This window comes from Agelaius tricolor, unplaced genomic scaffold (genome assembly GCF_023055355.1).
Source record: "Agelaius tricolor isolate 1412-34295 unplaced genomic scaffold, bAgeTri1.0.p SCAF_4, whole genome shotgun sequence".
NCBI classification, from domain to species: Eukaryota; Metazoa; Chordata; class Aves; order Passeriformes; family Icteridae; genus Agelaius; species Agelaius tricolor.
This window is the reverse complement of record NW_027269264.1, coordinates 37,855,542-37,999,720: the sequence shown is the minus strand read 5'-3', so window position 1 is coordinate 37,999,720 and position 144,179 is coordinate 37,855,542. Positions and strand designations below refer to the sequence as shown.

Genomic DNA, 144,179 nt, shown 5'->3' with positions numbered 1-144,179 from the left:
ATCTTACAATTCCTCATAGGGTGATGCTCACAGAATGACCAAAGCAGGAATATAGTTAGTCATAACTTAAAGCAATTTGTGCTTCAGGGTAACTACCACTGATTTTAGTGGAAGTTCTACAGCTACAAGGGCAACAGGCTTACCAAGTATATACGGTCAGCTTCTCAATACAATTTTTCTACAGAACTACATTAAGATAAAGACTGAGGTAAGCAAAAATAAATTAATAAATGGATTCTTGGAATAAGAGTCTTCATCAAATAACAAATAATTTTCTTCTGTTCTCAACTGGTGCTTATTTCAGCCAGAGAGGGTTGAGTATGCTGGTTTTGCAAAGCATTTCAAGCACATGTTTAGTACTCATAAAACATATAGTTCTGCATGCATGGGTATGTCCCTCTGATATATATAGACTCCCCCAACAATATTCAAAATTCAGACAGAAGTAATTAAGCTCTGATCATTTTAAAAACAAGATGATTTTGATTTTGCAATGAATATAATTTCACTGGCTTAAGTAAGGACTTTAGTCCTCACAAAAAAGTGAGGCTTTTTTTCAACATTTTATATTCATGTTTATCATTGCTAGGTGACACTAACTTATTCCTCATTTCTTAAATCGGTAAGAATAGTAAAACAAGGACAGAGCCAGAATTTCTCTCTCTAATTTTCTCTTGATCAAAAGTATTTTAATTTCTGTAAATAAATAAAGATTTATTAGTCCACAGGGAGAGTTATTCACAAGCAGGATCACCTTCTGTAGACAAGGCTGCTGAGAGTCTTATCCAGCTTGACCTCCAGCACTTCTGTGAGATGGGCATTCACAGCTTCTCCAAGAAACTTGTTCCAGTGCCTCACCACACTTTTGGTAATTAATTTCTTCCTAATATCTAATTTAAATCTACCCTTGGTTAGCTTAAAGCCACTCCCCTTTATCCTATCACTCCTTGCATTTCTAAAGTGCCCCTTTCCATCTCTCTTTTCAGTACTGGAAGGTGCTACAAGGTCCCACCAGAGCCTTCTCTTCTCTAGGCTGAACAACCCCAGCTGTCTCAGACTGTCTTCACAGGAGAAACATTCTAGCCCTCTGTTCAACTGTGGATTTCACTGGACTGGCTCCACCAGGTCCACATCTCAGAGTCATTGTAATCAGCATTTCTGCACTAAGATGGAGTTTTCCCAAAAATTTAGAATAAACCAAACTAGACAGGTATTTTCTTCCTGGCAGATCAGTTGTGGTAATTTAACATCTTTCTCTAGATTTGTAATGGTAATCAGGTAATAGCCTGATTTTAAAGGTCCAGGATGCACACTTGTCTCTACACTTGTGATTTTAGATGGTAAACCATAATTTGTGTAAGAGACCAGAAGTTTTGGATATCTACAAGCTATATCTTCTTTTTTCACAACAGGATCCTTAGTTGGACTAAATTGGACTAAAATTGATCTAAATGTGCTGGGCGCGGGTATTTGGTCACAACCTCTTTATCTGTTCACTAGATACTAAGTGTAGTAGGGTTTGTGTTTTTCAAAAATATCAAGCTGCAGCCCATAGCTGCATAAAATGGACATAAAATATAAAATAAAAGATAGGATAAAAATAAAATAAAGAGAGTTTAAAGTACTATTTTATTTGTTAATGGTACAAGAAATATTCTCTTCCCACACTCCAACAGACTTTCTTGTGCATACCCTGGGGTGCACACACAACTCTAAAGACCATTGTCCTAAAGTTCTGTCATTGCTATTTCTTTTTCTAAGCAAAGTCTTGTGTAATTCACAAGTCCCTATCTATGAAAATGTTTTTCTGCATTATGCTTTAAATGTTGGGGAGTATTCAGCAGTTTAAAGTGTACAACAGTAATGAAGCAAAGCCTGCCAGCTCGGCCATCAAGGTTTTTATATCTAAGAGTAAATGTCCTACTTGTTGCCCAGGAGAACAAAGCAGAGCTGTTTTTTCTGCAAAGACATCACACGTCACCATGTCAAACAATTGCCAGCATACAATTGCAAATGAAAATGTAGATCTCACTGTAGACACCACATATGACACAAGATATCTGTAAGTCAGAGAAAGAAACCAGAAAAGGACAAAAAATAATCTAATAGATAAGAGTATGAAACTTGTAAAAAAAATCCTAGTTCCACTGAAATTCAAAGTTCTCACACACTCCCACTAGGTTAAAATTCTGCATCAAATACAGATTGTGAACAGCAGTCCCTAAGTCAAAGACAGGCAGCAGTCCCTAAGTCAAAGATTTCAAACAGGAACACTGGAAGTTAGATCAATGCATATCCTTAGAAAGATAAAATATGTTTTATTTGCTGGAAAGACACTGCTCTGGTTGAATGCATTAGGTAACAAGCTGTCAGAAAGGAACTCCATCTTTTGAAATTGAATGAAAATGTGCTTAAATGTATTTCACCTGGCAAATAGAAACTGCCAGCTTAATTAATTTTTAAATACATCTCAGCTGCAGGAAGGCAATCCAAATTTTGAGAATTCCATTTAGAATTCAGCTAATAGCTATGAAAAAGAGCATAGAAGAAGCAAAAGCTATGCCAGTTCTCTTCAGAAAGGTATAATGTGGAGATTGAAGTGGAATGGTAGATGTTCTGCTTTTGGCAAGCCTTTTTTTGAAGAGTTTGAGCCCATAATTAGAGTAGCAAAACACATCCTTTAACATATAGTGATTCCAGGGACCAGAGATTATTTGAATGATGAGTGATAACTCCGATTCAGCAAAATACTTACAAAAGTGTTGAAACTGCAGGCATTTACATTTTTCAGTGCTAGTGAATGAAATCACGCAGCCTGCTTGATGTTACAGATCAGAACTCTTCACTGATTCAGTGGTGTTTCTGCCTTAGAGAAGCACATAAATCTGTCATATCTCTAAATCAGATCAACACATTAAATGGTGATATGGACACAATAGGGAGTTACTTGAGCATGAGTCTTGAAACAAAGGTGGGTGAGAATGTCCTTAATATGTATGTGCAAACAGTGGCTGGGATGAAGCAACACACTGCGGTACTCCAGACAGGCATCTTTAGTTTTTCCTTTCAGACACCTGTGATTAGCAATCAGTTATTAGGAAAAATTCAAGAAGTCTTGGAATATGTAATACTTAATCCTCAGAAGTTCCAGGATGAAACACTTCAGGTTTGATCTTGACTAATAGAATTTTGTAATCTTCCTATAAAGTTTTCTCTCTCTTAGTCATCATTTCAGTTCAGGTTACTAATCCTAAAATTAAACCAGATCTCAGCTGCTGCCTGGGCTGCGATGAGGTACAAAGAATTGTCAGAGATGCTGCCAATACCCTCACGTGCCTCCGACTGAAATGGGTTGAAATTGATGTGGGAACTTACACAAACTGCTTCTACCTTAACAGAAGTGATCCAAGCACTGCAGTACCAGTGAAATACATTGAAATAGATCTAAATATCAAATGAGCTCAGCTTATGTCATATAAACTCTAGGGACAACTTGTTTATTTGGGGCTGGGAAGGGGGATTTTTCTGTTGATGAAGTAAAAGGTATATTTGGTATTAGTATGGGACTGGGAGAATATAGGTTAGTAAATGTTTAAAGGGGAACCTAACCAATTAATTACAGACTTCAGGAAGTCAATTTCACAAAGACAATAGAAGCATCAAGAACCATTTTCACAATGTAGAAGAATCAGTTCATCAGCACTCTAATGAAAGAAGTGTCCCGGCTGACTTGAGCTGCTAAAATTCATTGTTTAGCTGGGAAACTGCCAAATGCTCCTCATATACACAGAGTGGAAATACAAAATAAATGAATGAACAAATAAAAGCTGGTAGGATATTAATCTCTTATGCAAGTAAGTCTGTGAGCATAACAGAATTAAGCCGGGGAGAACTTTGTCACTAAATTATTGGTAACTGAACTTTTAATACCCGGGTCAAGGATTTATGCTATGTGCATTTTACAGCTAGAGTTGAAAGAAGTACAATAAAAATTATTAGCTGAAATGAATATAATCTACCATCAAAGAAAGTAATTATTTAAAGAACAATCCTTCCTTTAAAAGGAAATGATCAAACGATTTTATGTAATACAGCATAGCTGCATATACGTTATTTATGGAAATACTGGAGCTTGTGAGTCAAAAACAGAAGACCATCTCTGCTCCAGAAGTCCTTTCTGCTCATACTCAGTAAGTTTCTCATCCTGTAGGCATAGAGGTCAAACAGTGCAGAATCTGACTATGTGCTAGTGTCAGGGTTTGACACTGGCACAATGCCAGTGCCCCCATGAGAATACCCTCTCCCTGGTTTCTGCTGTGAGATGTGACCAGGAATAAGCAAAGCAGGCTCCCACTTAGAAAAAAAAATATTAACTAAACTATAAGGGAAAGGAAAAAAAAAAAAGAAACACACAAGAAAAATGAAAACTTCACAAATACATCTCCTCCTCCTCCTCCCCACCGAATCCCCAGTACAATACATCCCCCAAATCATTGACTCTCAGTCCAGCACCACCCTTCAGAATACTCAATCCTCAGTTCATCAAGAGGAGAAGGAGTCCTTCTTGTGCCAATGGTGACCTCTTCCTTTCATGTCCAGTGCTCTCACCACTGAACACGGACCAGAGCTGCTTCTAGGGTCAACTTTTAAGGATGCTTCATCCCACTCCAAAAAGGCACAGTCTCGACTTTGGGACATCTGTCCCCCCCATATTTTTCACTCCCTGGGGCCGAGGGGTACCCACACCGAACCCTCTTGGTTCTGAGGCATTGCCTCCCCCTAGAATGCAGTCCCTGTATCACAAGGAACATGGTTCTGTCCATGGCTACACAAAGAGTCCAGCATAAGCTACTCCATCATCTCTTCCACCTGAGTTCTTCTCTATTTCTCTCATGGCCCATTTCCTCTTATCTCATCTCTATCTCTCTTCTCCTTCAGCTCTAGGAGGATTAGCATTTGTAAGGTTTCCATCATCCAAGAAAAGGGTTAAAAATCTGAGGGTCTGTCTGTCCAGAACTCCCACGGCTGCCCTGCCGGGCACCTTCTCGCCACACCTCCCTTCTCCTTCTCGGCCAGCCACTATTAAATTTCAAGGTGGCTCCAGCACAGGCACAGGCTCTCTCTCTGTCTCTCCCAGGAGGTGGGGGGTGGCTGCCCGATGCCTCTCAGTGCTCCTTCACCCTTCCATCCTGCAGGGGCCTTCCCCTCCCTTCTGTCCAGGCCCCGGCCTACCTCACCCGGCCCCATGGCTGCCCCTGCCCCGCCCTGAACCCGCCCCGCCCCGCTCTGAACCTTTCCCTGACCAGAACCCAAGAGAGCCTCCCAGGGCAGAGCCCTGCTTTAACCCCGTGTGCTCAGAGGCGGATCCAATGTCCCAATGGCCACATTAGGTGCCAATATTAAAATCTGAGCACCAATTGGCCTGACCACAGCATCCCAGAAAACATATTTCCTGTCAAACCACCACAGCTAGGACCAAGGGACAGCCAGCTCACATGTTTGTGTATACTCTCCAGGATCATCTCCCCTCAGGAAGCCAGGCTGATTTTGACAAATGGTGATAAAATGGACAGAAATATGTCTCATCGATTTTTAGCTACACATATCCACTATTTATCATTCTGAGATGTGGGGTCACAGTTGATGTGAAGTAAAACACACATTTTTGTAATTGGTTAATATTTATGGGTTGGGAATTTCATGGACATCAGGGGAAGAAATTAGGCTAATACTGAGTACAACTAAAAGTGTTTCTCTAATGGAAAGAAAGCAGTAGCAGAACAAGTAGGCATTTTATTGTATTTAATTACTACTTCAGTTCTTAGTTTCTATTAATAATTTAAGCAGTTTGGGAATCATCAGCCATTGACAGCACCTAGTTCCATAACCACATTCAGTATAAACTGAGGCAGGTGGCTCACACTCTTCCAGCCAGTTATACTGGAATGCTCTTGGGCACCAAAATGAGATGTGTGAAAGGCCCACAGCTGTGCTGACAAATTCTTAGCACCCAGAAGGTGGGAGCTGATACAATATCAAATCTTTTAGTGGTACCACAGAGGCACAGGAATAGGCTGGAAGTGCAAATGACCAGAGATGAAGGCATCCCAGGAGAAGTACATCTGAGGAAAAATAGATTCCAGTGCATGGGCATGTTTTAGCTACTGCTTAGCAGTTGGGAAGAAGTGCTAATTCAGGTGTATTGCTACAGTGCAGCACCCTGAGTGCTGTGTCCAGTTCTGGGCCCTCAGTTTGGGAAGGACCTTGAGACACCTGAGCAGGTCCAGAGGAAGCAACGAGGCTGGTGAGGGGCTTGGAACACAAACCCTGTGAGGAACGACTGAGGGAGCTGGGGGTGTTTAGCCTGGAGAAAAGGAGACTCAGGGGTGACCTTATCACTCTCTGCAACTCCCTGAAAGGTGGCTGCAGTCAGGTGGGGGTTGGTCTCTTTCACCAGGCAGCAACTGACAGAACCAGAGGACACAGTCTCAAGCTGCACCAAGGGAGATATAGGTTGGATGTTAGGAAAAAGTTTTTTATGGAAAGAGTCATAAAACTCTGGAATGGTCTGCCTGGGGAGGTGGTAGAGTCACCATCCCTGGATGTGTTTAAAAAAGATTGGATGTGGCACTCAGTGCAGTGATTTACTTGAGGTGTCAGGGCATGGGTTGGACTTGTTGATCTTGAAGGTCTTTTCCAACCTAGTCGTTCTGTGAATTCTGTGAATTTGTAACTTGATGCCCAATCTATATACAAACCTGAATACCTACTGTTGCACACTTCAAGTATTTTCTGTGATGAACTGCCCAGACTCTGGGAAAAGAGGGATTGCTCCTTTATCTAAACAGATACAAATTCATATAGCTCTAAACATTGTTTATCTACTTCACTTCCACACCCAGATTTTCTTCTGTTCATTTTGTTTCACATTGGTACTAAACTAGCCTGAAGCCTTGGCACAGTATTGCTGCAATGGGATATTACACAGTATTGCTGCAATGGGAAATTAGCAATATTCATAAAATGAGAAAATGTGCAATGGCTGGTTGTGCAGAATCCTCAGCTAGTGAAAGTTCAGGTTTAGCAGTAGCGAAAAAAACCCCAACTTTTCCCAGAACTTTATAACAATAAATCCTGAAGGAATTTCGGATCATTCAGCCTCGTCCTTTACATGGCACAGGCTGTTCTGTTTCTGCCAATTACCCCAACACTTATCCAAATAATTTTGATTTGTAGGCATTGATCATTAGAAAGCCCAAAACTTTGATAGTTTGTTTCAATATTTCATACTTATTTTGTTACAGCCCATCATCAACATCCAGTTTTAATTAGTCTCATTTCAGTTTCAAGTTCTAATTTACAGCAATTACACTTCTAAATTATTTTTTTATATAGACAGAGAAAAGAATGCTTAGCTGTAGACTATTCCACAGCAGGCAAATTGAAGGATTATAGTAACTTTTAGAATAATCATCTCTCCCAGTTTTGAAAAGCCTTTCAAAATTTTGTGGTACATTATTTTACTATACATCTCCTTAAAGAGTCATATTTACCAGCAGGTTTGGAGGTATTTCTACATCTGTTCATAAGCATTCAGCTGCTTCCCCTGGTTTATTGTTGGATCATTAAAGTACTCACCCATTTTAAAAATAAAAACATTCAAAACCACCTTTCTTTTCAAGGAAAAATCTGTATTTAGTGTATTTTTAACCTTAACAATACCTCTCCCAGTCTGTGAATATATAATCACTTGTAAAGTATATTCACACTAGCTGGATATGACAAATGCATATTTCATACACAAACTTCTCTGAATATAAAAAAAAAAAAAAAAAACAACCAAAAACCTGAGATGTCCAGTGACTTATTTGCTTTGCAGATGTTTTGGGGCCATCTGCAGAGTAGTGGCCATTTCAGGCAATTTGAAAACTGGTAAACTCAGCGCAAAGACAAGGGTTTGGCTGCAGTCAATCAGTAGTACGTTACTCTGCCCCTTCCCTTCTTCTTTCCATGGTAATTTTAGTAGTTGTCATATATGGGTTTGCACCACTCCCACAATAAACCTTGTTTTGGCCAGAAGAGCTTCTTGGTTTTATTGTGCATGATATGCTACACACATCTGTGACTACTTATTCCTACCTCACACCTCATTTGTTTTTGCACAGCTTGGTGGAATCTGCAGATTTAATCACTGAAACACTGAAATTTCCCAGTCTAAAAAGGAGTGAACAAGGAATAACATTTTGGGGTACACTTAATTCCCATGGCCTAGGGTGCAGCCCTGCTCGTGCATTCTGGCAATGCCAAAAGTGAGTGGTGACAATCTGCAATGTAGAAATAAGAACATGCATCCTGTCCTGATTTTGGCTGGAGTAGAGATCATTTTCTTCCTACTAACTGGTACAGTGCTGCATTCAGCATAAGAATAATGTTGATAACAAACTGATGTTTTAGTAGTTGTTACTTTGTGCTTATCCTAAATCAAGGACTTTTAAGTTTCTCATTGTCTGTCAACAAGCAGGTTCACAAGCACTGGGAGGGACCATGGCCAGGAAACCTGGTCCAAACTGGTCAAAGAGGTGCTCCATAACATAGCACATCATGCCTAGTATGTAAATTGAGGGAAGGTGGTTAGGAGGATGGGGAATGGGCTAGGAAGTGGTCAGCAGAGGGTAAGACCTTGTATTGTCTGTCACTTGTTTCTCTTGGGTTTTATTCCTCTCTCTCAGTCTCCCTCTCTCTCTCTTTTTCACAACGGTCATTACTATTATCATTATCATTATCACTAATATTGTTGTAATAATGGTATTTTTCTTCTCTTTGATTATCAAATTGTTCTTTTCTCAACACATAAATTTTACTTTTCTTTTCCATTTTCCTCCCCACTTGAGGAGAGGCAGGCAGCAGGGGAGTGAGCAAGCAGCTGCATGGTACTCAAGTGTGGGTTAAACCATGACACTTGAAAGGAGGACTTTTTTTACCAGTTGGATAATACTTGTAAAAATAACTTCAACTAAGGCATTAGTCCACAGTTTCATGACACACTGAGTCTGACTTTAGAGCTCCCAGTGCTAGATCAAAATCAGTATCATCACATGACACAAAGCAGTGAACCAGCACAAATTATTGGCATCTTGAGATATTTCTACACCTTTTGATGGGCTGACTTTGTACCATAAAGTGAGTATTATTTAACCTCCCATATCTGGCTTTTGGCTCAAAAGCTGTCACGAATTTCACAGTGTGCTTTAGCTAAAGCAATATAAACACAGCCATAAACTTCATGCTTGATTTGAATCAATTTCCTATAAATGAGTGATTCAATCATGTGGTTTCTTAGTATTGATGACTATGAAGCTGTGGTCTCACTCTAGAATGATACACTTTAAAACAGCAGTCATTAGAGATGTGCTACAATTATCTCACTATTATTTTAACTCTGACATCTGATATAAATTTCCAGGAAAAGGTGGTAAAATTTCCAATTTTACAGAATTTAGGAGGGAAGGGAGCTGGTCAAGTCAAATACCACCTTTTCTGCTATAATACACATACATATACTTCAATTATCCACTACTTTTTCTACTCAAGTATAGATTGGGTACAATAAACTGGAATCTTTCTCTGACTTAGGGATTGTGTAAGCAGGACAATGTTCTGTTCCACTCTTTTACCCTTTCTTAGCATGAATTCAAATAGCAGATTCTTTGTACCATATCATAAAGAATTATGTAATCTTTCTGATGACTGTTGTTCACATTATTCACAAAGGAGCAGTCTAGCACAATGATGAAGGAAGGGTTTTGTCCACACATTTCTCCTTGTCTCAAATCACTCTCTTTCCAGCCCTCACAGGAAAAATGGACCGAGGATTCTACTAATCTAATGTCTTACAACAGAGAAAGTACATAAGGTTCCCCCAATATCTTGCCCCTTCAGCTCAGAAAACATACATACACAAAAAAAATTACCGATAGAAATGTTAAAGGGACCCCCCTATCCTTGTTTAATCTAATGAAAAGCTTTGGAGTCACACCTCATGGAACACCACTGCAGACTGTATTCCTCCTTTTCACACCAAATTGTAGGTGGTCAGACATGCCTGAATCTCCACTGACACATTTCCAACAAAAAAACTAATGCAGCTGCACTGGGGGAGCACAAAAGGAGTCTGCAATACCAAACACAGTTGGGAAAAAGTTCACAGTTGATTTCAGAAGCCCTTTTCCACGGAGAAAATCCACAAAGGAAAAATAGATATCAGGAATATCTTGTTTTGCTGTGATGAAATTATTCTCCATTTGTATGAATTGGTGTTGCCAGTTTAGACCGCCTGATGGTGTGTTTAAGTATCCTCTCCCTAGCAGTAACAATATGGCCTGTTGTGCAGAATAGGACATTAGCTGTTCTTTTAAATTTGCTTTTTCACTGTCATCTTGTAATAATAGACTCTATCCCTTCTGTTCACCTCCCATCACATTCCAATAGTATCTCCCCTCAGAATAATCAGTTTTGTGCTTTTCCCCCACATATCTTATATATGCAGGGCCAGGACTTGCTCTCAATGATCCTGATGGATCCCTTCCCACTCAGTATATTCTGTGATTCTGTAATTCTGTGCTCATGTGATTATGCTTGATTGCTTGTTCCTAAATGGACACTACATCTTATTTCATCTATACAGCCTGGTTTGTTTTGTTTGTTTTTTTAAGTTACAATAGCTTTTAATCACGTCAGTTGTGCAATTAATAATGAGAATCTTACTCAGATATTCCTCAAAAAATACATAGACATCTTTGTCTTGTTGTGGGATTTAGTGCAGGGAATACCAGGGTTACTCAATTCTGTGCAGATGACTGACTCCTAATTAAGACATTTTTCCCTAGTGTCTACATACTCATGCCTTTAATTTAAAGAAAAACTAACCCTTAACAATATAATCTATACAAATAAAGCTGGTATTATTTGCCTTTTTTTTAAATTTGATTCACAAAAGGAATCCCAGGAATGTCCTTTGCCGTTTCAACTCTATTATGATAAGAACACTCTGAATGCCAGTCCTACTCTCTTCCCTCAAAAACATTTAAAACCTTCAGTATTCCAGAAATATCTGCAGACTTCCTCAATATGTTCTGTTTTCCATCCTGCAGGCCTTTAACTAAAATCTTGAACAGAAGCATGCTCTAGACAGGCTTATGCAATACTGGAATGACTTCCCAAACTGAGAGCTACAGTTGAGAAGGGTACAGTGTTTCCCCACTGGATTACCATTTCATCTGGGCCATCTTTCCTTAATTTGCAAATAAGGATGTCAAGCAGGATGATGACATACAAAAGCTAGTATCTCATACAACCTGTTTGTCTCTCATCTTTTCAACCAAAAGAGGAATTACATTGGGTTGCATTATTTGATACTAGGAAATCTACTTTGGAGAGTTAATTGGTATTTGGTCCCACAGACACTCACAAAAGTGGTTGTTCTAGGACTTTAACCAATGCTAACATTAGGCTGAAAAACTTAAATTCTTCAAGTTTTTTTCTTGACACTTTTCAAGTTGTGTTCCAGAGATGCCTTATCTTTTTCACATTTGAAGCAGTAATCTCAAGCAGTTTCAAGACTGCTCAGGATTTTTTAAACAAACAAAACTGAGCATCACCAGCTCTTGCAACCTGTAGTCATGCAGCATATCCACATATTTTAGTTTTCTTTATGTTATGGTCTGGCTACCATTGTCAAGAGAATTCATTAAGCAAGTGGTAATAAACAGCTCTTTGACAGCTGTTTTGTCCTTTCCTGCACCTATGATTATTTAACCATCACTCCCCTTTACAGAATAAGTCTCAGTTTCATTCTCTTACAAAATAATGCCTGATTCTCAATGGGGTTTTTTGTTTCATTTATTTTCATTGAGCCTATTTAATTTTGACCTTGTATATCTGGTTTTTCTCATCCATTAAATGGCACATGCAGCCAAATTTCTTCCTTTCTGTTACTAATTTTTTTCCTCCACAGCAGGTCAGTTTGCCATCCTGATTTCAATACATTTTATTTTATATTTATTTTCTCTTATATATTCCTTTAAATGATCACGCTGAGAGCCCACTGACTAGCTCTTTGCATTCATTCAGGTGTCCTTGCAGGAACGTAAGAGCAGCTGAATTCTGTCTGATATCAAAGTACTCTCAATTTGTAGTCTAACTGTATTCTTACTTCTACTTTCATGGTTATGACTAATAAATATGTGAGTCTAAACAGTTTCTACTTGCTATATAGTAATTCCTCTTCCCTAAGAAATTTTCCTTTTTTCAATAATATTGTTATTCCAATTGGTTCTCTGATATAATGCATTATTAGCAAACACCTCCTACTATGAAACAGTTGTTTCCCAATTAGTTGTTTCCTAATTATCTATTTGTTTCTCCTAGAAATTACTCCAGACACAAATTCAGAACAATACCAGATTTGTTCAGGATCGTGTCTTGCAATAAAAAGACTTAGAGAAGAAAATATGTTATCCCTTATCTCAAGAAAACACAGATGATTCAAGCCAAAAGGTAATAGTGCTGTAGTTTGTGGGCTACTTATGTTTTATGCTATATATTGGGGGAACACTCACATGATTAGTAGATAAGATGCTCTGGTGTGGTATTCCACAGAGGTAATATTCTCACTAATTTGGTAGGCTAAATTAAAACCAAGCTGATTTATGAGTGATCAGGTGGATTTGCTTTAGAAGCAGCAGTGCTGTCAAGGAGCTAGCTGGAAGGTTAGGTCAGGAAGGTGTTTGATTTTGCTGTGACATCATCTGTGATATGTTAAAGGGATGCAACTGTGGTGAGTTGCTCGGGACTACTACAAATTTCAGCTCAGTGCAGCCATTAGTTTAGGACTTTGCTCAGCAGCAGATTTGTTCAAAAATCCATCCTTCCATGTCTTCTTCAAGACTAATTTGAGCATTAGCAGCACCCAGGTTTTACCACACCTCCAGTGTAGGCCAGGTGGTGAAAACTTAAAACACTTCCTGTCTCTAAGTACTTCTGGGTTCTCCTAGTGCTGAAAGAACAAGTTTTTATGACTTAGTGTTTTGTCTTTATTGTATGTAAGTCATACATGCCCAGTGTAATAGGGCAGAACAGACAGACTTGTGCTCAAATATTACAAAAGTATATAATCTTTAAAAACTCATACACATAAGTCTGTACTACACAGAACTTATTTCCCTCCTTGTGGATGATTTCATCCTTTATTACCTATAAAATTCTCCACTTTACAATAATACATAGCAAATGCTAAAATGCTGCAAATATCAGATGAAGTATTTTATGTTTCTTCTGCTTTGATGCATATCATATTATGCATGATAATAGCGACGTACTCTGTTAAGAACCTAATCTTCATATAAAATGTAGCAATAAGGAAGTTTCCATTTCACATTTCTTAAATGAGAATAGAAAAATGACACTCAGAGTTTGTCATTTTTGTCTGCCTAAAGGTGGTGAATCACTCTTGCTATGCAACACTTAAAAGCTGTCAGCAATATCTTTCAGAGGCATCTAATATTTTAGAAATCTCTTTGCAGTATTTAATGATTATAGAAATAATATACAGCTGCATGCCATGCATCACATGGGAGAAAGGGTCTATTCGTTAACATAGATACATAAGTAGATAAGATGCTCTGGTGAGAATAAATCTATCTAACATAGATTTATTCAGCCACTGTATAATAGTCTTTGCAGTGGAACTCATATTTAGTGATAGATCAGTTTCTACTGTATCTGCATGAAATCACTAAAATAATTAGTTAAGATTTAAATGTAAGTCAAATAAACTATTAGATGCAGCACCAAAGCTGTGTTAGTCTCTGTTTCTTTATATTTTTCTGGCTGAAGAGGTTACCAGAAAAAGTAAGGCAGCTACAGCTTCTCAGAATTATACAGACTTTATGCAGCCAGAGACATGGCAACTACACACGCAGGCACACAACATTAAAGTGAAACTCTTTCCATCAGCAATCCTCATGCTTGTTACAAATGAATCTCATTAACAGGGAAGGAGAAACCCCTTAAGTTGTTCCTCTTTCCTTCTCAGCATGTAGATCTGTAACACATTGTGACATCCTCCAAAACAAGGCAATCACCATGTTTCCGTAAGCAGGATCCCAAAGGCCACGCTGATGCCACAGGTGGATTGCCATCAGTTCCCTTGTGGGTGTTGCACCCAGATGTCTAGCAGGACTCATCCATTCACAGGTCTCCACTTGTGTTATTAGCATTTTCCCAGGCCCTCTTCTCATGTGCCCCAGGTAATCCAAATGGCAATACAATGGCATGAGGGAGAATGTTGTTATTGTCCCTTGTTGTTAATGTTTGCCAGGTGTACATTCAGAAGGAATCCGCAAATTCTGGCATATATTTATGAAAAGTGTAAGTATGAATCTTGCATGTCATTCACACTCCCATTGAACAGTTATACTTCCCTCCAGTACCTAAGAGCTTGTTTAGGGATTTTTGCTGGGTTAAGTAATTCCTGGAGATGCCATCATGTGTGTCTTCTCCTTAGCAGCTGTTCTGATCTGGGCAGGAAAAAAAAAAAAAAAATCACCTTGTTATCACAGGTGTTAATTCCATGGTTAATCAAACCAGTTATAACTAACCTGTTTAATCTGTGGGAAATGCTTACCCCTTCTCCCCTGGGTTGCTTTGTTGTCTCATTCTTTTGCCTGTGTCTTTGATGATGACATTTACTACTTGTATGGTCAGTTTTATACAATTATAACTCAAGAAATGTAACTGACATTGAAATCCCAAACATACTTCCCAGTTTTCTCTTCCACAGTGACCTACACAAGCATATTTGTGGCATAATCTTCTAGGAATAGAACTTTCAGTACTATCTGTGAGAAGCAAATGAATATCTGCATGCTAATATTTTTCATGTGCTCTTCCCATGAGAACTTCAGGGTCTGTTTTCCCTTTAGTCAAGACACTTCCTTCTCAATGTTTGCCACTGGGTGATGTGGATTCTGTACCACCAGCAAATGTTAATAAGTATATTTTTATTCACCAGTACATAACAGTACAAGGTTTTGAATGAAGATGGACAGAGATCAAAGTGAAATATATGCAGGAAATATTTTCCCCAAGCCCAGAAAAGCAGAAAACACAGCAAATGTCTCCAAAATTTGCACAGTTAAAAAATAGAAAACAAAACATTAAAATGACATTATTATAATGAGCAGTTTCCTCTTTTTTTCTACACAGCTCACAGCAGTGAAAACAACTTTTTTCTTCTCAAAAAAGGGCTTAGTTATAGCCCTAGTGATGAAAATATTGAATATTTTTACACTTTTATCTGTATCCACAGTATAAAATTTTATTATCTTTAGATCACAGATGAGTGAACTTTTGCATTAATACAGAATTCTCTTATGCATTAACAGAAATGTGATTCTGCACATCTGTCCTTTATTTGATCAAAATTCATGGCTGATACACACTGATGTTTTCTTCACCTCTATTTTATCCAGAGTGATTTCTCCTATGCGGTTCACTGGCATAGAGTCATAAAATTAAAGAGCAAAATTAGGTTGTCCTTTGAAAACAGATCTTTTGACTTCCCTCCAACTGTAGGAACTTTTCCCTGATAATTCTGTACTAAGCATTTACTGCAGTGTTGCTACCTTTAAAGTCCAGTCACCTTTAGATAACTATCTTTTGAAAAAGTCTCAATCAACTTCTTGTCCCAAAGATATTGGTTTGTTTTCTTGGCCATAAAACCTATTAACAACTATAATGTAGCACAGATCCTTATGAAGTGAGGTGGTTTTTTTGTATCTTTAACTTGACTCTTTACACCAGTAAGAAAATGAAGAGTCCATGATATTTAAAAAAAAAAAAGTTTTGTGCTTTGCCTTAGGGAAAAAATAAAAATCCAACCTTGGTACCAAGCTTGAGTAAAGTTGCACAGTCTTCTAGACCCAACAGATTCTTATCTCTTAATAAAAAACAGTTTTTCAATATGCAGACATCTGTTACGATTCAGGATACCAGGAGTTGTTTAGAGTAAGAGCAACTCCCTGGGAAAGTGCTATGGAGTGCAAAAGTGAACAAGGAAGAAATTAGAAAATCAGATTGCAGAAATTTTTGCTCAAACAAGATATGATTTATACTCTAGAAAAACATGCCTCCAAAATGATTTTATTCAAATAATGGTACATTTTTGAGTGGCTAATAAAAGCTCATTTTCCCATTAAGTTCTGTTGATATTTCTCCTTATAAATGTTACTTCATAAAAAGTGAATAGTATCTGACATTAGGATAAGTTAACTTGATATAAAAATTTTAAAACAGAAATTAGTCCTTGACAGTTGAATATTAACAAATCCTAGCAGAAAGGTCACTGTCTTCCAGAACACTAGGAAATAAAAGAACTCTATTACTGTAATATTTTTTTATTTTCTTATACTTCAGGCTTCACATGTACTAGAAAAGAGGTTTTCAGTTTTAGACCAGTGAACAGATAGTGGGGTATTAAGGACATCTTTGTCTTCATAGCTAGATAAAGATGATGAAACTCAGGGGCCAAGAATACTTGAGAACAAAAGCCCATGATAGCCTGATGACAGCAGCACTACTACACCTTCCCTGGCCAAACTTTTAGAGATTTCATGTCTCTATTTTGCTCTACTTAAATATTGCCTTTTTCCTTTTTTATCCTGGAAAGTCCCATTCACAATCTATTGGTTAAGGTACTGAACTGTTAAAAAAATATCAGAAGTGATATTTTCCAAGGGCAAATCTATCTTACAGAAAAATCAGTATGATGAAACTGTTTTACAGAAAGCTAGCTCTTACTGGAAGTGTGTGTATTGCATTTGCATGGCCAAGTTTTGGTAGCCAGGGGGCAACAGGCATGGCTTCTGTGAGAAGCTGCAAGAAGCTTCCTCTATGCCTGACAGAGCCAGGGCCAGCTGGGTCCAAGACATACCCTCTGCAGGCCAAGGCCAGGCCCATTGGTGACCCTGGTAGTGCCTCTGGCATAATGTACTTCAGAAAGAAGGAAAAAAACTTTGTGCAATTGAGACAGAAGAAAGGAGTGAGAATATGTGAGGGGAACAGCCCTGTAGACACCAAGGTCACTGCAGAAGGAAAGGAAGGAGCTCATCCAGATGCTGGAGCAGAAATTCTCCTGCAGCACCTGGTGAAGAACATGGAGAGGCATCTGAGGCTCTGCAATCCATGGAGGTTCACAGGTGTCATGGTTTGGGAATGGCACTCCCCAGCTGAGTCCCCCCCCAAAGCAAGACTCTCCCAAACCCGATGCTGCTTGCTCACTCCCCCTGCTCCTCTAGTGAGAGGAAAAAAAGGCAGAAATAATGGGTAGAGATAAGAACAATTTACTGGAAACAGCAACTGGACAAGTAAACAAACAGTACCAGAAACAATACTGAAACATGTACAAAAAGAGGGTGACTTACCAGCAAAAAACCCTCACCAACTGATTCAATGCAGCACCACCCTGAGACAGTTAACCATGATGGATGGACCCTCTGTGTCTGTGCAAGAAATCCCTTTCTTCTGAGACCAGGGGTGATATGAGGTGGTATAGAATAACAACCTAGACATGCTCACACAGCTCCAGTCTCTTCCTCCTCATGGCTACTGCAAAATATTGACTCTGTCCTGGCCAAAAACCAGCACAACAGGGAAACAGAGTCCGTAAGGGTAAAGAAAAGATGTGATTTATATGGTTTATTGAGTGCAACCTATTATATGAGCACAGGGATGTCTTAATACTAACTAAACTGCAGAATAAGGACAACTTTTTCTTTGGAAAGTGTTTTGCTCCTGTGTACTTCTGCTAATCAGCCCTAACAAGATTGGATTTCTAAAGCCAAAGTACAAAACATATTTATGGGACTTCCATTTTCTGAGCCTCTGAAGATGAGCATTTTCACATTTTTTACATACTGGTCTTGTATTTTGTAGTTTAGTCATACCAAACTACAAAAAGGCCCTTAATGTAGAGACACTTACATTAGTTGAATACTTGTTTACATCTGTTTTGTATGAGTAACTTATAGACTCAAGTTAACTCAGTCAAATAAAAATTACCTCAATTTATTTTTAGGCCTTTGAACTGCTCCATGTAAACTTCAGTTTGCCCTACTGCAATATTTTGCATATGTGGAAAACCCAAAAGGATCACAGTTTGTAAAGGCTGCCTGCTGTTCAGCACACAAGGACAAAATAAAGGATTTCTGTAACTGGAAGAATCAATGTTGCTGCAATTTGAGCTAAGAATTGGCTCAAACTGCAATGGTTTGAAGGGGTAGGCACAAAGAGGAAATTCAGATATGTATGGAAGCATATAGTCAAGCCAGCCAGACAAATCTATTGCTACATGCTCTCCCACATGTGGGCGATCTCTAGGGTACGTCGAGCGCAGCATTGCTGCAGAGTTGAGGAAGGTGATTTTCCCCCTCTGCTCTGCGCTGGTACTGCAGGCTGACCTTGAGTGCCATCTGTAGCTTTGGGTGCCTCAGCAGAAGGAGGACATAAAGCTATTGAAGAGTGTCCACTGGAGGGCAAAGAAGACGGTGAGAGGCCTTGAGGGCAGACTGAAGAGCAGACAGCTTGGTCTGTTCAGCCTGGAGCAAAGCAATGGGGTGCCTCATCACAGTCTACAGCTTCCTCATGAGGGCAAGAGGAAGCAGGCACTGATTTCTCTCCGGTGAATATTGATACAACCAAAGTGAACTGCATGAGGCAGTGTTGGGGTGCTTCAGTTGGATATTAGTAAAACTTTTTTCACCTTCAGGGTGGCTGGGCACTGGAACAGGCTCCCCAGGGAAGTGGTCACAGCATCAAGTCTGTCACGGTTCAAGGAGCACTTAAAAATGTTCTTAGGCACATGCTGATTGTGTGATTCTTGGGATGTTCTGTGCAGGGCTAGGAGTTGGACTCAATGACTCATGGAGGTCTTTCCAACTCAAGATATTCTATGATTCTAAGACTCTATAACATTATAATCTTCTAATATAATTTCATAATCATAAATCATAGTAAATATTAATAGTATCATTGTATTTACCATAAGTACAGAGACTTGGTATTAATATAGTATGAAATAGAAGAAAGCATGTGGTATCAAATTCTTAGGCTCAGCAGCTAGAATAAATAAATTCTGTACAAAGTCCAAAGGGCTGTCCATTTTATTGTCTACAGGTTTTCACCAGGAGACCAGGTGAAATTGAAGAAGCAAGAAAAGGAGCAAAACTCCAACAGATGGAGTTGAAGAAGAGAAATCAGGACATGTAGCAACTATCTCTTGCTTTTCCTATTAGAAAATTATTTGCAATAGATACAGAAAAACTTCACAATTTACTCTTCTACACAGAAAAACTATTGATAATTTCTTTTTCTCAAACCATATTTCATTTTGGATTGCCATGTTTAGCTAGTTACATCACCTTGAGATTGTTCTTCAAATTATTTGTTTCATTCTACAATGTTTTTCTATGTCCTTCACAGTTACTTTGTCAGATATCAGCAACATCGATGCAATGTTTGAAAAGTTTGAACTCTGGTCCTCACAGATAATTTCTTAAATGTAACAAAAGGAATCCTTCAATGCCAGTGCAACTGCAAGCAAAGTGGTGGGAAGAAATTTCTTTTTCACCTATGATTTGCCTAGTAAATTTGACCTTCAAATGAGTTGTTAGGTAAAATAGATAGTTCCAAGCCAAGGCTGCAATACAAAATCTGGTGTATTGTTGTTCCAAAAAGTGTCATAAGAATGTTTTTCTTGTATCTTTAGTGCTCTGCTTGTTTTGTGGCCATTATGCAGTGTTTTGATTTAATTACTTGATAGGCCCACTTTAAAAATCAGAAATTAAAAAATTAAAATATCAGAGTTCATATACAAAGCCATAGCTCAAATTCAAGAGAGTCATCAATATAATACAGTTGCTGCTCTATATAAGAGTGGACTCAACAATTAGTAGGATTCTGAACAGTTGTGCTTTCCCATTTAAAAAGCAAGGAATGATGTTCACTTTTGTATTCATTAGACTTCTTAGATCATATATAAAGTCTGACTCCCACAGATTTCAGTAACAAATAAGCCATAATGTCGAAACTCAAATATGTCAAGAGTTCAGTGAAAATCATTCAGTGAGACAAACTTGCCAGTCACTTTATTGTACTTCATAATACATGTAGCCATATAAAGAAAATAACATTTGTGACTGTGTACTGACTACATACTACAGTTCCTCTCCTCATCCATCGTCTTTTCCTTATGTTCATACTGCAAGTTCCTAATCTGGAGACTCTAATATTTCTTACTAATGCTTTGAACTACTGGTGATCAGTCGTTTCCTGCTCATCTCTCCAGAGCTATACAGCATACTTTACATGAGGAGAAGGATCAAAAGAGCTCTTCTTATGCTCCAAATCTTTTCTTTCTGTGAGTCCAACTGCTTTTGCTTTTAGCTTCTTTTCAGGGTACACTAGTCTAAGAATGATGAAAAGATAAAACTGAGGAAGGATTGCAAAATCAGTTACATAAGTGGCTGTGTACTTCTTCTGAGGTATTTATTATTTGTGGAATATATGACTTGCAGTCATTTTGCAATATTTTTGCCTCCCTTTCTGTCAAATCCAAAAGAAGTAATTGTATTTCAAAAGACTTCCTAATACCTCATCCCTATGCAATTTTAACATGACTTTAATTATAAGGTGAAATGATGGAAATACACTCAACTTAAAAAAACAAATACAACATAGACTAAAGGCAGATACAGATATTGTCAATGAACAGACACCACACTATATGCAATCCTCATTCCAGTTTTGTCTATATTTTGTATTAACTATCTTTAGAGGGAAGGAAAAAAAATTTTGAAACTGGTATCTTCAAACAGATAATCCTTGAAACTACTGAAGTCTTCAAAACAGTTTTCCAAACAAGACAAAGAAATGCTGTTGAAAAATAGTCCCAGATCTCCTCACATATATATGTGGGAAGGTATAAGGCAGTAAAGTTCTAGCCACTCTTAATTCTGTACCTTCATTATTTGGCAGTTTGATTTTTTTAGCTAGAAGCTGCAACACCACAAATGTAGTATATGACAAGCAGAATACTGTCCTATTCAGGAGGAAGGATGAGGCTGCTCCAGGATGTAAGAAGGCATCAGGAAAAGAGATAAAGAATGCCTTAAGAACTAGTGATTACAAAATGAGACTGGTGTCTTAAAAAAGGAATTCCTTTACTATCGTTGGTGATGACATAAAATGTTTGACTTCTTATCTTGGACTTTTGTAGAATCTATTTAACTTTGGCAGGTGTGATTAACTTGTAAATCTCTTTCCTTCTATATGCTTAAGAGTTTCTTTGATACCTTTATATTTAAGCACGTAGGAAATCGCCCTTGAGAATATAAGTTAATTATTTTCATTCAGCTACATCATTGTATTAGCAATTGTTTCTAAATAAAACTAATTTATCTCCCCAGAATCCCTCACGTCAGAGTAGCTTACAGTTTGATCATCTTCAGTAGTTGACCTAAATTGGATGGGTACACACAGAACAGACAGGAACCTGTTTAAAAGTGATATTCAGAAACTTAGTTTGTACACTGCCTGGCTTATGTCTTTGGGATTTCTCTCTTATATGACCCAATGAACTTTCCTGCAATAACCTATATTGTCTGTTATTTTTAGCGTACATTTTCAGTTTTAGGTTGGTGTTTTCTGCCTAGTTTGAATGAGAAAAGGCATTCACAGATGCAATTTAAGAAGCAGGATTACTACTTTCACACTAGTAAAGCTTATGACTAAGAGCTGGTAACTCTGTAACAAGGTTCTTGCACCTTAACAAGCAAAGAGTTTTTAAAATTAGCATCATCACTTCTAGTTGAGATTTGAGGGAAGGAGATAAGACTTGTGTATCAGTGGTCTTAAGACGCTCAGCCAGACATCAAGGAGACAAGGTCATTCTGGCTGGCTACTCTGAAAGGGGCAGTAAGTGAGCCTTACAAAGTGAGATTCTTACTAGCCCTTCCTTATGCCAATGAAAAAAATCATGTAGTCTCTCTTGAGACTTTTCATATACTGCAAGTTTAGTTAAATGTGCCTGAGTTACGGTTGCTGACACCAAGTAGGAGAGAACAGCTTACTTCCACACTCCTAAATAATTTTAGCCTATAAAGGTGCTTGGGGGCATGCAAACTGACTAGTGGAAATGATCCATAATATATCACAAACTGAGCTTGGAAATTATTTGGAACTGTGCAATCTCATGTGGGACAAAGATAAACTAATGACTTGTGCTGGCTTTGGCTAGGGTAGAGTTAATTTTCTTCATAGTGATTGCATGGGGATGTGTTTTGGATTTGTGCTGAGCAGTTAAGAATATAGGGATTTTTTTATCACTGAACAGTTCTTTGTCAGCACCAAGCGCCTTTCTGCTTTTTGTAGTGCCACACTGCTGAGGATGTTGAGGGTGCCTGGGACACTGGAAGGAGACACAGTCAGGGCAGGTGACCCCAACTGACCAAAGGGACATTCCAGACCTTATGACATCATGCTCAGTGTACATGTGGGGAGAAAAAAGGAGGAAGTGGGGGGATGTTTGGAGACATGCTGTTTGTCTTCCAAAGTCACTGTTACATATGATAGGGCCCTGCACTCCTGGACATGCTGCCTGCCCTGCCTGCCCATGGGAAGCAGTGAATTCATTCCTTTGTTTTACTTTATGTGCACAACTTTTGCTTTTCCTATTAAGCTGCCTTTACCTCAACCCACGAATTTTTCAGCTTCTACCCTTCTGATTCTGTCCCAGATCCTGAGCAGGTGGCTGTGTGGTGCTTTGATTGCTGACTGCTGTTAAATCCCAACAGAACCCCAGCAAAAATTTCACAATATGTGCAAATGAATTTCAGCTCTCAGGAGCACTCCCCAGCACAGTTCAATTTACTAGAGGGTTTCAAAAAGACAAATCATAACAGTGATGTTCTTATGTCCCTTAGAACTGTTTGAGGTGGTTTATTCAGTTATTATAATTATTAACATAATCTAGACAATGATGCCAATGCCTCTGTGTATGAAGAGTAATGGCTACACTTTCTTCTTGTAATAACAAACACTAAGACAAGGCGTGTGTTAGGTAGGTATCACAATGAAAGAAACTGGTTTTTGTTTTTCTCTACAAGAAATTGATAGGTATAATTGCATCCTTGTTTGAGCAATTCCACACAATTTCTGTGCAAGAATACTAGTAGCTACAAGGTAAACGGTATTGAGAGGCTTTTTTTCCAACGCTCCTATTCACATCTGTGCAAAGTGCCAGAGAACCAGGCAGTCTCTGATGCAGTAACAGTTGTCCAGACTTTCCTCAAAATTTAAGGAAGAAAGAAGGGGAAAAAAGCCTAGTCTGAAACATTCAGAATTCCCAAAGGTATTCTAAGCAAAAGAAAAGGGCTGATATTTAAGAAGTTCAACTTTTAACTGACTTAAGTATGTCTTTATGATCCATGCCCTTGCTGCTTATCTAAAAGTTTAAAGTGTTTGGGGTATTACTGCTAAAGCTGCATTTAGAAGGAAAAAGTATCTTAAAGATGAAAAGGATATACTCAGAATGAATTTTTTTTATTCCCATCCACCTTCTAGGCCATCTCCTATTTTCATATGAGCCTAAGAATTCTCAAACCAGGAAAAAGTAGAACTAATGAGCTTTCCAGCAGAAACCTTCAATGAGACAGAAAAAGGAATAAAATAATCTTACTTATGATTCTTTCACTGAGAAAATACTTTAAGAGAGATAAATGTCAAATGTTATGAAAATCCCGTTCAACCAAACAGATCAATGGTCTATCTGTGCCTTTTTATTATATCTTAAAATTCTACCTAGTACCTAAGCTTTCTCACTTCCTCTTTCCTTTTGTTTGTTGGGGTTTTTTTCCCTCTTCTTTTTTCTTTTTTTTTTCCTTGTTTTCTGTTTTTTTTTTTTTTTTACTGAAGATGAGAAACTTCTCCATGTTTTCTGAATTTCAAAGATTTCTATCAGGACTTCCTTAAATTTTGTGTGCTTAGCAGTCTTGCAGATCAGGCCTTTCAGATTCTATTTCCTCTATATGCAGCTGTGATTCTGGGCTTGAAATGTCTGTGTGATCCAAATGAGAATGCAGATCAGTGATGGGGAACAAAAGTCCCGAGAAAAGACTTCAAATGGCTCATTTATGTCTGAGGTCTTAAATGTGGAGTCAAATGTAGACTTTTGAAATACCAATTTGAAATACCAATACTGTTAATTATGTTATATTCAGATGAGAAAAATTAATCCGAAAGGACATTCTCGGGGGGGGGGGATGATAAATCATTAGGTCTTGAGGGTGTTATGTCTCACTAAGAATACAATTACCAGCTCCAGAAGTAGAGGAAACGTGGATGTTACACTGGTGTGTTTGTTTGCCCAGGGCTGGGGACTCCTGTCCTCTGGTGAACTGTGACAGTTAACAGAGGGTAGAAATGGAAGAGTTAAGCTTTAGATATACTGATCAGATTTCTTCTACAGCACTTAGATTATTCCACATGTTTTCAATAGTTCTGGCAGCAAACCCATGCACAAGGAACAGGATTCTGTGAAAGGCAAGTAGCAACAGTAGCAACCACTTCTGAAGAGGTAGAAAATAGCTTCCTTCTGGTCTTGCTCTGCTGCATGAGCCTACCTCAAAAATAAGGAATTTTAACTGAGGGTTTGGAAAGTACAAAGCACTGAATGGTCTTTTTTTGCAGAGGTAAATATTATATAGAAATTATGTTATATAAATATTATATAAATTTATATAAATATTATATAAATATTTTATGTAGAAGCAATCACATTATATTGCTGGGCAACACCTAGAACAAAAGGACTCTACTTTGCCATGATCCCAGTTTCAAAAAATAGCCACAGCAAGGTGAAGTATAGCTTAAACAAGACACCAGTGTGCTTTCATTCTTGCATTTTCTAAATTGAAAGTGTGGGTTTACAGCTGATTTGCCTTATTGCTAGATACTTTTGCCCACCTTCCCTTTCACCATGCTTTAAGGAAGCACTAGTTGTTACAATGACTTTTGAGTAACACCTTTCATTGTGGGAAGGGAGACTGTTGTCTAAAATTAACATGTTAAACCTCTTCCATCCACTGAGGAAGCTCAGGTGACCAAGCCCAGGTATGAGGCAAATTTCAGCCCAGCTAATTTTATAACAAGACAGCAGAAAAATTCTTTTTGTCATAGGTTAATAGGGTGGGTAATCTGTTTGCCATCCAGTTACCAAAAAGGGAGACTGTAAATCTTAGAGCAGATGGTAGATTTATGCTATAGCCTGTTTTCTTTTCAGGGGATTTGCTACCATATGTGCTTCTTCAATTTTACCATCCTTCTGTTTTGATTACTGATACTACTCTACTGGAATGAAAGAAGGTTTAGGTCTCAGTGTAATGAATCCAAGACAGGTTCCAAAAGAGCAATAAGCAGTGCACTCACTCCTAACACGAAGATGGTATCCAACCAAAAGTTAAAATAATATTAAAGAAATTATGAAATTGATTTCGTTTTCTAGTATTTAATATGCTGTGACCTGGGATTTGAAGTCTCCAAAGAAGTGGGGAAAGGCAACCATAAGCTTTTAAGAATATTCATGTTAAATTAGCATTAATTAGCATTAATATCAGCATTTAGCTACACACTCAAATCCATAAGACAGCTGGCAACTTCAAGAAGCCTTCTTGGGTGCACTGTAAGACAAGCATCTCCTCTGTGCTTCTTCATTCCAAGCTGCAGTATTATTACTTCTACTCTTTCTCAATGCCTTCATCCTCCTCTTGTCTGTGCTGTTCTTCATTCAGGTAGTTGACTTCTACAGATGAGGGAGGAGCAGCCAAAAGGCAAACTCATTCCACCAAAGATAAAGACAAATACACCTTTATATCTATGAAAAAGTAAGGGCCTTTCATTGGGTTTCAGAATAAGAAAAAGAATTGGAATATCTCACTGAAAGTCAGAAATAGTCTTGAAATAAAAATACCTAGAAGAGCTCTGTGATCTCCATATCAATTTTAGAATTTTAAGAAGGGCTCTATTTGACAACTTATGACTCAGTGTTCTTCTGTATATCTTCAAAATGAGGAAAAGGATGACCAGAATCTAGCCCTTAGAAAACAATGATGGTTGTGGTGCAATTTGTTTTGGGCTATGAAGTGTTTTAAGATGAGGCATAAAAGCCATCACCCTTCCTGATAGCCACTTGGTTTACTTTCGTTGAAGAAAATGGGCATCCACCTTTAGTTTTTTTTCCTTCAGCAATACTCTGGAAGGAAAGATGTTCATTGAACACTATTGATGGCTCATCATGGTCTTTTGCTATTTACAGAAAAATATGTGGCTTCTGGGCAGTATTGAAGAGCTAATAATCAAAATGTATGTGTTGATTTATTCTGCATGTTTGATGTGATGTAAATTCTAAAGTTATGGTAGGCATGTTGGGGAGGCCAATCACAGTGCACCCAAATACGCACACACTTCCCACAGGAAACCAGTCTGAACCAGTAAAATTAGTAAATACACCCTTGGAGCACCCAGTACCAAGGCACATTCCAGTTGTACTTAAAGAGACACACTAGATAATTAGAGGTGTCCGAAGAAGATTTATTCTTCAAGTTTTTTATATTTTTGATGTCTAACATGTGAAAGTTTGGTGCTTGGGAAACCTCACATATACATGTCTGTGAATACTGATCCCCATTCAGCATAAGTGCTAGCAATCATCACGACAACTTTAAAGAAATTAGCCCAGGAACCTTTGACAGTCTAGCCGCAGCCACACAGCTCAGCAGAAAATTAATTTACCCTGGCAAATACTGGTTCTTAGCTTTCAGTGCACAGTTCTTGATTTTCAGGCTAGTTTTGGTACACCTCTACAGTTTAGAGCAGGTCATAACCTTTAAGAGCCTATGGAAAGAACCCCAGAATGATCAGAGCAGTATGTATTCCTGAAAGATACTCTACAAGAGGACACAAGTGACTTTTTGTAAAGGGCTGCTAACCCATATCACTTCTTTTCATGGACACGCAGGAGTTTTGGTTGACTGATATCTATGTGTGCTTATATTTGTTTACCATAATTCACACATTGAGCATTTCTTTGAGTGTTTCTCATTATTGGAATTAACTTCCTAAACATTGTTCCCTTAGACTTTTTAGAAACTACACAATTACCACACTTTGCAAACATATTGCTACTACATGATACTCCTACTAACAGTGTGCTCATGGGCACTAAATATTTTAAATTGCCATAAAAGTCAGTATCTTTTCAGGAATAATTTCTTCACGGAAAGGTTTGTCAAGTATTGAACTGGTCTGCCCAGGGAAGCAGTGCAGTCCCCACATAGCACTTGGGGCTATCATTTATTTGATGGTGGTGTCAGTCAGAAGTTGGACTCAATGATCTTGGATGTCTTTCCCAAACTTAATAGTGATTCTATGGCTGTATGATACAAAGCAAGCAAAATCCATCTTCTTTTAAAGCTACAACAAGTTCTTCTCGAAGTAAATACTACTGGTACTGAGCTGACAGCTAAATATACCAAATATAAATGATAACTACAGAAAATCTAACAAAACCCACTACATACACCTTAGGTAACTATCTAGAACAATGCTTGACAGAGCAAGGAAAGCCCTTCAGAAAGGTCTAATAGGGAAATAACACTTCTGAAAACACCAATTTTTACTAGTACTTGTTGCACTTGGGAAGACCTAATTATAAACACTAGGTTTTCCCATTTCTTTCATTAGATTCTACTATCCCTTGAAGCCTGCCACAAGTATTTAATAAATGATATGTTATTAATTCCTGGGACTGGGGGGGTGGGGTGGGGCGGGGGGGAGGGGAGGGAACCACATGAATAACAATGTGTTGATCATTTCACAAACCATACATTTTTATTTCCCCTTGAAAGTATACAAAAGTTGAATACATGCTTTTTGGTCAATTTGCAATAGCAGTCTGCTCCAACATACACTATTTTCCTTGGAAAAAGTATCCCTAGAATATAAACAATGCCATAATGCCAGTGCACTCTGTATTTCAGAGGATATTTTGGAGACAGTTTGATGGTGAGACGATGATGGGTGTTAACATATATGATTAAAATGTCATGATATATGTCACATTTTAAAAAGGTATTTCATTACACAATTATCAAAAACTTACTTAACCTTCTGGTGACACTGCAGGAGATGATTTTTGAGGATTAAAAATCAGTGCAAATTCATACAGTTTGTCAAAATATCCCTGTGGATGAAGATGAATTAAGTATAGATACATGTCTGAATAAAGTCTCTGTCTTGATCTTGTCCTCATATACACCTAAGCCATTTACATCATGCTATTGGGATGCTTTCCTCAGTCTGTTTATATCTATTTTTAAAGAAGAGCAGCCTTTTGAAACACTGCTTAGTATTTTTTCTGATCATATCATTTAGCCTAAGATAAGCTATGAAAATGAAACCCTCCCTCAGAAACCTGTCCCCCCTCTCCCCTAAAAAAAAGGAACTCTCCCAAATATAAAAAAATATCCTAAGAATGACACCTGCTGCCAAAACACTTCCAAACACTCACTCTGTCAGAAGCATTCCTTCACATATTAATATCATACTATGTCTTTTAAACTCCATATTTATATTAGGAAAAAAAATCACAAGAATTGCTTTCCTTAATTCTATAAAAATAATTACAGAAGATAGAGTCAAAAATAGCTAGTGGATCACCCACCAGTTATCACTCTGTCAGTATTTCAGTTTGCTCTTGTGAATGTTACATATTGTCCAGACCCAATAGTATAATGCAGAAATCTTCACGGAAATCTCAATAATCATCACATACTTTTGAGAGTTCCAGTGCATACAGTCTTTGCCATCTCTTAGTACTTCAGTTTTTGTTGTTTTTCACTGCTAAAAACTTCAATTTCCCTTATTTTTTTAAGTTTTGATTTTCTGTTTAGATCTAGATTATAGGTATTCTAGTCAAAAAAGAAATTAAGGAAAATATTATCTAGTATCGCCTTGCTTTCTGAGAAGAATACAAATTTGGCTAATGTTATCAAACCACTAATTCCAAGCCTTATTTTCAGACTGCAACAGACTGTGAAAATAAGTCACAGGTGTTCATCACTTGATATCATGTTTCTATTTTATTAGATGACAATACCTGTATTACTCACTGATGGTTCACAGTTTCAGATGAGATTTTTGAGAAATATTCTGTCTTGATGTGGAGTGAAGCACAATCTGCCTCCCTGCCTCAGCTCTGGCTACTGTGAAATTACCACAATATTTTGCAAATAATTATGGTGAGCAAGATGCTTCTGAATTCTTCCTTTGAATTTTAATACCAGATATCCTTAATGTAGCTCCTAAAAATCAAAGCTATTCTGTGTTCTCTGGTGGCAGGTGCTGAACAAAAACATAGCAAATAAGTAGGCAATGTTGATAATTTCCAGATAAATTTGCTGGGGGGTTCCATCTGCTTTGTGTTGAATTCTAGATATATTTCCAAATATTAAATGAGTAACATTTGTGCACACTTTATAACACGGGTTTTCATAAATTGAGAAAATGCTATAAAAACAATGTAATCCATTCTCCAACCAAATAAAATATCCTTTTGCTACACATCCCACTGACAACAGTGTAGGTAAGTATTACTTTGGCATTTGGCATGACCTAAAGATCAAAAAGACTAAGCCTCCTTACTTTGCCCAAGTTTCAATCAATGTATACATATTATAGATTGGATTACTTACCCAGAACTCAACTAGGTGTGTTTTAAGTTGTAACTTAGCATTCCCTATTGTTAACAAACATTGCTGCCTTATGCTTTTTGAAAATGGACACACTGTTCTATAATTTATTTTTATCTTGTGTTTTGATCTAAAATGTTATCCTAGAACTTGGCAATCCATACATTAAAATGTTATTTGATTGATTAACAAGTTTGTATTTTTTCTAACATTGACTTTTTTTGAATCTTGAAACTTACATCTGCAAAACAATTTGAATATTTTTTTTTTAGGTCATAATAACCAAGTTTCCAATCCAAGTTTTTTTTCCAGTCTAGAGGTACTAAAGGATTGTTGCTCAGCAGCCTTTTTTTTTACAGAATTGAAAACTAATTTCAGTAAATTATGGAAGGTAGGAAGGATATCAAACATAATCAAAAGCTGCTTTGGGTAATTTAATTGCTGGGTTGCTTTTCAGGTTAGTTCACTTTTTCTGTCTCATCTCTATTCACCCTTGTCTGCTTCCAGTCAAAACTGAGAGAAAGCAATAGCTAAATACTTCAGTATAGTCAACACCTTTCTTAATGCTAATTACATCTAGAGATCAATGACTGCTTTCAAAATGTTGACAACTCACGGATAAGTCAATTTGACTTTTCTGTTCATTCCCAGGACGTTACCTCAGGAAACTCTTTGGAGCTATTAATAACAAGCATTATGCAAAATATTCAGAGATTCTTGCCTTGCTACTTGGTCAGTACAAACTGAAAAAAATCCAGGCACTACCAGTAAATTAATTTCTCTTTACAAACATCAGTTTTTATATGTTGGGGTTTTTTTATAATTTATTTACATAATTATCATAGCTAGTGGTAAAATTTTTGTTAACCAATAAGTATTCCAACAAAAAGAGGTAGCATTTCAGTTTACACTTTAATGAACTGGTATGATAAATTATATTTTCCAGTAATTAAATAAATTTCCCTTTCACAGACTTAATATCACTTCATCAATATTTGATTTGTGGCAATCATGAAGACAAATATCACCACAACTGATTAAAAATATTTCTTGCACAATACTTCACACTTCTGGTTAGCTGGGGTTTGGCTGGCATAGAATGATTTTCTTCTTAGTCACTGGTTCAGTGCTGTGTTTGGAGTCAGCATGAGACTAATGCTGGCAGCACACTGATGTTTTAGCTGCTGCTGAGCAGTGCTTACCCTTAGCCAAGGACCTTCAGTGTCCCATTCCCTGCCAGTGACCACACACACAAGGCACTGGGAGGGAGCACGGCCGGGACAGTGACCTGAACAGGCCAAAGGGACGTTCCACACCACAGAACATCGTGTCCAGGATGTAAACTGCAGGGAGCTGGCCAGGAGGGGCTGGCTGCTGCTGGGGGCTGGGCTGGGCATTGGTCAGCAGCTGGTAAGCAATTGTATTGTGGGTCACTTGTTTCTCTTGGCTTTTATTCCTCTTCCTCTCCCTCTCTCTCTCTCTCTCTCTCTCTCTCTCTCTCTCTCTCTCTCTCTCTCTCTCTCTCTCTCTGTCTCTCTCTCTCTCTCTCTCCCTTTTGTTGTACTGTGTTTACTGTGTTCTGCTAAAGTTGGACTGTTCTGTTCCCCCCATGCTTGGTAATGGTTCTGCCCTGGTTCTCCCTCCCCTCCCTGTTAGTGTCTGTCACCCTAACTCCACCCCAGTTGTCATTGTATCTTTTAAAACTCCTACCCAGTTTCCCTAGAAACCAATGTATCCTTTCCTCAACCCCTCCCCGGTGCCCTGCCAGTCACTCTCCATTCCCACCTTTGTTGCTAGAAGTTTCCAGCTGGAGAGTTGGATAATTGGTCCAGGGACCGGGGCCCCTCCTCAGAATTGTCCCCATTGGTGTTTTCCCCATGTCAGTCATTTGGACCCCACTCCCCACTGTGTCTTTATTGGTCCAAGGACTAGCACCTCCCTTACATCCTCCACCCTTTAAAAGCTGCTGTAGTCCCCCCTCCCTGTCCTCTCCTGCTGGTTCCTGTGGGATTCATGAAAGCCTGGATTAACCGCAGTTGTAGTCCGCCCTCTTATTCCGCTGGTTGCAGCTTTGATACAGCCTCGTCCTGCACAAGGCAACGTCTACAGCTGCAACGCTGAGCGTTGGCCTTAGGCACTGTCCTGAAGCCGAGCTATTGGGACAAGTGCCCCCTGTGCTGCTAGCGGTGCTGGCCAGCTAGCCGGACGTCTCTCTCGCAGCCGCACTGCTGCAGTTCCTGGCGCCCAATGTGGGGCCCAAGAGCATCACTGGACCCTGCGGATGAGATTTTTAATCTCACTGGCCGCCGAACTACCCCTGTGGGAGCAGACTCCTTTCTGGTGGGTGGCGCTCCGGGGGACCGGGAACGGCAGCTCCTCGCGCCCAAGGAGTCATTCCCCCAGTGGAAACCACTGTTTTCAGATTTCTTTTGGCCTCCACTGGATTTTGTAAGTATTTCTCTTTTCTCTCCCTGTCTTTTTAAGCACTTAGTCTCCAAAGGGGTTTTCTCTTTTCCTCTCCTGTACAGCCCTCTCTTGACAGGGACCGGTGTGGGGCTCCTTCTTGTTTTCTTTAACCTTTTTCCGAGGCGGAGGGTGTTCTGAGTCGCGCAGTTTAAAACCTTTTTAATATGAGTGCTCGCTTGTCAGTGACTCAAAAAAGGGCTTCTGCCCAAGTTGTGGGGATCCTTGCAAGGGGGGATTTTTTTATCCCAAAGAAAGAGTTAAGAAAATTAATAAAATGGATGTCTTCCCAATTGCTGGAGGTTTCCCCGGACCAAGTTTGTGATCCCAATTTTTGGGACGTGGTTTACCTTAAATTTCAAAATGCAATTAAATCAGGGGATTCCTCTTCGGCAGAAATCACCTATTGGACATTTCATATTGTATTAATATTAAAATCAGCATTGAAATTGGGAAGACAATCCTCAGTTACCAGTTTGTCCCCCAGTTCTCCTTGTTTCCCTGCTCCTAGTCCTCTTCCCTCCCCTGCTTTCCCTAAAGCTGGGATCTTGAGAGGAGCAGCTTGCCCCAGAATGGCGCAGGGTGTCCATCGTTCTCCTGGCTCCCCTCAAGCTTCCCAATCCCCCCGCCTGAGGAGTCCTGGCCGGACTCCCCAGGATTCATCTCCTTTCCTCTCTATCTAACAGTTTGTAAGTCCCCAGTTAGAAGACCCTCCCCTCACAAGATGGCTCCTATGGAGCTCAAGATGGAGGGAGCCACATGGTTTTTCCCGCCCTTGCCACTTCTTCTTCCCATAACCCTTTTCACTCTCAAAGAAACCCCTTCCTGTCCCCTGACTCCTCCCAACTTCCCTCTGCCCCTCCTCCCTCGTTGGTCCCTCCCATTCCTTCTCCCTCGTACCAAGCTCCGCCTCCTGACTCCTCCCTTGGGGTGGGAACCCTAACATTTGAAATCCCTGCCCAGTCCTCCAACCACTCCCCTTCCCCTCCCTCTTCCAGTTCCCATGCTTCAGTGTTGGGGGGGGGGGGGGGGGGGTGCTGTGGTGAGAACCCGAAATCCAGAGCCGGCTTCCATTCCATCTGCGGCTCCAGTCACCTACCACCCTGAGGGGGAACGAAGAACCCGGGCACAGTGGACCCCCTTTCCCCACCACCAGATAAAGGAGCTCTGCAAGGCACAAAAGAATTTCTCCCAGGAGAGTGAATACTTCTGGGGGATCCTGAGGGCCACCATAGCAGGGTTGGAGGTCACTCCTTGTGATCTCTGGAGCCTTTTTTCATGTCTCCTCAACCCCACAGAGTTTGTAATGTGGAGGTGACATGGAAAAGGGAAGTGGTGGAGGTCCTCCTATCTTTGTGGGAGAACCCCCGCACAGGACACGATGTAAACAGGGAGATCATTTCCATCGATCACCTGTGCGGGATGGGAAACTGGGCTGACAGGCACACTCAGGCCAGGGTCATACCACCTGAGGTCCTAAAAGAAAGTGGCAAAGTGGCTGAGAAGGCCTTCTTGAGGCTGCCGTCAGCTGCACCTCATGTTTCATATTCTAAAATGATTCAGCACGCAGACGAGCTATTTGTTATTTTTGTCGAGCGTCTTTGAAAAGCCATTGAGTTGCAGGTGAAGAATGAGGAGACCAGGATGGAGCTTCTTAAAGAGGTGGCCTCTACGAATGCCAATGCTGCCTGCAGAGATGCCATCCTTAACCTTCCACTGGACCCTCCACCCACTCTGCAGCAGATGCTCGGTGTCTGCGCGTGCAGGGTCTCCTTAACACCAGGTGACCCCGACCACAAGGCCCGACTACCGCCTCGGCGAGTTGCTGCCGCAGATACTGTGGATGTCTCGCCGGTAGACTTTGCCACTCCTGCAACTGACCATCTGCCACAACCCAGCACGTCTGGACCGTCTAGGAAGACAACTTCCCCATGCCACCTGTGTGGAAAGTTGGGGCACTGGATGCCAGACTGTCCCCTGAGGCTGGAGTTTTTAGGCTTTAGGAGAGGGAAAAGTCATCGGGGGAATCCCTCACAAAAAAACTAATATCCGAGCGCAGTCCCCCCCTGCACAACAATACAAATAAGGCGGGCCTGGTAACATCTTGCAGGGAGGGGAAAGGAGGAGAACCGCCTGCGTCCACAACCTCACACAATTTCACATTACCAGACTTGACTTGTTTGGATTGTCTCAAATCTAAACCAATTTTAACCACACTCTCAAAATCTGCTCCTTTCAGGTTGGAGCTTTCTCGACCGCTCCACCTAAGGAACTCCGACTTCCACCTCTTGACTGTGTGCCCAGAGTGCCCAGACCACTGCAGACAAATCGGACGCTGTAGATATGTCGTGGTTGGAGACACAAAATTCACTCCACTTGAGATTAGCGTTGTCCCGGATTTCCTAACATCAGACCCAGGGAAGTTCTCAATGGGGCTGTACTGTGTCTGCCCTGCCCTCTTCCTCCCCAAAGGCCAGGTGGTAGCTCAAGCCATCCCGCTGCCGGAGCTAGGTTTGAGTCCAGAGCTACCTTTCCCATCTCAGCAGGCTAACCTTCCTACGGTAGCCTGGGCTCTGGTCTTGGGGAGAGAAAAACCTAGAATCACCTGTCAGCTTTAGAGGGGAGGAAATCAATCAAAGGTCTTCTGGACACAGGGCAGATGTGACGATCATTCCCTCTCAGGAATGGCCGTCACATTGGGAATTGCAAGACGTGGTTGGACGCGTGCAAGGTGTTAGGGGCACGCAATTGGCCCGACAATCAAAGAGTGTCGTACAAATTCAGGGTCCGGATGGGCAATTGGCGTCTGTACACCCATTTGTTTTAGACTACACAGACCCCCTGTGAGGGAGAGACCTCCTTGCCCAATAGGGAGCCAGAATTGACCTCCCAACAGCTCCCCAGGTTTTTGGGCAGCGATCACTGAAGAGCACTCTCCCCAGAAACTGAATTGGAAATCGGATGAACCACTATGGGTAGAGCAGTGGCCGCTCAACAAACAAAAATTGAAAGCGCACAATGAGCTCATCCAGGAGCAGCTACTTAAAGGAAACCTGGTGGAATCCATGTCAGACTAGAACTCCCCAGTGTTTGTAATCAAAAAACCTAATAAAGATAAGTGGCGGCTCCTTCACAACCTCCGCAAAATTAACAACATCATTGAAGATATGGGACCTTTCCAACCAGGGATGCCATCCCCAACGATGCTCCCACAAAATTGGAATCTGGCCGTAGTTGATATAAAGGATTGCTTTTTCCAAATTCCCCTACACCCTCACGACACACCACGTTTTGCCTTCACGGTTCCTTCCATCAACCATGAAGCCCCAAGGAAACGCTACCATTGGTGTGTTCTCCCACAGGGAATGAAAAACAGCCCTGTCATCTGCCAGTGGTACGTGGCTTCCTTGCTGTCCCCAATTCATACAGCTGTGGAGGATGTCATCATTTACAATTGTGTGGATGACATATTAGTTTGTGCTCCAACTGACGACATACTTACCCATGAGCTTGACCTGATAATCAATGCATTGGTTGCTGCAGGGTTTGAGCTCCAACAGGACAAAATTCAGCGGATGCCACCCTAGAAGTACCTGGGTTTGGAAATTACTAGGCGGACCATTGTTCTGCAAAAATTGGCCATCAAAACTAATGTTAAGACCTTGGCGGATGTCCACCAGCTGTGTGGATCTTTGAATTGGGTAAGGCCTTGGCCCCCTTTTTCAATTTATTGAAAGGGGGAGAGGAGCTCAGTTCTCCCAGGTCGCTTACCTCGGAGGCACTGGCAGCACTAGAGAAAATCCAGGAATGCATCTCGGCCAGGCAGGCCCACAGGAATCAACCAGGTCTGCCATTTAAGTTCATTGTTCTGGGGAAACTGCCACACCTGCACGGCATGATTTTTCAACGGGACAAGTCAGCTAGGGGCAAGGACCAAGGCTCAAGAAACCCTCTCTTTATTATCTCAGTCATCATCGGTCCAAGAGAATGACACAGCCACAGGAGCTGGTGGCAGAACCGATCCGCAAGGCAAGATCATGGATCAGGGAGCTTGCAGGTTGTGATTTTGACTGCATTCACATTCCCATTCAATTACGATCGGGCCAGTTCAAAAAGGAAAGTCTTTGATGGACTGCTTGAGGAAAACAAAATGTTACAATTTGCACTGGACAGCTACACCAGCCAAATTGCTGTTGATTGGCTGGCCCACAAATAATTCAATCAGGATGTCCAATTTACATTATCATTAAAAAGGGTTCAGAGCCGAACCCCTTTGAAGGTTTTTACTGACGCGTCTGGATCATCCCACAAGTCTGTGATGACTTGGAAGGATCCTCAAACTCAGCGGTGAGAGGATGATGTTGCTAAGGTGGAGAGTTCTCCACAAGTAGCTGAGTTGGACACAGTCATCAGAGCTTTCGAGAGGTTCTCCAAACCATTCAATTTGGCTACAGACTCCTCATATGTTGCAGGTGTAGTGTCCAGGGCAGAAAATGCAGTTCTTCAAGAGGTGTCCAACATCCCCTTGTTGAACTTGCTCTCGAAATTGGTTACATTAGTCTCCCGCCGAGAGCAAGCCTTCTTTGTGATGCACATCAGATCACACACCGACCTGCCGGGGTTCATCGCAGAGGGCAATCGAAGAGCTGATGCCCTTGCTGCTCCAGTCCAGATGGCCCCACTCCCTGATGTGTTCAGCCAAGCAAAGATTAGCCACCAGCTATTCCATCAGAATGCCCCTGGTCTCATTCGTCAATTCAACTTACACGAGAACAGGCCAAGGCAATTGTGGCTACATGCCCCCAGTGCCAATCCCATCAGCTTCCGTCCCTCAGCTCGGGCGCAAATCCCAGAGGCTTGTCCAGCTGCGAGGTGTGGCAAACGGACATGACTCATGTCCCTTCTATCGGCCGACTGGGTTATGTTCATGTTTCCGTGGACACTTTCTCTGGTGCAGTCTATGCTTCTGCCCACACAGGGGAGAGAGCAGTTGACATGGAAAAACAGCTTTGGGCAGAGGGCAGTTGACGTGGAAAAACATCTTTGCTGTCCTGGGCATCCCCAAGGTCATCAAAACTGACAACGGCCCAGCGTACAAGTCCAGGGAGCTGAGGAGCTTCTTACAGCAATGGGGAATAGAGCACAAGACAGGCATCCCCTATTCTCCGACAGGCCAAGCCATGGTGGAGAGGACCCACCAGAGCCTAAAGAGGGTACTTGAGAAACAACGAACGGCTGTGAAGGTGGAGTCCCCTCACATCTGGCTGTCAAAGGCACTTTTTACAATGAACTTTCTAAATTGCTCGTTTGATAACTTGAAGCCTCCCATTGTGCGGCACTTCGGTCACCATGAGCAGCTGCACCTAAAGGCCAGGCCTCCGGTCCTAGTTAAGGATCCAGAAACCTGGAAGACAGAAGGGCCTTATGACCTAATTACCTGGGGGAGAGGGTACACTTGCGTATCCATTCCCTCAGGCTTAAAGTGGGTACCATCTAAGTGGCTCAGGCCCTTCCTCTCTAAGAAATCCAAGCAAGTCAGTGTTGTGGCACAGGTTGAGGAGGTCTGTTGGAGGAGGAAGCGCAAGCCTTTCACTTAAACCTCGACCTCCTCTAGGGGCAGAACCAAACTTATAAATCCTGTTTTTGTTAATTCTTTCTCTTATCATTCTAGTAACTCCCACCGGATGGCTCCTTTATTGGCTGTTTTTCTGCTGGTCACAGCCCTCTGGTCCCATCATTCCACCCTCGGACCCATGGATCATCCCCCAGCCGAAAACCAGCGTCTGACAGACCTTTGCCAAAGCCCTCGGCCAGGACCATATATGCCTAGACACCAGCTCAGCAGAGAACCCGATGTCGTCGTGCCTTGTGGGGATCCCTCTCCCTCCTGATGACTTTCCCTTTCCTTTGGCCACCTCATTTTCCCCCCTGATCTCTTAAAGAGATCACCTTCCTGTTACACTTCGATTCCAGGGTGGCCTGGAGGAATGGAGTCAAAGGGCTGATCCCTTTAGATTCCGATCCCCTGGAATTCGAGTTGCTCGGCTCCACCAACGCCTCTCTTTGTTTTCAGTTTCTTCCGCCCTTTACCCCGATTCCAACAAACCATAGATTTCAGGTGGTTCAGCAGTCTAAGAATGAGTACAATGCTGAGAAATGGTGTAGAAGTACCATCAAAATCAATGCACCATCTGCCCCTGGAAGCAAGCCCCTGGCTCTACCCCGAGGTGTGTTTTTCATTTGCAGAGACCGAGCTTGGGCAGGCATCCCCTCTCACCTGGTCGGAGGTCCCTGCACAGTTGGGAGGCTGTCGCTGTTTACACCCAACATGACCCAAATTAGAGATTGGAAAACGAAAAGCGTCACACAAAATTTGGCCCGTTCTAAAAGAAATCTTAAGGATCTCAACCCAGAGTGTGATTCTGAAATTAATCATGGGTCGACGGCAAAAACGGTTGCAGTTACATTGTTTTTGCCCTGGGTATCTGCAGCTAAGTCTCTAGGTGAATTGGCCCACCTAGAGTGTTGGGTTGTTAAGCAAGCCAATCTTACATCAGCCACTCTATCAGACCTCCTAGCAGACGAGGAAATAATAAGGAAGGCGACTCTTCAAAATAGAGCGGCAATTGACTTTCTACTCCTTCTACACAACCATCGTTGTGAAGAATTCGAGGGCCTCTGCTGTTTGAATTTGTCATCAAAAGAATTCAGGATCTTGTCCATGACATTAAGCAAGAAACATCAGACTGGCTAGGGGACATTTTCAAAAACTGGGGCCTTTCCGGTTGGGTTGGTTCGATTTTAAGGACTGTTCTTTTGGTTCTTTTAATTTTATTTGTAGTTTCAGTTGCTGTTTCCATTATTTGGAGGTTAGTCAAGAGACTCTTTGTTAAGTTGACATTCTCCCCAGACATCAACCAGATGATGGCCTCAGAGAATGGACAGCCAGCTGAGCTGCAGGATGCTGAGGAAGAACAATGGGCACCAGTCCCGATGAGCCACCCCTGGTTTACAGATCTCTATGCCAACTCGGAACTTGATAATCAAGAGCAGTTTGCTTCCTTTTAGGCCTTAATTTATTTTTCTTTTTTTTAAATGAAAAAGGGGGAGATGTTGACCTGTGTTCTGCTAAAGTTGGACTGTTCTGTTCCCCCCCATGCTTGGTAATGGTTCTGCCCTGGTTCTCCCTCCCCTCCCTGTTAGTGTCTGTCACCCTAACTCCACCCCAGTTGTCATTGTATCTTTTAAAACTCCTACCCAGTTTCCCTAGAAACCAATGAATCCTTTCCTCAATCCCTCCCCGGTGCCCTGCCAGCCACTCTCCATTCCCACCTTTGTTGCTAGAAGTTTCCAGCTGGAGAGTTGGATAATTGGTCCAGGGACCGGGGCCCCTCCTCAGAATTGTCCCCATTGGTGTTTTCCCCATGTCAGTCATTTGGACCCCACTCCCCACTGTGTCTTTATTGGTCCAAGGACTAGCACCTCCCTTACATCCTCCACCCTTTAAAAGCTGCTGTAGTCCCCCCTCCCTGTCCTCTCCTGCTGGTTCCTGTGGGATTCATGAAAGCCTGGATTAACCGCAGTTGTAGTCCGCCCTCTTATTCCGCTGGTTGCAGCTTTGATACAGCCTCGTCCTGCACAAGGCAACGTCTACAGCTGCAACGCTGAGCGTTGGCCTTAGGCACTGTCCTGAAGCCGAGCTATGGGGACAAGTGCCCCCTGTGCTGCTAGCGGTGCTGGCCAGCTAGCCGGACGTCTCTCTCGCAGCTGCACTGCTGCACCTTTTCATCATGATGATTAGTAGTAGTAGTAGTAGTAGGAAAAGTAGCAGCAGCAGTACTTGTAGCAGTAGTTGTGGTGTAATAATATTTTATTTTGGTTCAATTATTAAGCTGTTCTTATGTCCTAACATGAATTTACTTTTCCTTTATTCTGATTTTCCTCCCCACCAGGGGGGAATGGGGATCAAGGAGTGAGCAAGCAAGCAGATGAGCAGTACTTAGTTGTCCACTGGGGTTAGACCACCATGCCAGTTAATCATTATTTTTGGATCTCCTCTTCTAAATTCTTCAAACTTTTTTACTAGTTAAATAAAAATTACAGCCGTTTCAAGATAGTTCTTTTTTTCCGTTTAGGTAGTTTACATACTGTGTTTTAGCTCTCTGTTTTTGCTGCTGCACATCTTAAAAGTTCTACTCTCATGCCTCTGCCGACACGCTGATGCTCTGTCCTCGAGGCTGGAATCAAGGCATGCCGAGCAGAGGGATATTAGCTGAGGAAATTACTCCCTCTGCTGGATATTCGAGCTTCTTGCACTTACTGCAATCTCAATCCAGTGTTTATCAAATGGATCTCAGCTGAGGGTTTACATTTCCTCATGTGTTGGTGGCCCGCTGAAACCACAGCCAGTAGTCATCTCATATGAATTCCTGTAATCAGCAAAAAAAAAAAAAAAAAAAAACCAAAAAAAAACCAGTCTACACGTTTCTGCTCAGCTCAGAAATTAAGAGAGAAAGAGAGAAGTCTGATGGAAAGAGAAAATACTTTGTAAATAAATGAAAGAAAAATGCACTGACAAATTAAAATAAAAAATAAAAATTGAATGCAAATAAGAAAATAGTGGGTAAAAACCAGAACAAAAGAATATTAGCACCATGCCCAAATGAGAGATATATGTGCAAATGGAACAAATGTTTTAAAATAGATACTGCAGAAAACACACAGAATCTAAGCAGGTATCAGAAGTGCCTAAAAAATGCAATTAGGTGAAACATGGAAAATTTTAAAAAACCCAAACGCACATACCTACACTGGACACCAGACTCCTAGAACTTAGAGGGGCCTACAAGAAAGCAGGAGAGGGACTTTTTGCATGGGTGAGTAGTGATAGGACAAGGGGTAATGGCTTTAAAGTGAAAAGAGAATAGGCTTAGGAATTTAGGCTATTAGGAAGAAATTATCTTCTGTGAGGGTGATGAGACACTAGAACCAGTCACCCAGAGAAGTTGTGCATGTCCCATCCCTGGAAGTGTTCAGGACAGGGCTGGAAGAGTCTCTGATCAACCTGGTCTAGTGGGAAGTATCCGTGTCCATGGTGGGGGGATGGAACTAGATGATCATTGTGGACCCTTCCAGCCCAAGCCATTCTGTGATTCTGTGGCTACCCCAAGCCTGTGCTTTTTGCAAGGCAAGGTTAGAAATGCATGTACCTGTGCAGTGCAGGATCCTAACTGTGCAGGACCATCAGCTTACATCAAGGCTGTACTGCTGTCATTCATCAACAGTCCAGCTTCTGGGAAGAATATGAATAGCTGAATTCAATTCAATTTTCCTGACATTTATATTTCAAATTTGTAATATTAAAAATATGCCAAAGCATACATCTAATTTCCCATCTTAGAAGATGTGTGAACATGGTTATGAACATGACTCAGACAATAAAATCTATTTGATGCAGAAGTAGCATCTTTAGTTCTTTTGGTCTGTGATGCAATATTTCAAGGCCTCAGCACAGATGGGTTGCTTCAGGAGGTGCCTGCCTCAGGATCATTCAGATGCATCCAGAGCAGTGTCAGATGTGCTGCCCACACTCAGAAAGAGAAAACTTTAGGGCAAGCATGTGCCTAGGAGGGAGAACTCCAGTCCACAAATTTCTCCAGCTATTGTCCTGGAGTACTAAAAACAATAATACACTCTACACCCTACAATAATACACTCTACAAACATTACAAAGGTGGGAAATGTGACTCTTTGACACATCAATGGTTTCAAATTGAAAGAGAGTAGGTTTAGATTAGATATTATGAAAAAATTATTTTCTATGAGGATGGTGAGGAACTGATACAGATTGCTCAGAGGATATGTGACTGCCCCATCCCTGGAAGTGTTTAAGGTCTGGTTGGATGGTGCTCTGAGCAACCTGGGCTGGTGAAAGGTGTCCCTGCCCACAGCAGGAGGCTTGGAATTAGATGATCTCTAAGGTCAGTTCCAACCCAGGCCATGCTGTGATTCTCTGATTCTTTACTGTGAGGGTGACAGAGTAGTGGAACAGATTGCTTAGGGAGGCCATGGAGTCTCCCTCCCCAGAAATATTCAAAATCTGACTGGATGCAATACTATGCAACATGTTTTAGGTTAACCTGCTTTAACAGGGCATTAGACTAGATGACCAGAGATCCCTTCCAACCCCAGCCATTCATTCTGCAGCTTTGTGATTCTGTGAACAGACCCAGTTTCCCACCTATTATTTGCAGCAGGTATTTATGAACTCAGATATTTCTGGGGACATTTTATCTGTCTAGCATAACAGACTCATATTCTCTTGTGGGGCCACTTCTCAGTCTCATCCCAGCTCCTCTGGATGACTTCCCATTTCTCAGGTGTGCCAGTCACACCACTCAGCTTGGTGTCATCTGCAAATTAGCTGAGGGTGCACTTTCTCTCTCTGTCCTGGTCCCAGTATGGACCCCTGGGGACACCAGTCACCACTGATCTCTGTACAGACAGTGAACTTTTGACCCTTACCCTCTGGATGCAGCCATCCAGTCAACCCCTTAACCACTGTACACCCATCAAATCCAGCTTGGAGACAAGGATGATGTGGGGTACCCTGCCAAAGGCTTTACAGAAGCCCAGATAAATGGCATCTTATCTACTGAGTCACTCTATCATAGAAAGCCAGTGGGTTGATCAGGCAGGACTTGCTCTTGATGAAGCCATGCTGGCAGTCTCAAACCACTGTTATCCACAACCATCCCTGTTGTCCATGTGCCTTAGCACAGCTTCCAGAAGGATGTGTTATCATCTTCCCAGACACAGAAGTGATGCTGACAGGTTGGTAGCTCCTTTCATCCTTTTTAAAAATGGATTCCATGTTTTTCTTTTGTCCACACACCCAGGACATCACCTGACTGCCATGAATTCTCAAGTGAACTCTCACAGAGAGAAGTTTGACAACTCCACTGGCCAACTCCCTCAAGACTCTAGGATGTACCTCATTAGGTCCCATAGACTCAAGTATGTTCAATTTACTCAGGTGGTTTCAAACTTGACCTTCTCTTACAGTAGGTATGACTTTGCTCCTGCGGGTGCTGCCTTGAGTTCCATTCACTTTAGAGATGTGCAAAAGAGAGAGTTTCAGAGAAGGCTGAGGCAAAAAGTCTGTTAAGTACCTCAATTTTCTCCTTGTCTACTGTTACTGGATGTGTTAACACATATTTTACTGATGGATTTGTTTTTCCGTGGTAGACATCAGTAAGGTGTTTGGGTGATTGTTCTAAAACAACCAATCTCTTTTAAATATACAGATTTGTCATAAAAAAAAGGCTCTGAGTTTAAATTATTTTTCCCAGTATAAAATATGGATTTGAAAGTCAACACTATTTTTGTTTTAATAAGGAGCATGTCTCTGTTATTAAAACTTGAGAAATACAATAATTAGTTAGGGATGCTAGTGTCTGGATGTTTTTCTTGTACCAAAGATAATTTTTTTGGAGCAATTCCCATATTTCAAAGTTCAACAATTTTTCTACACATACAAAAGTATTTTCATATACCAGGATGTGAGAACATGCTACCACATAGAGAGATTTTATGACTGGTTTTATTTTTCATTTTTTCCTTCACGTCCTTCTTCTCATCTTCCTTTTCCTTTTCCTTCTTTTCTCTTTTTTCATCCTTTCAATTTTTTAATCTATTTATTTTATGGCAATCATGATAATTAGGCCAAGTTTCAAACATACGAGGAAAGACAGGAAAAAGTTTCTTGAAGTTCAGTCTGCTATAGCTTTTCTGTCCCATATATTGTAAGATTCTTCTGATATACGTCAAATACTCATCACCTACCAGCTCAGTATAAATCCTGATATTTTTCTCATATTTGGAAAGTCTTGTGTATAAAATGTTGTGACTAACTACCATATATTTTGGGCTCATTCAACAGTATCTGTGTCCTGAGACATGACAGGAAAGCATATCTATCACAGAATGAAATGTATGATGCATGCAGCCAACTCTACTGGACTAATGAGGCTGCCTAACTTCAGCTTCCTTAGTCTATTTTAAAGTCTGGATTTGGCAAAGCAAGCAGCAGTCTGGGGAGTGAAAGCAGATGGAAATAAAACTTAACTGCAGACAACTGTTGTCTTACGGAAGAACATTTTCATTATCTTCCCTGGAATGTTTTTTATCTGCAGATTTTCCCCCCACTACTAACAGCAGATATTTTTTCTGTGCCTTGTTAAAAATTTTGACACTAAGCAAAGTTCCTAGTTTCAGCTTAATAAGTTTCATGATAAAATTAATGGGCATGTTTTTCATATGTACACAAAAGAGGGAAATTACCTGTGATACCAATCTGCATTAGAAGTCCTGTATGATCTCCACAATTGCTGGAATTTTCTCTGGGTATAAGAAACTCAGGAAAGAGTTCTTATTGGTCCTCATGGACATACCTGGCCACATTTCAAAACAACAAGTCTTCCTACCCTACTGATCTAAAGGTGGATTTTTGATACCTTCTTTCAAAAATGATGCAACAGTCAGTAGCTCCAGTGAGGAGGACAGTGTCCCTGTGTTCTCACTTCTGATGAGAAGGCAGACAAGAAAGAAATTTGGCTTTTGAGGGCTGACATAAGGGACAGACCCCAGAATGGTACAGATCAAGTACATAGGCTTCTATGAACTGTGTGGTTTTTCCATTGTCAGGTCAGAGCAAGTTCCCAAGAATTTCTGGGTGCAAGCATTGGTTTTGAAAAACAAGATGGAAACAGGAGGTCTCTCCCCATAAAAGGCCACACAAACACTTGCAAAGACTGGGGATATAAGAAGACAGTACAGACTGATTGCAGATGCTGTGAGCTCCCATATGTTCAGAAGCTCCTGCCAGGCTCCTGGCTAGAAAAACTCTCTTTTCACACACCACAAAGAGCTTCCACAGCAGAGTTCCACACAAATACTGCTTGCAAGACACCCAGATTATGCTGGGAAGATGTTTACAGTGAAGAGCACATTTGCTAAATCCAGAGCATCCGTGAGGAACAGCTTGATTTAAGTCACTCCTGTCCTCTGCCCAGGAGATGAAAGCAAATGGGATTATGGCTCTGATCTGAGCCCCATCCTGCCTGCCTTCCACATGCCTAGGGTGGAAAAGGAGATCGTGCACCCCCACCTTTGAGCCCCATAACAGAGGATCAGGCCACAGCCACTGCCAGCAGCAAGATACAGGCTCTGCATTCTGCTCAAGACCTCACAGACAGACTGCTCAGGCATGCTCTGCAGGATGTGGTCTGGCCAGCCTGGAGATGGGCTCCACCTGGCTGAGCTGCCATAACACTTCCCCTTGTGACCAGGCAGCCATGGTGCTTCTACTGTAGTCCTGCTCACCTCATCAGAGTACAGTGACAGTTCTGCACAAAGAATAGCACAAAGTTGTGCTTCTGTGCAGAAGGAAGTACTGAGTGCAACCATATCAAGATTGTAGTGAACAGAAAAGGCTGGAGAAGAGCTTCAAGATGTCAGCACAGAGTGAGGCATGGAGGAGGCCAGGTCTAGGCTCATGAGCAATGAGGCATAGGTTGGACCTGAAGGCCTCCCTGTCCTGGCAAAGGAGTACGTGGCTGTACCCCATCCCACCAGACAGGCCCCATGCATCTCAGGCTGCTGCAGACACATGAGGGGAAAGGTGTGCACAGAACCCAGAAAAAGAGGAAAAGACTTCACAAGAGGGCATAGCAATAACAGCTACACTATTTTAATGGGAGACCAAGGCTTTTCCTGCAGTTTCCATAGTTTTGTTTTCTTTTACAAGTGCCTTCAGGTCCTCTTAGGGGCCAGCACGTTTCCCAGAACTGACCTGCCCCTGGTTTCACTGCCCTAGTGTTGCCAAAGGTATGACCTCCTGGAGGTGTTCTGGAGGCCACTGGCCCTTGTCTTTGTGAGGCACTTGCCTCCAGCAATGTTGATGAGCTGGCACATAAAAATGACTGTCTGGTTTTGTAGAAAGGTCTGCAACTTCCAAACCAAGGTGTCCTCACCCAGCACAGCACCACAGATTTACTCTTTTGCCATTTACGTGGCCAAAGCCACATCCACCAGTGGCCCCATACAGCAACTGTTTTAGCCAGGGCAGCAGGGCCACAAGGATCTCTGAGCAGTTCTAGAAAATGTCTGCTGAGACATCAGGCTGAAAGACACCCATGTAAGTCCTGGGCTCTTGCCCCACAGCACCTGGTGATCCTGGTGGCTGAAAACTGATGGATCTGAGGGTGCTGTTGAGCCATCTCAAAAAATTGAGTCCATTGAGTAAATGTTGGTGTTTACAGTCTGCCTGAAAAGGAGGAAACTCTGTTTTCCTCATTGTCCACCACACAATGCATCCCAGACAGGATTGGTAAAGCAGGGAGTAACATAAGCAAGATTCTATTGAGCAAGGTTCTATTGAGCAGATGGGCAGCTCCACCCAGTCTTCACAACCATGTTTGTGTCTTGCAACAGGCCAGAGAAACCCGAGGACCAGGAGCTGCTCCCCTTGGCTAGCACCACAACACACTGCAGAATGGAGAAGACCATCTAAATTCACTGCTTCACAGAGGGAAGGAAGAAGAGCCCAGGTCCCTCAAGAAGGATACTTATCTAGCTCCCCATGGCCCAAGCACTTCCCAAGCAGTCCCCATATGGACAGCTTCAAGCTCCGTCTATGGGAACCACCAAGTCCTATTAGGAAGCTCAAAAACAAAGGCATAGTTTACATGGAAAATGCCCTGAATTCAGCAGAAACACGTATCTCACTTTGCAGAGGTGTTCACTACTGGAAACTGATGCCCAAAAAAGGCATTCTCTGCTTTCGTTTTCCCAGTTGTCATTAAAAACTGAGATATTTAGGCAAATAAGAAGAGTTACTTTTTAGGCATCTCAGATACACTTCAATGGAATATTCAGCTGCCAGTAAATAAACTCTTAGAGTCATATGAGATGGCCTCAGGTATGAAACCTGGCTTCTAAGTGCTGCTGTAGAGGACCATGTCATATGTTCCAATATCATAAACGAGAGAATTTTAAGTAGCACTGAAGACTTATGTGTGGGTATCTCATTCAAGCCTTGCATTAAAATTGAAAAAGAGACTCAGAAGATGAGGTTTAAGCAACTCCTAAGTTGTTTGCAGTTTATAATGTCCATAATATAAACTACGAGATTTTTAAAATATTTAAGCCTAGGGACTGTGGGGACATAGCTTTTACCTCAAGCATTCGTCCTATGGCTTAAGCCTGAAGTGAGAGTGTGACTAAACCATGTCAAAGGGAATAAAATCAACTGCAGTGTTAGTTTGTGGCAGTACTGCTTCCACGTGGAGCTCAGAGTCATGGCTACATGGTTGGTTGCTCTTACTGAGAGCTTTGGCAGTGTCCTCCTCAGTGCTGGAACAGAGAACATTTTAAGGAATCTCACTCTGCACTGACTCTGCAAGAATCATAGGTAAAGCAGAGAGCTTCCTTTCAGCTCATCAGTACTTAGTTTTGGTAATTGAAATGGTTACTTTAAGAGGCCTGTTTGTTGGGATAAAACCAGAGCTTACATTCAAGGATTGGAGAAGGACTTCCACGGCAAAAGCAGTGAGGAAAATATTATATAGAATCTGGTAAGAGATAAAAAACTAATGTGAAAACACTATTTACTGTAGCATATTATATTACATTTTTTTGATAACTCTATTATAAGGATTTTGGATCTCTATGAGATCTGTCAGGAGAATTCCTAGGTATCATTTCTCAGTAATAATGAAAATAATATGCATAATGAGTGTAGGAGGTTCTTTCAACTACAACAAAAGAGTATTTGAACACAGTCTCATGTTAGAAAGCTTCAAAGATCTCTATTTTGGTTTTGTTGTGCCATCAAACTGCAAATAGCAAGTGCAACGTAGAATTTGTTCGACCAAAATTCTCAACTCAGAAACTGAAACAGAAATAATTTTCAAAAAAGTAAAGCTAGAAATTATCTCAAAATTCTTCATGTCCTCAACTAAAATTGGTATCTGAATGAGGATATTGTCTACTGAGTGTAAGACAAGTAAGTTTTTCATAATTATGTGACTGAAACTAGAACACATACATTAGTAAGATAATTCCAGAGTAACTTATAGATTAATTGATTACCCATTGATTTATTATGTACCAATATTTTTATTTGCTAAGTTCCAGCATGTTCAGAGAATAGAGTTCAGAATGTCATTAAAAGGAAATAAAAAAATATTTACTACAACATAAAAATAAGTGGAAATCATTATTTCTACAAAAATACTTTGTTCACAGTATATATCCACTCAAACAGGTAATATGAAATTAATATTTTGATCTGTTCTCAAGGATAAAGTGATTTTTTAAGTTTGAGTGTCTCCTAAAATCAAGAACAGGTTACATTTTTCTTCAGCAGTCAGCCAAATTAATAATTCTCTCTACTTACTATCTATTTAATATTTGTAAGGAATAAGATTAAATACATTAGGCTACATAAAAGACAAACACTACCTAAAAGATAAACTCAAAACAATTTTCAGTTTAAGAGGACAGTAACCAGGAAAGAAGCTGGAAAAAACCCAGCCACAGGCACTCCCAGCCCAGAGAGCCAAACATGTCCTGGGCTGCATCCAGAGCAGTGTGGGCAGCAGGGGAGGGAGGGGATTCTGCCCCTCTGCTCTGCTGCGACTCCACCTGCAGGGTTCCATCAGCTCTGGGATCACAGCACAGGAAAGATGTTCTGTTGGAATGAGTTCAGACCCAAGATGATCAGACTGCTGAAGTACCTCAGCTATAAAGAAAGGCTGAGAGAGTTGGGGCTGTTTAGCCTGAAGAAGAGAAGGCTCCACAGAGACTTTTTAGCATCTTACAGTACCTAAAGTGGGCACCCTGCAAGAGAGCCAGAGAGGGACTTTTTACAGGAACAAGTCGCAACTGGAAAAGAGTAACAGTTTTAAACTGAAAGAGGGCAGGTTTAGATTAGATATTAGGAAGATATTATTCACAGTGAGTGTTTTCAGACACTGGGACAGTTGCCCAGACACTTTGTGGATGCCCCATCCCTGGGAGTGCTCAAGGCCAGGATGGACAGGGCTTTGAGCTACTTGGTCTCATGGGAGAAGTCCCTGCCCATGGCAGGAAGGTTTGGAACCAGATGATCTCTTAGGTATTTTTCAATCCAAACCATTCTATAGTAATTTCTTTATATCTCAGCCTAAGAGCAAGCCTGGTACATGTAGGTATTAGGACTAATGACCGAAGGAAAATTTCACTCTTTTCTACCCATTCCTATTGAAAAGTTAAACTGATAATTCTAGAAAAGAAATGCATTTCAAACTGTTTCATATAATGCTGCATTAAAAATATATTTACAAAGATGTCATTTACAATGGTAAACCAGAGGATGATGCTGCAATGTTATGAAAGATTAAACTTCACCAAATAGAAATTATTGTGCAGAGCTGTTCAGAATGTTTGAATGACAGCAACATTGAAAAAAACCTGAATTCCTTTATATTCCCTCTGAAGGAAGTAAAAGATGTTTTTACACTACTTAGGAAATATTATCTTTATATATGTACTAAGCACTGACAAGGCAGTGCCTCTCATGGGAAGGGAAATCAGGACTAAGAACACAGAGACAGAGTCATGAGGTAACAAATTACCAAGGATAATCTTATTTTCACAAAAAACATAAAATTAAAAATAAAAGTGCCACCACCAACTTTGGAAAACTTAGTTGGTGGTTTTTTTCTCCAATATTTTTCTTGTGAAAGTTTTCCATTTATCTCCCTGGTAGTACAAATACAACTTTTCAACAACTAAATTTCTTATTGGTCAAATAATTTTGGGTGTTTGTTTGTTTTTTTTTTTAATACATTTCCTAAGTTATACAAGGCTGCAATAATATTTTATTTCCTCAATGATGACCTCTCAAGAAAAACTTTGCACAGCATTTGTTTTGCTGAACTGAGTAGCAAAGCCAATTCTGTTTTCCCATAAGGCAGGCTCTATACATTTATTATCACCTTAGTATTTTATTTTGTGCCCAAACTTGCCCAAATTACCTTTTTAAAAAAATTATTATTATCATCACTATCCATATTATTTCAAATTAAAAATTACCAGAGCATTGATATTCACCTGCATGTACTAGAAATGCCAAGACAGAATTATTTTTTTCAGCACTACATCACACAGTCAATGGACAAACATCCTGTGATCAATTAATATACTCCATTACTTAACCTCTTTATTTCTTCCAATTGATGAGTCACCACCTGATAGCAGAAATTCTTGCCAGCAATCTCAAAGTGCATAAACTTATATATTATTCACCTGAATCTCATTCATTTTCCAACTCTGACAGCCGAGGTTATAAAGTAACATTCTTTGCAAGTTCAAATCCAGCTTCAATTTAAGCAGCTTTAATTGCTATTCCACATTCTCAAAAAAGATGTCATCTGCTGATCAGTATTTTTTGATTCCTTTCTGTTCTTTTCTATTTGTTGAAAGTCTGTTGAAAATACTGCTTCAAGTAACAATCCATTTCATTCTAACATTATTTCTGGAAGTATTATCTGTGCTGGGATAGAAATTCTTGGGTTTTTAAAGAAATTTAACTTCAGTTTCAGATATCTTCCCCAAATTCCTGAGCAGTTCAGATTGGCTGAATTTCTTTAGTTTATGTAAGCTCACTTTACAAGTCAAGCACTTAATACTTTGTTTTTCTTCACTAAAAACTAAACTGAACCAACTTAATCAAAAGACTCAATGAAAATTTACAATGATTGGCTTAATGGTATTACTTACACAAACTAAATATTACATAGTACAAAACCTCCTTCAAAGAGTGGTTAGTGCAATTTCATGTCTCTTTAGTGAAAAACACTCAAGTTCTTCCTTGGAGATCCCAGACATTCCCTTTCTGATGTAAGCTCCACAATTCTTTGGGCACAGACATTTTTCTCCATCCTGTATATTCCCACAGAACATAAATTCTTTGAAACCACGCCACCATGGAGGAAAAAACCCCCAGTGCTTTTATTTTCAGCTGGATAACTAGTATGTTCTCCCAGGTTAAGGGAAATGTAGGATAAACCTCTTTTCTGTATAAGTAGTTTCCCTTCTAGGAACTAGCTTTCAACAGCTGATAAGCAACAAAGTTCAGTGAGTTACTATATTTGCAGTATATGGTTTTTTATGTTTTCTTTTGTTCTCTCTCAAGATGGCAGGATTGACTACCAGGATTGTGAAGCACAGAAAGGATCCCTACATTTAACACAGCTCTGGATTCCATCCCAGGGAATAAGCAACCACAAATTAAGAAAACTATATCAAAAATTACTTTATTAGTAGTCCTATGTGACTTAAAAAATGTTTTCCCTAGCTATAATCCATCTTATCATCACAATTTTAGATGGATTTGATTATTTTTCCAAAAGAAGAGAAAGCAAAGCAAAGCAAATGTTTTGTTAATTGATGGATATTCTGTATAGATTTTACATTTATTATAGGAGTATGACAAGATTTACAAATCAAATATAAACCATTATCTTCAAGTAAAAGAGTATGAAATGTCATTTTCTTACAATTTACCTTGTAATAGGAAAAGCTTTTCAGCAGTGTGCTGAATTGAAAGTCAAGCTGTATTCTCAATAGGATAAAAGTACACAAAAATATAATCTCCATACAGTAAAAATGTTTTGTTTGATGGCTATTGTAGTGCCTAGTGTTAACAAAATTTTCCAACAGTTAATCATTGGATAGTGAAGGGTGAAAGAGGCCAAGGCTGCTCATTGGGCTTCTCCTGATACAATGCTGTTCAAATATGCAAGCTGCTAGAAAAGAAAAGAAAAGAAAAGAAGAAAAGAAAAGAAAAGAAAAGAAAAGAAAAGAAAAGAAAAGAAAAGAAAAGAAAAGAAAAGAAAAGAAAAGAAAAGAAAAGAAAAGAAAAGAAAAGAAAAGAAAAGAAAAGAAAAGAAAAGAAAAAGGGGGGGGTGGGATGGGACGGGGGGAGGGGGGACGACAAACAAACAAACAAACAAACACAACAGAAACCAAACAATAAACAAAAACCCAAACAAAACCAAACAAAAAACCCCCAGCAGGTAATGGCAAAGATGATTTTCCTTCTATGCTCAATATCAAATCCCAAAAGTTCTACCCAACAATTTCTATTTCTTCATTCTTTTCTCCTAATGCTCCCTCTCTGGCCATTTTCCAGAACATGTGACCAAAATAATAGATACGCAGATAGATAATCATAATAGATTATGACCACATAATGGAGCACCCTAATGGGTTGAAGAACCATGGATTACAGACTGGGTTAATGCCTTGGATGGTCATTAGTGCACTACTGAATAGCTGCAAAAATGTAACTTCTTCTAATGAAGAAGTATTTTGGTAAAGAAAGCTCTACAGGAATGACAATTAGGTCATGCCTCCCCCTAGGCAGTTATATCAACACAACTGGAATGGAAACAAGTTGTTCCTGGTGTGATTATTGGAATACATGACCACTTGTTAGAGGTTCCCATAGAGTACCTGTGAGCTGGATACACTCTCCATTGTCATGACATGAAAACAGAATGTGCCACTGTGTATGCAGCAGTCACTACAACCCTGCAGGGTGCTTCAGTGCACAATGGCTCACTGCACAGGCCTTCAATGCAGTCCTCCTGAGACACGATCAATGCCTCAGAACAGCAAAGACGCTCTCTGGCTGCTGACTAACTGTGTTAGTTTGGCACTGATCCTTCAACTTCCACCATAGACTTAAGGGGTTATCCCAGCAAAAGGCATTTCATACATAACCTGCCTTGGAATTAACTACTGCATCAGCCTGTCATGAGTCCTAAAGCCACAGCACAATTCATCCTCTCTAGCATTCCACAGTCCAGCTGCCTTGTGATAGACAAACACTATCTATAAGATAATTAATAAAGTTACCCACACAGTACAGCTGAATGGCTCTGAACATAGTCTTGTAGCCAGCAGCAAAGTTTCATTCTTCCTCATTCCATTTGCTGTTGCTGTGATGTAAGCCATATGGTCCTTTTCATCTCTTAACCCCAGAGCCACCTTCATGACTATTTCTTTTTATCTATGGAATTCCATTAAATTCAAGTAGTCCAACCCTAAATCCTACTTAAACTGAAGCAAATGAGATGAAAAAAAATTAAAATATCTCTCTCCTAACATTTCCAACATTATTCTATGTCAGAAGTTGAGGCCTGAAATGTCTTGAACTCATTATTTTAATCTGCATTTTATTTCTTCCGTTCATTGAGTTCATGTGTTGCTCTATAGTTTTATCAATTAAGTTTGCTAAAACTTGCCTTATAAGCTGCAATTCTTTATGACTGACAAATATTGCTTTTTCTAATAGTCATTTCAGTCTAAATTTGAGCATACTGTAGCACACTATAAATTATTTCAATATAATAGTCCATTTCTTCTACATAATGTACTGCACGTGGCAGAATTAAACAGAATTTAATTACTGGGAGCATCCTACTTGTGATGTTCTTTACTGGGTCTACACTAAGAAAAAGTAGCAATTACCACAACATCTCACGTTGTAGTCTTTGTGTACTTTGTAACCTTTGCAGGGCACTTTGGTCTCCATGAGAGCCCAGATGTTACAGCCATCTAATTATATAATCTTGTCTTGACCTGCAGGGATTGTATATTGAAATACAAGAAAGATCACAGAAACTATATATCATAAATATAGGAGAAAGCCTGAAATTAAGGTTTCATTTTTCCAAATCACCTCCACAGGCAAAGAAGTGAACAAACTCTAATTTAATTTTCGTCAGCAATCTTCCAGCCTTTCTTACTCTCACATTGCTTTAAAAATGTTCCATTCTCGTGTTTGAAGATTGTCATTAGTCTCATGAGCACATTGTCAGCACGTATCAGTTCCCGGTCAAGCCACAGTGTCACCGCGAGAGACCAAATCCCCGCTGAGGTGCAAGGGACGCCGCAGGGATGGAAGCGGCCAGCTCGGTTCCCTGGGCACACACGCTCACCGGCCTGGGGCCGCCGTGCCGCCTTTCCTTCCATGGAGCCCCGCCTGATGTGCAGCAATTTCCTACACCGATTCATAAGTGTTCTTCACTCCCCGCCCCATTTCATTTAATGCTTCCTCCTTTCTCTTGCTGTACATTAGGGCAGCCGGGGGCTCTGAGGACAGCCAGCCTAGCAGGTGACGGCCGGCGGGCGTTCGCCCGTCTCTGCCATGTCCCTGGCCTCGCTCTATGAGATTACCATCTCTGGGTTTGGGTTGATTCCTCCGGCCTGAGGGAATGCAGTTTCTTCCCCAGTGCCCATTGAAAAGTTATCGCTCATTCCCTTAGCCTTAATTCTCTCCGCCTCTCTTCTCCCTGGTCACAGCTTGCCGCCGGCGCTGACCCCACCCCGCTCCATCTCTGCCAGTAAGGAGACGAGAGGACGTGCCGGCCTCAGGGCTCGGCGCAGGCTGGTGCGGGCATTGCCTTCGTCCCCGCGACAGCAGGACCGGCCCCGCCGCCGCCGAGGGCCCCCCGGTGGCCGTAGCAGCCGCCAGGGCGGCTCGGGCTACCGCCGTGTGCCTCCCGAGGGCAGGGGCCGCGCTGGCGGAGCGCTTTCCGCCGCCGTTTGTCTCCCGTCTCTTCCCGTTCGCGGGAGCAGCTGCTGCTGCGCAGCCCCTTCCCCGCCCGCCCGGTGGCTCCAGTGCCGTCGCCTCCTCCTCGCAGCCTCGCACGGCGCGGCCCGGTGAGCTGAGCGGGGCCGGGGCAGCGGGAGGCGCCGCAGCCGCCCGTGGGGCCGAGGCGGGCCCGGGCCGGGGGCGCGGGGGGCGCGGGGTGAGCGCGGCGGTGCGGACTCCCGCCCGCAGCCGGGGGAGCGGCCGACCTGTCCGCCCCCGGGTGAGCCCGGCCCCCGCCTGAGAGGCAGCCCCGTGCCTTCCCTCCAGGGGTTAACTCGGCGGGGCCGCCGCCGGCCCTCAGCACCCGGCGCGCCCTGTCGGGCCTGGGCGGGCTCGGGGTGTCCGGGGGCAGCGGCAGTGACAGCCCGGTGTCCTGCGCTGTGCTGGGATAGCGGCACCCTGTTCCTGCTTGTTTCGGTCTTTACTTTGTGCAACAACTAGTGCTAGTATGTGTAAGAGCATGAAACAGGCAGCTCTGACCTTGGGATCTCTTGGAAAAACGAGATAACACGCCATCCGTGGTCTTCCAGTGACCCGCCAGGTCTGTTCCCTGTCAAAGCCATTTACACGCTCTATATCCCAGCTGTGCCTGGACGACCTGTTGACTTAGGCAGCATGCAGCAGGGGATTCAGCAAGTCAAGAAATTTGTTGCAAGCAACTTTTTTTTTTTTAAACTTCGGTTTATTACATTGGTTAGTCTTGGTACAAAAGTACCATGCTGGCCACCCTCTGACATTAACTTCCATCATACGGAAGCTGATTACACAACGGTTGAACTGCTAGAAGAATTTGTAGACGAGAAGGAGATGTCCAGAAGCAGATGGTGCATCTTTCTGCTTTTCTTCTTTGGCAGCCTGGAGACTGTCCTTTAAATTTTCTTTTCTGTCTCCCTATCTTAGTGCTATTTTATTGAGAATTATTGTTGAAGTAAGTTTTTTTTAAGCATTTCTTTAATCAGAAATACTTTGGAGATCAGAAAGTAGCAGGAAGTTTTTAAAGCATACCCTAATGTCTTCCATGGTTGTCTCTCTGTCTGGTAAAGTATCAGTTCCTCCTTTTCTGGGAACAGGAACTTGGGATATGGACTCTTGTTGGCTAGGACAGCTCATTTAGCTTTTCTCTGTCACCTTCCTACAAAGCTGACTCTCATCAAATTTTTTTAAGACTGTCAATAACTGTTGCTGAAGTTTCAGTGTCCTAGTTTCTTACTACGGTGTAAATAGTATTGTAATTTTAATGGCTGCAATGCTCTGAAGGGGTCATAGGTGATTTTTGAAGAAAAAGCATTGATAACCACTTGTACTGCTACACTTACTTTCTCATTTTTATGTATTAGTGAATGAAGGGCAAGTTGAAATTCTAGACCGGATTTCAACAGAAATTTAGGGGATTGTGTTTCGTTCTTCACTGTGAACATATGAGAATTTTTAATAGGAGTCCTACTTCATGTTTTTTAGCAATCTTTTTGAAGACAGAATGTCCAAAATGTAATATATTATACAATTTGAACTTTATAAGAAATTTAGATGATTTAGATAATTTAAAGTGTTTAAAGTTTTAAAATGTTCTGCACAAAAGAAAAGGAGCAATTTTGTTCTCTGTATTCACAGCAAATAAAGGAAGTTAGAAGAAAATTCCATTTAAGTATTAGGGAAAAAGTTAATAAAAGATAAGAAGACAATGAAATAGCTTGGGAAGGCTGTAAAATCTTCATCAAAGGTCTCTAAGAGAAGATTAGACCAATGAGTTCCAAGAAAGGGAACTGAGACTGACTTGGAAAGGAAGTCTTAGGACTCTGCTATTAGTTTTACTGGGACTAAATAATAAAAAAGAGTTTGGAGGTCATCAGACAGTCACCATGGAAGAATATAGGCTTTTAAACACTCTGATACATCTGCATGCTACTTGGGAGGCAAGCATGAGCTCACACAAAGCAACTGGCCTGAAAGCAGTACAGCCACACGTGACCTAGTACTGAGATAAAAAGGCCCACTCAGGGCCTGACACTATTTTTGGAGTTCCAAGTGAAAAACTTTTTATGTAGACACTTTTTGCTGAAGGAGACCAAGACACTGTGGTTAAACTGCATTTAACTAACTAAAAAACCTTCAAAATTCCGTGGTCATATGCATTCATTTGAGCTTACATGCAAAACAAAATAAAAGTGCATACTGATGCGATAAATGAGAAACATGATGTGTGTAGAAACTTCTGCAGTGTGTTGACATGCATCTGTAGAGTTTCTTCTCTCCTTTGTGAGGTCTGCAAAAGACAAGCAGATTTTTAATACGCCTACTTACTTTTTAAATACTCCTAGGCCAGTAGAACACTTTAGCCTGCTGTACCGTAATATTTTAAAAAGGATCCACTTGACTTGGATTTTTTCCATGTAGTTCACTATCAGCACTCTTGCTTACACAAAACACAACAAAATACAACCATGCTATGTATGTCATTACACTTACACTATGCACTCATTTCTCTTACGTAAGTGTAATTTTAAATAAAAAGTATATGCTGAACTAAGAAGAACCTATCAAAGGGTATAACTAACTAAACAAAATAAATAATTAAAAGATGTTTTATTTTGGAGTAAAGCTTGGAAGATGTTATAGAGATGAGGAGGATGTTTACATCAGTTCAAATGCTATTGAGATCCTTAGAGAGCCTTTGTTTGCATGATTTGAACCTTGGCTTTTAAATAGAGCAGGTGCTCATCAGTCTTTTATCTGATTATTGAGAGGTCTATCCCCAAGTGGTTTTTGCCCTGCTCCAGTCATCAGCTTCAAATGAAGCAGCTGTTCAAAAGATAGCAAGACATCCTGTTCTCTAAGGGGAACAGAATGTATATAGAGACTTAAATATATCATTTGGATAAAAAAAATACAGCATAAAAAGTGATGCAAGTATGTATCACCTCATATCAAGAAGGTATTTGAGTAGATAAGGATATGGCTGTACCTAAAAAAAAAGTCTGAGCTAGCTGTGTGCAAAATATCTTTCAGTCCATTCTGGCTGATCTTAGATTTGATGCTCACACTGAACTGTTGTAAAATTAAATTCATTCTAGAAGTGTGTTATGAATTTGTGAAGAATAAATTCATTAGAACAGCTTTAAAGTGTTTGAGTGATATAAAGAAATTCATAACTGATAATCATTCTCTCAATACGCTGTGGTGCCTAGTCTTATAACAGCAAAGGGATACAAAGTACTTCTAAAAATTTTCAGAGAATGAATTTACTTTTAAAAAAATCATTCATAGACAGGTTCATTATTTTATATGTTACATTCTGAAATGTGTCTGATACAGAAAGTAGCAGCACTGACAAACGTAGGTAAGTAAAAACTAGGTTTTATTTAAGTAAAAACTGAAGTTCTGCTTAAGTCGAAGTGTTTGAATCATTCCATTTTTGTCAGGAACAAGCAAGACAGGTTGCTAGTATAAGTTCTTAGCTTTTATGTAATTGTCTCTTGCATGATCCTTTGCTTGTCTGTCCTAAGATTCGTTAATGGACCCTTAATAAAAATTCATTTTAATGGTGATATTGCAAGGAGATATTTAATGTTTACCCTAATTTCACTTCTTAAGCTGAGAGTGGATCCATCTGATTGTTAAAAGCTGCGCATAGAGTCTACTATATGTGTACATGTTTCTGCTTGTCCTTGTCAGACTATATTTTGGACCTTTATTTTTGTAGAAAAGTAAAAAATGTGATGAATGAAGACCTCAGATGTAAATAAAAGATAATAAGTAACCTCTCTTTGTGTTTCGTTGTCTTTAATTAAATCAGAAAACAAGGCAGAAAAAGGAAAGGTAGTAATGGGGAAAATGCAGAAGTCTGTATGTTTTCAATAAGGCAAACTGCTCTTCAGACAGCCTTTAGTGAAGACCTCAAAGTTTCTTTAGTTAGTGAAAACTAAAAAAATTTCAATGTTAAAATAGTTGCAAAATTAGATGTTTGGACTCTGAAACTTTTTACACTGATTTTTAGTTTTATAGTCCAGCATGCCCATCAATGAGTGCTATGCACTTCAGCACTTGGAGTAGGCCTGTCTCTACTATAGGGCTTGAGTTGCTATGTAGATTGAAAAGATTTTCTTACTTTTTTTCATGTAGCTAGCACAAGGGGGTAAAAACATAAGTATTTTGAAAAAAAAGTTGGAGGGTCTTAAGAGAAAACATGACAAAAAGGGAAGACTTTGGAAGAAGCTAGAAAAGACCAGAGAGACAATCAGGATGCATCAAGACCCAAAAAGAGAAAAATAGAATATTTGTCTTGTCCTTCTGGTGTCTTAATGTAGTCCTTGAAAAATGATTGCACCAGTAGTGTTCATCCTTGCACACAAAATAATTTAAGGGAGCAAGCCTCCAGGGGCATGTTGAGAAAGGAATCTGTCATCTATAGTTTTATGTTGGCATTCATTATTGTTATCTGGCATTATATCTGTGTATGTTTATTTATTGCTTAGGGTAGCAATGACTAATTGCTGTGGACATATTCCATAAAAACTGGAGTTCTCTTATCTTTTGTCCAAATATTGGACAAGCTTTTTGTTTGGTTGATTGGTCAGTTTTGGTTTAGTTTATTTTGGTTTTAGTTGTCTTTTTTTGTTGCTATTTAGTTCTTTTTGCAACCTGGAAATAAAACCAGCTGTTTCACATTACTATTAAAAACATCTAGATGCATGCTATATAAGATCAGAGTATGTTTGTAAGTAGAGTATTAGTCTCCACTACAGTGGTGAGAGTATTTATAGACTTCAAGGTCTCAAGAGAAAACTGGTGTTTCAACGGGTGACCAAATTGTATGCTTTGTGGTCTTTACAGGTCAACATACAGAGCTGCAAAATCCCAAGCTGACATAATGAACAACCAAGAGGCTGGTGCTCTCTGTTGCTGGAGATGTAGAAAATATATAGCAAATTCTGTTTTTCTTGCAAAATGTAGTGGGAAAAAAACACCCAAAGTAAGTACAGCTTCTTCTGAAGGAGTTTGTAAGTTCTTCTGGTGCCATTTATTTTAAATGAAGGAGAAGTATTAGACTTAATGAAGGAGAAGTATTAGACTTAGCCTCACTTTGTAATTAATCTCTTGTATGTAGTAAAGAAGAGACAGTTCTGTAGAGAGTAGTGGAGGAAGTAATTTTAGTGAAGCCAAGTAGGCAGTGATCACCTTCATGTTCTGCCATATGCAGGCTGGTGCTCATGGACACTTGGCTACTAGCTTGTATAAAGCACTACCATTTCTAATATGAAAATGGGGTTTGGTTTTGATGGTTTTAAAGCAGTCTTGCTTTTGTTTTAAATCTCTTAATGGACAACTCTTTGTGTATAAGGTATATTTTAAAGACTGGCTCTAATTTCCACTGTGGTAGTTAACTGTGTGTAAAATATCCCTACATCAGAAAATTTTCCTCTTCATTTTTTAAATACAGGCCATAGTCTGTGCACAAAAATAGCTCAGAAGATTAGTCTGCCCTGAGCAGGGTTATACCCTGCTCAGTAATTTATATTGTTTTTATTAAAATAAACAGAAGGATAATTACCCTAAATTAAATAAAATACACTACATTAAATAAAACCATGACAAAGTATTTTCTACTGTTTTATAATGGCAGCTACTAATCATAAAGAGCTAGGGCCTTTCCAAATTGAATCAAAGTTAAAAAGCAAATAGAAGAGAAGGTGGTGATTTTTTTTATTAATGTGTTAGTAATGAAATAACATTCTTTTGCACACTAGAGAGGGGTACAGCCAATAGATGTAGAAACAAAGTTAGTTTTTAAGATTATGATAGTATTATCAATAAACCCCATTTTAATCACTCTGCTTACAGAGCTTGAAGTTTTAGAATAATTTTCTCACTTTATATTTGATGGTTCTTTTATGCATGGTTTGAAGTGATTTTTAGGGGGGGGAATGTGGAAATTCCAACTCCTTCCATGGGAAAAAAATGTATAGTGAAAATAAAAAGCTATCTTTGTCCAAGTTCCCTATGGTGGAGCTTTTAGTTGTGAGTGGAGATCCACCCATCATTGCACATGGCTGAGGTAGTTTCTCCTCCATTTATGTAGATAGCAAATAAAAAAGTGTAATTTAACGCTATATCTAAAGAGGTTGGGAGGGAAAGACAGTACTAGGATGAGAAGACTAATGTTTTCATCTGCATAAGCGTGTTTTCACAGATCATTTTTAGACCTTCACACAAAGACATAACTGAATAACGAATGAAAAAAAATGAGGAACAAATTTTAAAACAAATGTTGAAGTTAAGAACACGGTCTAAGCACTAATAGTTAAATGCATATTGAAGTGCAGATGATCTTCACAGATAGGACAAAAAGCCAGCATAGACATGATAAATGGATCTGTCTTCTGTCAATACTTGGAAAATTTTTAAAAGCTTCTATCTTCTGTCTGTAGCCGCACTTCTAATTTTCAGCAGAATCATATTTTTATTTCAATGACTTTAATAACATGGGCATTGACAACTTTCCTTATTCATAAATTTTAACAACTGATTTTAGGACTTTCTCACCAGTTTCCTTATAATTTTAGCTATCCCTGTAACACTTATTTAGTTAGGCAATTGTTTTTATTTTAGTATCAATTAGTGAAATGCTACAGGTTTTTAGATTTCTTTTCTCTTCACTTGATCACGTTATTGCTGTAAAAACTCTAAAGTTGATAAGATTACCTGGTTACTCTGTTAGTTATTCTAAAAAAAATTAGAAAATTAATTCTACTCATTGCATTTGTGCATTGCTGATCACAGTCTTTATGTAAATTATAACTTATATTTTTCTGTCTTTACTGAAAAATTATGCAGGCTCACAGTGATTCTAAAATCAATTTCCAGATATTCTTGGAAGGCCTGCAATGGCATACTTTCTGTTCTTTTAAACAAAACAAAACCACCTCCAGATGCCTACATTTCCATAGGAGTTGCCCAATATTTTTATATTCAGAAATAGAGAATTACTGACAATATCTATCTGATTTTTAGCTTAAAGAAGCACATCATATTTGAGATTTTTTATTTGTTAATGTTTACTGGTTTTGGGGAACTGTCTTCTGGCTATATTCAAAGAATAAAAAGCTTACATAAGTTTTGAGTAACAGTACAATTGTTTTATTAACAGATACCACAACCTTCAGCTGCTGCTCAGAATTCTTGCAATGTATGGCATGTGAGCTTAGAAGCCATTCCAGAGTGGGTGAAATGTGTGATTGAAAAGGTAGTAGATTTTTTTTTTTCCTTGCATCTTCATTATTCAGCATGTAAAATAATTAAGGGGGACAAATTTCAAGGACACTATTCTGGCAAGGTCCATGTATGTTACAGAAACCTTGTAACTGAGGGAATTCTTCTCAGGAACTTCTATCGTTACCATTTACCATTACTGTTTTTTTCCTCTCTTAAATGCTGTTTAATTTTGTTTTGCTTTTTAATATATGCAGAAGTGCTACAAGTGATAAATTCTGTTTCCTACTCTTTAACAGATGAATGTGTTTATGGCTGTCCAAATAACTGTCATGGGATCTCTGCATGTTTGTCAATGCTTAATATTGTATTTGTTACCTGGGCTTTGGGGTTTTCTTTGTTTTGAGCATCATATCTTGCAGTACTGACATATAGGTTGACAGGGACAACAGGAAGCATGTTTCCCCATAAAAGTGGACTCCAGATTTGTTAAGAGATCAGTTTTTGGAATATGATGTGTTTTATACTTAAGTCTTTTATACTTAATATGCTCTAATGTCATATGAACATAAAGTAGATACTTTTCTGCCAATTCAAAGGTCTGATGACAAGCCAGTGACTGCTTTTGAGTTTTAACTGCCCATTTGTAAATAACAAATCATCTCATAAATTTCCTGTTATACTGACAGCTTCAGTTGGTATTTTCTCTAAGTTGTTGTAGATCTAGAAGTTAATGTTGTGACATAGATATCAATAAGCAGAAGCAGTGGGGTTTTTTGCCTCACTGATTTTCTTTTATGAATCTCTGATTTTGATAAGTAAATTTTACTTGCATTCCTTAGACTTCTCCTTAGACTTCAGTGTAAAATTTTGCTGTATTTTAAGCAATTTCTGCCCTAAGCAAACCTATACTGAAAATAATGCTCAAAGAGAAAAAAAATTGTTATGACTAGAACTAAGCATACAGAAATTTAGAAAACCTTCATCTTCCTTCTTTGTATTCATCTATGTGGGATTTTTCTGTTAAACATTAATTAAACTTCTAAATTAGTGATCTACTCTACTTCAATGAATTAAACATTGTTATGTTATAATAGTTATGTTCAGAATACTTATGTTAGAACAGTTATGTTCAGAAACACTAATCTTAAAGGTGTGTTTGAAAATTACGGTTCATGAGTTGAGTTATAGTATGAGTCACTTTACAATATCGCCTAACCATGAATCTTTAGTAATAAGAAGGCAGTTTTTTAGAGGTTTTTTTGCCTCTTAAATGATTTCAGTATAATTGAATTCAATAATCATAGTAATACTACTCTTTTCACTTTTAGCTTTTAAATTATTATTTTGCGCCTTTAGCTTTTGTATTTGAAAACCTGGAGGGTCAAACTGGGGATCGAGGGAATACAAAACCCATTGAATGCTTGACACATTTGCTTAAGGATGCAGAGGAGCAATTCTCCTCCGGTGAAAAAGGCAGACAATGCAATTCTCTGTGTACACCTTTGACACCTTTGTCATCTTTGTGTCACTTAATATCCTTGGAATATCCACTGTTCATTGTGTCACTTAATATCCTTGGAACTCTTGCCTCATTCACTTTGTCTCCTCTGGCAAGATCCTGTGTTTTTATGGGTACGTGAGGGGGTTGCAGGGTGTTAAACAATTCTGACTTACCTCCAGATCCTCCTGAGCTCTGAATAATTTTGTGATCATGTGTTATTTTCTCCTGTATGACTCCTGAATCAAAGGCTAAATCATTCTGCATAAGTGCAAAGTCTATTTGCAGGCTGTAAAAACCCACTGCTTCCCAGCCGGTTCTTTTTTGCCATCTGTCCCTGTTCTTAACCAATCTCCTTGGATTTCATGTACATATTAGTATAGTTAATCTTCAATAATTATAAATACGTAGCTAGTGCTGCTAGTGACCTTTATTGACCTGGATTTTCTGTTACCCATCACTTATTTCTTGTTTTGGTTTCTTTTTCTTACCATTTCCATTTTTCCCTCTTTATGCAGTCCATCACTAAATCTATGTACCCTCAGCTCCCTTTCAGATCTTGCTGATTTTCCCCCTACCACCTCCTCCACTAGTAGGCTGTTACTTCTTTTACTGAGTCAGTGCTTCCACACTCCATTGCCAAACTCATGCTAAATCAGTCCCAGGCTCCTTGGTACTACACCTCATCTCCCAGTCTCTGTGCACATGGGGCATGGAGGTGTCCTTTTTCCTCCTGTGTCTTGCATGTCCATTTTTTCCAGGCTTCTGGCCTTCTGTGAATCACTCCGCCTCTCCATTTGAAGATTGGATGCTATTCCATCCCAGAGAGACCCAATAAAGTCACGAGAAAGTGCTTTTCCCTTAATTTTAGTGTCTAGCCTCTGCCATCTGGGAAATGGACTGTGGGAGACTTACGAGTAAATCTCTGAAGAAGCTTAACTCTTCTTTGGGAGTGGCCTGTGTACACATTGGTCAGTCTTAGTAAACTGAGAGCGATTGAGCATGTTTACAGAATTCTCAAGAATTTGAAAACCTGTGATTATGTGTAAACTATTTTTTTTGAAAATAACTTTTTCCACACAAGTTGCTGGAGTTTTTTTCTGAAACTGCTAAATTGGTCTTTCTGACATTTTCTGTACTTTTCAATGGGACAAGCATCAGTTATGGATATAGCTGTCCAAATCACCTTGAAGGGCATTTGCAACTGAAAGCAATGCTTAAACTAGAAATGTTGTGTCCCTTCTTTATTCATAATTCTTCAGACGCATAGTTCTTCAGTTAAGTGTGACTGGAGTTGATAATGTCATTTCTTATCTGGGCTTTGATCCTACAAACACTTGAATAACTTTAGTCCTCAACAGTACTGCTGACAAATGAATATAATTGCTGAAAATACTAATAGTTGTCTAAATATATAGGAGGACTAATAGTTGTATTAATATGTAGGCATTTATAGATCTTTGATATGTATTTCCTTTTGAAAAAGTGCCTTCAGTGTTGAAAAGAATTCATAGAATTATAAATAATGAAAATAACTGTCTCCCTATATATAGAGTATTAAGGATTTGTCATGGTTTCTGCACAGAGATTATGTTGTAATGCTACATACACCAAAATACAAATACCATTTTAAGCTTTTGTGGGGTAATCAAAGTAAAAAGCTATATTCTTTTCATAAGAAATCTTCTTCTACCATACTTAGTATGCAAGAAATGTATCAGTGCTCAGAACATTCAGCTGAGAAGCTGTCCTTGCCAGTTCCAGATTAACTTGGGAAATTGATTTCACTATTTTAAAGATCTAATGTTTTTATTAGTATTGCAGCATTATTCTATCTGTGGACAAATTTTAAACATATTTCAAAGCTCGTACATTTTACAATGTGTGTTTTAGTTTTCTTAGAATTTGTTATCCCTGCAGCAAGCCAAGCTTTGACCAGAACATTATTTATGGTGAATTTGCTTTCTGCTGTGTAGTATCTTTTATTCTATTTGAAAAAACAAGAAGAAAATCCTCTTACTAAAGGAGAAAATAACTTCAGTAATTATTTCTTGCACATTTATTTTCAGTGAACATGTTGTGTGTTTTATTTTTTTCTCTTTTTGTCAATAGGCTCAGTGGACAATTGGAAAACTGCACTGTCCATTCTGTGAGGCCTGCTTAGGGGGCTTTAATTTTGTTTGCAACAAAGAATGTTCCTGTGGACAGTTAGTAAATATACATTTCTTCAAAATTGGGACTGAGGATCCGCCACCTTTCTCTGTTAAATTGTCAAAATCATCAGAGAAACATTTGCTTCTCAAAATTCAGTCTGGTTTTAACAAGGATACCTGCCATGAAGTGGTAACTGCAACTTTGGAAATCATAAATCAAGGGCTTTCATACACAGCTGGAAGTAATAATGGTGCTGGAAGATTAACAGAAGCACTTTGTCTAGAAGTAAGAGCTCCCAGATATGAGGTAGAAAGTAAAAAACTTCCCTTAAAGACATTAAATCAAAAAAGAAATCTCCCTTCTTCCTATCCTATAAAAGATGCATGCACTGTAAAACCTTTTCACAGATCATGTAGCTTGGACTTAAATATCAGAGAAAGACTTGTTTTGTCACCTGTGTTATATGAAACTTGCGGCATGGGACAACTTTACCACAGCCAAAGTGAAAATTCACCTGCTTTTGTACAAGGGAGCTTGCAATTAGAGGCCAGTAGAAAAGATGGTAGTTCTTTTCAGGATCTGTATAGTTCCAGGGCTGAGATACTACAAAACCAATTTCAAGTTACTTCTGTTACCACATTACTACACAGAGACACTGAAAGTGAGTGTGATTTTGAAGTTACTGGACAATCTTCTGGTAGTGTCATTGCTGATGGGTCACCATTTGTGATGAATCTTTCCTCGCCTACAAGGGCTGTAGAAGACAAACAATACATCACACCTGGTGGTCTTGTGCAGCCTACGAGTATCTCCTTCAACCAAAAGCTGAGTAAGAGAGAAAGAAACAAGTCAAAAAGCCTGAGGAGAAAACAAAGAAGGCAAGAACAATGTCTACAGAAGCAGGTAAGTGTTTAAAATTAATTATGCTACTTTTTTGGTATAATATAATTTGGTATAATATGCTACTTATTTGGTATAATAATAATTGACTTGCTTTTAGAAATAATTCTGATTTTTTTTTTAATGTTGTCTTTTAATATTGGCTTAATGTGGAACTGTCTACAGTTCCTACCTGACTGCAGTCAGGTATCAGGCAAGCAAAGATGTATGAACCCTTCCTACATGTAGTTTTTTTCTAACTCCATCATATCAGGTTTTCTTTCTGTGCAAAATCAAAACATGATGGGTTTTCACTGGCCTTCTTATTGTTTTTTAATGTAATAGTAATTTGAAGTGGGAAAAAACACAATGAAATTTAATCTGTGGGATTAAAGAAAAACTAAAAATTTGAATCTTCTAAATGAGGAACCCTACCATGTCAGAATTTTCTAACTAAATTAATGGCATTTTGAGTTAACTTTATAGTTAAGTATGTTTTAAATGCCTTTATTATTTCTTGTAAGATATTATTATTACTATAAGAAAATATTTTTCTATTAGTAAAGATTTGATTACTGTTATTTAAAATATTAGTCCTTAATAGGTAAATTTTTTTGCCTGCAAATCTTATCAAACTGTTACATTCTTATCAATTGTACAGTAATAGTTTCCTTCTTTAAGGCATGTAAAGCAGAATAGAATTAAAGGCAGTAGGCAGTCACAGTTTTTGGTGGAAGACTGGGAAGGAAAGCCAGTCTTGAAATGACTAACACAGTTTTGGTTTGCTCTCAAATTTAGTAGAATGACTAATAATAAACATGCCTTTAAAAGAAAATTTCTCATCATAAATTTCCTGCAAAAAAAACCTGTGTGGTAAGCAAGAGCAAACTTACTAAATAATCAGAGAAGAAGTATCTACTCAAGCAATTACTCCTCCTTTGAGTAGATTTGTCATTCTGCATTCAAGACTTAAGAAAGATACTCAGAGGGTGTCTCTCTCAATTATACATGAGAACCAACCTGAAAATGTAATGGGTCTGGGAAACATTATGAGTCTTTGCAGTATGGTGTGCATATATTCCTTCTTCTTTAAGAAGGCTTTTTGTTTTGCTTTAAGACTTAAACTGCTATTGAGACCTTTTGAAACCTTGCTCTTGTAAAATGCATCTATGAAGCTGAGAATGTTGATGTCTTAATATTGAATACTTGTTTTCTAATAAGACTATAAAGATTCTTAGCTGTCCAGATCCTTAAAATGGCTTTAAAAATTCCAGATCTCATTGTTTTGGTAAATGAAATGATGATGCACAAGCACAATGTGTATTTTTCATTTTCATCATGTCACCTACAGTGTCTCCAGACACTTTAACCTTGAGATGTTACTTTCAAGAATAAGACATTGTACAGATTTTCTGAATTTTTGATAGCTAAGGAAGAAAGAGACTTTGAGAATTTTTCTTGTTAAGACATGCTTAACCTATTCCAACATTATTTTAATTACATTTGTTAAGATCTGATTATTGGAGAGATGCGTCTAGTCAAATTAAGGTGCAAACGAGACCATATGCTGAAGGCAATAGCATGAACTTCATCTAACAGTAAATGGGAGGTAGAGAGAGATAGAAAGAAATAGAGAGGAGGGGAGTGAAAAGAGTGAGACAGACAGATTAAGTAAAAAGGTGGTTCCGGACATCATCCCAATGGTCCTCTTCTGGTCTTCTCAGTAGTGGGAGTCCAAGGTCACTCAAAACTTCTCCCCATTTGTACATTTTAGCAAACAAAGGAATCAATGCTCATTGCATACAGAGTTCTCCCATTCTGTTGGTTAAATGATCTGCTTGTTTCCAATGCTGAGTGGTGCCATGCTCAGTTTTCCTCTTCTTTTGAGTCAGTGGGCCATGGCCTCTTCCTTCTGAGCTGAACCCAATCAGAGCTGACTGTCAGCACAGTTACTGAGCTGGCTTTTCTCACACCACCCTGTGGCTCAAACACTGGGTTCCAGGGACTTTTCCTCAGTTCATGGGTTGTCCATGGGGGTGACAGAGATAGAGGGCCCTACAAGAAAATACAGAAAGAGCAGAAGGAATAACACGAGTAATCACAACCATGTACAACAGCTGTGCAAATCATTAAAAATACAAATCCAATTCCACTTATTAACCCAATCCTGATTAGGCACTGCCCCTACCAGTGATACACAAGGATCTGAGTGTTGTTTAATTGGTAGTGGATATGATGGATTCTGCAATACTGTGTCTACTGGATGTAGGCCAACATTAGCCATAGAATTACAGAGAGGGTCTTGATTTTTAAATCCGATAGGCCAGTATCCCCAACAGATACATACATTATGTATTAAGATAGGTCAGTTGGCCTGCTCTGAAGTAGATTTTCAGGTCCCTTAGTACAGCTAATTACACAGTTGCACACTGGGAATAAGTGTGAATGGATTTGTTGAAAAGGTGTGCTTACATACTTCAAATTTTTTCAAATAAACACTTCAAAGTGTTGTCTTTCAACAATATCCACTGTAGTTGAAAGAATTTTATAGATAATGTTCCTGTCCAGCTGAGTAATTCTATAAACCATGGAAAATTAACTTCTAGATTAAAACTTTCTGATTTAGTTATATTATGCTAGATTGCTTCTTAATTGGGGGGTGGGTGTTGATTTTTGTTTGTTTGCTTGCTTGTTTGTTGTTTCAGGAGGTTGGTTGCTCGGTTGCTTGGTTACTTGGGGGTTTTTTGTTCATTGGCTTTTGTTTGGTTGGGGGGTTTTTGGGTTTTTGTTTTCTTTAATTTTTATTTCAGGGTGCAAATGGCCCTTGTTGCTGCCAGAGTAAATTGCACCCACAACTGAGAAGCACATGTGGTGCAGAATGTACTAGAGTAACTATATTGATTAGCATAAATAAAATAAATTAGGTAAAGTTAAAATACTCTGTTAGGACACACAGTAAAAAGTCAGTGTATATCAGACACATTCAACAGGGAATATAAGTCTCTGATTTGATTTGGAATATCTCATGCTTGATAACATATTTGGTTCCAAAACTGATCACAAGTAAAGTTGCTTAAGATCTGGTAAACAGCCTTTTTCTATTTTACTCATACTCCTTTTTTGGTCCACGGCTGTCTGTCCTTCTGGTCTAAAAAGGAAATGTTCCATTTCTCATGGAACATTCATTTTGTTCGGATTATTCAGCTCATGCATTAATATCTCTGTAAAATGTAGCCAAATCATCATAAATCTTAAGCCTTTTGAGGCAGAAATGGTTAATACATATTTGTATGATTCCAAATATGCGTAAATTCTTATGCCAACTCCCAGGCTAATTTTGATTTAGACAAAATTATACATTTATGAGACAAAAGTAAAAGCTCTTCCCACACCATTTTTTTCCAGTAAAAGACAAAATAAGCTTGGCAAAAAAATCAAACTAACAACACATAAAATGGTCTGGCTAATACGTGGTCTCCCAACAGGTTCACTCGCAATGAAAACACAAACAAATCACAAACATTAATAAGTTGATACTACAAGCAATTATGGTGGCAATTAAAAGTTTCATTGGTTTCATGCAGCTTGGTCTCATATGTTGGCTGGTTCCCATAACAAGAAAAGTGAAAATTCAGCCGACTACAGACAGATTACTGGGAGGATGAAAAATCCATCCAGTGTTGATTCAGAGGTCCTGTGTCTACCAGGGAGGATAAAGGCCCTAAAGGAAAAGTCGTTATTGTATCTTAGCTGACTTCTGCAAACTTTCTCATGTAAATCCACTGATTCACCCAATCTGAGCTGGTTCTTTTGATCTTCAGTTTTGGCAGGGAATGCCAGCACTCCTAGAAAAAGAAAGCAACACAAACGTCCTGGCAGATTACCCCTTAGAGTTTTAACTTCTGTTTCATGAAGTGTTTGGTGCACTCCTCTTGTTGTTTCCTTCATCTTTTCATGGGGCATTCCTCTAATTTATTTCACATCTGGAGGAAATAAGACTGCTTGCAAAACTTTGAGAAGTGTTGAATTTGTGAATTAGGGAGTACTTAAATGGCTTAACCCAGATTTCTTTTAGGGTTAAGATTAGCAGACTTCAGTTTCTCATCCAGGAGCCATGAATTAACCTTATCAGTTTGGCAGATAACACTGGCTCAGTTCACTCCAGTGATTTTACCTCTTTGCCATCCTGAAAGTATACCCAGATTTTCAGTATCCTAATGAATTAGTATTAATGGATTTCAGTCTTGCCTGATTTATGACCAGGCTTTGATATCTTAGTAGATACATAAGGCACCATTTCAGTAGCTGTTTGCTGATCCTGGCAGTCATTTGGGGTTTCAATTTTAAGTATCAACATGCTACTGCCTTGTCATCAGATGTCAGTGTTAACCTTAATGTTACATTTTGCTCTTTTGCAGAACCACAGACTCATGCACTGTCTCCCAACTCCTCCACTGAACAAAATAATGTCGAGTTACAAGATCATGTTTTAGAGTATGTTAGAGGTTCTGCATCCTGCAGTTATTCCCCTAAGATTCTCCCTCTTTCTCATTCATATTCCAAAAGTTCTGCCTGAAGCATTTGGGCATCACCATGCTTGACAGCTAGCAATTCCTCTACTTGCATTCTTTTTTCATTTTCCTTATTTGACTGAAAGTGCTATTCTTTCACTAAATCTCATAAGGATACCATTATTTCATCTTCATATTTTTGAATAACCAATAGCTCATTATGAGGAACCAATAGCTTAATTTTCTTGTGTAAACCCACCTGACAGTTAGGAGGGAAACTAACAAATTTTTCAAGGAAGGATAAAAAAAATACTTTTTTTTGCACTGACTACCCTGGACAGCCATTTTTTCAAAAGTTCCCACAGGAGAACACATATAACCTTCCTCAGAGGAAAGCTGTGGCAAAGTTTCCAGGTGTTCCCAGGGAAGGAACCACACAACCCCCCCCCTCCACAGGGAACTGTACTATTGTCAAAGACAATTCAGATCACAGTATCCTGCCAACTATGACAAAATAATGTTAAGATCCCATTATTTGAGAAAGGCCTCTGCCCAAATTAAGGTGCAAACAAGACCAAATGCTGAAGTCAATAATATGAACTTCATCTAACAGTAAATGGGAGGTAGAGAGAGATAGAAAGAAATGGAGAGGAGGGGAGTGAAAGGAGTGAGAGAGACAGATTAAGTAAAAAGGTATCACCAACCATGGCTCCGGACATCATCCCAATGGTCCTCTTCTGGTCTTCTCAGTAGTGGGAGTCCAAGGTCACTCAAAACTTCTCCCCATTTGTACATTTTAGCAAACAAAGGAATCAATGCTCATTGCATACAGAGTTCTCCCATTCTGTTGGTTAAATGATCTGCTTGTTTCCAATGCTGAGTGGTGCCATGCTCAGTTTTCCTCTTCTTTTGAGTCAGTGGGCCATGGCCTCTTCCTTCTGAGCTGAACCCAATCAGAGCTGACTGTCAGCACAGTTACTGAGCTGGCTTTCCTTGTGGATGCTTTTTGTTCATTATCAGTGCTCTCCCAGCTTGTTTACCTCTTCCTAGTCTGAGATAATTGGACAGTATTACCACCTTTATCTTATCTCTAGTTCCTGTCATGTGACTTAACTTACTGTCCAAATTTCCAGGAAGTCACAGGCATATCCAGCAGTGGCAGGGTGGGTGGCAGGGGGACAGGGTCGTAACCCATGAACAGTTGCCTTGTGGTGTTGGTTTGCCAGAATGAGCAAAGTTCTTTGGTGATCTTAACAGTATTTGAGGCAATTTTGATCTTTAAGTCTCTTACAATATTATATAGAAAATTATATACCATTTATAAATGTTAGTTCTCATCAGTAAGCATAGTTTACAAAATATAAAAATTTCAAAATTAGTGTGTAAACTAAGTGATTGCTTTCAAGTAGTAGCTTTCAGAAGAAGATACTTTGGTTTGGGTTGATTATTTTATCCTTGGTGAGAGGTTGCAATCATGGCATGGAATGTTTAAATGGGTCTACTTCTTAGACTGTGTCAAGCTGCACATGTGGCTAGTACAGCTGTGTTTCCCAGTGCTGAGGTATCTTCCCAGGAGAATGTTATTCTAGAAAGTCACATCCTCTGTACAGCCTGACGTGTCGTAATGGTCCTCTGCCACACACTCCATTTCATGGCTGCTTGCCTCTCATGTCAATCTGCTATCCTTTTTTTTTTTTTTTGCAAGTTTTAATTTTCATCTTTTTTTTTTTTTTTTTTTTTGGTGCTCTAGCAATCCTCCTTGTAAAAATGTGGATTTTGTCACTCTGGTACTTCCAATAGAAAGCTGATCTGGGGTACTTTGTAACCATGACTGCTAACACACCTATGTGTTTAAGCAATCAGTAAAACTTCACAAATTAAAAACCATAAACTTCTGGCTGGATGGAGTGAAAGAGTTTTAATAAATGGCAGTGAGAAGCATATAATTTAAGTACTTTTTTAAGAATTACTTTAATGCAGCCGAACCCAGATGTGACGTAAATATTTTCAAAGATGTCACAAAAGCACTGAGCATATCACTTTTATCTTTAATTTTCTGGAGAGCAGTCTAAGATAACAAGTCTGTTCAGACTTTGGAATTTCTTTGTAAATGCAAGGGCTGCTTTATTTTGTAATAAGATAAGTATCTGTCAAAGGTTTTCTTCTATCTTGCAGAAAACCAAAGTGCAGCGACAAACATTATGTGGCATCAGAATGCACTCTGTTATTAAACTGAACACAGGAACGTTCTGTGAGCTCCTGACCTGCACTTCTTGCAGAGGCTTGCAGTAATGCAGGTTCTGAGGTGTAGCAGCAGGACTGAACTAGCTAGCTAACGGTAGAGGGACCCAAGCTTCCTCTCTCTGTTCTGCAAAGGATGGCTCTTCATGCCTGTGCAGGGGATGCTTGCATTTCTAATGTGTGTGTGCACATCTGTGTTCATGGGGGATTTTTAGGCTTCTGTGAGGACATGATTATATATGGTTAGAACATGTTAATTATGTAAATTGTTGTGGTATGATAATAGCTGCTTAAGTCTAGGAGTTGCCAATATTAGTAATGATTCTTGTTATGGTTGCTGTAGCTAAGCAGATGAAGTACTTCTTTTATGAATTCCATTTTGTGTGTATCTTATATGTTCACATTGTTTGCTAATGAGGAAGCTTGTATTAGTTTTCTGGAAGATCTCAGAAAAATATGATTTGTGATTCCTCCAGATACATTGCATTTTTTCTCAAAATCATTTTACATAGAGGAAGGCTCTAGTAATCAGCTTCAAAACTGCAGTATCCTCTTGGAAGGGATCCTAATTTGTAGGGAAAAATACTGGCAGTCTTGCTTCATTTTTTAATGACACTTCACTGGTTCTTTTGTATCTTTTCAAAAACATCAGTGTTTTATCTGACAAAGATGGCTAGCGGTCAGTTTCCAAAAAGTCCATTTGCTTTTCATGCTCCCAGGGATAATCTAAACTCTAGACAAATAGGTGGGTGAGATATAGTGTTGTTTATCCACACTGTCAGGTGTTGTTATCTTGCCCCACAGCCTTGAGTTTTCAAGTTCATACTGATACCTTCTAGCATTTGAGAGTCTTGTAGTGAAAGTGCTAGACTTTCAAGGTTTAGCTTGTGACCAAAGTTATCTTCATCTATGTCAGTCTCTTGTTAATGAGCACAATAGTTTACAGTTCTTCTTCTTGCACAGTCATATTTTTATTGCAATTGTAAATCTTTCACGTGTCTAGTTATGCATTTATGTACTTGGACTTCATTCACTCTTTCTGTGATGATGCTCATAAACAAGATTTGTTCTCAGACTGCATATGGATCTCTCAGCTGGTTGCTGGGGGGCTAAAACATACATGGAACAACTGCTGTTAGTTGTTGTATCATATAAAGATAAGAAAAGTAAAACAAATTAACTGCAGACATCTGGTCAATTAGAAAAATTGCTGTTGCAGCTAAACAAAGTAAAGCTAAGCAGCAGGCAGGGCAAGGGGAATCAGCCACAGCAAGTGTGGCTAGCCTCAGCCCTGATGCCTTTCAAGGTCAGTGCTGAGCTAGTGGTTGTTCTTACAGCAGCAATACTGCATTACAGGGCTATGTGGGTACATGAAGTAGTGTCTTTTTTAACTTCCTGAATAAAGGAGGGAATAAATTTCAGGCGTGGGTTGCTGCTGAGCCAAAGTTTCTCTTTGCTTTTGCTCTGGTTGTAACTATTGTTGCTACATGACCTTGGTTATTAGCACATTCATTCTGTCACTGATTAGAACTGGATGAAGAAGAAGGTATTAGGAATGATGGGTTCATGCCCAAATGCATGGCATACCTTTGTAAAACTGAAGTTGTGGTGTGTATGGAAGTTGTATCTGTGTAAAATAGCATGTAACAGCTACTGTTCTCTGAGGTGCACCTAAATCTCCTGTCTCAAGCATTTAAATGTCAACATTTAAGAGTTCTAATTACTTTTAGCTGCAGTCTTTTTATGCCATTATTTGCGATTACAGCTTTTAAGGGTATTTTCTGACCTGACTTCTTCTACTCTTTGACATGTCTTCTACACAGCTTGGTGTTAATAATAAGTGGAATAGATAGTTTTGCGAATTTGCAGGAGGAACTTTTGCTTGCATTTGGTTATGAGTTGTGTTGTAAGCAACACTTGCGTTAGGAAGGAGAGAAAATTGCTCAGGATGCTACTGGATAAAAACAATATATCAGGATTGTCTGTATGGATTTTAATATATTTTATGATCATCTTGAAGCTAGATAATTTAGACTAGAATATAGTGTAGCTGCACTGTCATAGTAGCTCTAATGAAGGCCAAAATAGCTGGCTGTGCTGTGAATTTATTCCTTAATTTATATGAAATACAGGTCATTAAGCTGCTTGTCTATAAAACGCTTTTAGGATATATAGAATGATCCCAGCAGAGTGGAATTCAAGGAACTGTTACGCATTATGTGCCCATCTTACAAAAGACAGAGGGGATCATCTGCTATTTGCTGTGCCAGGCCAGCACTAGTGTTCAGAATGCTAGGATACTATAGTATTCACTGATCTATTTGTGCTTTTCTTGCATCCTTAGTAATCTATAGTTTTTCTGAAGAGAGACACAGAAAGTCTGCAAATGCAGACACCTCTTAAGTAATAATATACTCAAAGTGCTACAACCCAAAGGGTCAATGGCTGGGGTAATGTCCCATGCCACAAATAAGATCCTAATCCATCCTCACAGGCACTGTATCTTGCTGAATGAAAACAACAAGAGAAAGAAACAGCCCATTGAAATTAATTAAATATTTTACTGTTGTCTGTAAAAAAACAAACAAACAAACAAAAAAAAATAAAAAAAAACAAAAACAAAAAAAAAAAACCCAAAACCAGTGTGTTTTTTCAATAGATGATCACAGAATCTTTGCTGCTGTTCCAAGGCTCTATTGATTGCTATTCCAAGAAAATACTGATGATCAGCCTAGAAGCATAGAAGTACTGTACGCTCTTTTCTTTTATGAGCTGTAAGGTCTAGAAACTATAATTTTAGTTTCCCTAGAAGCTTACAGACAACTTAGATCATAAGACTTTATGAAATTTGCAGTCTCTCAGCTGAGAAAGAAAATGACCCTTTCACAGAGGTAGGTTGCAGTATTGTGCAGTTAGGTGAATCCTATAATTTCAGGAAGGATTCTTATTACATAGATAGAGTGAAAAGCACACTAAATTACAGTTACATAAGATGCTTTGTGGCAGATGAAAATCAAAGTTCAACAATGCTAGGAACAATAATACAAGAGTGCTTTCATATTACGATTTTTCCTGTGTATAACCAGAAGAACAACATCAAATACAAAGTAAGAAAAGAATTTTACAAAAAAAAAAACCACCAAATTTTGTGCTCCTAGTTCTTCCTTTCTATGAATTGTTACTGACTCATTCTCAGTGACTAAGAGTTTGAGTAGGTTTTGTATTTCTGATTAGTTTTCAGGGTATTAAACTCTCTCAATACATGTAACTGAAGTAAATTAAAGGTGGCTTGAATGGAAATTCGAGTGCAGGACTTGGTTCTCCAATTTTTTTAAAGTTTTTTTAAAGAAAAAAATTCCTAAGATCTGGGAGAATTAAAGCTCTCTACTATTTCACAGAATCAGAATTATAGGATGGTTTGGATCAGAAGGGATCTTAAAGATAATCTCATTTTCACCCCTCTGCCCCTCTGTCTTCCTTCCAGTAGACCATGTTGCTCAAATCACATCCAGCCTGGCCCTGAACACTTCTGGGGATAAGGAAACCGCAGCTATTTCTTCATTTTTAGCAGTCAATGTGTCTATGAATGTTATTAATCCACAACCTCTCATTAAATTTAATGGTATTCAACTCCAAAGCATTTTTTTTTCATCATCATCTCTTATGGGATAAAATAATGCTATCCAAAAATATTTTTTTTCTTTACATTTCTTTCATTATGCAGGCAATCACTGAGTAAAAGTCATTGTACACATCCAAAAGACATCATGCTAATAGAACAGATCAGATTTCATACAAACTGTTTCTGCAGTTGATAAGCAATCAGTGATTCTAGTAGGAAATGGCAAAGTTAAAGTAACGAATTAGTGAAAGTAATATATATAGTACTGCAAAATACTGAAGAGCTATTGTACGGTAACAGCATTTCAGAATTAAGGAAATAATTCAGAAGTAAGGAAAGATAGCACCTACTTTTACAGCTAAAGAAGCTGGCAGTCTTTTGGGCATGAGAATGTCTTTGTAACATCCAAAAAACAAGTCTGTACCAAAAATGTAGATAAAACAAAAGTTTCCTATGCTATGATGTAACACCCTTATGTCTGTAAAGCTGTGATGTCATTTTCTAAAGCTAACTGTTGCCAAGGTTTTATTTGAAACACTGCTTTTTTCTGATATCACATGATCATCTAAAGCTTTATATCAACACCTAAATTATAACGATTTGTAATTTGCTAATGTTTTATATCAACACCTAAATTATAATGATTACACATCAGAAGGGAATTATTTCCTTTATAGATGATTTAGCTAAACATGCTTCACACTTACTACAGTTTAGAATTATGGAGGATAGAATGTGTGGGGAGTTTGTTTCTCTTTTAATTTGCATTCAAGAGCATATGTGCTTTATGTGAGAATGCTAGAAATTTGTCACTTCCCCTTATTAGTATTTGTAATCAAGTTTCTATTTTACCTTTCATTTGAGCATTAGGAGATAGGATGTATTGTTTCTAAAGGGTAGAGATTGGAGTATGAGCAAGAAATCATTTGCACATATTGAAAATGAGAAAAGTAAATGTCCTCATTCATCAAAGATCTTACCTTTTTGAAAATGCTACCAGTCTGAAGAAACTTATTCATTGGATGAGGCTTTCTCCCTATAGTCTTTATAAAAACAATCTTAAACTTTGACAAAATGTTAATCAAATCTAAATATTTGTAGGTCAAAAAGTTGAAGATGTCTTATTTTCATATCATGTATGTCTCATTTTCTTCTGTCTAGAGTGTGAGGAGAGATTGCAGTACTTAGACTAATCAATCTTGTATGATTAGTAGAACTATGTACAACCAAATAAATATTTGACATTATGAACACTCAACTAAATAAATAATTTGATGCTTCTCTCTAATGTAATGGCATTATTTCTTTCATTTGTATTTTGTTCAATAGCTTTTAAAAGCTATTTTGAGTTTTACTTTGGATTTAGATTTTTTGCTAAAGTGCACTGCTAATACAGATTCTGAAGCAAATTGAAAATAATTAGCTAGCAGCTTGGGAACTAAAACGGGATTTTACCTAAGGGAAACTGAGAGGAAGCAACTGGTGAAGAGAGATGATTCTCACTTTCTTCCATAAATGCAAAAATTTTAAATGATGTTTTGGTAAAACATGTATAGAAATTGGTGAAATGACTAACCAAAAAAAATTTACCAAACAAAAACAAACACACACACACACACCACAAATGTGTAAGAAACAAGAATTTTAGGGACTTTTTAAAAAGTAAAATTAGAAAATCAAAAGTAGATGTAATCTAGAATATCTAAGTTTCCATTTTCAGATTAAAATTAGTATGTCGCAGGAAGAGGAGAGCTAGAATTATAGTGCAACTCTGAAATGCTCTTTACTAGGAAAAAAAACCTCCATCTGTCTGTTTATCCCGCTGTTTTTCTTGTCATACTAGTTTTCAAGCCAAGCGATTTAGAGATTAAGAAAGTAAGTAATGGAAATTATTTAATTAATAGGAAACAGAGAAAATAACATTCATTGAAACATCAAAAAGGTCAGACATGGTGAAGGAACTAAAATACATTAAATAATGAAAGAAACCAGGAAATGTGGAATGTTGCATTGAGTAGGCTCCCTGAATTGGAAAGAATAGATGACTGTGGAGCATTCTGACTCTGCTCCAACTGGATGTAGCAAAATGTTTCTTAAAAAAACAAAAAACATATATGAATAGCATGAAACATTACACTTGTGATTCTTGGAAGAAGGTAAAAACTGCATGCCAGTCATTTTTCTGGAAAAAAAATAAAAACTGTGGGCTGATCATTTGTATGGAAAAAAATTTACAATCTTCCTTTTTGTGTGTTTCCTCAATGTTTTCTGACCTCTTTTTTCATCCTAGCTACAATTTATCATTTGGTAAGTTTTATTCAGATAACTGCTAATATTTAGGAAATTTTAGGAAATTAAGATATACATGGAAGACTCCTAAATGCTCTATGTAAAATGCTGTACAGGAGCTTTGTAATAGGGAAAGATACAAGTCACAAGGCAAAAATCTGTAGACATCAAGCCCCACTGCAGCAGACCAGTCAGCAGTGGCACATCCAGAAGGAGCGTGTCCTCCTGCATAGGACCTGCTCTTCTTCAGTTAGATTAATTTGCTTTTATTCCTCTACTCTGATGCATATCAAATATGTGGTTTAGAGAACTTCTTGTTTGTTTTATTGACAGTATTGGAAGATAGAATTCTATTCTAGAATTCTAGAATAGAAAAAGAGAAAAAGACAGCATTGCATGTGGGCAAATGCATATGGTTTTTATAATTAGCATTTTTCCAGAGAAACCCGTGAAGTGGGTTTGGTGTTCCGTATCACTTTTTACAGGACAGACAAGGCTGTAGAAGAAATAACGTGAAAAGATTTTTTAAAGAGTAGACATGGACACACCTGGTAGTTCCTCTTGGCTGCATAGCGACACGGCCTGTATTATTGAGTAGTCCTTTTGAGGTGGGTCCAAAATCCAGACTGAATGGGTTATGTCAATTATGTTATGGTAAAGAGGAGTACTGGTTTTGGTGTATTAGCAAACTGAATTTTGGGTTTATGCTTTAGAAAAATTGCTGAACAGAAAGAATTCTGATAGATAATCAATTCTCTTCATCAGGGAACCACTAAACTGAAAGGCAGAACATCATTTTTGCAGTTGCTGTGACAATATGCTGCTTTTTGTATGTGCAGCACAGCACAACAGACTGATCTGGTTTCTAAAAGCTGTTTTATGAGGATATAAATAATGTATTAGAATTACTACTAGATTAATCTTTCTGGATTGAAATCTGTTAATCTATAGAATACACATTTAGAACAGTATTAACTGTCGTGGGGATGTGTGGGTTTTGGACTCCTTTTGTTCTAAAAGTAACCCAATTCCCTTTACCTTAAGTATAAATGTAACATTGATTAGTGCATGGAAACTGTTTTAATACAGATGTGTGCACAGTACTGAATTTTTGGGATAAATGTGGAAAGCACAGTATGTGACCCAACACAGTGGGGACAGAATGTTTTGAGGATGTCATTGGCTTAACTTGAGCCACAATTAGTATAATATAATCTTACTTTATAATGGAAAGATGCAGTAGAATTTAGTTGCTCAGCCCTAGTGCTAAGATGTGTGCTCCCAGTTGTTCTCTGCGTTTTCTCTAAACGTTTTCTCTCTTTGAACTTACGTAAAACCTGTTAGGGGCAGCAGCAGTGAACATCTTCTTGTCCCTAACAGAACATTCTATGATTCTCTGTTTTTCTTTATCTATACCAGTATTTCATCAGTTACATCTACAGAAATACATTGTTCCCTTGCTTCTCATGTCAATTCTTGACAGATTTCATTTGGCATTTTGAATCTCAATACATCCAGTGATCTGATTAAGTGAGATTCACAGTATCTGTTTATCTGTCCTAAGTTTCTCTACCTAGTATTCTGCCTGTGTTCTTGGCAGCAGTTCGCCTTTCTTGTCCTTCTATATGCTTGCTGTACATGATACCATATCAAAAGGCTTCAGACCACTGCAGCTGCTTTTTTGAATTCTCACGTGTTTTCTCAGCACTTTATCTTCAATTTCTTATTTGAACTTTAAAATACCTTGGGGTATTTTTCCACTTGTCTTCCATCAATCTTTTGCCATTTTTCAAATATGGTTGTGCATGTGCTGTGGGAACAGACTTGCTGTACTTCTGTATGCAGTGTGCTTTTTATCATCATTTATTGTACGTAGCATGCAATTGTTCAAGTAATTCTTCAGAAAAAACAGGCAGAAAATGGGATTTTGTGCATAGTGGAAAAAAACAGTTCTTATACCTCAAAATGGATACCATAAGAAACTTTGTCAGTATTTTCCAACCATAAACATGGTGTATGGAATGTGAACTTGCATTTTAGTGCCATAGGTATAGAAACTCTGCAGCAAAACCCCTCAGGCTAGTGAATTATGACCCAAATGTCACTCACATCACTGTCTGCACTCCTTTGTGTCCTATTCTAGTTTGCAGTCCTTTATATATGGAGAGGGAAGAGACCTGGCACAGGCAGAGCTGATTGGAAGTTCATTGACAAACTGTACCTCTGGAATCCAAGAGTGAGACTATTTAGCCTAAGAAATAAATTCAGGTTTTTTCTTTCGCTGTCTCCTGTCTCTTTCTTTAGCTCTCCTGCTATGATGCATGGAACTGCAGCTGAAGATGTAGGAACAACAAAAGGTAGTGGAGCTTGAGTGCAAATGCATGTACCTTCCCTGCTTCTACTGTGCTTTGTTGTGAAGCTAGACTTCACAACAAGTTTTATGAGTTATATTCTGGGAAACTTGCACAATTATTTGTTCAAAATACCGACACAATCAGAACCACATATAAAAAAATAAAAGGGGAATGGTGTGAAACAGAGCAAACTCACTGGAGGCTAAGACTACTTACACCAGTGAAATCTAAGTAGAAAACAGGGTGGTGCCCATCAATTTGCACTTATGTTGAAGCTGAAGAAATAGACCATAAACCTGTGGGTATATATAGAACACAGGATGGAGTATGTCTTTTATTCATTTAGCTCTATCCTTTCAAGAAACAAGTTAAGACATATTAGTAAAAACCAAAGTGAAGCCATTCCATAGTTGCACCAGAACTTCGCCTGTTTTTTTGTCTGATCTAGGGAATTTTTCTAAGGACAAAACCGCCCCTAATTTAGTGTAGAATGTTTATGTTTATGAATTTTTTGTGGTTAGTGTCACATTTATTCAGAAACAAGACAGTGCTTTGTTTAACTTTTGTTCTACCAAAAATTTGTGCTGAAGTACAAACTTCCTATCAATGCCAGTAGCTCATCTTTCCTGATTTAGAGCCTCTTGGTTTAAGATGAATCTCCCATGACACATGATTGTGGAAGCTCACTGAGAGTTCAAGGTCTCTGTTACTTTACAGAATAGTCCTTTTGACAAGTTGCTAGCCAAGCTAGATCTTTAGCACAAGAAAGAATAAAAGGTATGATATTGTATTATGCTGCATCATGTTCCCTTCTGTGAGGCTCTTCCTAGTGATTTTTTTAGACTGTCGGAACAACACGAGGCTGTCAGAATGGTGGACGGGCACAGGGTGTTTGTGACTGAACCAGAAATTTCCAGGAATTATGTTTTGTTTTTCTCAAGCATGAACATCAATGAAAGGTGAATGACTCACCATCCTGCTGATACGCTATTGCAATTTAGTTTTATGAATTATATTCTGGGAAACTTGCACAGTTATTTGTTCAAAATACCGACACAATCAGAACCACATAGCAGAGCCAGAACATGCCAGTATCTGATGGCTTCTTTAGTTTAAATGATAGTGTGAGTAGGCAGCGTAGGTGGTGGTTTAAAGTTAAAGTGGATGAAAAGGAACCCACATACAATTCCGGCCGGAACTGGCTGCTTCTCTTGTCTCATCTGACCCATGTTGTCCAGGTTCAGAGAGGAAAAAACCTAAAATTAAATATTTCTCTATTGCTTCTTCTGCCACATCAGATCCTGTTGGGTTTACTAGTTTGCTGTAGCCAGCATAATACTATAGTTGGAATGGTGTGATTGGAGGTAAACAAATGTTAGCTGGTAGATCAGCTAAGCTAGAACAGGAAAATATGGCTTATACTTTTGAGTTTTGCTACTAATTTGTTCCATAGTCTAATCTTGATAGGAAATGTTCTTGTGTTAAAGTCTTGGTTGTTTGGAGTCATACTATTTCCTATCAGCTAATCATCTTCACTTACTGGATGTTTCCTATGATGGCTATAAAAAAAATGTAATTATTCTCAGTGGAAGTGTGTGAGACATTATCCAGAACTGATTTGCTGTGAACAGAATTAAGTTGAGGGCTAGAGTATTATCACTGTGTATTGAAACCCGTTATAATGTGAATATGAACCTGATCCAGCTTCTGTCTCTCTAAATTTTGAAGGTGGACTTTTGTATCTGCTTTTGAGATTTTCTAGCTTCACATATTTAATGTATTTAACAATCTGTGCTTAAATCATATGGCATATATGGTGATACATTGCTTTGCTGCATGGTCAGGGAGGTTGTATTTTGCCTCTATAGCATTTCTATACTGCTATAGAAATTATAGGGATTACTGGGTGGGAGTAATGTTGGGAAGGACTACTTTTTCTGCAACAGAGTCCAAAATATAATTTCAAAATTTAAAAACTATGAAAGTAAATTTCCTCCTATGTTATGTAAGAAATCTTATAATACCTGGGAGGTGGGGAGGAGGGATGGGGGAGAGCGGGGATAGGGAGAACCAGTCTTGTGGAAAACTGTGTTGTTTCCAATTTAATTAAGATCAGTTTAAGCACCTGCACACTACCATTTATGAAGGGAATTTATAAAAGATATTAATAGAAGTATTTGTTTTTTTCATTTACAAAAAGACACATCTGAACCCCCAGTTCCAGCTGTCTGTTCCACTTCTGTAATGAAAAGTATTTAACAGTTAACACTTTAGAGAGCACTTCTTAGGCACTAAGAACAGCCTGCTCATCTAGTCATGCAATTGCCCTCTTTCCACAAGGCACTGAGGTTATTTTTGGGTTAAAAAATGGTATGGTAACACAGCAAAAGTACAATACAAACTATGTATCTGGTGAATCCAGTATTTCCTAAGATACTACAATAGTTAGAGGGCATAAATTTTAATTTATACTTAATGATGCAAGAGCAATGAAAAGGAGCATCCTACCTAGCAGTTGTGCCTGGGTGACCTTCATGCTGATAGTGTTGGGTAACCAAAGTCTGAACCCTAATGTCACTTAGGACACGAAAGAGCACAAGCGAACACCGCTGTTCTCAAGGTAAAGAAAAAAGGGCAGTTTATTTTCTGACTCCAACATTTATAGTTTTCCAAAAGTGACAGCGGATTGGAAGGTGACAGTGACACCTCTCCAATGACACTGGTCAAACCAAGAGTCCATCAACTCTCTCCTCCTCCATAAAAGAATGCAAAACAATGAGTTATTTACAGAAAGTGTGTGAGAAAGTTCACTGCAAGAATGTCAACATCAGAAGGCTTAGGAAATCTTAAAAAACCAGGGTGACATCCTAAGACTGAACTTAGTCCTCAGTTTATTCTAGGAAAGACAGTTTTTCACTCTTGTTTTTGGCTCCTTGCTTTGTACTAAATTTGGTTTGAGTGGACATGATTGTACATCATAAGCATATTAACTATAGAACTATAGAATTAACAACTCTCTACAAGCATTTTTAAAACTGAATTGAAATTACAGAACTGACTGTATTTTTAACATTTGATAGCAGAAAAATTGCCTAGCCATTTTTCAGAGAACTTCAAGGCTTGAGGAGTTGGTTGCATTTTAATTTTATCTCTGTAGAAAAATTTTAGTGTCATATCAGAATTTTGGAAAATTAAAAATATTGTCTGAAAAAGAGAGTGTGTTCTGGAAATCATAGTATCAGAATGGTTTGGTTTAGAAAAGACCTTAAAAGCCATCTGTTTCCCTGCCATTGGCAGGGCACTTTCCATTAGACCAGGTTGCTCAGAACCCTATCCAACTTGGCCTTGAACCCTTCCAGGGACGGACAGCTACAGCGTTTCTGGGCAACCTGTGCCAGTGCCTCACTTCCCCACAATAAACAATTTCTGCCAAATACCTGATTTAAATCGACCCTCTTTTGTTTTATAGCCATTCTGCAGCTGTCCAGCCAGAGAAAAGCGTCCCAGCTAGCAGCACGGGGGCACTTAACCCGACAGCCGTGCTTCGGTCAGCGCCTCAGGCAAATGCCCAGCGTTATAGCTGAAGACATTGCCAGATGCAGGACGAGGCCGATGAGGGGCTGCGGGCAGCAGGGAAAGAAGAGAGCGCTCTCCGGTCAGAGCAATGTCCACATTTATTGAAGATCCTAGGGAGGCCAGGAACGGAAGACAGGGAGGGGAGGGATTACATGAGATTATAAAGGGTGTGGGAGGCAGGGGTAGAACCAGTCGGGAGCAAATAGGAATCCAGGGGGAAGTGGGGTACACAGAATTGACATGCAGAAAAGACCAATGTAAATAACTTGAGGGAGGGTCCCCGGCCCCTGATCCAATCACTCCGAGCGCTAGACAGAAGTTTCTGGAGAAAAAGGTGGTGGCAGGGAGTGACTGGCAGGGCACAGGGGTGGGGTTGAGGAAAGGATACATTCGGTTACTAGGGAAACTGGGGTGGAGTGTAAAAAGATACAATGGTCGCTATAACAACGGGGGTGACAGGCAGCAACTGGGAGGGGAGGGAGAACCAGGGAAGAACCATTTTAACCTAGAGGGGGAATGGAACAAACCAACACGATACAACACCCTTCCTCCTCATCTGTCACAGTAAGCTCTTGTGGAAAGTCCCTCCCCATCTTTCTTGTAGGTCCCTTCAGGTGCTGGAAGGTGCTATGAGGTCTCCCTGGAGCCTTCTCTTCTCCAGGCTGAACAACTCCAGCTGTCTGAGGCTCTCCTGAAAGGAGAGGTGCTCCAGCCCTCTGATCAACTTAGTGGCTCTGCTCTGAAGACCACTAGTTAGTTCAGTGAGATTAGAGCTGGAGAAAGTTTTTAGAGACTGGTGTGAGAGCAATGACATGCTATGGTGAGGCTGGAAGACCAGGATATGCCAATTCAAATTTTAGTTTGAACTGATGCAAAACTAAGCATGTCACATTTTCCAGGCAGTATTTTCTTTGAGACTGTTGAGTACAGCGTAGGTACTTCATCGGAGCGCTAGGAATCCTGGGGTATTGCAAGAGACAAAAATGATGAAAAACCCAAACATTGATTGAATTATCATCTTACCCAATTGAGAGAATTTTCTTTTGCATATATGTATGTATATAGGTATATGCCTGGTGCAAACCACAAATCATCTCCAGTCTTGGAGATCATAATTTTATGTAGTATTTTTCTCAGATGCAGGAATGATACTACATTGATTTTGGTAATGTGGAGCAGTCTGAATTATTAATTTAGTTTCATTTTACAAGTAAAATAGTTTTTAATTGATTATGCTATAAATTACAATATATGATTTCACTGAGCTGTTATCTGTATTTGAAAGTTTTAATGAATATCTAATTTTGATATTCATAAATCAGGATGCTCAGAACCAGTATAATCAAAACCTAAAAATAAATATTATCAGAAGTGTTTAAAAGGCTCCGATTCAGGGAATAGATTTTAAGTTCCAAGAGATTAATTGTTTGCTGGGTTACTGTTGCAAATATCTTTGGAATGAGTAATTTTATTTAAAGCTTTAATTGGCAAATAACCTTTGTTAATTGGGTAAAACAAATTCACACTTAACTGTCTAAGAGCACAGACAGTAGCTCCCTATAAGGATAGTTTCTAATGGTAACATACATTTGTTTTGCTGTACTGAAAACTGAAGTTAAAACAGCTAAATTCAAATTTGGAGAGCCTGTGTTCTGTGAGGAGTTTTCCTGGATTTTTATGCCTTGTAAAAACTGCTGTAATTTTTAACTGAAATGAGTCATAATTCTTCTAAGAATCTTGTTAACCTTTGAATTCTTGAAAGAATTGCAGCTCTAGAACAAGGAACTATATCAGCCATATGATGATTTTTACTATGTGTACAGCTACACATTTTATAAAATAATATTTGAGAGTATTTTTTCCACTACAAAGTAACTTTTTCCATTATAAAATATTTTTCCATTATAGAGTAACTTCATTTGATACAAGTAGAGAGCTAAATTATGGTATTTGTTCTATAAACAAGTGTAAAGAGAAAAATGAGATGCCAGCATCTGTTTGATGTTAGTGTGTATACATTTTAAACTTCTGCAAGATTGTCCTTTTGAAATACAGACCTAGAAAACTTTATCATTTAGATTGTCAGATTATGTGCTTTTGTTGTAAACACAGAAAATTAAATGCTCTTCCTGGGAAAAATGAGAACAAAGTCATAATCTTTGTCAAGGGCGATGTCTGTGGTCCTTTCTTTTCAAAGTGTCATTGCTACCAAGGCAGTGATGTATTGTTTGCACTATTTGATTTAAATTTTTGTTTGTACCACATTTAGGCACTCAGAAAGTCACCAGTCATTGGAAATCTACAACACCCAGAGACAAGGCAGGCATCATATTTTGGCATTAATTTATCAGATTCTGTGTTGCTGTTTTATCTTTGCAATCTCAGGAGTATCTTAGTGAATAGATTTGGTGCCAGGAAGAACATAGATTGATCTAGTGAGAGCAGGTATATAATGCAGACCTAGGGACAAGTTCATAATCTCCTTTGCAATGTTATCTGTCACTGATCTCCTTCCTCTTAGTTTGAGGGGGCTTATGATAATGCGTTTTATGAAAATCATAGAAGTAAGATTTCACTGGGTTTTATTACATTATGGAATTGGTTTGGGCTTTTGACAAGATCTTTTTACATAAAGTTTTAAAGCACTTAATATGAATTGGTCTCTTCTGGCATTGAAAAAATAACTGTTGAAACTCAAAGTTTACATACAGTAGTCTAAGGAGCAACATGAATGAACTGTGATTGAAGGCTGAAGAACTATTAAAAACTTGTGTACATCATTTAACCTAGTATTATAATGGTTTCTTATTTTTATTGTGCAATTATTATCCCTCATTATGGAACAAATGACTAGTTTGTTTTGTTTTGTTTGTTTGTTTGTTGTTTTGGGAGATTTGGTTTGTTTGTTTGTTTTTTAATAAAATTATTTATGTATGCCTCTTTATTCCTGTCAAGATACAGTCTTTGGAAGAATAATTAAACACTTATATCTGCTCAGTTCTTTCAGAGCTGTGATATGCTGACCCCAGCCAGCAGCCAAACACCCACCCAGCCAGCCTCTTGCTTGCTCATCTCTCTTGCAAAGGCAGATAGGGGGTCCATTCTTGTGGGGGCACATGGAAGGAAGGTGAGAACACTCACAGATCAAGATAGTGAGAATTTAACAGGCAAGGTAAAAGCTCTGTGTGCAAGCAGAGCAAAAAGAGGAGTTTATTCACTCTTTTCTATCAGCAGTTAGATGTCCATCTGCTTCCTAGGAATCAGGGATTCAGCACATGTAATGGTTGCTTGCACAGAGAAATACAACCACAAGCATTCACCCCTTCCTCCTCAACTCTCTGAACATGACACTCAGTGGTATGGGTCACCTGTCTTGACTCTATCAGCTCCCAACCTCAAGCCCACTCTCAGCCTGTTTGAAACAGGAAAGGAAGCATTCCAAGGAATGAAGCAATAGCCAAAACACAGGTGTGCTATCAGCACTACTTTGGCCACAAATACAAAGCACAGACAGATGTCTATGCCATATATCTTTATACTATGTATGAGGAAATTTTTTTATTTCTGCATTTGGTTCGTTTTTTGACACACCTTCCAGCTTTTCACTGCATTTTCTTCCCCCCAGCAGCCCCTCCAGTTCCTGAGTCTGTTTCATACACCATGTATCCACTAAATGATCATGGTTAAATGACTAAAGTTGACATTGATGGACTTCAGAACTAAGACTGCACTCAGGCTTAAGCAGGACAGAGCTCGCATCACTGAGTTTTTCTTTCAGGTTGTCTCCGTCAGTTAAATTTTATTACTTTTGAAGGTTTATCTGAGTACTAAAACTTCTTTTTAGCAACAGAATGTTAGGTACTAGAACATTTGAATTTGTCATGCACTCTAAGAATTTGTGCTGGTTGTACCCTTCACAAAAGCTTTATGTTACATCTTCTGCTTAAAGGCTTTAGCTTGTGTCCTTTAAGATCCAAAATCAAGTGCTACCCTTGCATGGAGTGCACTGTGAAAGTCATAAAATGAAAAGTTTGTAGATGAACAAGTTTTATTCTTTGTAAGATTGGCAGGCTTTTGAACAGTGTAAAAGTGAGCTTTGTTGCTCCAATCATGCCCTGCTTTTGCCTGAAGAATGACATAAATAATACATCTAAAAATGCTCAGTTTGTCAGCTACAAACTTACATTAAGGAGGCAACCAACCCAGCGCAATCAAATTAAAGGGCATTGGTTTGCTTTGTGTGCTTTACTCTGTTGGGTCTTTTGTCTTTGCCTATTACTTTTCCTCATTAGAAAATACTTTCTCTGTCCTGCTAAACTAGGACATAGCATGCTGCCCACATTAAGGAGATGAAAATTATTAGCTAACATCAGAAAGTTTCTAAGACCTTACTAGAGAGCCCTAGAAATTTGAGGGAGGCTATTGGGTGACGTCTGTCCTTTACCTCGGTCTGCTAGGATTATTTTTATAGTAACTCCAGTTTTCCTCTCACTGTTATACTATATGCAAAGTATGTAATGTCTTTTCTTAATGTCACTATGGATAATTAAAAATGAAACAATCTTTGCTTAATATGTTAATGGTAGTGGGCATCTCTTGGATTTTTCAGAAAAGAGATAGATAATTTAATATCAAACTATAGTACAGTACTTTGCCACAAAAATAAATTGCAGTTTATTTTACACCATGTAGAACAATAAGTCTGAAATAACCTTTCCTGGTGGTTTTTTTCTCATGTATATATTTTGAACTGTTCTTCAGTTCAAACTACATGAAAACATTGTAAGCTGTGTGTTCTAGTTTTTTAGTATTTCTACAAATTTCCAAATTCTTTTATATCTTCTTGATGTCAGTCTTGCAAGTATTTTTAGAATGTCAGCAGTGAAATTTTTGAGATGCCTTGTATTTTGATGATTAATTATTTTACATGTTGGCTATCATAGCCAGATCCAAGTATTCATTATGTCATATATCTAAATTGGGTCAAATATGTGAAGTATTAGGGCAGTGCATTCACTTTAGTAAATCCATGTATTTTGAGAATTTTAATGAATGTAGATAGCAATTTGTTGCATGAGCAGTTAAGCTTTTTAGATAAGGTTTACCAGTGCCAAACTAAATACAAAACTATTCATTTTAGACATGAGAAGATGACCATGCTTATGGTTATGAAAATGGTTTTATGGTTATGAAAGTGATTATGCTTATGAGTTTTTTTCTGGTCTACTTTTTGAAAAGTTTTAACCCTCAAACAAGAATTTTACCTTCATCTAAAGCAAATCATATTTTGTGGTAATGTTGTTGAAAGGTAAGTAGCAGCTACTTAGATTCAGTTTTCTGTTGGTGTGTTGCAACAACATTTGTAGTTGTATCTTGATTTTTTTTAATCCAGGCAGAGAAATGTGAAATAGCAGATGTTCAGTTTGATTTTTCTGTTTCAGCATCCTGCAATTCCAAAGAAAAGCTTTACAGACTCCAGTTTTTTTTTTTCTGGGAGGGTGGATTTTCATAATCAGTTTCTGAAAGACTTTGTGGGATACTTCATTAGAAGAAAAATCTGCACTATTAAACTGTTGCAAAGAGAAAAGATTGAAATCTTTAGAGGTCATTATTCAGACCCTTCAAGGGTCTTTTGTAGGAAGGCTCATGAGAAAGGATGTCACCCTAGAATTTAAAATGGCCTCACTGTCTTTGTAAATAACATCTGGGGAAAATGAAATAGGGTGCAATATCTTGCTTATACGACAGAGAAAATTTATGTCTTGCATAAAATAGAGTGACAGTGGTTCAATAGCTGTTCAGGGAATGTAGTTTGCTCTTCATGAGATGAAGTGTTTATAGATGTGTATATGAAATTACTAATAATTACAGAAAGATACATGCATACAAAATTGTTCACTTGTACTATGAAATAAAAAGTTAGCAATATTTTCTGCTCTGTTTATCAGACAGAAAAGATAACAGCAGCTTAATTTAAGTATCTGGAAAGTGAATTTGTTCAGGTACAGGAATACTGACAGCTGACCCCTTTGAATCCCTCAATGTTTAGCACTTTCAGATTGTGGCATCTAACAGTTACGTTTGAGGGAAATAAGCTTTTGTACAATTTGGATGACTTTGAATATGACCAAATAAAATACCAAGGAAAGAATGTATTGCTTATTGCTGATTGCTGCCGATACAGAACCACAGTTTACAATAATATTTCTGACAAAGTATCATAAAGATTAAGAGTTGCGGAGACAAGGATTAATCAAACTGAACATCTAGATATTATTTATTAGAAAGAAACAATGTATACAACATTTGGGCTGCACTTTATTACTGCAGGTCCACCTGGATTATTTTCTTCCATAGCTCAGGATAAAATTTCAGTGTCAGTCTCCAAGGTTTGCTTGAAAAGAAGAAACAAAAGGGACGTATTTTTTTTCTATTGTTGCATGAGAACATCTGAAACACTTTTGTATTTTGGTTGTTTATTGTTTTAATTTAGAATTGCAATGTCTACTACAGGAGGATTACAAACTGTAAGTTTTACTGAGTCAGATAATTATGTTATGAAAATGGAGATAAAGGTCTTGTTGCGGATGACTCTTAACCTTAAATGATTTTTTACTTTTAAAAATGTTTTTTACAACTTTGAGAAAATCTCCAGAAAGGCAATACAGCTTCTGTAAGAAATCAAACAGATTTTGACTTCTTTTATGTTTGTAGTAATGGAAAATCTAATGTAATTTTCATTATTTTTTTTCTAAGTAGAAACAGATACTTGTATATTTTGGGGATTTGTTTGTTTGCATTTTGAGGGAAAACTGTACATTATTTCTTCCAAGTCATACTGAACTGCGTAAGAAGTGAATTAAATTATTTGATTCTGATGAATCTAGGATTATTCCATAGTCATCTTAGTAGATATTAAAAAAAGCAACAGTGATGCAATCTGCTAACCTTTACCTAAGTTTCTCATATATATAGTTTTTTTAAACCCTTTGTTTATCTTAATTTTCCTTCAGAACAGTTGAATGCTGTACTCTAAACATTGTTTAGTGATGGACTCTATTTAAGTAATCAATATTTTAATTGATTTTTAAAAACTTAGCCAACACACTTTAAATCGGTGGCCTGATTGTTCTAAGGAAGATGATCACCCAGTTGCTCCAGCCAGATAAGGAAACTCTTTGAAAACTGGGACAGTCCTTTAATTGTCTAAATATAGCTCTAGGTTCCTAATTTTAGGCAACTTATTTTAAAGCAATTCATCTCACTAAGTGAATCTTTCTTTTAATGTGATATCTCACAAACTATACTGCAGTTGTGGAAACAGAGGATGCTTGCAGATTCATAACTCTTGATTTTGTGGTGAGCAGTGAGCTCAATCTAAGGCACACAATGGTCATCCATCCCCAGAAAGAAGGATGTCACCTTCCACAGGTGTCCAAAAGAAGGGTCAGAGGTGGTTGTACCATAATGCACATCCTGGTGAATAAAAATAAAAGAGTTAATTTATCTGGGTTAAATACCTCCTTTGGTCACAGTTGTTATGAATCCTAACTAAAATCTCTTCTATCTGATGAATAAAAGGGAAGAATTTTGTGACTTCTACCCCAGTCTTTTGAACTTTATCCAACCTATGTTTGAAACATGTTATTATTGTATTAATAAAATTTGAGTGGTCATGTTACCACCACAGCTGATGACTGAAAGGATGGTAATGGCTACATAATAATACTGAGGAATTAGTTTAAAAATCATTTGAAGATATTTTTGAAAAAGTTTGTACTGAGAGTTCAGTTCAGCAAACTCATCTTTCTGTCCCAAATGGTAAGAAGTCTTCTGTAACTAGCAGCCAAAAACTGTGTAACTCTCATTATGTTGATCTTTTGCTAATTGCTAGCAGACAGATCTTTGTACTTGCTGTAGACTTTATGAGTATAAAGAACCTTACCTTGGAGCAGGCAAATGCCAGGAGCAGTAAGACTGGTAAGAAACTAAAAATCTGTACATTTATCTTACTATTTTGGAAAGCAGTGTTCCACAAATGGAGTGATGTTGAGTTATAAACAGTTTATAAACACTGTTCAGAACAGGAGCCAACCTCCACATCTGACCAACACTCTTCCATGTTGCCTACTCCACTTTCTGCTGTATAGTGCTGGGGGAGAGACCTTTGTAAATGGTAAGAGTTGGTATTCTTCACTAAGTGTCTGTTGTATGGTGTTACCTCAGATTGTGTCGTGCATTGCTGTAATTTGCCTTTAATTTATACTGAATGGCCAGAAGCATTTCAAATGCATTCTTTCCTGTACTATACTTATGCAAAGATGCCAAAATGTAGCAGCACTCTTCAAGATATGCTTTTACAGACATTTTGTTATGAGCATTTCCCCTAAAAGTAATAGTGTATACTTTCACACAAATCCTAGAGAAAGAATTAAAAAATAAGCATTGTCTGTTATTTCAGTGCTGTAAATTTTTTTGCTAAAATTAAAAAAAAAGAAAACAAAATCTGGTTTTGCAGGTAAAAAATTAAACTAAAGCCAAAATATTTTCTGATTCTTCATCTCAGTTGTATGTAAACTGACAGGACTATATCAGGACCAGAACAGGACTATACCAGGAACCAGAACAACTACAGGTTTGTACCTAGAGGGGAGTTGCACTCACTGTACTAGAGAGGTGGGCTTCAGGCGTAGATATCAACTGTTTTGCTCTAACGAGAACCAGTAATTTTTTTACTTCTTTAGGACTCTAATTTGACCTTCCAGCTCCAATATATTTGTAAAATATACAACATCTGTAAAAAGAGAAAAGAGGTTGTTAAAAAAAAGTTTTCTCTGCAATTCACGCCAGAAGGGCCAACAGATCCTTTTATCTATCATTGAGGCATCGTGTCAAGGTTCTGTGAGATTCACAGAAGTTTCTGCAGGCCTCTGGGAATGAATTTTCCTTCTCTTTGTTTGTAATAGTTGTTACAATAAAGATTAATAATTGTTAATACTTGCTTTATTCTTAGATCTAGTGACACTAATAGCTGTGCCTGGATGTTTATTTCTGGTGGGAAGCTTCATTTGCTACTTAACTATAAAGCTGACATTGTCTTTTTACATGCCTGTATAAACCATGTATGTGTTTTATGAAATGCAAAATGAAAACAAAGATAAGCTTGTAACATGGCACTAATTTCTTATATACTAGTTAAGGGTAAATATTAAGGTGTTTATATGATTGTGGTACAAGAATTTTGAGTAATATTTATTCCAGTGGCCCATCTCTCAATTATTCTTTATAATTGAATTATTTTAATAGGAATAAAACCTTATTATAAGCCTATAAATTAGTTGCATTTTCATAAAAGCTGTGTTTAGAGATGTTCCTTAAATACGATTGTTCTTAGAGAAATTTCCAAAAGGGTAATAATATACCAGTTTAGATGTGTATTTCAAAAGCCTAAAGGCTGGTACTCCATAGAAGGAAGTGCAGAGATTAACCAAATTGCATAACAAAAAATGCTTTAAAAATTTCAAGTCTGTCATAATAAGAAACTGAAGTATATTATATAAGATGCTTGGAAAGAAAGGGGATAAGTGCATAATACTTATGTACAGTGTCTAGCACAAGATACATTCAGTTTTGTATGGCCTGTTTCAACTTCATTAAAACAATATGAATCAGCAACAAATGAAAATAGTCTTTTTTTTTTTATGAGGTATGGACACAAATGAAAAGTTAATAGATCATTTTCTTCCCCTTTGTTTTTTTCTGAGGTCTTTTCCCACTTCTTCAACAAAATAAGCCTTTGTCTCCTGACAAAGTAAAAATATTTCATTGAACCAAATTGGTTAACTTGCTATGTCTCAGGCATTTTATAATTCTTTTCTTTCTTAAAGTACTCTAGTATATGTGTCCTCTCAGTAGTTGCCTTAGAAGCCTTGGTCTACAATGCACTTAATCACCCAAGATCATAGCATGCTTTGCATTGGAATCTACTTACAGCCCTTTTCCATGGACAGAGATGCCACTCACTAGACTGGATCACTCAGTACTCCATCCAGTCTGTACTTGTCCTTGAACAACTCCAGTGCCTAAGGCAACTTCTAAATGAGGCTGAATGAAAAAACAAGCAAACAAATAAAAAAAACCAAAACAACCTCTCCCCCCCACAAAAGAAAAAAAAAACCTACAACAAAAATACAACCAAAATAAAACATAAATAAAAAAATACCACTGTTAGCTTCTTAGCTCTAGAAAGAAATTTCTCTAGAAAAATAATGAACAAAATATCTTTCAGTTGTTTCCCCTAGAGTAATTTATCAATCCCAAATGCAGCAGAGAGAGTCTGAATGAGCCAGCAGTGCAGTGCCCAAGACTATCCTGGATGCATTAGGGAAAACATTGCCAGCAGGTCATGGAAGGTGATCCGGCCCCTTTACTCAGCCCTGGTGAGGCCTCACCTGGAGTGCTGTGTCCAGTTCTGGGCTCCTCAGGACAACAGAGACATGGAGCTCCTGGAGTGGGTCCAGTAGAGGGTTACAAAGATGATTAAAGAGCTGGAGCATCCCTCTTATAAGGAAGGGCTCGGGAACTGGTCCTGTTCAGCCTCACAGAGATGATTGAGAGGGAGCCTTATCAATGTACACAGGTGTCTGACAGGAGGGTGTCAATGGGATGGATCCAGGCTCTTCTATGAGGTGCTGAGTAATGGGACAAGAGCTATGGCCAGGAATTGATGCACAAGAAGTTCCACCTGAACATGAGGAAGAGCTTCTTCACTGTGCAGGTGAGAAAGCACTGGAGCAGGTTATCTGGAGAGGTTGTGAGTCTCCTTCACTGGAGACACTCAAGAACAGTCTGGACACATCCCTACTCCCTGCTGGAGTTGGCTGAAATGAACCACTGTGGTCCCTCCCAACCTGACTCATCCTGTGGTTCTGTGATTCTGAATGGAGAACATGGCAATTGGTGGCTTCTCAGAGCTGCTTGGACAGCTAGGCTCTGCTTTGAAGTTTTTGGCTTGCCTTTGAACTTTTCTGAAATGTTGTATAGTGAGAAATTTAAAGTGCGGGGAATTTAGACTCAGTTATTGATTTGTAAAGATGTTTAAGCCATGGGCATTGATCTCTCTACCCTATTTTGATTTTTATGTTTCAAGCTTAGTTCTGCCAGACACCGGAAAATATGTCCTTTTGTATTCATTATACCAGTCAACTGAAACAGTGTTCAAAGGCATACAAACCCTGGCATACCTTATGGCCTGATTTGGAAGAACTTCTGCTAATATAGCTAGCAACATTTTTGAGTAGGATTTTTCTGCATTTTAATATTGGATTTATTTTTTTTTCTGAGTTTACTTTTGAAATGCCATTAGAAGTCACTAATTTATTCTACAGAAATAAGTCTAGTTAAATTCCATTTGAAGCAAAAGAACACTTAAAAATTTTCTCATAACGACAGTCATTTCAGTCCCTGTACCCAATATATCTGTCAATTTTAAGACATTTTCAGGAAGCAATGTACCTGATGTAAAAAGTCTTGTACCAGTTCTGTTTGCAATTGTCTAAGAGGTTTAAAGCTGTTGTGGGACAATGTGAAGCAACTGATATTTTTGTCCAGCAGCAACCAAGAAGCATTTATTTCTTTTTGTTCTGTTTTTGTATTAAACCGCATCAATATTCATTCTTTCTCACTTTTTCAGACCTGAGGTGTATGATTCCAATTCTGCATTATAATTGAAGAGTTAAAGTCTGGTTTAGGCTAAAAATCATTCTAGAGGCAGTTTTCTTTGCAAGATAATAATGTGAAATATATAACTGATTTTCCCTCAGTCATCATTCCTTTCAACTGTGGACATTTTTGAGCTAACAAGGTATTCTGAATAGGTCATTTTAAAATGAATGGTTTTGCAGGTTGGGTTTTTTTTCATAATAGGGCAGCTTTGTCAAATGACATATGTGCCTTATTTGGTTTTGCCACTGTTTTGATCATACTTCCAGGTTTTACTCTGAACTTCCTTTTACTGATAGCTTTCATACAAAATCTTTTCTTGTGTGTATGACCACTTGGTCTAGGTCTTTCATATGATTACAGGTAAACCATACCTTAGATATTGTGTTGCATTAGATATCCAGTGATGCATGTATTCTTTCTGAATGTGAAACTGAATCAACTACTTTCCTGTAGTCCAGTAGCAGAGACTTCTCACAAGCTCCAATATCCAAATTTCATAGCTTCATGCCCCTTCTCAACCACTGCTGTATCAGACTCCTTGTTCCTTAACATGCTTTATAGGCTTCTCAAGCAGAAGTTGATTCCTCTCTTTTCTTTCATTAATATCCTTCAGATGTCCCACTATAGATGTCCCCCTATATAGGGGTTACTGTCAAAGCTGCATTAGCAGCTCCCGATAATGTGGGAAGATGAAAGGCTCTTACCTTTCCTTCATTTCTCAGGAGTAATTGTTTTGCTTTCAAGCCTTTTCTGTTATTATTTGACAATCTTTCACTGTCCTTGATGTTTACATGTGCTTTCTTAATTTTGTTCGTACTATAATCCTGTGAGAAAACCAACCTGGTTTATGCTTGTTAAGTTTTCATACACCAAAGCCCTGACTCTAGTAATATATATAGGCACCACTTAATTGCAAACCAAAAAAATAATGACTTTTTAAATTTTTGTGCATTAGCTTCTTGCATAAGAAGTTGCTCTGGTTTTAGCTTTACAGTACTGAATAATGCCATGTGCCTACATAGATCTTTTGAAAAGGGGCGCAAAGCTGTAGAAAAGACGTCTCTTCCACTAAGAAAATTACTCCTAATTAGATCTTGTTTGCACATTAGAATAATTTTGATATTTTGATCAAATTGCAACCTTTGATAGTTGCAATTGGTTCTGAGATACCTCTGTCTGTGCATCTTACCATGATTGCAAACCTGTGTCAGAACCAGCTGTTACCTGTGAGTCCTCAGCAGTTTTGCCTCTGGCTTACTTACTTAATTGCCATTTGAAAGACATTTATCTTGCAGTCAGCTCCTCTAGACACTAGGTATATTTTCTTACCAAACAATTCTCATCAAAACCAGTTAGCAAAAGCTTTCTGTTCCCTGTATATTGTTTTCATGCTAGATTTTTGTTTTTGACATTTTTGACATTGCATAGAATCATAGAGTCACTTAGGTTGGAAAAGACCTTTAAGATCAAGTTCAATCACTTAATTCAGCCCTGCCAAGCCCATGTGGCAGCATTGGAGGGGACTTTCACAATGTATTCCTGATTTCTGCTGAAGTCATCAGTCATGTAATTACCTGAGATTACTTTCCTCACTTTCTCTGTGAAATTATTTGCCACTTTTTTTCCCAAAGAAATGGTATTATGAAGCTTCCTTCATTTTAAATTACTTAGCTGTAATCAATTCTGTTACCCTTTGCCATTCTGTTCTGGTGTGGGTTTTCTGTGCTGTAAGTGTAGAGACAGTCTGAGTTAAACAGTTTTACTGATAGTTGTAATACTCTAGTATTTAATGTTGCCTTAAGAACATTTCCTACAGCATGGAGCTGGAAGTAATGGTCCCAAGCTCTCCCTGTCTGTATCTAGCTTCTGTGGCTGCTAGTGCCGCCAGACTTATGCTTCCTGCTTATCAGTACATCCTAGTTGCCCCTGTTGTAAATTTCAGTACACACCGAAGTTTTCTGCAGCCCTGTCAAGTGTAGAAAATCAAACCAGAGCAGTAAGTTCTAAGGTAATAGAAACTGTTGCTGACAGTTCTTAGACCAAGTTCTAAGGTAAGAGAAACAGTTACTGACAATCATGACAAGAGCTTGTGATTGAACACAGTGCAATGTGGTTTTGGCACAGCAGCTCAGAATTTACAAGCACTCTTGCCACATAATATCTTGGAAAGTGCAATGCAAAGGCTAAGGTAGAATGACAGAACAAGTGTTTGTCCAGAACTGATAAATCCTGGCTAAATCTTTCTGTATTTGAATGCGATCCACAGTATTGGATTGCATACTGTTAAGGATTTACTCACTATTTGCAGAGTTCAGTAACTCCCATAGAGAGAGATACCCTTTGGGAGTAACGAGAAACACAGCAATCCAAACCATAAGCCATAAATGTAATAAGCATAAATGTAATCTTATCTGAAACATCTATAGATTCCCATATCTACATAACCACAATATTAACAATTGTCATTAACGTTTGGTACCAGTGTCAGGCAGCAGTGGTCTGTCATGGCCTATGAGTGTCAAAAGTGGTCTCTGTAATGCATAGTGGGTTGGATTGACCCTGGCTGGATTCCAAGCAGCCACCAAAGCTTCTCTATCACTTCCCACCACAGCTGCACAGGGGAGGCAAGGATTGGGAGTTTAGAGTAAGGGGGATGAGAGAAGTGTCTTGATATGCTCCTATCTTGGTTTTTCGTGGTGGATCTCTTGGTTATTGCAGTATATTGGGTTCTGTGATCTGTGAAAGAGAAAACCAGAAACAGAAACAAAGATGGATAGAAGAGGCAGAGCATAGTAAATTTTTCCTGAGTGTCTCCCATAATGATTAAAAGATTGGTTGCTTCTTTAACCCAATATCCTCATTCCAATCAAGATAGGGTTAACTTTTGCAGTAGTCAGGAGGGGCATGGCTAAGCTCTTCAGGGATTATTCTATTCTACCTTGTGTCATTGCTGGGGTCAGGGAAAGAGAGTCTTTTCCAAAGAGAAGGGCTTCCTTCCAGTTGAGTAAGTGTGGTGCAGGTTCTGAGCTGGAGGGAGGGTTGGATAACATCAGTTCCAAGCTGGAGGGGGCAGTCAGGTGGCACTGGTTGTGAGCCAGAGGGAGCAGTGTGGTATTTATGTCAGGGGTTTCCACAGTGAACAATAACCATGTTTTTCCTTATACTCTCTGCCTTTAGTATTGTTGCTGTTACTGTTCATATTATCTCACTGCCATTCCCAGTTTTTGTTCTTATCTCAGTCAGTGATCTTCACCTTTTGTGCCTCGCATTCTCCTCTCCAGCGCTCCACAGAGGGGAGGGGGAGAGTTGAGTAGCACATGGTTTGGAGAATCTCAGTGGGAGCACAAAATTGAAGAGTACCATTCCTAAATCATGACAGCCAAAAACCCAGGGTGCCGTAAATACCAGATCTTCAGATTACTTGGAAAGGTTTAGTCATCTTACAGGAGCTGGAACATGGCAATGCACATCTTGCTGGAACATGGCAATGCACACAAGTTGTTACATTCATATGGGGTGAGCACCATTTGGGAAGTCCAGCTATGTCTTCCTACAAATATAGCAGTGCAAGGAAATTTGGGAGCACATGTGCTGACAAAAGCAAGCAGTTACCAAAGATGATAGGAGACTTTCTACTCTAAGGTGCTTTGTAGTAATAAAGTTGTGGCTTGTTTTGAACTCATTCTTGCTGGAACATGAAGTAATTATTAAAATTACAAACATAAATATTCACAAATTAATTTTTTTATTTTTGCCTTTCTTGGCACAGTAAAGGTATTTTCACACCTGAAGGATGAGATGCCATCCAGAGGAGCATGCACAAAATCAAAAAGTGGGTGTACAGGAATCTCTTGAGGGTTTAGTAAGACCAAGTGAAATGTGCACTGGTTGGGGCAAGTCCTGATATCAGTACAAGCTGAGGCATGAAGGAATCAAGAGCAGCCCTGCCCAGAAGGGCTTGAGGGTGCTGGTGGCTGAGAGGCTGGACATGACCCAGCCCCATGTTTGACACTCCCAGCCCAGAGAGCCACACGTGTCCTGGGCTGAATCCAGAGCAGTGTGGGCAGCAGGAGAGGGAGGGGATTCTGCCCCTCTGCTCTGCTGAGACCCCACCTGCAGGGCTGCATCAGCTCTGGGCTCCCAGCACAGGAAGGACAGGGACCTGCTGGAGCAGGTTCTGACAAGGCCGCCAAAATAATTTGAGGAATGGAGAAAGACTGAGTATTTGGTTTGTTCAAAGTCTGGTTTTGTTTGTTGAGTATTTGGTTGGAAAAGAGAAGGCTTAAGGGTGACATGATTGTGGCCATTCAGTGCCTGAAGGGAGCGTAAAGGATGGGGAGAGATTATTTACAAGGACATGTAGTGATAGAACAAGGAGGCATGACTTCAGTCTGCAATAGGGTAAGTGCAGATTTGATACTAGGTAAAAAATTTTTTATTGTGAGGGTGGTGAGGCACTGGAACAGTTTGACCAGAGAAGTTATGGATGTGCCATTATTGGAAATGCTCAGAGCCAGGTTGGATGGAACTCTGATCAGCCTAGTCTCAAGAAAGGTGTCTTGCATGTGGCAGGAAGGTAGGAACTAGATGATCTTTAAGGTCCCATTCAAGCCATACCATTCTATGTTTCTGCCTTTTTGTAATGCAGATACATATAAACTGAAAAAATTAATTTTAAAAGAAGAAATCTGATCATAATAGAGTTTTACTTAGCCATGTTGGTTTTGTTGCTTCCTTCTTTTACTGCCTTGTGATTTTTCGTCTTTCCCACAGAGGACTTTTTCTGATATTCCTGTTTTATGTTTCATCATCTTTTTAAAGTATTAACCTGTATTAAATTTAAGACTATCACATGTTTGTACTGTCTTCTTAACCAGTACTGAAATTGATCTTCTGGACAATTGTTTTATCCAAAATAGTTATGAGCTGAATGTGAAAATATGTTGTCTTTTTCTTCTTGCAGCCTGCAAATGATAACCTGCATACAGATGATGAGCATGAACTCAGAGGAGATAAAGAAAGCTATCTCTGTGCTGTGTGTCTGGATGTTTATTTCAACCCTTACATGTGCTATCCCTGCCACCATATCTTTTGTGAACCTTGCTTAAGGATGCTTGCCAAAGACAATCCAGCCAGCACTCCATGTCCACTGTGTCGCACTACAATTGCCAGAGTCTTTTTCCAGACAGGTATAGAAATGAAGGTTTTTGCACTTTTTTATTTTTTACAAATAAAAATTATTTGTACTTTTCCTTCCTGTATGCATTCAGAGCAAATTTTGGTAATGTTAATCCACTGTGAGATTTTCTTTCCATTTAACTCCTCCTAAGAACATTCCATGCAGGTTCTCTTCAATGTCAAGAAGCTATTCAGGATATGTACTTTTAAACTTTTTATTTTAGAAATGAGATTCTGATTGCTTTCTTTTCTGGTAGAATTCTTTTGTTTCTTTTTCCTGAATAATAACAAGCTTCAAACATAATAAACATTTCTCAAACTATCCTACTGGAAAAGTATTTTCAAAATTGCTCACTTCATGGCACACACAAAAAATGCTGTTTTCATTTATGACATTAAATTTGGAGACAAGTGAAATTAAAGGCTGGGAGAACCCTTGATCATCTTCTTAAATTCTCATGTCCTAGCCTCCTATACCCTCATCTCTAGTGTTCCTTACTCTTAACAGTAGGAAAATATGGTGGGTAGGGTGTTTGGTGTCAGATTGGGTATAGAAATAGAAGAGGGTAAGTAGTTCTGCAGATAGAATGTCTGGAACAGCATGAGTCAGTCTTTTATGTCCAAAGTTTGTATGGTAGATTCAAGTGCCATTGATAAAATTGCACCATGTATCTGGAGTTAGATCATTTACAGCACTTAAAACTGTGCATAGACAGTTCACAAAGTAATGGAAATGACTCAGCCATGCAGGAGTGTTTGTTTCATTTTAGATGCTACAGAGATCTTGCAGAGATCTTCTTTAAGCTGTTGTGAGTGCTGTGATGATGACAGGTTAGGGATGCAGACTGAAGTATAGTTTCACATTGATCAGCAGAGCTGCCCACTTCTGTTTCTGGTTGTCCACAGACTCTGCTTTTGTACAGGCACAACTTTGTATGATTTGATTGCAGGTCAGTTTGAGGAACTGACTGGGATAAAGAAGAACTCATTAGGGTGGGAAGGAAGCATTTTTCAGGTGAACCTATTTCCCCAAGGTGATTCACTGAGCAGCTGCTGGTTGCCAGGGTTAGAGACTGGCTATCCCTGCACTGATGCACTGCAGCAGAGAAAATGGGTGGAAAGCTGCAGCCTGAGCACTCTCAACTCCCTGCCTGTCTGCTGTATAGAGATTTCAAGCTGTTCTCATGTCATTTTCCTAATGTTTGATGCTCCCTTCAATTTGATATACAGATGAAGTGTGTTTCACTGATAGATAGTTAGGTTTTTCTAGGGCTATTTAAATTTTAAAAAAACAATTTAGCAGATTTGCTGCAGAAAATTACCACTGGGAGAGCACAAAAGGAGAATAAAGATGCATTCTAAAATGTATTTGCAAAACTTTTCAACATGTTACAGTTTTCTAAGTGAAATGTTACTAGGATTATTTGTAGCCTTTGAGTACCTAACATGCAATGTGTAAAAATGCCTGGTGGGAAGGAATGAAGAAGAAGGAGCCAGATTCTTCTGAGTGGTGCTCACTGCCAGCACAAGAGGCATTTGGCATGAATTCAAACACATGAGATCCCATCTGAACACAAGAAAGAGCTTTTTGTGTGTGAGGATCTCAAGCAGTCTGGTCAGAGAGTCTGTGTAACACCCATCAAAACCCAACTGATTCTGGGCCCCTGTGCAGCTGACCCTGCCTTAGCAGGTTGGACTAGCTGTTCTCAAGACATCCCATTCAACTTTACCCACTCTTAAAATATTAAATGGGTATGTAGCTCTTTTGAGGAAAAGGATTTATGTGCCTAAGGAGGACATGAAGTGTCATAGATTTGTAAATAGAGTCTACTATAAATAGTGGACCATAACAGTATATATGTTTTGTATTAACTACTTCAGATGGGAGAAATCTACAACTATTTGTATATTGCCATTCAGTATATAGCAATATGTGCTTGACTTAGCAATATACTTAAAAATAGGTACAGTAATTTAGCTTTGTTTTATTATATATACTACAAAAAATATTTTGAAATTTTTCAGTGTATAACATACTGAACAACTTTTAAATTAACTAAGGAGTATTGATGATATTGTATCCTCAGAGAAATTAGTAAAATCAGCACATTAAGAAGATGAATGGCACCAGAGCAATGTAAAGCATAGTAATTTATTTTTTTTCCACTCAGAAGAGTTATTAAGCCTTTAAAAACTTATGCTAAAGTCACTGCTACTATAGGTTTGTGCAGGCAGCAAAGCAAAGTTGCTTGTAGTCTTTATATACTTCTCTAATGATGTAGCTGGGATGTCTTATTTCCATCATTAATTTATTTTGGATGCTCTCTGCAGCTTTCCTTTTGTGTGAGTGCATTTATTTTACAAAGATATGTCAAAAAGAAAAACATTTAAGGATATACTCAGAAGTTCACTTTTTAGCTTGTACAGTTTTGCAGAACATAACTGCAACAGAAGGATGCATGTAACGGGTCAAAAAAAGGGCTAAGAGGTCAATTATCCATCAATTATGGAGAAAATCAGTGTTTAACTGAGAGCTACAAAGCCATATTTGACTCACAAAGGTAATTCCTCTGGCCAGTTGCCTTGGTCAGCTGAGCCTTTTTTAGAGGATCCCTTAAGCATGAGTTCCAGTCCAGATAGGTTGCTCTGATGGTGCTTACTATGTGTTCCCATCTTTCTTAAAGGCTTTCTTAGAAGCCCTTCTCCCATCAGTCTAAACTCACATCTGATCAGATGACAACGTGCCCAGGATACACCTAAGAAAACAGCTCTTGAGCTGATTCCACCAAGTAACTTTCTAAGTTAGCAAGTATCTTTTAAATGCTTCACTTACAGGGACAGAGTGATCTTCTGCACTTCCATTAATAAAAATTTAATTTATGTTGTTTGCAAGAAGGGCCGGATCTGACACACATGTGCAATAAATCCACCACTTTGGAGCAATGCAGATTGAGGGTAGTGGTTGTGCAAGGGAGGTCCAGGCACGTGGCAGGGAAAGAGGGTCATGTGCATACAGAGGGACAGGTGACCTGGCCAGCTTGAGGGGATCTTTCATTGAAAGCCCAGCCAAGCAGGCTTCTAGAAGCCAGTAAGACTTGTCACCACTGTCTTTTCTGAGAAACAGGAATTGGATGCCTCACCAGAGGTTTCAGTTTTCAAATTTGAATAAAATTGAAAGATCTGTGTTGATTTCTGTGGTCTGTAGCAGGAAAATAAAATGTTCTCCGTGCTGTGAGAAGCAAGCAGAGTCTCATCAGAAGCCTGAATCTGAATAATACTTAATCCAAATATGTTCAGTAGCATATAAAGATCTTTCATAAAAATTTAAAAAACACTAGTGAAAAATACACAGTTTGTTCATTTTACATTTTGGAGAAAAAAGGCCCTTTTTCCTTCAGTGACAGCAGCTTATATGTGAATTAGCTCTATTTTCACATAACAGGATGGAGGATTTGAAGATTCTGTGCTCTTCATGTATTGTGTGGCTTCATTCCACCTGCATTGTGACATGGTGAAATAAAGGATAATTTTTAGAATCAAACTAGCATGGGGTTTTTACTTCAAATCTGTTAACGTCTTCATCTTACACAGAAAAAGCTACTGGAAGCAAAGGCATTTTTTCTTCTTTTTGGAGCCTGCTCACAAAAAGCTTAGCTTTCTTAAATTTGCCAGAGAAAAAGATTTTATCCTTTCATAAAATATTTATTATTGGAAAAGTATGTTCCATTACATTGGACCACATGAAGTAATAAGAAAAGCCTTCTCAAAAATCCTGTGAATGTCTTTTCTTACTTTGAAGGTACAGAAAGAATTATGGTACCAGCTACTATTAATATTTATCTGGAGCCATCTTGGTTTGGAGGCAGAAATTGATGAGCAGGAGGCTGAAGTTTTTCCTGTTAACTACTAGCTTAGCAACCCTGTTTGTTATCAGTAGATCAATTCTATGGTAGGAAAATACTGTTGTTTTTAGTTTTCCATTGCATTGCTATGAATATTTTAGTTCGGCAGTTTTAAGTTGCAATCATATAGGTATTTCCCCAAATTATACCCTGAGAAGATGTTGATTTCTTGAGATTAGTCTGTAATGCCAACTCCTGCAATGTGTCATGAATCATTCTACAAATGTTTTCTTAAAAACTTATAAAATAATTAATTAACAGGATTAATTAATTAACAGGATTAACTTCCTGTTAATCCAAAGTACTTTTTTAAATCTAAAAAAAATGTCAGGCTCTTCCCCTTCCTTTGCGTTACTGACTATTACTGAATGGTGATGTTAAACAAAAAGCTGAGAATTAATACCACAGCCATTTTTATAGATATAATTTTTATTAAGAGAGATCATCATAGTTTTGTAAGTTAAATAGCTTGATTTCTTCAATGCATAATTTTGCCAGAAATTATCATAATGACATCATCTTTTCTAATTATTTTTTTTTCCAAAAAAGCAGAATGTTTACAACTTGCTCTTGCTATATATGGAAATGGTTGTGTAAACGTGTTTTTTAAATATAGTTGTTATAATCAGAAGAATTACACAGTAGATATGGCATTTTTATTTTGTTTAAATTTGTGCTCATTATTATTATGCTTTATTTAGGGCATTGATGTATGTATTCTTTCCCCTTACTTATTGTAGATCTGAATAACTCTACCAGATCTTTTTTCCCTATGGAATATTTGAATCTAAAGGAAAATTTTCAAAAATCCAATTCTGCTAAATGGCCTCTACCAAGCTGCAAGAAAGCATTCAGAGTTTTTGAAGGTAAGATTTTTAATTTTTGCCTAAATGTCATTCAAACTCAAGTGCAATATTTGAAAATAAGACTCTGATTAATACATGCCATTGGCAAACAGACAGATGATTCTTAAAGTAGAGATGAGTTTAATTCTCATGGGTGATTCATACACAGTGCTCTGAATCTAAAGATAAACTGCAAACTGTAAAAACACAATTGTGCTTGTACCTTTTCATTTATTTTTGAATCTTTAATTCTGTGCACATTATCAGGATAATTTTATGTAGCTTCCTTCTTAGAAAAATGTCTGTCTGCATAGTGGAATAAAGAAAATTACTCCAGGAGAAAAGTTGCTAGTTCTGAGTGTGGTAAATAAAGACCTCTCAAAAAAAAATCAAAAGAATCAGTCTTTTATAAAAGAAGTCAAATAAAAATTTTGAATAATATATATTATTCCATATATAATGCATACAAAATAGAGTAATGGGTATGGGTGTTTTCATTTCATTTTCTCTTTATTGTATGAAGAAAACTTAGGCCTCTTGTTGCTACTTTAACACTAAACATTTTCAGGATTAACTGATCATGAACTGAACAAATTTAAGTTAGACCACCTAAATGCAGGATTCACCGTTTACCCGTATTTCCCTGCTTTCAGTCTAATGGCCTTTCTTCACCAGGCTTCATGTAAATTTACTTATAGTTACTTGATATACTTTTCATAGTGCTGATTCTAGCTAGCAGATGTACTTTTCCTGTTTGTAAGAGCAGATGCCTTCTAAAAGTATGTGGAAAAAATAAAACAGGAGTTGCATTTTATATTCCTTTTATAAGTCTACCCAGGGCTTTGTAAAGGTGAAATTTGATACATTCTGGAACTCTACTAATAAAATCATGTCAAGTAATGACACAATTTGATACTGATAATATCAAGAAATATTCTTGGCTATCAAAAGTAGCAGACTTGAGAAATTTGAGGACTCATAGATTATCTTTGGTATTACTCAGAGAAAAAACTGTTGGCAGGACAATGAGGATGACTATTTACTTTCTCTAACAGGAGTTAATACAGTATGAGTGTTAATGCTGGGCTTATTGGTTTATTTTAATATATGTTATGCATGTGACATAGTTCCTTTATGTTTTGTGGTCTTATACAAATTATGCCTTTCATAAATATCTTTCACAATGCTAAGCATTGTACAAAGCATAAATAAGTAGAAATAAAAGAAAGATCTGGAGACATCATAAAGTTTCAGTATTGTGCCACCTGAAAATTTGCCAAAGGTAATTTTGAGTGCTGGAATTATGTGTCTCCAAAGTATAGCCTAAAAGTCCCGCACTAAATGGAAACATGGTTAAATCTAGTTAATGAGACACGCAAACCACAAAGCTGTCTGAAACTTTGTCCTTGCATTTCTCAATAAGAGGATTGCTGCCTTGTCTCTCTTCTGACTTTTTATTTCAATAAAAACTAATGCAGGTTGTGTGCTTTCAAAATGCAAATATATTGTATTTTCTTCCTGGACTATGTATTTGGGCTTATATCTAAATTGTGCTTGGCAACACCTAAAGTTCTATATTTGGTTTCCATAATTGGTTTTGTTCACTGCCTCAGGACACTGCTCAAACTTAACAGGCATAAAATGCTGAGAATAGTGGGACAAAAGTCTTCTGACACCATATTAGATTCCATTGCAAAGGGAAACCCTGATACCACTGAGATCTGAAGGGATAAAGAGGGCACTTAGATTAATTTTCTTTTAATTAAGAACCTAATAGCCTAATAAGATGTTATAATTTCAGAAGTCAAATATAAAGAATGGGAAGAGGAATAGGGTGGATACATGAGTAGAGTGACTGGAGTGAAAAGGGATGTCATTACAGTGCTTAGAAAGCAACGAAATCCTGCAAATTTGAACATGAAAATAACCACCTCTATATAAGAGTGCACTGTCAAATACTGCAGTACAATAACTGCATTGGCAAAGAAGAAATTCTGTATCCGTGTTAGAAATGCTTATGCTCTTTCACTTTCATATCCAGCAGGTCCAGTGTTCATGGAGTATCTGGAAGCTCTTTTCATATTTTTCTAGCTTTCATTGTGACAAAACCTCTTCCACAATATCATTTTAATACCAGAGATGTGAAAATAGTATACCTTAGCCAGTAAATCACTCATTAGATATGCTAGATAAAATCAGACCTCAGAACTAGATTGGGACATGAGGAGACAAAAATTACTGTTAGGAAGTTTAGATGATATACAAAATTTATCAGGTTAACTAATTTTGACTTAATGAACATTGCAGGACTGCTAGATAAAATCAAGCACTTCTTTTTCCTTACTTTTTTTCCTGAACTTATTCACTTAGCCAAATATATTTGCTCATCTACATGTGAGACTTCTTTCATATGAGATTTTCCATAGGGAATGTAGAATTATCTTTAATAATACAAACAACCATAACTTTTCAGTTCTTATACAAAAAGAAAGAAACCTCAGCAATGCGGCACTTTTGGGCTTTACACTGATGAAAATTTCTCCAGATTAGATTGCCCTTGTAATGCTCTGTATTTTTTTCCAATCAGATAATCAACAGAATTCCCACTTGTTTCATAAACGTTGCTTATGGTATTGCTGTCTATATGGTGTTTGGTCAAGGATAAGTTAATGGGGAAATGGAAATGCCGTTCACAAAGGAAAGCAATTCTTCTTTTCCCATTCAGATTTTTAATACATGGAAAAGTTAACAAACTAATTTTAAATATTTCCCTAAAATATCTTTGGTTTCATATGAGATAAACAAAGATATTATATTAGTTATTCTTTTGAGTACTGACAACTTTAAAAAATTGCAATTTCACGATAGAAATAACAATTAATCGTTTTCTTAAATAGATTTTATAACAGATAAATAGTGTAGTTTGAACAGAAAAGTTAAATAGCAAACACACTCAATTGGATCTTATTATCATATATCATAATTGAATAACTTAAGTGTGGCCTTTGTATGCCATTAAAGTGGAATTGCATTCTGTAAGAGCGGTACAGTCACAGGAAGTTCACCAACTAAGGGTAGGTCCCCAACAGTAATTTGATACAGAAATGTGAGCTAAAATAAGAGATTAGAATAATTTAAATTGCAAATATGATACTTAATTTGACATTGACTTCGGTGTAATCGAGTGCAGAAATTACAAATGACTGAGACATTTAGTACACTGTCCTAAAAGTATTAGTTCTAAAGCTTTTGCATAAATCTGAGATAGAAATACATTGCAGAGATAAAGGATAAAGTAGTCAGGATAATGATGATTGCATTGCAGATAGATGCTGGCTGCCTGCATGTAGAGTAAGGTTGTAGAGATGGCTCAAGAAAAGTAGAAGTAGATGCTCAGAAGAGCAGAAGGGGATTATGGAACCTCTGAGTTACAGCCTTTGGTTACTATTTGGAATCATAATTATTCCTTGGCTAATAGGAATCTCCTCCATCTGTTAATGTTGCTGATGTTTTTATCTAAAACTCGGCAATTAAATTGAAAGTCTAGTTAAAAATAGAATGTTTGTTTCTATCTTTTCAAATGTTTAATCTAGAAAACATTCCTCTAGTGTTGTATACGATGAAATCTGTGCAGATTCTTTCCTGATCTCATCTCTTTAGGTACTTAATAAAAATATTGACTTCTGCATCAGGATTGCAATAGAGTGTTTTCCAAGCCTACTAAAACCTGGTAGAAATTACCATCATTTCAGTAGGTCACATCTGCTATGACCTTTTATGTAATCATTCTCTAAGAAAATGGTGAACCATTTCCTTTAGAGAAAGCTTTTAATAATGCCAGTTGGTACATTTCTTTGTATCTCTGTCTTTAAAATAGGGGTACAATACTAAAATTTACTTTCTTCATTCAAGATTCTTCTTATCGTGATTTCAGTTTGGTGGGTAACAAAGGCAGGATGCTGGAAACAAAAAAATGTACAAGTTTTAAGTTAAATCTTCCTTGTATAAATAACCAAATAAAGTGATACTGGTTTTCAAGTTCAGATAACTGTGATCTACTGAGAAGAAACAAGACAGGTGTTACTGAAAATAGAAGGTGCAGCGTTTAATTTTAGCTATAAAGAGTAATGCTGGCAGAAGGCTCCCAGAATAATCCTTATTTTGGACTATTCTTCTCAATTTCTTCTATTCCATCCCATCAGGGTCACCCAGAGCACATGACTCAGGAACTCATCCAACTGGGTTTTGAATATCTTTGGAGAGGGAGGCTATACAACCTCCCTGGGCAGCCTGTTTCAGTGTTCTGCCACCTTCAACACAAAGTTCTTCCTCATGTTGAGGTGGAACTTCTTGTGTTTTAGTTCATGGCCATTGCTCTTTTCCCAGTCTCTGGAAACCACTGAACAGCCGGGCATCATCCTCTTGACACCCACTTTTGGGATATTTATATATGTTACTGATCTTCCCTCTCAGCCTTCTCCTCTCTAGACTAAATGGGCCCAGCTCTCTCAGCCTCTCTTCACAAAATTCTTCAGTAGAGCTTGTCAAATCACAAAAGTTAATTTGCACGCATCTATTTGTCACAAAATGCATTTGTGATCTGCAGTCTTCACATAGAGTGAATTTTCTGCCCAAAAAAGACACACTTCACTGGGAAGTGTTGTCTCAGTATCTGCTAGGCTTATAGTACACTAATACAGAAAAGACAAGAATCCGAACCTGCTGGTTGAGTGTCTTAGCTCAGCTCCACCGATGGCCACTTTGTCATTTTACTGATTTTTCAGCACTTGGGCCCTAACTCTTGCACCCATTTTCCTTGCCCACAAGTTCTGTCAGCTCCTGCTGGTAAAAAATACAAGACTGATTTCTTGATTCCAGAGTCCCCCTTGGGTCCCATGGAGCAGCTATGCTCTAAATAGCCTTTATTCTTCTCCTTCTGCATCTTGCCAAGTAGAAGTCAATCTGAAAGGAAAAGAAAATGGAAGGGAAGGTTTAAAATAAAAAGGTCTTTGCTACAGAGAAGTCTTAAGCTTCAGCTTCAGGGCTGCCACTTCCTTCCCTGTTACTTTGCCAACAGTGTTAGAACTAAATATTGTGTATCAATAGCCTTGTTTATATTTTAAGCTGTTTTGCAGAGGCTGTTCTTTAGGGACTCCTTCAGAGCCACATTCTCATTGAAAAGGACGTTCCAGTCCTAAAGACTGCCTCCAGCACTAGCCTGTGTAGGAGAGTAATTTACTACTCAGAAATTATGGTTGCTGTTTTGTCTCTATTGGTTCATCAATGCACTGGAGGGAATCAAATTCTATCTAGTATGTATGTGTCATCAGGATTGCTTATTTCCATTTAACTGTGGTACTGTAAGACTGGTGTGGCAGGAATATTGGTAGCTGTAATTATGCAACACCAAGGGTTGTGCTAGAATGGCCATGGCAAAAAGGTATAGTGTAACCTTTCCCCATTTGACATGTCCCTGAATGGATGTTAGATTGGCATCTTTAGTTCTGCTTAGGCAGCCAAGTGTTCATGCTGGTCGGTGAGACAAACTAAGAACATCTTGGACCTACTTTGGAGCCATGGCCCACAGTTCTACCAGAGACACCCAACTTAACTTGTAAGGGAGTTAAAGGTATCAGGGTTTTGACTCTGCAGCTTACAATTCCTAAAAACTCTTAAGGTCTTTTTCTAAAGATGCTTGATAAAATATAGCTGTGTTCAGGATAAGAGGGAAAGTCCTTTGAAGCATTAATAGCCAGTTAAAAGATACCAAACAAAGAATACAAATATATGATTAATTTTTCTCACTGAAGAGATATCATATGGGTCCTGTATGGGTCTAAATTACAGCTTGTATTATCCAGCGTATTTTTTACAAGACATGAAGATGTAAGATTTGCTTACAGTATGAAATATTTGGGATAATAAAAATTAAAACCAAGTGCAATCAGTGGCAGGAGATTGTCTTGGAACCTAGTGTTCTTCAGCAATGTTTACATTGTTTTCTTTTCATCACAAAACAAGGTAGTTAGCAGGAAGGGTACAGAAAAGATAAAAGAGAAAGTCAGTTTTAAATTGTTTCCTGATGAGTATTATGTAAATGGACTAGAATACTTCACACAAAGAAATAGATTACTAAAAGAGGGGGGATGATTGCGGTAATTAAGATCACGAAAGGCATGACAGAAGTGTATGTCTGCTGCTGTTATTCACTGTCTCATAATAAAAGAACTAGAACTCTGCAAAAGAACTAAGAGACATTAAATAAAATTATCATTACCCCAAAGCATGGATTCAAATAAAGTCAGATTCTTGTTCCTGTTAAACTCAAAGGTACCACATTTGTCTGCAGAGATCATGGAAATGCAGTCCCTGGGACTGAGAGGGAAAAATGTTGCAATATGCTTGCCTTGTTCTTACTTTTTTTCAATCCTGACCAATTCCTCATAGTCTGACTTGTCAGGGAAAGAACGATAGGGTAGGAAGACCTTTAGACTATTCAGTATGCCTGTTTTATAAGATGTTCTGCAGTTTGATAAAATAGTGTCTTTCATTATGATTTTATTTAAGCCATCATAAAAGGGTTTTATTTTATTTATTTATTAAATAAGATTACATAAATATTTACTATTTGCTCTCTAGAGACAACTGAAAACAATACATAATCTTAGTTTAACCACATTGGGTAAACTTTGAATAATTAATTTTTTTAAGTGGTAGTCTTTCATTACAGAATTTGTTTAGAGCATAAAATATCTCTTGATTTTAATATTTATGTTTTGTGTAAAGTTCTGCTGTGATTAGTTCAGGTTCAGATTGGTCTCTGTGAACAAGTGAAAGCAAAGATGCCTTTTTTCTTCACCAATGACAGGAAATAACAAGTATTTTTTATGTGTTTTAGTGGAAGTGGAGAATAATCCTTGGCAGCTACGCCAAGAAGAATAGAGAATAGGGAAAAAATTATTATATTATATTCTTAATTAGCTGTTAGCTCTACTATTACTGTTAGCTATAGCAGCTATAGCTGTTAACTATTATGTTTAATAAATTTTATGTTGTGCATTCTTCCCCAGCGCTGAAATGCACGGCCTAGAGACCAGTTTGTACTCACATAACCACTAAAGAGTTTCAACTCTGCTAGTGTAAATACATCTTAAATTAAAAGTTAAGTTTGCCTGGTGTTCAGTTTGTTTATTTGATACCTCACAGAAACTCTGTTTGCTATAAAAATAATAAATTTTGGTTGATAATAGATGGTAGATGTATTAGTTGGCTTCATCTCTGTCAATGAGTGGATAGGGAAGAAAGAAGGACAACCACATACAGTGTTTTTCCTGCCCAATATGCTGTGATTACTACTTCATACACCTGTACCAGTGACAGATAACTCTGTACCCATTCCAAAGCTGTACATAAGCAAAAATTCACTTTGATCCTGGACCATTTATTGGACAGAAACTTGACAATATTTTTGGAAGAATGTGGTGCTTGCACAGCATAATTATAAAAAGATAGGCAACATTTTTTAGGCAATACAGAGTCATGGAGACCCTTTAAAGTGAAAACAAAAGCTGACACTTTGATTTGGTGAAGGACAAAAGAAGAACCATGAAAGCACTCAAGGTTATGACTGAGAATAATAAACATGAAAAGGTGATAATATTTTAATTAGTCCAGAGCCAGACTAGCCATACCTTCTTAAAGAAGCCAGAGATTTGCAAACAACAGAGCAAATTCAGGAGCTTTGGTGCATATACTTACTGAGTAGATAAAGTTGAATGTTTGAAATTGCATCAGAAAAAATCAGAGGTAAAAACCATTACACAACTAAACAAGGATTAAAGGAAGGAATTTTTAACAGTTCATAAGCATTTTCTTTTTATTTCAAATTACTTCTTTCCAGTTAACTTTTTAATAAATCTGCTTTGGGAAAATTTATTTTTGATTTTATGTTGAACAACTATGAAGGCTTTTTAGACAGCTCATTCTGTGAAGTCTTGGCTAACTTCCTAAAAACTGGTTAAGTACTGTCAGCATCAGAAAAGTTTCAGTTCAGAAAAACTGTGCCAGCTTTCTAAAGATACAATCTTGTACTTTGGATTTTTTCATTATCTGGAGGAACATTTCTTTTATTTTCTCAGATGGGAAATAAAAATTTTGAGCATTGACAATAGCTAAAGCTGAACATGCCTTTTTTAACGACAGATGCATGGGTCCAAGAAAGGTAATTCACCAGTTTCTGTAGAGAAACTACGGGACTCGTGTTGCCAGATTTGCAAATGAACTGAATGTTTTGTGTAAATGCACAGAGACATGTCTTACAGAGGGGTGTGGTGAGGCATGCCTATTACGGGTATTCCTTCTGATCTCTGCCATCACACTGGCCCTGTCTTAGGAGAAGTAGGGACAATTCATTAATTTATTTTAAAGAAAGTATTTGCATTACTATTATCTACTGTTATCACTGACACTGGCTTAAAACATTGAAGCCTTAAGCACTGAAAGGGTTTTAACAGTAGTTACAAAACTCTGCAAAGTTTTTCTTAAATCATCATTAGTATTAAATATTATGTTCTGAAAAAATACAGCAATCATGCAGGTTACAAAATAAGAATCTAGAGAGAGTTAAGCATCATGCCAAGTAGCATTCACATCAAAGACAAGAAACAATATGACATATTTTTTAAATGCTATTCTATACTTATTCAGTCATCTCTTATTATATAATAAGTCTACCTATCAATATCGATAGTGTTTGCCTCTCTATATATTGTGAGGTAGCAGTCTGTACAAATAGAGCCTAAAGGGATGTGAGTACTTAGTGAGGGAAGAATGAAGCTAGAGGTAGCCAATGCCATTACAGCAATATGACACAAACAGGGGAAGGCTTTTGTGATGATAACTTAGCAAGAGTTGCTGGCAGCTGAAATACAGTATTTGGTCATCTGGGAAGATGACAAATACAGCACGATGTACAGAAACGTTCAGTGGTAAAATGTAGGAACAGCAGGAGAGAGATGAATGATGTTGATGATGAGTAAGAGATTAGATAGAACGGAAGAGAAGCAGAAAGTAGATTAAAAATAAGATGAAATCTCATTGATTTAGAATATTCAGAATACTTTTTAAAATTATTTTTCATATAGATTATTGATGCACATACCGCAGAAGCAGAAGCGACCTCAAGTTGCTGTTTGAAATTCCCTGGTTTTTGTTGTCTGCATGGTCACGGTAAAGAGAGAAATTGTCCACAAGTTAAATTCACGGTTAAGATACAATTTATTTACAAGCAAATGTGAGCAAAAGTCATTACAACTCCCCCTCCTGAAGGCAAATGTATGAAAATTACCATAACTGTAATTTGTATGTCATCAATATACATGTACAAGTCTTACCTTTTTAAAATCAAAGTAAGACATTTTATGGTCTAGAATGTATGCAACCTATGCATTTAGATCTCTATGACATGCATGAGACCATGCAGCTTCATTCCTTGATATCAGTCCTTGGCTGTTACATAATATTCTGACTGTTTGGTATTTTTGTGTTATGATTTGGGGGAAGAAAGAAAAAGCAAACAGGTAATCCACCTAGTTACTTAAAAAAAACAGGGATCTGCTTGCTGACTATCTTCCAAAATTCCTTCAAGTCTCCCAAAGTCAAGTGACTTTTACACAGAGATATGTGAATTAATTACTCCCATTTTAGTACGTATCCTAGCAATTGAACTAGCCAAGTGGCTTCTATTTGTGAGTATTGATAATTATAGAATAATCACAGATGATTATGTTTTCTGTGATAATAATCACAGGCTGAGCATGTTTTCTAAGGTCATCATGCCCTCCCACAGTCCTCTCGTTTCTTGATTCCGTTATTTTCAGGAAAATAAACAGCCCAAGACAGAAATTATGAGTTCTATTTTTTCTTTGAATTTCTGAGAGGGACTGGACACAGTAGCTATTGAATAATTTTCATAAAATTGGTAAATATATTTCTTATTTAATAAAGAGTGAGATATTTAGTTATGCAGAATAGCCTATGTAAAATGTGTATGCATGCATTTAATGTGACTTTATGGCTTTTGGCATTAATTTTCAAACTCACTCATTTTCTCACAATCTGCTTATTTTTCACAATATACAAGCTAACTTAATATGGGTTCATATTTTAATTTGTAAAAGCTGAATTATTTATCTATAAAATAGCAAGAGGTAACTGTCTTCAGACTTTTTATTTCTTTATTTGCTTAGTATTCTGAACATCATTGCTAACTGGTAAAGTGGTGCTATATTTTATTCTTAGAATTCAAACTAATAGTAGGAATGTGCGAAAAACTTCACTTTTAAATAATTCTCACTGAAATCTGACAAGCTGTATTTGAATGGAAGAAGATCTTATATTTATTTCCACTCTAGAGTAAAACCATCAAATTTGTCAAGTGAAAATAATTTTAATTGCGATGGAATGCAATTTACAGTATTTCACAGAGGAAAAAGTCCAAATTATAAGTTGTCACTCTGTCCTAAAGGCCTGAGAGATGTTAATTTAAGGGATTGACCATAAATGATCCAAAGAAATGCCAAATTTAAGTATGGCTTTTATGTGTTGATTTGTAATTAATAACCTTAAATTCTACATTTATTTTGTTTACACACCTCTGAAGAAAAACTCTGAGATTAGCTACCAAAAAAATTGAACTTATAATTTTGAAAATTATATGGGAAGTTAGAGCTGTATGAAATAAATATTTTATTTTTAAGAACTGTTATTGCCGTTGGAACCTCTATTAATTGTTTTGGTTGGGGTTTTTTATCCTTTTAATTTTGTATATTTCTGGTTCATTTTGTTATATTCTCTTCTCAGATCCACAAAGGATTTATAAAGTTTTAAGAGAGGGGAGATTATTCTTAGATATAAATCCCAATAGTTTTGCTAATACCAGACAGCAAGAAGCATTGTTTGGCTGGTGCTTGATTCTGTAGGACTGACGTTTTTGCAAGCCTTTTGTTTTGACAAATGATATGTACATCAGTGACACTTCCACATTTTGGGATTTCTACATAGTTTTGTCTGTAGCATGTTGTTCTTCTTTTCATGTTAAATGCCTTACAAAAGTCACAAAGCAGACGTGTAGCTGTAGCAGTGGTTCCCAGCTCTGCCTTATGGAAAGGAGTGTCCCTTATGGAATCAAGTCTTGTGTCCCATATGAAAGGCTTCAGGACATTTTCAGATTTTCACAGTAACTGATTGCTTATGTAGACTCTTTCAGATAGGGGTCTTTGACACCTTTAAAAAGCAGTTTCTGTGTGTTTCTCATTAAATTGCTGCGTGCAACTAATTTATTAATGTGCAGAGGCCATCAGTATCATATGCACAGTGAGTTCAATAAATCACATTTTAAGCATGCACAAATTACTGCTTAAACACAATTTACCTGTCTGAGACTGCAATAGAATTTAACACTTAAACCAAAAGCCCAGAAAAAGTCTATAACTGGTAAGACAGACAACATAGTGAAAGTAAAAATGGTTTCAGGAAAGGAAAGTACATTTTTACGCCTTAAGTACATTTTACATCCAGGTTTTCTAGAGCCCAACAGCTGTCAGAAAGTAGGACTTGGATTTTGGGGATGGAAAAGAAAAGGGGAGATGTTTAACTTACTATCTTGTAAGTTTAGTCATGGGTATAAGGTGCTGGCAGCCAGCAAGAGACCACAGATAATATCAGAAGGGCAAGAGGAGTGAAATGTGCAAGGAAAGCAGAGAGAAAGTGCGAGGAAGGTAAGAGCAGGATAGTGAGGGAGGTTTAGAAAGATGATTTTGCTGTGGAAAAGGCCTTGGAAGATGACAGTAGAAGTTTTAACATAGGAAAGCTGAAGGTTCTGGTATGCATCCTGGAGAAAGAAAAGTTTGTAATTTGATATGTTTCTCTCTAGATAAAAAGACTTCTGAGACAACAGGTGTGTGGAGCTGAAATACTGAGGCAAGAGGGTGGTGAGGTTCAAGCTTTTCATGCAGAAGAAGTAGACCTCTGGATCTGAGAAGGATGGTGGTTTCATTAAATGGCCTTAGTTTGGGGAAGGAACTGGATATTTTGGGAACTTGAGTCTCAGTGGAGAGCTTGAGATTAAAAGTTTGGGGCATGAAATGAGAAGTTAATGGGACATGCTTGCAGTCATTCACACAGAATAAGTGCTGCTCTCTCATAAACCTTTCCAGCAATATATGATTTTTCTTTCTTGGAAATACAAATCTCACAGCTCATCTTAACTAGCAAATCTCGCAATTTAGCTATTATGTTAGCATAATCAGAATATAATGCCTCTGATGTGCGTATGGGAGAAAACTGGCATTTATGCAAGAAGTTTGGGATGATACCTTGTTTGTCAAAGCATGAAAGCAACATAAAAACGCCTGTATACTTGAAAAATTATAGAATACTTGGAAATTTTGTTCTTTTCCTCCATGCTGTCATCAAGTCTGCAGGTGACAACAAATTGGTAGACTCAGTGATGGGGCTGCTATTCAGAAAGGACAAGAAGTTGGAGAAATGCAGGTGCTGCATCAGACAAAGACCCTTTTGCCAGGCGCCTAAAAAAGAAAAACAGACCCAAGTAGGAGATGGGAAGTACAGTGTAAAAGAGCACGTAGCAAGTCAAACTGAGACCTTGTCAGAATGACACAGTGGTCTGTGTAAAGTGATACATATACTGCTGGTAAAATTTATAGTGATATTAAATTATTCACTTCACTAATGATAGTAAATATGAACTTGACAACTAATAGTTGTCAAGTTTTGATCTGTGACCTAGAGATAGCAACAGAACACATTTTCATCAGGCCTGCAGAGAACAGCAAAGTTAAGGACAGATTGATAGACTCAGCACAGGGCTACCATTCAGAGATACATTGACAAGCTGTAAAAATGTTTGGGAAGGACTCTGAAATTCAAAAAGACAAATGCTGAGACCGGCACCTGGGAAGGAAGAGCCCTTGGCAATGAGACAGGTTGTGCACTGAAAGCCTGAGGACAGATCTCTGGAAAGAGCCTGGGCATCCTGGTGGAGAGCAAGCTGTGGTTGAGCTGGAAGTATGCCCTGGCAGTGAAGAAAGCCAGCAGCATCCTGGCTGTACGATGATTTTCATACATCCAGTATGATGTATGAAAACCTGTAGATGAAGCTTGTATCCCCTACTGCTCAAGACACCACATCTAAAATCCTGCAGTTTTGCCTTCCTTCCTTGTACAGGGAAGACAGCAGTAGACTGGAGCAGGTTTAGCAGAGCGACCCAGGTTTAGCTGGGATGCTCAGAGGCCTGGAGAACCTGACCTGGAAGGAGAGGCTGAAAGAACTGGCTTCTTCAGAAAGGAAAGGGTACGCTTTCAGGAGGATCTCCAGTCAGCCTTATCATACCTATAAGGACAGACCACCTGTTCACAGTGGTGTGTGGCAAGAGGATGAGCATTAAGGCATATGAAAAGTTCAGATTGCAAGTAAAACCCTTTCACTATGAGGACAGTCAGGTGTACACAGAGGCATTAGTCATCTCCATAATGCATAATATTCACTGTAGTGTGCTGTAAATCAGCTATTGCCATTTAAAAAAAGACATTTGGATAGTACTGGGATTAATTTTTTGAAAACATTTCATGCACAGCCACAGTAAAAAGGTAAGCAGGAATAATAACAAAATGTTTTGTCATTGTCTGGATTTGTGGTGATCCCACAACTCAAATTTTGCACATAATTTTAGATTACATCTCAGAGAAAAATAAAGGAGGGTGGAATAATGTGGAAAGGATAGTCTGAAGTTTTGAAGCTTTTTCCATACAAAGGAAATTCACAAGTTCTTTTGTTTGGAAAGCATATTAAAGAAAACAGATACTAGAGATCTGTAAAATTATGAATGGCATAAAGATGTTGTAGGAAAGATTATTCCCCGTCTCTCACAGGCATTCTTGCATTAGCAATTATATCAGCTATAATAGAGCAAAAAAATTGATGCTGTGAGGTCAGATGTCCACATTTGCATGTGAGGCAACTTGCAGTCCCAAGGGCTAAATGCCCATTAGTGGTTGAAGCATATTACTGGAACACTTCTGAGCTCTTAGAGCTCATCTTCTGTTTCTAGTTTTACCTGAAAGGAAAACAATTTATTTACTCCAAAACTGCTCCACCAAGGGACATAAAGTGCAGTAAATGGAGTCAGTGTGAGATCTGGTTCACAAGCATGCAGAGACACATGCAATGCTGTTTTAACACATTGTTCTGGAAAAAACTTCCAAAGATCTAGCTCACCAAGCTGCCAGGTGCTGCAAGGGCACATATGGGAAGGTCTCAGTCTGTACTTGCATTTTTTCTCACAGTCTTTCAATAGCTCTTCTCATCCATGCAGAAAGAAGAGGCTGTGCCAAAATTATGTACTTTGGTATATCTGATAACCTTAGAACACTTGTTCATACATAATTTAATTTTACATGAGCACTTTTAATGTAAATGGTTATTGTAGCTTGCATATTATTCATTTAGGAACATTTTTAGAGTAAAATTTTCTATCTGGTACCTTTTATTTTTGAGTTTAAAAAAAGTAGGTCAATTTATAAAATTGGGAGGATATTTTAATTTTTTTGTAGTTTTATTTTGTGCTTTGCTAGTACTTCATCAGAAGGTTGCAAAGTGCGACAAATGTGCCTACTGATGCTTACTGAAAACCTTTTTGGTTTGCACACTTTGGTGCATATAAAAGCGTGATTTGCACACAACATTGTTTTTGTTATCTAGTAACAGGTTCCCACTAACAGTCTGCCAGATTCTGCCAGCACTGTGCATGCATATTCATGTGATTTCAGTAGAAGTTCTTGTTCAGAGTATAGCAACACAGGCATATGCAAGAAAGTTAAATAAAATATACTTTTGCACAAATACATGCCCATGCATTAATTATTTGGGGACTATATTAGGGATTGAAATCATGTATGATAGGATTTTTTTTAAGAAGTAGAAAAATACATTAAAAGGTGTTTGGTGCTCCCTCAGGTCTTCTGTTTCATAATTCAAACCCCTACTCTATGTTGCTGTTCAGTTTTTGAGGAGCTCTATAGCTCTCAGCTTTTATCTGCACATGGTTAAGAAATGTGGTTTACACTCTAGCTGGAAATACAAAAGGTATTTTTCTGTCAGAAATTCTTAAAGAATACAGAATGCATCATAAAAATTTCTCATTACATGAAAACAGAGGAAAAATCCAGAGTACAACTGTCCTTTATCAGAATTGGGCAGATTTTCTGCCTTTGCACCACAGCTCCCAGGCTCTTTTTTGTGCCACAGTCTACTGTTTGACACAGCTGCACAGACTCTTCTCCAAACTCATGTCTTGACACAGGGAAGAGGTCTGCTTCCACAGTACCTCACTTGCTACATGGAGAAGTCTGGCGGACAATGACGAGGACCCCACACTCAGGCCATCTTGGAGACACAGGATTTTTACTTCCACTTGACTTGTTTGCATCTGCCTATATATTTTTAAGGTGTTATCAGCGTACAAACAATGATTTAAAAGTTGAATTTTCACCTGGTATGCATTATATTAAACATAATGAACATTATATTTAAGCAAGCACAATTCATTTAGAAGATTTATTTATTTTAATTTATCTTTGAAAAATAATCTCAGACTCTAGTAAAAAGGAATTCAAATGTGTATCAGCTGTTGAACTATGTATGTACAGATCTGGATATTTTTGATTACTGAAGAATTCAGATGAGTAGAACCCATCTTAGGGAACCCATTTTAACCAATTACTGAAGAGATTGATTACAGTATATGGAGCCTTTCACTTCTAGATCACTGAGTCCAACTCTGTGAAAGAAGGCACCAAAAGAGAGGTGTTGATAAATCTGGAAACTTAAGCAGATATTATTACTTTATTATGGTAGAGAATTCCATATCCAAACAAACAAACATATTATTTTCTAGACATGGAACACAGAGCTACTTTTTAAGGAACACAGTGTTACTTTTTAAATCCTTCAAAATCAATTCCAAAGATAGCTTCTTGTCCAACAAAGTGATGAAACTTAGCAGTGAGGTGTGAGATTTCCTGCTTCTGTTTGTCTTTTTGATAACTGGAGGAAGGAGTGTTAACTTTTTTTGCTAGTCAATCTGGTTCCTTTTAAAAAGATTTTTAACTCCTTGTCTGTTTTTCAGCAGGTTTTCGAAGGCGCTCAAATACTGTGACCAGGAGGCATTTCCCACATGCTGCTCACAGGATGGACTTCATGGACTTCGAGGATGATAGCCGTGGATGGCGGTTTGATATGGACTTGGTGATCATCTACATTTATTCAATCAACTGGATAATAGGATTTGTTGTTTTCTGTTTCCTTTGTTATTTCTTTTTCCCTCTTTAGGCTGTAGAAATAACAGTTAAGGAAAATGAGAGTCATGTGAACAGAAAAATTGTGAATAGAAAAATATTGAAAAAAGGTTAAAATGTTTGATATTGCATTTTTATCATTCAGAATTGGAATAGACTGCGTCAAGCATGCTGTGAAGCTGTTCGTTACTTCTCCTATATGTGACAAAGTGCTTGAGTTTGGTTACAAATGTAATGTGAAATCCACATCATACTTCATTCAGTGGGAGTTTTGCCTTTGGGAAATTTTGATGGGAAAAGAATTTACCCCTAATTTATAAGATGATTACTCTGTAGAAGTACTCCCAGTTTTTAGGGAGGTCTGTGTACTACAAAAGAATGTAATCTATAGAGTCATTTAGGGGTTTGACTCTGTGTTGACACACTTCACTCACTCATTGGTGCTTCAATTCCTCATACATAAAAGCAATAAACATGCTTACCATTTTTACTCAGATCTTTTGGGAGCAGGAGAAGTGCTGTACATACATTGCATAGACATTCATCAGAGCTATTTCAGTGCCATGATCCAAATCCTGGAAAATTTTGACAACTTATAGACCTGTCAGCATTCCACTGTGATATTTTGAGCCTATTAACCAAAAAGAAAAATTACACTGCAGTGTGCTGCCAGTTCATCTTTTCAGCAAATATTATTCAAAAGGAATCAACTAACAACCACAAGTTCTGCACAATAACAGGACCATTTTTGTGCAGATTCCCAGTGTAGCACCATACCTTTTTTACCCATTCAGATGAGTGTGTTTGGACCCTGCAAGACTAATGGAGGGCAAGGAGCAGGCCTTTTGGCTATGATGCTGTGAAACACTGACCCAAATAAATACTGGAGACAAAAGCATTCTCCAGTATAAGAAATCAGTATCATTATTAAATTGCTGTAAAAATTGAGGATACTTTTAAATGTGGGTTCTCCAGGACTTTATGTCTCATGGGACATGACATAAGAGGGCACAGTATTTATTTGCACCTTTCTTGTGAAACTATTCTAAAGCACTTTATAGTTACTCTAAATACAAATTGATGAGTTACAGTACCAAACTGCAGCCAGTTCAACAATAATTCCAGATTTACTATTTACACAGTATTTTCAAGTGGAAGAGCATCTATTAAATTATAGTACAAGATACTAGAAATGAATGTGGGAATCAGGTTCTGAAGAATGGCACACAGTAGTTTAGGGCTTCACTTTTCAGGGAGGTACAAGGAAGTTTTTATTTCTAGTGGCATGACTCTTCAAAGTACACTGTACTTTCATCTAGAAAAGCATGTGAGTGTAGGTATATTGTCCTTCTAGTATCAGAATTTGTGTGGGAGACCTGTGGTTTTTCAGTAGGTGGTGTACTCCCCTGTTCTAGCAGAGAACAAGGAGAAATATGTTGTGGAAGGTGCCATCTGCCAAATGTGATGGAATGAAATCAGAGTTTTATTAAGAATGATCTTATATTCCTTTACTGGAGCAGCTCCAGCATGGTCAGCCTCTTACAGGCTATGAAGAGATCAGGAAAAGAAACTTTCACTTAATCTGAAAATCAGCAGTAAATCAACTACAAATATTTCATTTTCTAACAGGCTGCATAAAACAATCTTTTCAAAAACATATGAGTAGAATTAAAAATTACAATAACTACACTGATCAGACTAAATAATCTGTTATCTTTTTTAATATGTGCAAATTTAAAGAGATGTAAGAACTGAAATTCACTATCACCACATACTCGTGGCTTTGCCAAAAATACATTTTTGTAATAAGAATAATCCACATCCAGTTACTTTGTCTCTTCCTAAAAGTGACTAGCTCTATTATTAGTGACATTAAGCATAATGTTTTAAAAGCTTTAAGGCTGTAATAAAACATTTGGTGGAAGTATTTTAGAAACTAGGGGGTATAAGTCATAGGCTCCTGTTTGGCTACATGCAGATGTGTGGGTGTGTATGCTAAAATATTATCCACAAATTTAAACAGTTCTCTCATATATGCCAGGACTGCCATTCTAACAGCAATTTTTGTTTGCCTCTCTAAACTTCTGAAATTACAGTTCATATGTCAGAAAAGGGAGAGACAAACTCCCTGTTAAGACAAAATTGCTTCTACATTTTGATCTCAAAAAACCTAAAATAAAAAAATGTCATTAAAAATTACTTTAAGTGATATAGTCTAAAATTCTAGTAATAATATTATTTAAATTTTTTTAACCAGGATGTCTGGTAAAGCAATATCCTTCAGTAAATATTCAAAAATATATTAATACATAAGAAATGTAATATAGAAGCTAACTAGTTATATAAGAAAAAGTTACATCATTTTTAATAGCATGTTACCATGGCTTTATTTGAAAAAGGGTCACAAAGAAGAGTAAAAATACAATCTAATATTGGCTTCTTTTGTACATTTTCAACAAGAATTGATGACTGAGAGAGACATTTTTCTAAAGTTAGTAGGAATCACAATTTTGCAGGACATTTCTAATTGTTTAACTCTACCTTTCTTCAAGGCCTAAACTGTTTCTTGAGCAATATTGTTTTATTTTATATGGATTGTTATTAATTCTACAGGAAGATTATGCTTAAATTATCAAAAATGTACATTATGAAGACTACTCCAACTCTTTGGATCAATATGGATTGATATGGATCAATCCTCCATAAGAGGAAAACACCTAAGAAGCATAGAGTGGAGATGCACATTTTTTGTCATATATTGGGGTTTTTTGAGCTACATACTTTTGTAAAAAAGCAGAAACAGTTTAAAGGCTTAAATTTGGTTTTTCTTGAAGTCTGCTGTAAAATGCTGTCAATATCTCTTTGAGCAAGAGCAGGTCCTTTGTAGGCTATTTTCTGGTTAAATTGATCCTGATCAGCAAGCTTGTATTTATTAATTACCATAGTATTAAAATGTTTACAATAAAATTTGAGTTGTTTTTAATATTTTGCAGTCATTTCACTAGATTTTGCTTGGTGGAGCTATTTTCTTTCATTCATTGTCTTCTGTGGTATCCCTTTTGTTTCTGCTTGGGGAGCATCAAAGGTTTGCTGATTTTTTCACTACTGGGATTAACTTTTTTTTATATTAGCAGCCTTTTATTTGTTTCATTACTTTCCAGGCATCTTTTGTCAGAAATCATCCGGGGGCATGGTCTGGTTCTTAACATATTCTGATAATGAAGAATTCTCAGTACTGGTGCTGTTAGTCAAGACCATTTAGCTGTTGAAGACAGCAGAAATCCAGGACAAGACTTGGGTATCACTTTTACAGGAAAAGGACCTTCATGCCTACTCAGAAGTGTGTGAGTTTTTTGTCAACCAGTGGGTATGTTTGTAGCTCCCCTACCTGCCAAAGGTTCAGTCATCTTGCTTCTCTCATGAGACAATTCTAAAAAAAAATCCCAAAAATAGCTGCTCAGGGAGCAGCTGCTGTGAAGCACAACAGAGTCTTTCATGGCTTGTGCCTGCCTACAGAAGCTCAGATCCAAGTGAAGCTTTTCCCAGTATTCTGCATATACACCTCGTGTTTTTATCACATGTCAACTGCCTCACTTAGTGATACTGAGATGGAAAAGAAGGAAGAACCAGTGTGTTTTGTCATTTTTAGAGAAAATCATTGCTGATAACATGAAAGTCTGTGAGTAAGATTATCTATTGTAGCTATCATCTGACAAGTAACTGTCTTCAAGGTGTGTAGTGTTGCTTTTTGGATGTGTTTTCAGGATCTTTTGTTCTTTGCTATCCTGACAACATTATGAGATGCACACTCTCCTTGGGGAATTCTAGGTCACAGATGAACAGAAAAGAAAGATAGGACATCAAGACCATCTGCTGGTGTTCAGCCCCATACCCAGGCAGAGGCTGTGAGGAAAGATGCTTTGGATTGCTCTGCATATGGACCAAGAGCAATCCAAAGCTATCCTTAGAGATGCCTTTTATTTACCAGAAAGTTCTAAGGCAGACAGGACTAGTATAAGGACTTAAAGATCGCAGTTTTCCATCTCAAACACAGTTACCAAAAAAAAGACTTTTCCATGAAATAAGCACAGAATGGAGTGACAGAATGACCTAACTCCAAGCCTGCAAGATCTAGCTATCACATCCTGGGTAATCAGACAAAAATTCACACTGTGACAAAGTGTGTAAAGAATCTGCTGCTCGTATGCTTGCACTGGTCAAACAAAGATCCTGATCAGCAGGTTATGGGACAACTGGCATCTGCAACCAATGCCTCTGTGGATACCTGAAACCTGGGCTGTGAATTAAGACGCTATGAGGAATACATGAGACAAGATAAGATGTTGTCTGAGTGTTATCTCAGGCCTAGAGGGAAGTTAACAAAGCTGGGGAAGAAGAATGTATCAGTGATAATGGCTGAATCTATGGGCCACAAGGAAAGTCAGCTCACCTACTGTGCTGAAGCCAGCTCAGGCTGGGTAAAAGTTAATTCTGGCAGGCAGAGGTTGCAGCCACCAACTCTCAACCCAGAGGAAGACTGAGCATGGGACTAATTAGCATTAGAAGTGAGGGAATCCTTTAAGCATTAGAATAAGAGAACTATGTAACCAATGACTATTAGTTCCTTTGCTTACAAAAATGTATAAATAGTGAAAAGCTTTGAATGACCTCAGAACCCTACCACCAAGAACCCTGGGTTAAGAAGGACCAAAAGGACACTTCTGGATCCATGGGTGGTGACTATCTTCTGCTCTCTCTCGCTTTCTTCTCACTTGCTCTCTCCCTCTCCTTCTGCCTCTCATTTTATTGTTAAATAAAATCTGTTTGTTGTTAAATAAAGTCCATATGGTCCCATTTGCACCTTATTTCAGGCCAAGGCTTCTGTCAGTAATAGTATCCTTAACAAACTGTGAGGTGGATTTAAAACTGACTTGAAGAGCAAGCTCATAGTGCTGTGATTAGTGGCACAAAGTCTACCTGAAGGCAAGTAGCTAGTGGTATATCCCAGAGAACAAACCTGCATGCTATCCTGTTCATCATCTTCATTAGTGACCTGGATTCTGGGGCAGAGCACACCCTCAGCAAGCTGCAGAGGACAAAATAGGAAGAAGTGGATAGTACACCAGAGGGTTGTGCTGATGTCCAGTGGAACTTTGACTGGCTGGAGAAATGGACTGACCAGAACATCATGCTGTTCATCAAGAGCAGTCCTGCACCTGGGAAAAGCTCCCCCATGCCTCAATACATGCAGGAGGTAACCCAGCTGGAAAGCAGCTCTACACTCCCAGAAAACCTGGGAGTTCTGGTAGACTTCAAAATATGAGCCAGCAGTGCATCCTTGTGTCAAGAAGGCTAATGGTGTCACAGAAGATGGTCCTGCCACTCTGCTCAGCACTGGTGAGGCCATCTCTGGGGGACTCTGTCCAGTTCAGGGCTGCCCTGTACAATAGGAATACAGAGTTATTAGTGAGATGCCAGCAAAGAACCATGGAAATTATTAAGGGAATTAAGTCTCTCTCATATGAGTAATTCTGTGAAGTCATCACACAAGAATGGACTGGTTGAGGACTAGAATAAGTTAATTCCTCAATAAGGGGTAAATAAAACAGAAATGTCTGAAGAGAACATCATGTTTTCCCTTAAAACCAAAAAGCAGTACAATGCTAGAAAAATTTGGCCTACATTTTTGTCCCTTTCTGTACTTTTCTGTACATATCCATCTAGAATTAATTACAATTTTCTCTTCTTTCACTGTTATTTTGATTCAATACAACCAGTCTCTCTTTGGTAACCAGTTCAATCTTTAAAGAGTTATTTTTCTTTCTACTGATTGAAATCTGTGGTTATTGCAGTTCTCTGCAGTACTCAGAAAAGTACTAAGGAAAGAATCACAGAAGGTTTAGTTATATTATTTCAGTATTAGTAATCTTAGTGTCAGAAATTGATATGCCAACTTTATATCTAAACTTATTATTTAAATGTTCAAATGTAAAATCTAATTTTTTACAATAAGGGTTTGAATTCAAATTTCAAACAGTACCTCCTAATTTTGTTTGCCTCAATTTGTCATTCCCAATATGAGACCTTCCTGTTAAAGTGACCTGATGCAGAATAGAAGATCACATTTCTTCAAAATGGGTTCTTTAGGATTTCAAATGCTGGGATCTTAAGCCTTAAATAGGTGTGTTTAGGATGGATTTCAGCAGTGATCTGGATCCCAGCAGAATCAATGAGAGTCATCACTGTAGAATATACATATGAGAATATATATTCTCATATACACGTGCAGCTGGATTTGTGTCTTAACAAACTTTTTGTATTACTGTAAAACGTATTTTGATGGCATTTCTGGAGTTTTCAGAATTTCTCATGAAAGCAAGTTCAAATTTTATGTTTACTTGTATTTGATTATTCTATGACTGAAACTAAACTGAACTTCCAGAGTGTTAAATGTATTAGGATTTCTTTGTTGCTGTGATATAACCCTGGAAAAAAATACTTTCTATAATAGCTTAGTAAAATTACTTAGTTAAAAATAACTTAATCTATTTAATTTTATACCAGACATCTTCTTTGGTTGAAATATTTCTACATTTCTGATGAGGCACTAAAATGTAGACCTATTTGAAAGTACTTTCCACCATTACACTGTGGAAGTTTAATCATAAAATGTAATAATGTATAATTGAGGACATTCAACTTTTCACTTGATCATAATTTTTACAGGGTTTTTTTATTGTAAAAAAAAGTTCCTAAAAGAAGACCAAGGGTATGTATAAGCCCACATTTAGGTTTTACTAAAATTATTTTATTACAGACAAATCCTACATGACAAACTTCATCTCTGATGAATACTGCAGAAAATGTCCTGACTAAGCCGACAAATTTGATCAGAGGAACGCTTCTGGATAAGTCATCAGACTGACACTGGGGAAAAAAAAAATCTCAGTGCTTGCTTCTCAAGGAAAGACTCTCATCAGGGCAGAGTTATGTAGGAGACCAAATGGATTTCCTTGTCCTTTGAGTGCCATCCAGGGCACTCTCCAGTCTCCCCTGGCACTTTGGGGTCCTTAACTGAGCAGGTGTCCTATAACAAGTCCTCAGGAGCTATCCTGGGCATCTGACAGCACACACTGATTTTCCATTTCTGCTACATTAAAAGATTCCCCAATATTCCCAGGTTTCTTAAGGTATTTAGGTTCACCTATGACTGCTGGCATCTATCCAAAGAAGGCAAGATTATGTACTGTTATTTTTCATTGCTTTCTGTCCTCTGGAGCTGCTCTTCTATTTCAATCAGTTGGTTTTGCTAAGGCATGACATACCACTCTCCCAAAATTCTGAACTTATAACCAGGTGGGAATCTTAACCTGACTTATTCCACAGCCTTTAATGAAAGTTGTGGCATATATAAATGGAAGAAAAATATATATGCATGACAAAGAGGAACAAAACACCTTATTGTACTAGATATAAATAAAACCTCAGGATGTTTTCAAAGGAACTTCTGTGTCCCTGTAAAAAAGATGCCAGGAGCCAGAGTATGGTTGGTTCTTGCAAGAAAGCAACCATGAAAGTGTAAAATAGCAGATAAGCAAAGGACAGCAAAGCAACTGCTTCCAGGGAGGTACTGGATATCAGTACTGGGTAGCAGTGCCAGGATAAATGCCCTTCAGCCTGGCTTAGAAAACTCAAGATCAATATTAATAACACAAGATTATTTTACTGACTGCTGCCTAGTAAACAACTGACTGTTCCCTCAGTTCTGTTTGAGGCTGGTAAGAACAGAAGAGTGGCTTATGAGCCTGTTTGCTCATTGTGTCTGTGAAGATTAAACCCCTCAAGGTCTTGGCTCAGCCTGGCTAGACCTGATCTTCTTAAGGGCTCTTTACACATTGGTCCTTGGTCAGGAAAGTATGCTGCTTCATTCAGGATTGTTCATGATACATGGAAATGTTACTGAAAAGGCCCCACGGGACTGTTTGAAATTTAAAATCTATCTGTTAGCACTTCCTGTAATATTGTAGCAGCAGTCATTGTCCTGTGTGCATGTATCTAACTAGTTTTTGAGTTTAAAAAGTATTCTGGAACTCAATACTACAGAATATTACTCTGGTACTCAACGGTAATGCTGCCTTCCCTCAGCCACATTTTTTATTGTCCACTCTACTTTACAATGTAATGAAAGACTCCTTCAGCTTCATGCCCTTGACATCTCAATACTAATTTACAAATTAAATAAATTTTCTCCCAGGATTTCTAGATTGATGATATACAAGTGATACAAATCATTATGCTACTCTATTAGTGATGGCTTATTTAAATTTGTACTTTGGTTTTAGGATGAGAAAACTGCAGTAATTATATTCTGACTTTTCAGTAGATACCATTTTAATTTATGAAAAATCTATTTCATTTTCCATCAAACATTTTCAACATTTAGTTAAAGTATTTCTACATTTCCATTAAATCATTAAAATGTAATCAGGCAATAACTTGAAAATACTCCATATGCAATATTTTATCCTCAAACAAGACAATGAAGCAGAGAATGTAAATGCCACCAATAAAAGGATTATGATAAGTCATTTGATACTGATGAAAACATTAAAAATTAATTATTTCACATCCTTTTTTATCTGTCATTCAAAAAAATAGTATTAAAATGCTAATCATGTAATATATTCCACTGTTTCTGAGCTGGAGAATGAAATTCAGACTATAGAGACAGGAAGTCTCATGTAGCTTTACTGTATTACCTGTATAAAGTGAAGGATATTAGATATTGACAGAAAAAATTAGCTGACCATCCTGGTAAATTAAAATGAAAATGAAATACTTTAAAAATCCTATGTAATACCTATCTACCTAAAGTAACCCCTGGTTTGGGGGAGAGTAACATTTCATATAATCAGGCTGCTACCCAAGAAATTATGTTTACACTTACAATCGAAGTGAGAAAATAACTGAAATTCTCAAAAACCTGTCCTTAATCCATGCAGTATAAATCCTTGGGGAGATGCAGGATTCCAGAATTCATTACCAGTCAGAGCATGGCATCAAAGGGTGCCTGCAAGACAACACGTTCTAATTAGAAACATATGAGGTAAGAATGTGTTTGCCTTGCAGATGGCTCTAGATGGCTAATGTATGCATTTCAGCTGTCAGAAGTTAAACTAGTTCTAAAATAATTTGAATTAAATTTCAGGGGAGGAAGAATATGCTAATTTTCTTTTACATTTTATCAAGCAGAGAATGTGTGTAAGAAGTTAATATTATAGTCAAATTATATCCCTCTCTGGTTCCATCTTATAGAATTGGATTCCACCTTTTATCTTTTTTAAAATTTGGGAATTAAAAAATTAATAAACGTTAGTAAAACAGCTCTATGGTCACAGATTTTTCCAATTCATATACTGCAATTTCACATGAACAGCAATTGCAAGACCTACAAAATAATCTGATAGTTTTCTTTACACTCACCTGGGAATCAAGCCCCACAAACTAATTTTTATTTGTCATGTAGGTTATGATTTAAATTCTAAACTACAAAAATTACATAATGGTATTAAACTGTCAAGCCATACTACTATTTTATCTCTAATTCGGCTTAAGAGAGGAATCTAGTCTAATGGTAACAATAGCATAAATGAAGATATCCTTCTCTTTCCCTGGGTATTCCTGAATTGTTTTATTTTCAGAGTAATTTGCAGGTTTGATTCTCATTATTTTTAATCTCTATTTTCATGCAGAGTCTAGTAGAATGTTCAATGTGCAAATCACTTGGGGCTTCTCAAGTTAAAGGCACTCTTACAAACACTGGGGAATATACAAATGTAAGTATTACTGTGTTAATATAACAGGTTAACACGTTTTTTGGCAACAATAAGGAAATTATCCTCTTACCATAATTTAAATCAAAGGGCAGCCAAATTATATATGCATGACTTGTATAGATACTAACTAAATTCTTTATCTACTTAAAAAAAACCCCCACAACACACCCCTACCCCTAGGGTAGCATTTACTGCTTTACAAGAAGTTGAACATTAAAAGCCTTTCAGGAATGTCTGTGACCCACTGGCTGGAAGGACATTTCTGGAAGATTCCTACTAGCTTCCACATACTGCTTAGCTAAGTACCCTCATCAAGAAAAAGAGAAAATGTCTAAACCCTTAAATAGAGCAGAGAGCAAATTGCTTCAGGCAGCAAACTATAAATCACAATGTTATTTAGTAAACAGAGTTTCTGGCTTTTGCACCAACTGAAAAGAAAGTTGAGTTTATTTCACATCTCAGCTTTTTTACAAATACAAGTAAAGCAATCCAAGAATTATTACACAAAGTCAAGAAATATTTCCATTGTCAGCATCATCAGTAATCAGCAATGAGATCATAGCAATCATACTTCTTTATTTAAAAGGATGTTAGTAAAGACTTGGGACTGTCTCTTTGAAAAACACTGACATAATCAGCATTATGTCAGAAAAACATTACAGCTGCTACATAGAATTAATATAGAAATTATATTTTTAATTTTATTGAAATTATTTGGGTTTTAAACATAAATAATGGACAGGTTTCATTATCAGGTAACATTATCAGGTAACATTAATCAAAATGTAGTAATAGTGCTAAAATTTTTTAAATCTTCAAAATGCAATAACAACTGTGGGTAATTTTCTTCCTGAAAGGCGAAGCAGTGGGTTGAATGACTGCACAGTAAACACGTCACAGTAAAAGTACAAAATCAAGGACTTAAAAGAGAAAATATCAAGTCCTAGAAGAGAGTCTTCCAAAGAGATAAGGATGAAGTCCTGATTCAGCAATGAACATTGTCCATCAGCCCCCTCTTTTTAACCTACCATGACAGACAAATCTACTCTCTCACTAGGCCATTTTATGTGCTGTTGCAGCAGCCATGCTGCTCCTGAAATTGCTCTGCTTTTCCCACCTTTTGGTGCAGGAATCCTCATGTGGACTAGAGCCAGCATAGCTGGCTGTGTGCTGTACCACTTGGCATTAGGAATCATACAGATGGCAGGCAGCATGGTCAGGTGACAATGCAAAGTGCCTGTGGTCTGCCAGAATAGGCTCTGAGTGACTGTTTTAAAAGTGGATATTGAGTGTCTGCACTTACCCAAATATTTTTTGTTTACTCAGAGGAATGAACAGTAATATAAAATTAAGTCTATATTTTCCAAAGATCCTTGACACCTAAATGCCCTTAGAATAGCAGTGTCTGTGATGGATAATAATGCCTGTGTTAATCACAGATAACAATAATCTTTTTCTGTGGTTTAGTGGCCAGAGTGTTTCAGGAAAATGGGTTAAACATATCCTCCTTCAATCAAAAGTTTCCTTGTCCACAGCAAATGCTCTAAGCACTAGATAAACATATAGATATGTCAGGGAGAAACAACACTTTCTTTCATTGTCAAATGAAAGAAAGGCTCAGTATTCGTTGGACTTTATGATCTTTAAGGGTTCCTTTCAGCCATAATAACACTATCTGAATTTAAATTCTTTATTAAGTACAGAAGATGGAGTTTCTAAGTTTCAGTTTCACTGAAATTTATTCTGTAAGTTAAATACTTTAGTCAGGAATATATGGGAGAAGGGGAAGAGAGACAAATGCTGCTCTTGGATATGCCTTTCACGTTCTAGAGACTGTTTCCCCAAGTCATCAGACTACTGTTGTCACCTGTGTTGAAAAACTAGATGATCTCAGTATATTGATACCTTAAGCTTTTTTAAATCATGATCTTTTATTAACTCAGCTCCTAGACAACAACTATTGTTTTACATGTTAGAAGAAACTAAGTGTTCCAAAAGCAACAACTTGATGAGGCTACTTTATGTGAAATCTTTTAAAAATTAAAAAAATGCAGCTAAAACCACTGTCTATTTAAAATGTCTTCATATTTAATTAATGCAATAGTATATATGAATGCGCTTACTAGGTCTTTTTATAGTTGGTATATGTTGGCAGAAGATATAATTATAATACTAAGAATATCAAAACCAGAGAATATCAAATTAAAACCCTGCAGATTTAAAATTGTCATAAGGAAAAATATTGTGAGATGAGTGGATTGAGAGCAGCCCTGCCCAGAAGGGCTTGGGGGTGCTGGTGGCTGAGGCTGGACGTGACCCAGCCATGGACACTCCCAGCCCAGAGAGCCACACGTGTCCTGGGCTGCATCCAGAGCAGGGTGGGCAGCAGGGCCAGGGAGGGGATTCTGCCCCTCTGCCCTGCCCTGCTGAGACCCCACCTGCAGGGCTGCATCAGCTCTGGGCTCCCAGCACAGGAAGGACACATGGACCTGCTAGAACACATCCAGAGGAGGCCACCAAGATGATCAGAGGGATGGAGCACCTCTCCTATGAGGAAAGACTGAGAGAGCTGGGCTGTTCAGCCTGGAGAAGAGGAAGCTCCAGGGACATCTTACTGTGGCTTTTCAGTAGGATCATCTAAAAAAGATGGTGACAAACTGTTAAGTAGGACCTGTTGTGACAGGACAAGGGATAATGGTTTTAAATGGGGAAAGAGTACTCTACAGGTGGTGAGGCACAGGAACACATTGTCCAAAGAAACTGGGGATGCCCCATCCCTGGAAGTGTTCAAGACAAGGCTGGATGGAGTTTTGAGCAACTTGGTCTAATGGAAGGTGTCCCTACCCATGGCAGGGGGTTGGAACAAGATGATCTTTAAGGTTCCTTCCAGCCCAAACCATTCCATTCTATCATTCTATGAGTTTTAACTAAAAGTTAATCTTCACTTTAACTACTACTGCTTTTTTTCTAAGCATTTCTTACATGCCAGGTATATACAACCCTGTTTTAAGATTTTGGACTGCAAATGCACAGCTTGAAAGAAGGTGTGTTGCAGTGTGATGTAATAGCCTGTCTCAGTCATCCCGGTTCTTTTCCCAGGCGTGCCAATACCCTCTCCCTTCCCCTCCCTTGCCCCCTGCTGAGTGCTGTCCATCAATCTTGGCATTCTAGAAAGGGCACCGTGTGATTGACAAAGTTCAAAAGATGCCTTTCAACCCTTGGGAACATTGGGCCATCCGGGTGTCATTTGTCCCCTGAGACTCCCCCCGTTACCTGGTCGGCGGGATCCCTACCCCTTCCCTCCCCCTCTCCCCGGGGTTCAGAGACACGGCAGCCACGCGGTTCCTGGGTTCTGTTGGAGCTGTTGCTGCATTCAGAGGCCTGTGGGCCAGGAATAAAGCTCTGGATCGAAACCCTCCAGCAGAACCCGACTCCTTTTCCTTCACCTCGCCTAAAGCCTTTCCACCAGAGGTAAACCTGAGCTCCTGCAGGCCTGGACTTGTCCCAAGCGCCCAGCTGCAGCACCCAGCCAGCCAAAGGTGTCTCTGAGGTGGAACCGCCACAGCTGCCGCCTTTGGTCAAGCAGAAGGGCCAGACGAGCCCAGGCACGTTCCATCCGCCTATATTGGTATTTAATTCCAATAAAGGTGCTTCAGAAATACCATTAACCTACCATGCTGTGAGTTGACTAGAGATCTCTGTACATGCTGAGTCTAATGCATAGGGTGGACATGGGAACTTAGAGCCCAGGAGCTTTTCAAAGTTCAAAACCTGCTGATACATAGACTCAAAACAGTACATGTATTGTGCAAAGTGAATATGGTGATCAATTAATTCATAGAGGAGAGTGAGTTGAAAAAGTATGACAACAAGAAATAAGAGAGAGAAAATTGTGAAAAAGAGTAATTTAATTTTCACTGTCAGGAAAAGGAGTTTAAATATGATGTGGTGATAAGGAGGGAGCCAGTATGGAATTCAGGGAAGGAGATTAAGGTGGCTTGTCCTGTATTCATGTATTAGGAAGAGAGCCCCAGCCCACTGTTCTCATGAGCTATTTAAAGGAATGTGTGGACTATGTCAGCTTTGCCCAGGCTGTGAAGAGAATGACTTGCTGCAAGAGGATCAACAGGGAAAAGAAGGCCCCTTTTATCATCCATCAAAAGATGCTTGTGTTAGGAGTGGGTACAGTGGGAGGGGAAAAAAAAAGATCACATTTTTTTCATTAGCTTTTCAATGAGAAAAAAATGAGAATTGAGGCATTCACACAGCAGTACAGACATAAAGAGGCACAGCCAATAAACCTAAGGGAAGACAGCAAAATAAAAGGTTTAGAGGGAAAATGAAGAGCTTCTGTTTCCCACTGAACTTTGAGACATCTACTTTAATCAGCAATTAATTCATTATTACATTATCTGGAGTTCTCAATTGCAAAATCCTAATAGTGTTTCCAGTTTTCTTTTGTAGCTTTGACCTGATTTCCTTCATCCTTTCTAAAAATAAAGCCATCTACTGCCAAAAGAAGTTTTGAAACATTTACAGAAATCGGTTAAAAATTACTTGACCAAAATTACAAATAGATGATTTTAGCTTATATGAATGCTTTGAGACAGACTTTTTGGTGTTTTCAAACACCATTCATGTGACTTGGCTTACATAATTTAGACCTGTGAAAATGGTTTCAGCTGTCTTTGCTTTTCACACCCTTCTTTGGATCAAATGTGTGTGTGTAACACATACTTATCACAGCATGTCAGGTAGAATATAGACTTCCCCATCCTGTTCCGGACAAGATTAAAACATATTTGCTATTGCTTCTACTACTAAGTGATTTCTCTGTCTCTCTGTACAGTGTACAGTACATTTTAAAACCATGCACCATATTCTGGATTTCCCTCCTAGGAAGCAAAACAATATCCTAAATAAGAGGCATCATTGCAGATTTGCAAGGTGAGACACAGAACTTTTTACACACTCTTTTGGGTACTGGGAAAATTGATCAAGACACAAGGTAGCCAGTATTAGAACAAGACATATAAACTGTTCATTTAAGTTAAAAAATGTAGATGACAAGGAATAATGCCTCATTTCTTGAAACTAAAGGTTTGTCTGTTGATACTGAAATCAGCCAGATAGAAACTTTCTGACACAGTTTTGAGTATTAGAAAGCAGGCATTCTTTACTGCAGCTTAGTCACTCAGAAGATCCTTCCTCTAACTCAGTGTGCCAAGTGTCAGGTGAAGAGTGTTTACCATACACATTGATTACAAATTACAAATAAGCTATCCCTGATTATCTGATGTGTCTGTATCACTTTATTCACATAGTTGCACCCCTCATTGGAAGTCCATCTATGGTTCTTTGGGATCTGTCTTCAACACCTGGTGTCCTTTTCAGGTGGCTGTTTGTCCACCCCCACTTCTAAGTAAGCACAATATAATTGTTTTTGTAAAACTTACTCTTTGTCAGCCTCGCAGAGCTGAGCTGGCATCCTGCTTGCATTTTGAATGGGTTCTGTTTGCCCAAGTTACATCCTTTATCTATTTCTCCACAGCGGTGCTGTTGTTCTACTGTCCTTATCAGAATAAAATGCTGTTCTGTTCTACTGTCCTTATCACTGTCTTTGACTAAACTTATGACTTATGTGATGGACAATTGAAAGGATTTCATTCATTGCCTTAAAGTGCCTGTATGTAAATTCCAAATTTTAGCTTTTTCTTGCATGTCAATCTTGGGAGTTTGCCTTGACAAAGGCATAGTTTATTGGTATGAAAAAAAGAAGAATGTATTTAGGTCTGTAAGACTTATGAATAGGTGACAAAAGTCTCTTACAGAGAACACCTCTAAGTATTGCAGTCATCTAAAGAATTTCTTAAATCAACATTAATCCCTTCTTGTAAGTAAAAAGTGCTTGGAAAGAAACAACTTCATTCAACCATTAAAAAAAACCCTAAGAAATCCCTTTAGAGCTGTGTTTATGATGGTAAAAAATAAAATTGTAGGTGGGCTTATTTAGACCTCCCCAAGTGAGTTAGGCCTTAAAGTCCATGTACCCCACCTTAATCTCATGTATATCAAAGGTGGATGTGTTTTTCAAGAAACAGTAAGGTCATAGCTTCCTTTGAAACCTTTTTTGGCATTAAAATTATTTTAAATTAACTTCAACTTTTGTAACCATGGAAATCATGGTACAATAAAACTTCAGCCATTGGTGTCTGGAGGAGATAGAACAGTAAATCTTTGCTCTCTGAAGATATTTATAGATTTTTATTAAAAGTTTTTAGAGGCTAACAAAGAAATGGAGATAGATGGTGAAAATGTTAGGATGTATCAGCAGACCTACATCCTGCAAAAAATTTCTGCCACAGATTTTTTGTGAGGTTGTAAAGAGGCAAATTTTTCAGAAAGGTTTTGTTCCTTGAAAGCCTTATGTACTGAACCCAAAGCCTCTGTATGTCTAATTCACATCCCTGCAAGGAGACTAGGATTTCAAAACAGGTTTTAACATTCTTAAGAGTCTTTTTTATCTCCTCCATTTCCATATCTCTTCAGAACACATCTCTACATGCATGCAGGAGTAGTTGTCCCAAAATGATCAACTGTGAAAACCCTGTGAAGCAGATTTTATCTGAGGAATTATTACCATATTCATAACATAGCAGCTCTGTGGACTTAGAGTGTCAAGTACTCAAAAGCTGTCACATATCTTTTCTGCCTTTTCTCAGCTACACTCTGAAAAAGTGTGTGAAGTTCCCATTGACTGGTGCCCAAATATTTTCTATTTTCTGTATTACATATCTTTATTTGCTTTATTAAAATTCCCGTGATTCTGGATGACTAAAAGATGATCATAAAACCCAAGTCTCTCGGAGAAATAGTCACATTCTTATATATGACAATTGTGTAAAAGTACACATTTAAATGCCTATTTGAAAATTACTTTAAATTGTAAGGTTCTAAAAGCATTAGTAAGAAAAGCATTCAATTTTTGATTTAGTATTTTTTTTTATTTATTCCTTTGAAAAGTAAATTGAAATTGCTTGGAGCTACCTTCTTAAATAACTTCCCGATTGAACATGTACATTTTGCCTGCAAATAAGATAAAGAGACTGTGACTACAAGTAGCTATACTTGATTTGAATATGCAAAAATAGTACTTGCATGTGTGAACTTTACTAGAAGGCAAGTAGGAGAGTTTTAAAAACAATGTATGTTTTTTAATCTTCTGCAGGATGAATACTTATCAAACTAAAGGCACATATAGGAGTGTCAGGAAATCAATAAATTTTAAAACTGATGGAGAAAAAAAGGAAAACATCAAATTATAATCCAATATATTGTCATGATTTAGCACTCAATCGTATTTTACTTGCTTCACAAGCACAAATAATAATAATAATAATAATAATAATAATAATAATAATAATAATAATAAACATATCAAAACTTAAATTAGCCAAATATTTCTTAATAACAAGTTGGTAGATGTTGCTCTCCTTCAAATGTAGTCCCTGATCTTTTACTGAGTCTCCTACAGCTCTATGTCCTGATTCGGCATCTGGATGGAACTCAAATTCTGCTACCTGAGGAAATCTGGAAGCTCAAAGGTTTTCCCATCCACAAATACTGGATAGGACAAAGGAATAAATCAAATCAATGAACCATTCAGAAAAATAGTGTAAGAGCCAGACTCAGAGCAAAAAAGACGTTGCTCTTAAAATAAGACTAATCATCATACTTGCACCAAATATTCAATATTTTAAGATTATTTGAAGCCGTAGCTGTTAGCTTTTTTGCCAGCAGTCTCTAACTGATTATCTGTGTTAAGACACTACCAAATGGAAGGTGTCTACATTTTTATATTCCCATGTTAGAAATGTTTATTATAGGGAAGTAATAATCATACTTTGCAAAAGTGTAACACAAGTTTAGTGATACCATTATTACCATTAAATCAAACTGTGTGAAAATATTTTAAGTATCTAAGAAAATTAATTTTATTATACACAGGTCAAACAGACTGGATGATTACAGACTTTTCGTCAAGAGCTCAGTATCAGTAAAACACCTTTTAAAAAACTTCCAATACTTTTCTTCACTGGATTTCCAACTCTTAGCAGGGGATCTAAAACAGTGAATATAGCAAAAAGAACATACATTGTAAAATCTTTGGCAGGTTATACTCAGTTTAAACAAAGGGTATGTACAAAATCAAAACAGATAATTATGAAATTTCTAGTAAGATTGTTCTTCCATAAATATTTGGCTAAATAATACATTATCTTGTTGAAAGATATCAAGTCAGCTGTAGTTTGAGGTTATCCTAAATGAGAGGCAATGTGTATTAAAAAGCTGTTCAATTTACAGTGATATAGGAGTCAATACCACAAAGATGTATACACATATTCATGTGCAGGAAATAGCCTTAGAAAATTAGGCAAGCATCTTGAGTTAATGACTTTTTATTAAAAAACGTGTTGTATGATTTTGTAAAATTTTGCACACGTGGGAACGTCGACAAGCCAAATCTCAATCATAATTCCACAATAAAAATGATATAAAGAGAGTAATTAGCTAAGAAGAAGAGGTAATTAGAGATAGAAATACCATCCAAAAATATTGTATATGAAGATTTGTTGATAATTTCATTTTTTAAATAGTTTGGTAGCATTTTGGTTTCAAGCATGTTTGGCAATTACAATTGTCCTGCAGATTCAGTTCAAGCACATAAAAATGTGGGAAATTTATTCTCAAATTGCTTCTTATTTGATTGAGTAATGGAAATAATTCTGGTCTTTTAAGACCAGATCTAGGATTTTACCAAGATTTTTGACTCATTACATTACTGCTGTACTTTTACCTAGCATAATTCTTAATCCTGACCATACTTGTTCTACAGAGACCATGTGCTTGATTTCTGTCTTAGATGTGGTATTTTAAAATGAAAAAAAATAAGAGAAAACAAGAAAAAAACATAACAAAAGAAAAAAAAAATCCAAAACCAACCAAACAAACCCCCCCCACCAACAACAAAAAAACACCAAAAAACCCCCACATAGAGAATGTACAGAAAAGTAGATATTTAACTTATAAGACTCACCAATGCACTATAACCTATATAGACCAATTTTTAAATTATTTATTGTAAGACTATGTGTTGATTTATACCAATATATTGTTGTACTTCAGTAATAACCTGTAGCAGTTAGCCTATGTGATTAGTTCATGTGTTAACATGCTGATATTTTCAGTATACATATTGATAGACAAAACATTAAGATTTTCTTTTTTTTTTTTTCTAATTTTAAATTCCTAATTTCTTCAGAGGTTTCTTTTAATAGAACTATATTTTAATGCTTCCTTTTGTGTTACAAGTCCCTGACTTCTGGATTTGCTCTTACTCAGATATTTTGGAAGAACTGCTCCAAACTAAATCATTAAGACACATTTCTAAAGTTAAATATTAATATATTCAGAAGATTTTAGATTTCTAAAAATGTTTTAAATGATGACCTGAAGTAGTTACTGCTATATCAGCATAAGCACCTTCTAGTATGATGCTGGCTATAGAACTTCCTAGAATGCTTTCTACTCTCACAGTGTTGATGACCATCTAGTTCTCTATCAGGACTACTTCAAAAGGATGATGAATAATAAGATTTTCAATATACACATTTACAGCAAACATTCCTTAATTGTAGAAATATTTTTTTTTAAATAGATTCATTTTGTAAGTGTCAGCAGAAATACAAAACCATGAAAAATATGTAGTATCTCTTTAGTCCCATAAATCTGAATAGCCATACAAAGCATCATTAGTTTTGCCCCTAATTAGTGCCAACATTTCTGAAGCCACCTAGCTTATGCTCCTGCTTTTGAGAAATTTAGCAAAACCAGCAAAGCCACAAACTACATCACTCAAGTTCAAGTTTATCTAAGCAGGGGGGAATTCCAGTCTAGCATTTCTTTTTTGATCCCATGCACGTAATAATAGTAGACAGTAGAAGTGATGAAGACCTGCTGTAAAATGATAAATCCAAGGTATTTCCCCAAGAGTAAAAAATAAAGTTTTATCTATCATTGTACTTAGGAAGAAAGACTGATTGAATGGCAAGAGACAACTTGGAAGATGAATGAACTAGGGGAATTTGTTCTCATGCAGGGAATCGGTTTTGACCTGCAAAGAGTACGTGGGATTTTACTTATGAGCTTTGAAAAGTCAAAATCATCCTTTTTTTTGTTTGTTTGTTTCATGCTTCCTCTTCAAAAGGAAGGTAAAAGGATTCTAATTATGTTAATGACTCCTATAGAGAAGACTGAAGAATTGAGAATATATGAAAACAGCACATAGTCACGTACATCAAATTAACAGATTGTAGCTTGGTGCTTAAATCCATTCTTGGAACCATCCTCACCCACGAGCATTTCCTGAGCAATTTTCTTAACTATTCTCCCAGTTAAAGGTTCAAAACAAAGAACCTTCTGCTGTTCACCTGTGGTAAACAGCAGAAACACTTCTGCAGGTTTAAGGTCAGGAACTGCTGACAACTTCACAATCTAACATCATCAATCTAACAATCTCAAAGTTTTACTGTAATGCTTGGTGGTTTTTAGCATCCCTTGTGAGTACCAATGATCTAATTTAAACTGTCTTGTGTTCTCCAGAGGCCCCTCTGAGACTGTCTAATATCTCTGAGAGATATAATTCTCTGTATAGAGCATTTGACATGCTAGTCCAGTATGTTTTAGGCATGGGTCTTATAGGAATGTACCTGTGGTAGACTGTGAATGGTATGAGTGCTGTATATCAGAGAAATTCGATTATTTTAAAGTGATATTTTGTAAGAAATATTTTATTCACAGTAAGAATGCACAATGAAACTCAAGAGCAATAACCACATAGGTAATTAAAGTATAAAGGTCTAGGGATTGGATTATGTGCTACTAATACATAATTATAT

General features: G+C 38.1%; 1 protein-coding gene across 3 annotated transcripts; it reads left to right on the top strand.

The window, feature by feature from the left end:
- Window positions 1-54,966: 54,966 nt before the first annotated feature.
- RNF180 (ring finger protein 180) lies at window positions 54,967-126,372 on the top strand. 3 transcript variants are annotated; one of them, XM_071425345.1, is made up of 7 exons: window positions 54,967-55,097; window positions 59,860-59,998; window positions 62,174-62,269; window positions 65,849-66,793; window positions 102,050-102,275; window positions 106,907-107,032; window positions 123,220-126,372. In XM_071425345.1, the coding sequence occupies exons 2-7, from the start codon at window positions 59,897-59,899 to the stop codon at window positions 123,417-123,419; spliced, it is 1,695 nt and encodes a 564-aa protein (XP_071281446.1). In that variant the 5' UTR covers window positions 54,967-55,097; window positions 59,860-59,896; the 3' UTR covers window positions 123,420-126,372. The 3 variants fall into 3 exon arrangements, with proteins under 3 accessions (XP_071281446.1, XP_071281447.1, XP_071281444.1); XM_071425346.1 differs by having other exon boundaries at window positions 123,217-126,372; XM_071425343.1 differs by lacking the exon at window positions 54,967-55,097 and adding an exon at window positions 55,349-55,570 and having other exon boundaries at window positions 123,217-126,372.
- Window positions 126,373-144,179: the final 17,807 nt, after the last annotated feature.

Bases quoted from the DNA above. Each gene is read 5' to 3' on its own strand.
- RNF180 (XM_071425346.1), top strand. From the start codon at position 59,897: ATGAACAACCAAGAGGCTGGTGCTCTCTGTTGCTGGAGATGTAGAAAA. The intron at 59,999-62,173 runs GTAAGTACAGCT...TTTTATTAACAG, and splicing joins GTGGGAAAAAAACACCCAAA to ATACCACAACCTTCAGCTGC. The intron at 107,033-123,216 runs GTAAGATTTTTA...TCTGTTTTTCAG, and splicing joins AGCATTCAGAGTTTTTGAAG to CAGGTTTTCGAAGGCGCTCA.